The sequence below is a fragment of the Haliotis rufescens genome, unplaced genomic scaffold (assembly GCF_023055435.1).
Source record: "Haliotis rufescens isolate VD_foot unplaced genomic scaffold, xgHalRufe1.0.p SCAF_7, whole genome shotgun sequence".
NCBI classification, from domain to species: domain Eukaryota; kingdom Metazoa; phylum Mollusca; class Gastropoda; order Lepetellida; family Haliotidae; genus Haliotis; species Haliotis rufescens.
This window is the reverse complement of record NW_025964361.1, coordinates 8,523,920-8,668,098: the sequence shown is the minus strand read 5'-3', so window position 1 is coordinate 8,668,098 and position 144,179 is coordinate 8,523,920. Positions and strand designations below refer to the sequence as shown.

At 41.9% G+C, this 144,179-nt stretch overlaps 1 protein-coding gene across 2 annotated transcripts; it reads left to right on the top strand.

The window, feature by feature from the left end:
- The first annotated feature begins 73,477 nt into the window (after positions 1-73,477).
- LOC124144455 (guanylate cyclase soluble subunit beta-1-like) lies at positions 73,478-143,976 on the top strand. Of its 2 annotated transcripts, XM_046513861.2 has the most exons (8): positions 73,478-73,848; positions 80,704-80,777; positions 119,604-119,704; positions 120,504-121,485; positions 124,467-124,704; positions 126,699-126,842; positions 127,947-128,101; positions 138,892-143,976. In XM_046513861.2, the coding sequence occupies exons 1-8, from the start codon at positions 73,846-73,848 to the stop codon at positions 139,049-139,051; spliced, it is 1,857 nt and encodes a 618-aa protein (XP_046369817.1). In that variant the 5' UTR covers positions 73,478-73,845; the 3' UTR covers positions 139,052-143,976. The 2 variants fall into 2 exon arrangements, with proteins under 2 accessions (XP_046369817.1, XP_046369818.1); XM_046513862.2 differs by lacking the exons at positions 73,478-73,848; positions 80,704-80,777 and adding an exon at positions 112,960-113,088.
- The last annotated feature ends 203 nt before the right edge of the window (positions 143,977-144,179 follow it).

Here is a 144,179-nt window from a genome sequence, read left to right as displayed (position 1 = left end):
TGACTTGACATCTCAGGGTGATTCGGGCTGACATCGTCATTATCACACGAATGATCATCCCGTTAAGTCTAGGAGGTGATTCTGCCGTGTCATTTCCTTTTGTATAATTATGTACTATTTTCTGATACTTACAGAGCTGCGTTAATGAGTATAATGCCAATTCCATTGAGTGTATTCTTTGAGCTTATAAACATATACTTGTAGAATCGAATGTTGGTGATGGGGCGTGTAATGGGGTCTCTGGTGAAACAGACAGATGGACGCGATCAGACACACAGGCATGTACAACAACCAAATGTAATGATATTTATATAGTGAGACAGACAGATGGGCGCGATCAGACACACAAGCATGTAGAAGAACCAAATGTAATGGGATCTATAGTGAGACAGACATATGGACGCGATCAGACACACAGGCATGTACAAGAACCAAGTGTAATGGGATCGATAGTTAGACAGACAGATGGGCTAGATCAGTCACACAAGCATGTACAAGAACCAAGTGTAATGGGATCTATAGTGAGACAGACGAATGGACGCGATCAGACACACAGGCATGTACAGGAACCAAGTGTAATGGGATCTATAGTGAGACAGACAGATGGGCGTGATCAGACATAGAAGCATGTACAAGAACCAAGTGTAATGGGATCTATAGTTAGACAGACGAATGGACGCGATCAGACACACAGGCATGTACAAGAACCAAGTGTAACGGGATCTATAGTTAGACAGACGAATGGACGCGATCAGACATACAGGCATGTACAAGAACCAAATGTAATGGGATCTATAGTTAGACAGACGAATGGGCGCGATCAGACACACAGGCATGTACAAGAACCAAGTGTAATGGGATCTATAGTGAGACAGACAGATTGGCGCGATCAGACACACAGGCATGTACAAGAACCAAGTGTAATGGGATCTATAGTTAGACAGACGAATGGACGCGATCAGACACACAGGCATGTACAAGAACCAAATGTAATGGGATCTATAGTTAGACAGACGAATGGACGCGATCAGACACACAGGCATGTACAAGAACCAAGTGTAATGGGATCTATAGTTAGACAGACGAATGGACGCGATCAGACACACAGGCATGTACAAGAACGAAGTGTAATGGGATCTATAGTGAGACAGACGAATGGACGCGATCAGAGACACAAGCATGTACAAGAACCAAATGTAATGGGATCTATAGTTAGACAGATACATGGAGAATACCAGATCTGGACATGCACGCATTTCTAGGAACCACGTGCAATGAGATGTGTATTGACGTATATGTGTATGGACGCTGAGACCCTTGACCATCATATGACAATCAATTTCCTATCGACTCCAGACATCGTAGAAACTCAAATGACAGCCGTTCGTGACGAGCCGGGAGCAAGCGCGTTATATTGTGATGAACACTGAAAACTGTTGCATAAGTCACGTCGCGAATCGAGTTTGACCTGAAGGGATACAGGTTCAGCGCTGTCAACACACTGCGATTGGTAAATACGTGAATCTTTATACAGTGATATCGACCGTTACAAATGGAAGTCAGTTTCTACCATTTGGACTATCCCCGTCACTCCATATGCGCTGACTGTCTGAAAAAGAAGGTTGAAGTTTGTATGCGAACCTTTTCAGGGTTGTAGACTGTGGACGACCTTCAATCTTCCTTATGTCAGAACGAATGATACGAAATAACATCCGCTGCAAACGTATTATATTGATAGCACTTGGATAGGTGGCAGAAGTAAGTGAGACATGTGTCTTTTGACACGAATATCCAGACAAAGATTTAGTTCGTTCTATTCTAAAAGGTACTCAAACACTACTGGATGAGCAGAGGTACATTTCCAGCACATTCAGTAGGCCATGATTTTGGGCACCATGCTTATATTCCCACGTCTGGTTTATCATAAAATACCATCATCATTCTGTGTATGCAGCTCCTGCGTCAAACAAGGAGGGTCTAAAGTAATGTGTAAATTTCGTGTCCTGAGTGCATTTGATACAGACAGTAAGTGAGCAGCTGTCGCTGATGACAGACGTGGTTCGATGTGTAAGTACTGTACTTAAGTCAGCGTGTTCCTGTAGGATCTCATCACTCCCTGTTTAAACAACTCAACAGCTGTGATGCATGTGTGCTTTCCTTTGAAGCCACATAAAGGCATATCTGCCAACTGGCTCTTTATAAAGTGAACAGTGACAGATTCAAACATTTTCTGAGCCTGTGTATCTGTTGCCTCGGTTGTATGGGCGTTTGCGTGGATTGCGTGCTTCACCCGGACCATGCACCTGTTGTGTAATGGTTTCATGTATATGGGTATTTCATAAGTGTTTAATAAAACTCTTATGTGATGCATGTCCTATGTCTCCAAATAATGGTTCTTCCCTCATAATACTTGTATAGGTTCTGCACAAAACACACAACAATATATCATACTGTGCATGTACAGATGAACCTTATTCATATGACATTAAGAGTTGAGGATAAGTGATCGAACCTTTATTATTCTGTGTCAGGTTTTAAACACAAATCCTTTCTCTGACCATTGATCCTAAACATACTATTTCTTTCTCTTAAAGGTTGAGATGTTGATTTTGTCACACATTTCTATCAAGGCAATCAATATGCCCCGAGGAATTTGTGTGGTGGAAAATGCATACGTACGTGCGCGTGTGTGTGGAGTGGTGTGTGTGTGTGTGTGTGTGTGTGTGTGTGTGTGTGTGTGTGTGTGTGTGTGTGTGTGTGTGTGTGTGTGTGTGTGTGTGTGTGTGTCTGTATGTCTGTGTACACCCTTATGCAAACATATGTAATCCAGTATTTGTGATAGCAACTGGATATACCACACACATTCTTCTCAAGAAGACAACCACAAAAACATTGTCAAATCACCCTTAATACATCTATTCATTATGTGCAAGCTGACACTGTTACAGATTGAACATTTAATTGCTTATTTCATTTGGCAAGATATCTTTTGAACACCCCTTCGTGATCAAAAGCCGATTAACCATGGAACCTTTTAACACCACTTCATTTTACCGTCTGTTCAGAGAAACTCGTCGTGCGAGGTCCACGGCAATGACAGAAGCATGTGTCACCCTTAACGCTATGAAAGGTCCATGGTACGGCTGTGTTCGGTGTATCCGGGATGTACTTAAGGCCAAATAGTGGATACATTTAGTGGATGTAGGGCCATGGGTAAGTGCAATCAGTCCAAATCTCTTTTTATTGTCCATCACGACTGGTCATCAATGGGGACATGACCACCATTAGATCAATCTTTGGTGCTAGGTCCCCTCAATTCCACGAAAAACACTTTCAAGACCAAATATTTATACTATGTGGATTCTCAAAAACTCAAAGGATTTGCTCGAATATTGCAATTTCAAAAACGTTCTTAGTTTAATGCTTCTGTCAGCTGTGTAACCACTATCCCACACGATAGGCTTTTAGGGAGAGGCTTCATTCCTTGAGGGTACACGGGTGGCTCAGTCGTCTAAGGCGCCGCGATTCGCTGTGCAGAGCTGCGTCCCTTAGGCATGCCACAAACCTATGATTGTGGGTTCGAATCCCGGTTCGCCCAGATTATGTTTCTAGATTTGTCAGCACCCGTACTAGTGGGTTTCACCGAAGTCTGAGACCGACATCACATCCTCCCACATTAAGCTGACACGCAGTGATATAACTGGAATACCCAATTCACTCACTCAGTCACCTCATTCCTTGATCCACGAGGCATGTGTTGCTGACCGTGGTGGCCTTGGGTCTGTCTCTTCGCAGGTTCGGGGCAGTTTGTCGGAGGTGGAGGCGAGTGTCGTTTGAGGTTTGCTGGGTGCTGGACTTCTTCTTTGATGATATCTATGTGAAATTTAAGGATAAGACATTTAGGAAAGAAGTAGGCATTCCTCATGCATTTAAATCGGAATTTCTTCTCGGATTGGTAAAACAAAAACCAGAATTAGTTTCACATACATACATCATCTGGTATTGTTCAGTAATGTTCAATAATGTTCAAATAGAAATTTCCCTTGTATTTATTTACGTTTCGAATTGGAAAGAGTCATCTGTTTCATATCTAGATCTATGCACAAAGTTTCACCAAATCGTATGACAAGAGGGATTACTTCAACTTTCCAATAGTCAACTTCCCTGTTTTTTCGAAGAATATTCCAATAGCTCCTGCTTTGGTGTCTTCATTTCACAACTTGTGAGGTACAATCGAGCATAATCGTTCTACGAAGCTTTCAAAGATCATCATGCAACCCTTGATCAACGTTACAACATTCAAAGACTCAGCAAAGTTATCAAAATATTTATGGCAGAAACGTGAAGGACATTTCCACATCTGACGCAACAGTGACCAAAGTGATGTCCGATGCAATTCTCTGTTCAAACTTGTACCCAATATGTTCCCCTGTATATCGGGTGAACACTTGACTTGGCTTTGTATGTGTTTGTGACGGGTGTCACCGGTGGGGCAGGATACACTCATCTTTTCTCAAACTCTGTTTGAGAGCGATTCAGAAACAGTTGCTCGTGGTATAGTCGGAATCGTCCAATAGACATTTTGTAGCATTCGGTAGAAATTTCGAAAGATTATAGAATTTTTTTGTCATTTATTATCATACTCTGTCAAGCCTCAAACGATCACTTCAACTACACTGTAAGGACCTACGTTATGGAATGACCTGTACAGTGACCTAACCTCTAACCATTCGGACATTTCATCTACTCCATCGACTATACGTCTTAGATGACTTGACATATTCAGGAAAAGCAGTGACAGGATTTGCCATCTTGCAAAAACTGCTATGGTCCTCTCTCCGTTGATAAATGACTAAACTCTGTAAATCAAAGTAATGTTCTTTGACACAAAATAACAAAAAATAATGTATTTCTGGATTCATTGCTTCATACAATTTAAAACTGTGTATTTCGGGCTGTGGTTTTCTCGAGGAGGTTTACAGGACGAGATAACAAGAGACAAGAACAGGTACATACGTCGTTGAAGACAAAACCAAACTGCCAGGACGCCCACGTCTCTTGAGCAAAACAAGTTCACATCTTATAGTTAAATAAAAGTAAAAAATATATCAACTGTTGACGCAACTGTAAGTATTGATTTGAGTGAATCTGATGTGCTAAATTTGTCCTTCTGTGAATTGAGAAGATAAAACCACGTTTGGTAATTGTCAGTTCGTTTCTCGTAATGGTTTGAAAAGAACACAGCTACCAGCGTTACCTCTTGCAAAAGGCAATCCCATTGCATTTTTTATATCATTACAGGAAGAAACACATGGGTCTTATTTGAAAAAAAGCTGCACATTGTGTTCAGTAATGTATTATGTGTCAGTCACAACGGTGGCAATATAGTCCTGGCTTCACAGCGGTTTGCCTTGCACAAAACTATATTTTAGTGGATTCAATATTACAAAAGTAAGCTTTACATGACGTCGTGGATGCACAAAATGCTCTTGCTATAAGATCATCTATGTATTTTTATTTTCAAAAGATAATTTAGAAATCAAATCGTCCTTTTTAGACAACTAATCTTCCGATACACAATACTTTGACTGATGTGTAAGTGTTTGAAGATTAGTCAGGGAATATTAAATATATACACTTTATTGGACCTTCGCAACTATACAAAACAATATTCGGAAATGGAAAAGAACAATGGTGGATATACACTACGGACAAAAGAAAGTATACACCTGAAAATTATATTTGGGCAAACGGCAATAAAAATAGCAATAATAATTATAACAAAGATTTACTGGGCTGAAAGCAGTCGCCAAAAAAATGCAAACATATAATACCCATATCAAACACATCACCATCGATTAACCATTTCTTGTTTGTTTCAATGCTAGCCAGCATCAAACATGGATGTATACTTTCTTTTGCCCGACAGTTTATATAAGTTTACAAACGGGATTTCTTTTCAATCGTTGAGATAATTATCAATCTCTCTAAGGCAAAAGACTCTCGCAAGATCATATGTTTTTTTTCTGGATTTTTATTAAGAAAAATAAGGCGTTTAAGAAAAACATACAAACTTTGACAGCCTGAGAACTTAATGTCTTAACACAGATATAGAGCCTAACGACCCAACACAGACGTATACCCTTATATACTGGTATTAAATAAAATCAAAATACGGTATGTGACGATTTACGTCAGTAAACCTGCCAAAACAAGTGGCTTGACTATTGTCATCAAACCTTTATATTTCAGTTGGATCCGGAAAGCAAGCAATATAAAAGGTGTTGTGACCTATAAGTTGTGGGCGGGAGATGAATCCAACATCTTTGCTGACTTTTGACGTGACATCAGAGGCCGGCAAACATCCTGTGCTGCAGTAACGAGCACTTAAACCTTTAGTTACACAGAATAGAAAACCATGACGAGTGTTATTTCCAGAACTCGTGTCGAGGAAGGGACAAAGGAAACTGGCTTCGAATCAATTATGGACCAGCTAATGACATCGCAGCACCTTCTCCATTACTCCTAAAACCTGGCTGATTACAAGAAACTGGTCGGTTTGTTATCATATAAAAACTCAATCAATCCTACTCAATAATTGAAGAACGATCTAACTAGACATCAGTACGTTTTTACACACCTTGGAAACACTTCCTAATATTTGTCTGCACATTAAAAGAACAGTCAGTTCTAATGACAAGGATTTGAAAATATCGAAACGGATTTCATGTTGTTTTTTCACTCTTGGTGTGTCCTTTTTCATTATATCACATCGCATATGTGGATTTTGGAGTCTCAATTCCATTGTCAGCGTTGCATTCCTAAACCGTGCCGGGATAATTTTTATGCAGTCGTTTTACTTCAGAAAATTACCCGTTCATGTTAGTTTTACGCCCAATGGAATCTGCTTTGGCAGAAAATCAATCCTGATTATTCTTTGGCATTGACGTTTTATATGTCATCGACCGCCTCCGTGGTCTAGTGGCGAAGCGTCCGCCCGGAGAGCGGAAGGTCCGGGGTTCGATCCCAAGCCGCGTCATACCAAAAGACGTTAAAAGATGGTACTTGTTGTTACCCTGTCTGGCGCTCGGCATTAAGGGGCTAACACAAGGACTGGTCGGCTCGGAGTCAGTTTACTGTGTCTGAGTGGGGTATTCATGTTAAACTGCGGCATGGTATCTAAGTGGGCTAGCACTATAAATCGACATCAGTCCGGACTAGTACAAGCAGCCACACACACACACACACACACACGTGCATGCACATCGCTATATAAGTGCAATAATCTTGGACGCGACGTTAAACCCAATTTCACCTCACCTCACCTTTTATATGTCATCAAAATGGTAAACTTATACACGCGCAACTTGCGTATCTTTGGGCTATCTATCCACATTATATTAAACTGAAATGCTGGAGTTAAATCCCAAATGCTTCACAAGTGTGATATTAACGTCTACTTGTTTGTTTGTGTAAATGTGAAATCAAAGACAAACATCACACGAACGTTGTTTTTCCTGCTTAAATGGAGTTAAAATTCAAACTAAATCCCTACTTTCTGTGCAAGTGCTTCGTTTGGTAAAAATGTGTTTGATGTAATTTACATGCCCTCGTAAGTGGTCAATACACCAGCGAGTGACACTGAGTACAAGCTGGAACAAATGGCCTTGCTAAGGTCTCTGTAATAGATTAATGTATTTCCCGACTGTGTGAAGGATGGCATCTGCTGCCCTGCTTTCACAAGTTACCTTCTATGCTCACACGTACAACAAAAAGACTCAGTGTCCGCTTAGCGCTTTTACACATTTCTGATGGGGACAAAATTGCAGCAATCTGCGGTGATAATTGATGGAGTTCAGTCCATTGATTGATAGGGTAGTGAATACGAACGGGATCAGCACAGGATGTTGAAGCTTTTGGTTAGTGCTTCATAAGTCTTAAGTCATTTAAAGAATAGAATAGTATTACTCTCCCCTTCAGTCCTTGCAGTGACAAAAGACATAATTACATACATATTTACATGTATATAATGACAACATCGTTGGGATTAGGTGAGGTGAAATTGGGTTTAACGTCGCGTCCAAGATTATTGCACTTATATAGCGACGTGCATGCACGTGTGAGTGTTTGTGTTTGTGTGGCTGCTTGTACTAGTCCGGACTGATGCCGATTTATAGTGCTAGCTCACTGAGATACCATGCCGCAGTTTTACATGAATACCCCACCCAGACACAGTATACTGACTCCGAGCCGACCAGTCCTTGTTTTAGCCCCTTAATGCCGAGCGCCAGACAGGGTAACAACAAGTACCATCTTTTAACGTCTTTTGGTATGACGCGGCCGGGGATCGAACCCCGGACCTTCCGCTCTACCACTAGACCACGGAGGCGGTTTCTTTGGGATTAAGAGTCACAATAGGACCCAACATCACATAAATGCATCCCGAGGCCTACTGAAATATGGATCTTATGGTCAGGCTCAAGTGACTCGACTGTTTGTGTGTCATCGGACCCCGATGGTGTGGATCGGTACTCAAGCTTTCAGTCACAAGTTTGCAATTGTCTGGTCCAATCCCGATTATTTATATTCCCGTGTATAGCTGAAATATTTTTGACTGCGACTGACTCACTGTCATGCTATGTGTGTGGTTTATGCACACTATGAAACACATATATACATCCACGTAACATGTACACGCCATGTTGTACACAAGGGTATCTTCAGTGATTGATAATCCGCAACATTTGACTTATGCTCCAATAAGGTCTGCTGTTGTGCTCAATGAAATGTGTCGCTAAATTAAATTTAAGTCCAAGTAATTGTATCTGTTGGCCAACAAAATATGGTTATATGCGGTTGACGTTTGACATGACATGTCATGTCAACTTGGTAGTAGGTATACGTATTCCGATTAACAAGTAAACAACGAGGAGGCGCTTATAGTTATTTTATTAATTCAAGGGCGTAGTTAACTTTTTTTGAGATGGGGAGCAAATAAGATTATTCATTTCTTATTCAAGTTAACTTCCACAAGGAAAAATTCCCCCCCCCCCCCCCCCCCCCCCCCCCCGCCTGGCTACGGCACTGTAATTAGTAATTAGTACGAAAAAGTTGCTGGGAGAAGCTTATGAAAGGTAATTACATTCTCAGATTCAACAAAAGTTATACCTTTAATTATACGTAAATCGCGTGTTTGCAACTAGTAATAATGAAAACAGCTGTATTAGCACCTGTGTCTCATTTTATTAATGAAGAAATTGATATCCGTAAATAAAGTCCGTCTTAACCGATTTTATTTACACACCTCGACCATAATCACGTTCCGTCAGAATCCTGACATAATCTGAAATAATGTGTGAAGACAATTTCATCATTCTCACCCACGTTCCGTGGTGAGCTATACACATGCAGTATGTCGTTTACATGGAAGAGGTCTGTCAACAAAGATTACAGAGTAATATAATTTACGAGTGAAATACCATTGAGGGAACTGTGATAGCGATGTAATAAAGCTGAGTGGAATAATAATGTGTTTACGTGGAATAAGGCATCAATTAAACGGAAAGTGTCCATTTGGGAGTTGGTAATGATGACTGTCGATAATACTGATGGGGGGGCATTGCGTAGATAGATTAATTCACATTCTCGACCATTTGCGAATAAAAAACAATGGATAACAATCAGCACGCTTCCAGTGTTAACAGGAAAGGACATATTTGTATGTGACAAAATGCGATGAAGTCGGCCAGAAATATGTAAGAAAACCAATTATAACACCTCCCCGTACTCTTATTACCGTATTCGACGTAATAAGCGCCCCGCTCTTATAAGCGCCCACGGCGATATATGCTAATATATTGGCTAGTGAACAATCCCAATGAGCACCCCTTCCGATTGATCAATGTAAACGTGACTTATTTATTCTTGTTTGATACGCACTCGTGTGTAATATGCACCATTAATTATGGGCTATTAAATTCTGGAAAAATATATCTGTCGTATATAAACCTTTCAGGCTGTCAGCATCAACCACGAAATTTATGATCTTTCAACTCTGTTTTTTTCACCAACATAATATTCTAATCAGAGTCCTTATTTCTAATTTTGAGAACGCCCTGGGCGCTTATTACGTCGATTACGGTAATCATTGGCAATATCATCACCGTGTATGTGTAATATTGATGAGATTGTCATGTCATATAAGCAGGCAATCGTATAGATAGCAACATCTGTATAACACGTTTGTGACATTTCGATGCAGAAAGAAAATACAAAGAAACATCCCTAAAGTGTAAAAGACGTTGCTATGATACCATTGTCTTTTGATACCTTCAACCGTTCCCGATGCGAAGTTAATCTGAGCTCCTTCACCCGAAAATTGCCAACAACGACCTACGTCCTGTCCCATCATTGAAAGCAATCATGGTGGTCACTCTAAATTGACGACGTGTTACAGATGTCAGAAGCAATGTCCAATTCAAATGATTCGTGGATGACAACAGTCTTTGTGCGTGTCAATTATCTAAGACGATTGTCAGCTGTATCCTTAGACCTTTCAGTTATGACAAATAGTTCTCAAACTCACGTGACAGTGGTGAATTGTGAAGCCCGACAGATGGTCAAGTGAGTCGGAAATAAATAAAAACAAGAGTAGCATATAAATGTGGCAATGTGGATGTTGACGAAAAAAGAACATATAATAAATAATCTGTAATCATTCGTATGTCAGATCTGGACCCCACTCCAAATAGCCATCTTAGCTCTACGACTGTCGTAAACCAATGTTAATGTTACGATCATCTTAGTGCTAACATCGTTCTGGAAACGGGCCCTGTCGAGATAACAGGTTTCAAACATTTTACAAAGCTCTGTGAAGACAAACTATTGGTAAAAAAACTTTCGTAACTATCAAGATTGGATGTTTGAATAACTTTGTACAATGAAGAGGCTTCTTATTTTCGCAATAGGGGCATAGGAATTTTGCTTAACATGAAAGAAATTCAAATGTCGCTGCCTTTCACGTCTGTTCTGCAGCTTGGTAAAGCAGGTAGGAAACTCATTTGAATAACTTCGCTAACGAATGTTGTCTTCGCGAATGGAAGAGCATATTTTCCTACTCCTGTTGTCATAATTACTACTCTGTAGTTATATGACAAATTGTACTGACGTTTTGCAGTCAAGAAATGTTTTCTAAAGTGTCAAGGAGACTGCTGAAATTAATCTAGTTATTCAAAGTATTGTACTGACGTTTTGCAGTCAAGAAATGTTTTCTAAAATGTCAAGGAGAATTAATGCCGCTCGTGCAGGGTACTTTTATGCAGCGATGTCTGTATGACCTCTCCTAATTTGTTCCAGCAAATAGGGGGTAAAGGTTGCTACATGTTTTATCCAAAAAGTAAACTTGCTCTCTGGACATGCTAAATGTCATGAAAGAATGTGCTTATGGTAGAAACAGTACCTGTCTGGACTCGAAATTGGTCTTCTAAAAACTTTCTTCGTTGGCGTTTACACGGACTCAGCGACATGTGGCTTAAGGACGTTTTAAGAGGATTTTTCGATCTAATGTAAGTAAAACAATTTCGACTCCTGGTCGCAGCCTGCTGTGTTTCCATTCGTCACTGATATATAGTGAAACATCTCTGTTTCCGTCTAGGCGTACTGGCTTCTAAGCTCTAAGCCTCACCACATCATACTACCCCCGTCTGGGTTCCTAAATGAACCAATTTAGATTTGAATATTGGAAACGTCTCTTAAATAAATGTTCCATTAATACTTCCAACACAAACTTGTGTGGGGAATTTATCATCTTGTATCTTTTATACACGTTAACGTTTATATGCTACCATTCGGTTATTCTGGTTCTTTTATGTCAATCTCCTGAAGTAGATTCAACAGAAAAAAGGATACGTCTCCGAATTTAGTTTCTAAACCATGCATAACAAGATTGTGAAGGACGTTTAAGCAGCATGCAAAGTTTTTACAATTCATCACTGAAAGATAACTAGCTAACCGGTATCCGTTAGTTTAGCTTCATGTCACACTTGAAAAGAAGTCTTGGCAGTGATTAATGTCTTTTCAGAGCTTAATTTCATGTTTTTTTTCCGCGATGTTAAAGACAACGAAGACAGCAAATGGTATTCCAAAATAGCACATTCATTGTGAAAAAGGATCATTATATTTTTAAAGATTAATATTTCAGCAACAGAGGTCAATTTCCAAGTTATTTGTTCCACGTCTGCTTTTTGTTTTTAAATCATTCGAGAAGAGTAATCATCAAAATGATTTAAAGAACACCGACTTAAGGAAGTGTTGGCGTTAATAAAATGAATATAGAACTTGTTATGTGATGTGCTGCACTTTGTTTGATTACACCTGTTCTTGTGGTGACCTGTTGAATGAGATAAAGAAGTTATACCAAGAACGCCACTGTCTTCAGGTTGTCATACATGATTTGTGCCATTTCATTCTCATGATAATTCAATATGATCATTCATTCAGTAGGTTGGATAAGCATGGCATTTGACATGTACATGTCCTATGTATATCTATACTAGTTATTGATATTTAAGACAAGAATCATTCTAGATGAACGTGTAAGTGATACTGAAGTAAACTTTGTATTTGTCTTCCTCATCGATATCAAATCCACGTCATCAAGAAAAGTGTTTAAGTGTCACCACTTTATTGTTTTTTTATCACAAAATGTCGCAATCGTTTCGTCGAATGTAACAACGATGTATGCATTTAACTATATATTACACATCTATGTTTTACATGATTGCTGAATTATGATTTAATGATAATAAAACCAGCGTTTATATATCATTTATGGAGCATTTAGTTTTCTTGGTGAACCTTTACAAAATTGAGAAGAATGACGACCAATGGTGTTCAGGGATGCGTGGTGTTTTGCACTGGGAAAGGTCTCGCATTGATTAAGAACGTGGGCGATGGCCCGGTGGTGTCGTTACTCGCACACTACAAGCAGAATCTGTCGTGATTCGATTATAAGAGTGTCCCAGATTACGAAACTCCACGTTCTCATGGACTTCACCACAGTGGTAAAAGTACACAGCCCACGTCCTTATGGACTTTCCTCTACATTATGCTGACTCACTGTAATCAACTAAGGTATGTCTCTCTCCGTGGATATTTAACACACATGGGACTCTCTAATATATATCCAGCGTATTTTCTTGTTAGACCGGACCGCCTCCGTGGTATAGTGGTAGAGCGTCCGCCCGGAGAGCGGAAGGTTCGGGGTTCGATCCCAAAAGACGTTAAAAGATGGTACTTGTTGTTACCCTGTCTGGCGCTCGGCATTGAGGGGCTAAAACAAGGACTGGTCGGCTCGGAGTCAGTATACTGTGTCTGAGTGGGGTATTCATGTTAAACTGCGGCATGGTATCTCAGTGAGCTAGCACTATAAATCGGCATCAGTCCGGACTAGTACAAGCAGCCACACACACACACACACACACACGTGAAGGATGAAACCACAATTGAACAAACAGAAATTGTGATCACAGAAATGCTGGCAGACATTGAATGTGAAAAAAAATAGTTTGTAATTTCAGTTACAGAAAAAGGTTGTGATGGCATACAGATATCTGTTTCTGATTTCTAGAATCCTAATTCCTGAACCATATACATGCTAAGGCTTTTACCATTTCAAGCCTAAAAATCTATGTGTTTGAAATTGCGAACAGTGATTAGCTCACTTGCCGATCCATATTTCCGTCATTACTCGACCATTACAGAAACTCGCATCTTCAATCATTATCATTACATTCATTTCAAATATGTACTTTGGAATGAAAATCAAAGTCAGCCATGATCTCGTGACGAGGAAATCACATAACCCGAGTCAGCACTTTGCTTATAACTAACTTTAACCAAGTTGAACTGAAATTTTGCAAATTAGCCACGACAGTATCAACAGAAGAGGCAATGTGGATCTTGTTTATCGAGTACTCAATATTTTTTGTCCATCTTAATGACGTGAAGAACACAGTCCAAATCTCAAGTATGTGATCCTTCAGACAGTATTAGAACCCATCAGCTGGTCAGGACATTTTGGTCATGTCATTCATTTAAAATAGTCCCCCGACAATATGTTCCTCTGATGGGCCGTCAATCATTATGTCCATAGCTCGCACCGAGTTCAACCGTCAATCACGTAAACAGCAACAGCTGAAATCTCCAATTATTCAGAGATGTTATGTTTTTAAACCCAAAGACAAAATAATCGTCCAGCTGAATTCATAACACCCGCACCCACTACGACAAATGACAAGCAATCAATTCTCTAAATGTGAATAGCAGTCGTGCGTTTTAGAATTATTACCAAATCAACGTAGTGCAAAAACGCCCCATTCAAACCAAATTGCTCCGGGAGGAGACCAAATCTGCTGCAATCAGCTGCTTGTAAATGTTATTTGCCTTGAACATATTATTTAGCAATTTCATTTTACCCAAATTGTATCAGTATTTTACAACAATTAAACATGTAGCAAGTCAAAAGAGTTCATTCATTCAAAAGCCAAGCTCACTGGGGATTAATTTATGACAACTCATAAGAATGGGACAGACATTACAGAAGGCTACTGCTCCAAATGTACAAAGTGATAAAAACAATCTGTCTGTCCCTTATGTTTCCCCAATCTCAGGGGCTTGAGCCAGGGGTACGCAAACCAAAGGATGGGCAATGGTCTGCGCCGTCGGGATACCACATGAATTTAGCACTGGGGACCAATTTAACCCCGAATGTCAATAAGTGATTCAGAAATACATTTCATTATTGTGTTAGGTATGTTAGCATTAGCACAGGAGGGTGGCTCGAAGCTATAGGCGTTCTTCAGAAACTAACATTCGAAGCTGGTAGGAGAGAAGATCTACACTGTGACAACTTTTTATTGTTACTACTACCACAACCAGTACCACTACTACTACAACCACTACCACTAATGCAACTTCTACTACTACTACTACTACGACGACCACCACCACCACCACCACCACCACCACCACTACTACTACTACTACTACTACTACTACTACCACCACCACCACCACCATCACCACCACCACCACCACAAACACCACCACTACTACTACTACTACTACTACTACTACTACTACTACCACCACCAACACCACCATCACCACCACAAACACCACCACCACTACTACTACTACTACTACTACTACTACCACTACTACTACTACTACTACTACTGGGGCGTTCGGGTAGCCTAGTGGTTAAAGCGTTCGCTCGTCACGCCGAAGACCCGGGTTCGATTCCCGACATGGGTACAATGTGTGAAGCCCATTTCTGGTGTCGCCCGCCGTGATATTGCCTGAATATTACTAAAAGCGGCGTAAAACATCACACACTTACTACTACTACCACTACTACTACTACTACTACTACTACCAGTACTACTACTACTGATGTTGCTGCAAGTGCTTCTATTATTTTCGAGAAACCAGTGTTTGATATAATGTGAAACATGCCAAGACGTAATAAAACAAATCACCGATTTGAGCACAATTAATGTAGTCACCTATTAAGAGTGAGTGAGTATTGTTTTACGTCGAAGAACACCAGAAATGGGCTTCACACATTGTACCAATGTACAGATACGAACCCGGGTCTTTGACGTGTCGGGTGAACGCTTTAACCACTAGGCTACCCAACCGCCCTTCACCTATTATGAGGGCGTCATTATGACGGGTATACTACAACTACAAGTAGGAATTCCACTGCTGGTACAAATAATGGCGTGTAATCATTCCCACTATGACCAATGCTGCATTAGATAAAACTACACTTCCGTAAGTTTGATAAACACTAATATGTACGCTCTCAATGTCTAATCGGAACTCATTACAGGAAAACCTTAGACATGTCCATTCATTGTCTTCACTCAACACACGTTTGCAAAGGACAGATGTGCGGTTCACACTAAAAGAATGTTGTACGAAACGGTGTCGATTCAATAAAAGTATTTGTGAGTGAATAAGTGTGTGTGTGTGTGTTTGTGTGTTTGTGTGTGTGTGTGTGTGTGTGTGTGTGTGTGTGTGTGTGTGTGTGTGTGTGTGTGTGCTTGTTTTTGTGTGAGTGTCTGTTTGTTGTTTAAGGCCGCATTTAGCACATATTCATGGGCAATGGCACGCCATCAACCAGATCACCTAACCTGACCCCTCGATGCAGAGGTTGCTAGGGACCAATTCTAAACAGGAACACCCTAGGGGCGAACGAATAATCAAATGAAAACAACACATGTGCAATTATCCAGCTGTATTCCGATTGCTTAAAAATACCTCAGATTCGACCAGAGAAACACATGACTGAAAGCATGGCAACCAAACTTTGCCATAGGAGTCACAGAGCTTGACCCCAGATCCTCGTTTCAGTCCGTCCTACGACAAGTACGAAGTCCTGGGAACCGTTCCTGACCAGGCTTTTCCACAGGGTAAATTTATGAGTGATAATGCGGCGTTCACGTGGTTTTCGGTATGACGGCTCATTAAATTACAAAAGTATATTCACCCAACCAATTAACAGTGCAATTACAGTTTCGAATTTGTTATGACAAATCGGACTGTTTGTTTAGAAAGTCTAATACTATTCACATGTAGCCCATACAATTCAAATATATTTGTATTTTGTCAACTCTTGTTTTATAACGACCATTTCGTGCTTTACATGCAAACGTCCTTTCAGTAGGGCGGTCGGGTAGCCTAGTGGTTAAAGCGTTGACTCGTCACGCAGAAGACCCGGGTTCGATTCCCGACATGGGCACAATGTGTGAAGCCCATTTCTGGTGTCCCCCGCCGTGATATTGCTGGAATATTGCTTAAAGCGGCGTAAAACCATACTCATTCTCTCTCTCCTTTCAGTATACGATTAATATCTGATGCAGTGAAATTACGTACGTATTTTGCAACAGGTTCCCCGTTTAGGAGTCATAAATCGTGTATGCCTATTGAAAGAGGTTATGTATTCTCAATGAATTGGATAAATGGAAAGACACACTTGACAGTTGGAAGAAGTTATACACTCTTATTCGGAGGATGCATATCTATATAATATGACACTTGTAAAAACGTCTGTCTGTCGCACTCAGCAATATTCCAGCTATATGACGGCGGTCTGTAAATAATCGAGTCTGGGCCAGATAATCCAGTGATTGACATCATGAGCATAGATCCACGCAATTGGGATCGATGACATGCATCAACCAGTTCAGCGAGCCTGACCACCCAACCTCGTTAGTCGCCATTTACGACAAGCAAAGTCGCCTTTCTGCAGAATGCCCGAATCTTTCGAAGAGTGGAAAGTTTATTTCGCCCTGATTATGACTCTGGGTTTGCCAGCACCGTTCTCGTAAGGTTTTGCTAAAATTGTAAACATCTACGTACTGCATCACTTCGTGCTTTGGAGAAGAGAAATTTCCGTGTCAACAGTTAATAAACCTGATATTTCAGACATAATATATCATTTTATTATGCTATACTATTTCAATTAGACGAATTTCTAAGAAATATGGTCTGAGGCACCACAATTAGCTTGCTTCCCAGAATGCGCTGGTCATGCGTTCGAATCCTCTTCTATTACGATTCGTGGTTTGTCAGCACCAACCATTGCTCGTAACTTTCACGAAACGTCTACAACCCTTATCACTTGTTTCCTATTTTCTTCAAACAGTAGCTGACAAGCTGTGAATAAAACTGAAATAAAATTAAAAGTGACGTTATCCCAAATTCACATGCTTTAAACGTATTGGTTAAACCATACATAAAGACAGGACACTTTATAAGTCTGATTGTGTTGAATCAATCTGACGACTTTAGAAAAAGCAAGATGCTCGTAAACTCCCTTAAATCAGCAATGTGTCCGAAGTCGTTAACTGCTTTTTAGAAAATGCCATGCCACCGAAATAAATATCTATAATGCAAATATATGGACACCAAATCTGTTTCAACAAAAAACGTGGAATGAGTAAAAAACAGCTTTCAATTACGAGAAGTCGTGGACACTCTATTCGATAAAGCGTCTGTTTACAACGCTTGTCTTAAATTGAGTGTTTAGATAATTTGCGTAATTGGAAGGAGTCAAGATGACAGCATCAGCCTTCAGAGGCTCATCGTGTTTCCGAGTAAAAAGTAATTACATCTTGTCATTTTAATCAATCATTTCGTATATTTTTCAATCGTAACAAATTATGGTCAATGTTTTGCTGCAGCGAATCTTCTCGTTGAAGGGCGAGAGACATGAAGAGGAAGCTGCAATCAAGATTTACCTCTTCTAAACCACCTTTACGGTTCACAACCAGAATTCTAAACCCGGGGATTTTTTTTTCGAAAGTAGGAAGAACCTCACCTGGAACAGGAAGCGACAGACGCTTTCGGAAATTCTGAGATCTTTTGCAGATTTCTTGATGTTCAATATCCTGTTGATGTAATCAAATAGATCATCTTCGTGTTATTTCATTAGCTTCATTGGAAGTGCTATCACAGCAAATTAGCCAGCTTTCACGTCAGAAGAGGTCTATTCAAAGACGATAAATCAACCATTGTGGTGGTGGTAGAAGTGACGGGCTGTCAACAAGTGTGATATATTTCAATATATAGGATTGAGCAGATACTGTTTGTCGTCACTCTCGTGATCAATCATGATGTAGAGTGCTTCCTTGCCCTGACATCTAGGAGACGGGGGCTATCAAATGTGAGGGAGTAAAATGGCGGAGAGTGCTCTGTAAGACGCCACCTGGCGGTGCGTGAGTGCGAGGTATCCTCGTATACCTACAAACCAAACATGTACGATCTGTGTCGACAGTAGCAACACGGAATCGCTTCAATCTATCACAAAGCATATGTTGGAAGCCATCGATCTGTGCTATACATATAACAGGCTGAAAGACCTGACTAAATGCCCTTTTTGACGGACCAAGATTACAAGAATAAGCGGAAATATATTATTACACATAAACTGTTCAATGGACCTAAAGTCTTGCAAATATTTAGTTCAGGGACCCAACAGCCTTGCGAATAGTCACGCATGTGGACCTAAAGTCTTGCAAATAGACAGTTCAGGGGCCCTAACGCCTTGCAAACAGACACACACGTGGACCTAAAGTCTTGCACATTGACAGACCCATGGACCTAAACTTAGACAGACCTATTTTGTAAATAGATGTTCCCGTGGACATAACCTCTCGCAAATAGAGGGACCTGTGGCCTAAACGATTGCAAATAGACAGACATAACTCTTGCAAATAGTCAGATCAGTGGCCCTAAAGTCTTGCAAATAGACCAGCACGTGGACCTAAAGTCTAACATATAGACGGACCCATGGTTGGATCCATAAAGCAAGTGATTAAAAGGCAAATCTCTCAAAATGGTCTGTTTTAAACTCGTTCGGAATCACGTGAACGAATAAAAATAGTAAAATTACCGCATATCCGCCATTTTATAATCACATGTATGGCTGTATTTTCCTGATTATTTTGTAGGTGCTCCGTGAAACGCCAGACATATTAAGATTGCATATGTGAGGGTTGCATACATGAAGATACATTTGCTAGACTGAGATATTCTGAAAGGATGCAGACAAGTTAACACAGTTGCTGGACATATTAGGAGTCTAGACGCACATGACATACAGACTACAGATACACTGACGGACTTGAGGGAAAACATTTTTGCTCGACATACATGACATCGAGGACCTTCAGACATAATATTATAGACACTCTGACTGAATACAGACATAAACAAAGTTGCAAAAGGTACACGAGGAACTACGGACAGACGCTCAACCAAACTGAGAACGTAAACACAGTTGCAAGACATACATGGGGAAAACAGATCTGACTGACTACAAATATGAAAACAGTTGCTACAGGTACAAGAGGATCTACGGACAGACGCTCAGCCACACTGAGAACTTAAACACAGTTGCAAGACATACATGGGGAAAAAAGATCTGACTGACTACAAATATGAACACAGTTGCTACAGGTTCAAGAGAATCTACGGACAGACGCTCAGCCAAACTGAGAACGTAAACACAGTTGCAAGACATACATGGGGAAAAAGATCTGACTGACTACAATTATGAACACAGTTGCTGCAGGTACACGAGGACCTACTGACGTGCTCAGACGGACTGAACACACACACACACACACTCGCTAGAAGCTGGTGGGGATGCAGACATATAAACACAGTGGCCCATCCTCCATGAGGGATCCATGAGAGAATACAGCGGACACGAGGTGAGCCGATCAGCATCACAGGCTAATGAGGAGACAGAGAAGATGAGGAGAGACTGTTTCCTTTTGATGTCCGATTAATCATGGCTAACACCTGCCCCTTACTTTAATGAGAAGGAATGGCTGGCAGGAACCAAGACAAACTCTGTCTCTTATACTAACACGCCATCATAAATACCGTACTCAAATGTAATTGCAGTATTCACAACTTGCACCAACGATTAATCATAGCCGTTAATTTGTATATATTCACACCTGAAATTTTATTTCACAGAGGAGGTACAATTCCATCGGGAAAAGTTTGCATGCATATTTCTTTATTCAAAAGAGTGCAAGGTAAAGGATGATGCATGGCCATTATCAGAGAACCCAGTCCGAAAGCTTTCAGAGTATTACATCCATTTCTCGCTATTCACTCAAATTTAATCACCAAATGCGATTTGACAGTTTGTTGACTATAATACCGAGAATGTGAATTTCTTGTTGGTTCGTGCATGCATCATGTAAACTTTTCAAATTGAACAGTGGATATCTGTAACTGCCCTGTTAGACGATGTCACAGGTGTAACGGCACATGATTAAGAATCCACTTCCAGTAATATCACACACACACGAGATGGACACTATAGCAGATGAAATGAAACTTTTGCAAACTGTTTGGATCTACTGGACAGGAACAAATATTAAATGTCAAATATATACAATGGGATTGTCAAGAGCACAGAGCTGCATCGAAATTAAATTCTTGTCCATCGACACACTTTAAAAACCATAGGAGTCTCTGGAGACATAACTATTTCCTGAACAATGTCATGGCGGAACTGTAATGGTTCCATAATGACCTCGACTCATACCCAGTGCGAGTACTACCATAATGGAAGATAATATGTTTATCCGTTCAAGACACCTGGTGTCATCAAGTATCGATTGTGTGCGGAGGCGCGAGAATATCTACCCCTAAGGTACTGTCCTGTTGATATATGACGTTAATAGATTTCCTGTTTGTCAGTATACACGTTGACTTTTAAAGTGATAACTTACACGAATGTCACTGTTATTAATTTACTTTTGACGATTATTTTATAGATGTGCTGAATGTTCAGGAACAATAATTCTTGACGTTATTATCCATATTCGGTCATAATACTCGATTCAGTAAAAGCACCAAGAATTGGGATGAATCAGGTCAAACAAAAATGATTTCCCCAGTACACCATCATCAACACAAGTGTGGATATTGCAGGAATTCTCATGGTAGAGCGATGCGTTCGTATTAGCCAGGATCCGCTGCCGGACTCATCCCGTGCCAAATCAATTGTTCCTTGGGTTCATTAATATTATATATTTTAATTTGAACTGCTCTTCTCGTCTATGCGGTCATTGAAGCACGTTTACACCCAACTCACTCACAATACTGCGACACTTGCGGATTCATTCGTTCCAGATGTCAAACTGGTGTCAGACATGATGCATTCACACCAACAATGAATCTGAAAAATGAGCGCAAGTGCGTGATGAGACGTTACTAGTTGTTGTGTCCCAATACTCTGTCGATATCGCAGTTTTGATAGATATAAAGGTGTTGATATTTGGGACTGTTACGTCCCGAGTCATAGGGATATCTCTGGAAGTGTGGAGGTGGAGATTTTTTGGGTTTCTTACCGCCTAGAGTTCTAAAGCATATTGAGAATGTGAAATCCCACTAGGACACCGGAAGGACTGGCTTTTTGTTAATATGTTTTATCATCCCAAACTGACTCCCACAGGAGATATCGCTTGGATGAGATCAAGCGATATCTACACTGTAGATATCGCTGCAATGAAATTACATCACAATGCTTTGCAGACCATTGTGACATCACTGGTTACCATGACGTCACAATCAAATGACATCACTAATGGCTCTGCTACTGAAGCTGTTTGCAGTACTTTTTACACTGAAGACACTGCTAATTACTCTCTACAAATTAAAAAAGTTGAAAGAATGATGTTGGATGATAAATAAAATCTCACCCTCGTGTCTTTTGATATCAAATATATCAACACTCGTTGATAAAAGTGGCAAAAATCCTCGGCAAGCCTCGGATTTTTCCACTTTTATCAACTCGTGTTGATATATTTGATATCAAAAGACACTCGGGTGAGATTCTCTATATGCGTTTAATTAAGCTGGGAACTTTTAATTCGGATGTGTTCTTATGTATCTATGAGGTATAGTTACATCGACAATACATACTTGGAGTGGTTTTCTCCAAATACGTAGATAATTAATGCGTTTTCCGTTATGGGAGTGAACTCGAGAACCGGCACGTGCGGTACGTGCAGTGTGACCTTGAAACTGGCTATTTGTTTACAAATAGTGATGTGATATGTTGACAGCTCTTGACATAGAGACTCAATCTGGAACAATTGAACAAGCAGATGTTGATAATGTTTGAAGGACATAAAGGATCACATGAAGAATGTGAACACAGCCAGGTAGTGAATAGGTGACAAGTTCCACTTTGTCGAAAGCGAACGAAGAGGTCAAAAGAACAACTGGGTGAAAGAGAGTTACGATTTTAAGAACTTGTCGAAACCACCAACCTTTAAACAGATGTTAATCACGTTTAAATCAGAGACTCGTGTAATTAGAAAACACTGAGCTGAAATTAGTCATTGATGAAGTGAATGACTTGAATTTTGATAGCCCTGATAGAATTGCTGTTCTGAAAGACACAGTATCAGACTAGAGAGGTTAATAGGCTGAAAACCTCTTGCAGACGTAACAATGTACCCTTAACAACGAGGATGAGTCTGCAAGATGAGCAAATCAGAAGTTCTCGAGTTCCTCTGGTATCGGCCCTATCAAGGTCAAGGTCATCTAGAAGTTCTTAACGAGCCCATTGGAACGGTTTCAAACCGTCTAAGTTGGTCGTTTCCGGGGCTATGATTCTCAAGTTTCTTCATCCAGATGATCAGGATCTTGTTTTGTCCCTAGTGAGTCTTCACGAGCACATATATCCGTATTGCAGCCAACTATACGAGAAGCCAGGGGATTTTAGTTTAACAATATAAAAAGTCAACGCCAGAGATTAACCAGTCTCGATCCGCCGAAACAGACTCCATTGGCCGTAAAAGGCATCAAAGCGTTGAAAACCATTAGACTGGACACGCGCACGCCAGGAAGGCAGGATAGTTAATCGCAAGAGATGCTGTTAGTAACCAGGAGAAGGATACAGGATTGCAGTCTAGCAATTACAAGGATGGGAATAGTGTCACAGAAACATTTGTAACCGATATTCCCACTGTCGATCAAAGCTCACATACTAGAAGAGTGATGCGAATGGGCTATCCACACACGTTACATGAAACAACTCTAGTTTCGTTGGCATTACAAGTCGTAACAATTCAAATTCTAGAGATACAGTGTAGTACAGGATGATTGCAATGCAGCTGTCACTGGAAAGGGCGGAGAGACTGGAAATATGGCCGTGAAGGGTGACAGCTCTGTAGATGGCAAGGGAGACATGAGAGTAAAGACCAGATCTGGTCTTTACTTCAGTAGTGACAGACCACTGCTAAGACAGAGAGAGGCGGGGAGGTGACTATCGGGGAGGGAAAAACCAGACAGATGTCCCAGTCAGGCAAATAGCGAGGAGACCAAGGCCAGGGTCATATATTTAGGTTTTAGGTATGAAAATGAATGTAATTTGGCTGGAATTATATACTGGCACTTTCGCCATTATTTCTTAATCATAGCAAGAAATTCGATTAATTGATCAAGAACTGTTTATACTGCCCGCTAAGCATAACATTCATGATTATACACTGTGGAGATTTTAATGCTCGGCTAGGACTTATGAAGAACATTATATTGATAGGTTTGACAGAGACTACAGCAGTGCTAAATGTTTCCCATACGTTTTTGACATGATGAGAGTTTCTCAAGATAATATCGTTAATATCTGAGGCCGCGAGTTACTTTATTTATTTATCAGTAAGAACCGGCATGGTGTGAATGGTAGATGGGGAGCTGATAGACGCCAGGGAGATTATACATTTGGTATTCCATAATGGAAGTAGTGGGATTTATTATTCTTCATCAAACCTGTTCAGGTGTATAGCAGAGTTTGAACAAGTGCAAAAGTGAGCGTGGCTCGCTAATACCCCCGACCCGCCTAGTGTGTCAGTAGTTACAAATTAAATAGCTAGGATAGGGTTAACTTAGGGTTCATAAAAAAAGGAAAAATAATAAAAACAATTTTTTTCTTTTGACTGCACCCCTCCATATGACACAGATTATATGTACTAAGTTTGAGATAAATCCACTGAATAGTTCAAGAGAAATCGTGCAGACAAAATTTTCGGACGGACGTTAGGGTTTGAAAAAATCATAAAAAAATGGAAAATTAATAAAAACATTTTTTTTCTTTTGACTGCACCCCTCCATATGACACAGATTATATGTACTAAGTTTGAGATGAATCCACTGAACAGTTTAAGAGAAATCGCGCGGACAAAGTTTTCGGACGGACGGACGGAGGGAATCTTGGTATAACTATATACCCCCGACATTTTGTCGGGGGTATAATTAGAAGCACGTACTGAATCGGACCATCGTCCACCATCTCTCAAGTGTGTATCAGCTTCTCCATCACCAGTAAGAAGTCATAATGTAATTACAGCAGAGACAGTTTTCAGATACAGATGGTGGGACTCCCTTACGGGCATAATCTTGAAGTAACTATATTGATGTTCCTAATGCTCATGTGTCAGAGTCTATTACGAATGGAAACATCCATCAATATTGCCTTTTCCACAGTAAGTGAATAAGAGCTGATATTATGAAAAAAATACTATTCCAAAATACAAACTGTCAACACACGACAAGATTTGATTTAAAGAGTGTGTATGACCGAAACAGTTGGAATAATCGTATCTGCGTAAATTAGAAAAGCAAATGAAAAAATTGACCTGCAAAAATATTTGATTTTGTTTTATTTGCCGATTTTTATATCGGGCATTGATTTCTTAGTGCCATGGATACCGGGATGTATGATCAAAATCATTTTGTATCCCAATTCATAAAAGCGGATCCGGGGTAGAATAGGTCTTCAGCAACCGATACTTGCCGTAAAAGGCGACTATGCTTGTCGTAAGAGGCGACTAACGGGATCGGGTGATCAGACTCGCTGACCTGGTTGATGCATGTTGTCGTATCCCTATTGCGTGGATAGATGCTCATGATATAACTCACTGGATTGTCTGGTCCAGACCCGATTATTTACAGACCGCCTTCATATGGCTGGAATGTTACTGAGTGCGGCGTTAAACAACAAACCAATCAACCAACTGAACAAAGGCGGATAACTCTAGATTACACGCTGCGGCTGAGTACCGCTAAAATCAGATCACGACAGCAGTCGACATTTTACTACGCGTCAATCATTTGCTGTCACAGATGATCACTACAAACAAACTTACAACAATATCTAGTGTCACATAACAATACTTTTTTACATGCAACTGCTTGTCTTTGAAGCAACCAGGTCTATTCTGTGAGTGAGGCAAGGATGTGTCATGAGCCCATACATGTTTTCTATTCACATGCAGGAAACTGGCTACTGATATTGACATTTATTAGATTCATCGCGGAAGGAACTAGGACACGAACACACAATCCGGTTTCTGGCGTGCCCAAGGGACACAACAAGGGACTCAGTAAATATGGAGGAAAATATTCTCTCCAGTCTCTCCAGTGCTTCATAGCTATTTTTTCCAGTAATAATGTTGATATGATAAAAAGTACAGCATAATATATTTATTACGCTTTCAGCTGAACTTTGACTTGAATACAACACGGCTGTCGCACAAGCGCCCTTTACACGTAGAATGTTGGTGTTACAGGACAGTGGCCTCCATCAATCAGGAATACATAGTGATAGACTGAACAATGAATATCTCAGAGAACACAAAAAACACGTTTTAATGTTTACTAAAAGCAGAATAATACAACAAAAACTCCACTTAAAAGAAAGAAAGTGAAAACTGCTGATCCACACCTGTTGAAAAGGACCGGTTACATCCAAGTCCATGGCTGCATATTCATGTACACTCATCATGATGGAGGTGGCAATTCTCCCCCTTCTGGCAGATGATACAACCTGCATTCCTCATCCCGACTCCTTCACCGTCTTCAATAGGCGCATCTGAATCAGTGTAACATTTACTTCTAGTTAAACACTTGTAAATAATTCCTAAAGCGAATATTAGCCTATTTCCAGTGTCCACCGACCTCGAAATGATGATGAAAAAGCGAACATTAACCAATTACACCTGCTCTGGTGGTCTCTTCCGTGTTCTTCAACACGAGATTGCGTATAGAGTACACGTGTTTCATGCTCGTATGGTCATTCCAATACTGCCTCATTTCAGTTTGCATTGATATAACGATGTCTCTAAAAAACGGCTTTCTATAACTGATTGACACTGAGACTATTTTTGTCTTCGATGAACTGATTATCAAGCAGTTTGTTTCTTCTTCGTGAGGTGAAATGAAATGGGGTTCAAAATCACGTTCAATAGTATTGCACTTATATCGCGACGTGGCTCCTTCGTGAGCAGGTTGGATAATGAATTACCTGATGACGGGAATAGACATGATAGCCAGGTCGTTAAAACCGAAATTAAAAAAAGCATCTTTTTAGTTTTATTTCAATTTCTGACAGAGTTATCTGTTTTTGTGATGTATGGTCGTGTGGTCCACAATTAGTACGATGAAACGTTAAGTAGAACATCTCTAAACTGAAGATGGTAATAAAGGCATGACTCAAATTCATAATCTTAATTATTTCTGTTCAAATGTGAAATAAAATTTTACGTCCTTCAGTTTAACTTTTTTCATTTTATATTACACAGATTCGAAAATCTAGGCAGTTTTTAAAATGTGCATATATGTGCTCTAGAAGAAAGGAATGTCAATGAAAGAACGAATATTAACGTCCATGAAAAGCGATAACTGTACATTTGTTTAAGTGTACCATGTGTTAGCCCACCCACATATTATAATACAAATATTTCAAACACTTCAATTTATATTTTTTAGCATGAATAATATTCTTTTTTTCCTTTATACCCCAGAAAGCCTCTTTCAAGGATACCCTTTCATTAATATCAAATAATATTCGATAAATTCAAATTGCAAATGGAGTATCGATTTTTGAATCCAAATCTGCAACCAGAGAACGAATTACAACAAACTGACAACATATTTTCCGAGAAGTATGATCATTTCAGAGGGATGTAGCCGTTTGAACCATCATCACCAGAACAAATATACTTCAAATGTAGCCAATGTATTGGAACAATTGTGGCCCAAATCCCTTTCCCTTGTTGTCAGAGGTGTAAATGCTGTTCTTTTTTCCAAAGAACGTATTTTTCATGACTAAACAACATCAGTTCTGCAAGTGGACTTGAAAGACACCCATATCCTGATTAATAGCTTCCCATGCAGGATCAATGGAGTCTGCAGTGTGTGGAGAGGGAAGACACCAATATCCTGAATGGGCATTTGGAAGCGCTGTATTCGTTTTAAGATCGCCATTAGCCATAATTCAATGTAAACGCACGGTCTCAACAGAAAATCGTAGTTAATAATGTAAGAGTACAGTTGGTTTCATTGGTCATAAACAGGAAACGAGCAATTAGAATTCTTGCATTAGACGGATATTCCCAGTCTTGAGTGCAAGGCGTATTTATCAAACGTATACGTTAGATAATGGCCGAAATATTCAATATATAATATCTTTACTTTGATTTCATGTTACGTCCAGCGTTGGGCTATAATGGATGCTGGTGCTGAATCTCTTGACAGAGATGTAAAAGGGACCTAAGTACAGTTTCAAATTATTCTGTCTAATTGACCTAGCTTGACAATGAATGTGTGGGACACGGTGGACAATCGAGTAAAAGATTATAATCGTTTGTACGTGAGGAAAATACTTCGCTTGATCATTGGTGTCATAACAAGTGGAAAATGGAATGTCATCGCAAATGGGATTTTCTACCAGTTGGAGCTGACACACTGTATTATGATTGAGATACTGTTAAAAGCTGATTATGACCTGTAACATGCTGTCACACTAGAAAAGCAAATAAATCGGTTGTAAATAAATACTGGTTGTTTATAGTACAGATGAAAACAGAAAACTTTTAGTTACAGGGCCCATACCTGTAGCGTTAAAGTCATCACGTACATGTTGGTGGGTTATATGTATCCTTGAGTGAGTGAGTGAGTGAGTGAGTGAGTGAGTGAGTGAGTGAGCGAGCGGGCGGGCAAGTGAGTGAGTGAGTGTGGTTTTATGCCGCTTTTAGACATATTCCAGCAATATAACGGCGGTGGACACCAGAAATGGCTTCACACATTCTTGTAGACTTCAACATCTTTATACTTTAAATGTGATTCTACCTTGACACTAATGAATACTTGGTTCTGATTGGTTAAAATAAGATTTAATATCTGTTATCGAATTCAAATCGATACCTCGAAATCTTGCGCATTAAAAAAAATCAATATCTTGATTGCCATATAACTATGGCTGCTGATAACCCATCAGAATAGCATACGTTCGATATCGGAACAACAGCTTATTAAACATGATGAAATCGATTTCAGATCGCACATAAATAAGTAAAACGCACACATACCACTGTGACAGGGCTCTCCTGTCGTGCAATGCCGACTCTCCAGACAAACGTCATGGTGATTCCGTTGACAATATGGTTGTGCCAGTAGGCCCATTTCCACAAGTGAGTACAGTTCTAGCAATGTTCTAGCAATGTTACGGCAGAAATATTGTGCCAGAAATGGGCTTCACACATTGTACCAATTTCCACCAGTAAATAATGGTGATCATTATTACAGATCGGGGTTGTCCTTTCGGTTGTCCAATTTTTGAATAACACTGTTACTGTAAACAACTATTGTGGCAGCCACGGACAGCGAACTGAAGAGTGACGGAGGTAAGTTCGAAGTTCGGGGTGGAGTGAAAGTCATTCTGAGTATGCATTACTGTAACTCGGGAGTTATTACAAAGCAATTGGTATATAAGTACAGCCTCAAAATGACTACAGCACTATGATTTAGTAAGTCATTTGAAAATCAATTAGTTTAGCGTTTTTGTCACTATTTCTATAACCTGCTTCCCTACAACGGAAGATGACTGTTGTGCTGATTTCCAAGAAATGTCTCGTTAGAGTCTAAACAGTGCAGACCCGTGAAGATCCGGGGTAGACTAGGTTTTCAACAACCCTTGCTTGCGACCATGCTTGTCGCAAGAGGCGGCTAACGGGTTCGGCTGGTCAGGCTAGCTGACTTGGTTGAAGCATGTCATCGATCCCAATTGCTTGGATCTATGCTCATGATGTCAAGTGCACTGGATTGTCTGGTCCAGACTCGATTATTTACAGACCGCTGTCATATAGCTGAAATATTGCTGGGTGCGGCGTGAAACAACAAACCAACCAACCAACTGAACAGTGCAAACATGTTACAGGTTGCGATGAATTTATCTATGGAGGGTTATTTCATCAATTTATTTGAATAACCCGGGTATTTTGTAGCCATAATTTTGAACTAGTCAAGAATATAAGTAATTTTCAATTAGAATACCCAAAATGTCAAAAACAAGTGGCATTTTAGAAGCTGTTATATTAGTATGAATGAAGATAGTGAGAGTTCATGTCAGTACAGAAGTTGGTACCTTTATCACTCAAGTGATCAACTGGAGATAACATAGTGATATCGTTAAGATTTGCATATGGAGAGATTAACAAAATCAACAAACAAACAAGAGTTACACCTTTTATTATAGGTACGAAGCCGGACAAAGTGATGATAGACGACCATCAACAGAGACCAAGATTACACACTGCAATGAAGCACAGTGTTGATACACGGTTCGCCCAAAGGCTTCATCCCAACTGCAACAGGGTAGGACTTGGTTATTTATCATCCCAAACTGGCTCCCACAGGAGATATCGCTTGGGCGCTTTGCAGACCATTCTGACGTCATTGGTTACCATGACGTCACAATCAAATGACGTCACTAATGGCTCTACTACTAAAGCTGTTAGCAGTACTTTTTACACTTAAGAAACTGCTTAATACTGAAAAAGTTGGAAGAATGATGTTGGCTGATAAATACAATCTCACCCTCGTGTCTATTGATATCAAATATATCAACACTCGTTGATAAAAGTGAAAAAAATCCTCGGCCAGCCTCGGAGTTTTCCCACTTTTATCAACTCGTGTTGATATATTTGATATCAAAAGACACTCGGGTGATATTCTCTATATATACTACCCACAACAGTTGAAAGAATACCCACAATTGATAGGCTGTGTGTTGCAATACTCACCAGCCATGGCAGATTAACTATACTTGTCTATAGTCATAAAAAAACATCGAGTGTTTAACTTGTTTTGAGTATTATAGTTAAGAGTGACATACAGAGAGATTACCACAAGAACAAGCAGGGTAACAGATGATGGTAAATGATGACGGCGAGTTGTTACAATGATTACATTTACTAAGGTAATACGATGTGATTCTGGTCGATGAGATGATAGTAGGCTGATAGTATGAAGTAACTCTGTCTCTGTGCCTGGTCGGCTTGAATTGTGTAATTTTACACGAACCAATCTGGTTTGAAAAGAGGCACGAGTATGGATTACGTGGATTTTGGCAATTGTTCCAACCATAATACTACAGACGACACTGATACACTTCATTCCTGTACCGTCTGTCCATCTGGGAAATCAAACCAGTCTTGCCAACCTCCCTTTGGGAAGAACAGGTCAAATACCAAACATCAATAACCGTGGAGCCATGTAGATAGCGGGTCTTATATGGGGCTTATCGTCGCGTTCAAGATTCTTTCACTTTTATAGCGGCGTAATGCACGTGTGTTATGGCATGTACTAGTCGGGATTTATAGTGCTAGCCAAATGAGATACTAGTATCATGCCGCAGTTCTTACATGGGTACCCTAGTCAGAAACTGTATACCGGGGGCAGTCGGGTAGCCTAGTGGTTAAAGCGTTCGCTTTTCACGCCGAAGACCCGGGTTCGATTCCCGACATGGGTACAATGTGTGAAGCCCATTTCTGGTGTGCCCCGCCGTGATGTTGCTGGAATATTGCTTAAATCGGCGTAAAGCCAAACTCAACTACCCACCCAATGTATACTGATTCCGAGACGACCATTCTTGGTTATACTCTATTAATGCCAAGCGCAAAACAGAGTTACCAAAAGTACCACCTTTCAGTTCTTTTGGTATGACGCGGCGAGGGCATCGAACCACCGACCACCCGCTCTCTGGGCAGACGCTCTATCATCTCGGAAGTTGTTTTATTTGTTTTGCTCCTTAGAGACTAAAAGAAGCAAGTCAGCCGTTCCCAGCGTGTGCTGAAATGTGCTATAGAGCGTTATTGACTTGTGCCAACATTGCTGATATGAAGCTACAGGAATTCCAATTTGCTGAATCACCTCTACATCCTATTCTTCTCAATCACTTTGTTATCAGCATGGCTCCCCTCGTCAATCCGACAGGCTATCCCGTCCTCTTTATACTTGTATGGTTGTATCGTTTATCAAGTTTCTTTGGTATCATTGATGTAATTATCATATCCCACGTTACCAACAGATTGCCGCTATTTAATATAATCTGTAATGTTTTAACGCGTACACAATAAGCAGTCTATAGCTGAAAACAAAGCATCAAACTCAAGCAGGTGCAGCCCCAATAATCTACTTATAATCAAAATGTATTTCACAATAAAACACAACACACAAGGATGAAAGCCAACAGCGGAATATCCCCAAAGCAAGGCCATGAGTAAATTTGCCAAGATTTAGCCAAGACATCTACTCAAAACATGATTGTGAAAACAAAACATCAAACCCAAGCAGGTGCAGCCCCATTTATCTATATATAATTAAAATGTATTTCACAATAAAACACAACACACAAGGGTCCAAGTCAACAGCGGAATATCCCCGAAAGCAAGGCCATGAGTAAATTTGCCAAGATCTAGCCAATGACATCAACACAACACAACACCACACAACACACAAGGGTTCAAGCCTATATCGGAATATTCCCAAAGCAAGGCCATGAGTAAATTTGCCAAAATGTAGCCAATAACATCAACACAACACATGGTTAGGGCGCGATGTCCATGTGGTCTATGGTGCTGCAATACGCTGTGCAGAGTTGAGTGTCTGAGCCATGCCAGGATCAGATTGTGGTTCGAATCCAGATTTCCTCCGTGACCTTTGCACACGTGCATGTTGTAAGCCTCTTGGACATGCCTCACTGGGTATCCTTCTACTATAAGCTGACACGTCGTTACATGAAATAAATATTGATTTCAAAAGTTAATCCAAACTCATCAATAAGGTCTTTTTTCAAATTTCCCCAAACTCTCACCACCTAACATATTCTTCACTTAATTGTACGAAAGTAATATCATGCAGTCCGTTCTGATAATGTCTCTTCCTATTTTTTCAGGACGTTCTACTTCAGTAAGACTTTAAACCAGAATGCCCCGTTCGCCTTTCTTGCTTAAAACAATTTATATGCATGTGGGACTCATCACTGGTTCTAAGATTGGTAATCAACTCATATAACCATAAAGTTGCAAGGAAACATACATTAGAAACATGAATTCAGTTTTCTTAAGTACTTTGCAAATATCAAGGCCTCAAATTGATGAGCTCTGTAGTCTATAATCCTGAACGATGATAAATATTCCGCAACTTTCATTTAGTAATGGAAATTGGGACATTGTTGAAGAGGAATTTGAAAAGAATATAATTTAACCAAATGTTTGTTCTTAAATAGTGCCTGGAGAGACATTAGTAAGATATGGTGCAGTGTGTTCTCATAGGGATTCAAGATTCGTAACTGAAAGGTTTCCCCGATTCCAAATTTCAAATAGATGCTACATAAAGTTTCAGAAAGATATATCCGATTCTGTGTGCTTGTAAGATAATCAAAATATGGCTTGATGCATGTTTCTAGATCCCTTAAGATCGTAATGTACACGAAACTGTATTTGCGTACCGCTTTTTGACAAAATCATTTGCTATGGTGGAGAGCAGTTTTCACTGTGAGGAATTGTGGGTCGGGTTTGCACATTTGTAAACAGTGATAAAGAACTTCTTACAGTTTTATTGATTCTTTAGCTCATCTAAGTGAAAGTTAAGTACGTTTATATGTCCGGTTTCTCCGGGGTCCTTCCAGTCAGGACCAATGAAGCTGAAACTTAAAATACTTGTTTCCGCATTTTGTTCAAGTGGTTCCAATCCGATTTTCAACATGGACGCTACTGCAGCCGTATCGATAAATCTATTTCTTGTAATTGCTCAGCAATTTCTGTGCAAACTGAAATAAATGTTGGAATATGTGTAGTCAGTAGAGGGTCTAAACACAGTCCTATGTTAAATATTTCGCGATATCTTGAATTGTTACCTTGGTCTGACCTTTGTACATAGATAGGCCTTACTTCCTTCAGTATTACACGGGGCGGTCGGGGCGCCTAGTGGTTAAAGCGTTCGCTCGTCACGCCGAAGACCCGGGTTCGATTCCCAATGTGTGAAGCCCATTTCTGGTGTCCCCCACCGTGATGTTGCTGGAATATTGCTAAAAGCGGCGTAAAACAATACTCACTCAGTATTATACTCTGACGGAAAGGACCCACTGTCCCAGCCATTCCATAGTGTGCATCACTAGCCTGACATTCAAACATTCATTTCCAGGGTGCCCAAAGTCCACCCTAACTGTTTGATTGACATTGCTTACACTCGCGAACATCGGGTGTCATCACTGATTTGCTGTGGTCCATAACTTCCACACCTACATGTATTTTGCCCTTTACACCAAATTGAATCTATTTCTGCAGAATATCTAGGCTGGTTATTCTCTTGCATTGACAATTTATATTTAAAGTTGGTGAGCATATAAGAAAACATCCAACTTTATGGATAACAACTTCTTGTTTATTGCATTTAGCGACGTTTGGATGTATGTATGTGATAACCAAGTTGGATAACGGCGTGAGAAACTACATGGAAACCGCTAAATGCAATAAACCAGAAGTTGTAATCCACAACGATGTATGTTTTCTATAAAGTACACCCTCCTTCTCCGAATGATATCATCAACTCTCTCAGCCCTCTACCAGTATAGGCATAATAAGGTTCATGTGGTTATTTCTTTAAATCCCTGTATCAATAATTATGTATCATTTTAAAAACAGTGGCAGTTCATTTTAAACTTTTCCGTAATTATTGTGATGACGGTCCAATACACAAATACATGAGATAGAACAAATTGTAACCGACATTCGCCTTCTGTATATGGAGATATGTTGTTAGATCCTTTTATTTAGTTTCTGAGCACTTGCTGAAAGTGATGATAGATCGTTTATTGTATCATATAGGTTTTGAGATGTGATTTGGAAGAAGATAATGATGCAAACAGCTTGAGGTGTTGGAAGTTGATTCTACAGTGAAACTCAAAATTGATCACGTTGTCCTAGTGATGTTAAAACCGATGGTTCACAAGAACCAGCTTTTTCAACAAGTTTGACGTTATTTGATGGTTTATGAAAGAAATTTCGGAAAACAAATGAACAAATGTACAAAGGGCCCTTATATGCTACTGAAGTAGTCTGTGCTTGTTATCTATTAAACGACACTTTGATACCCAAGAACATAAATCATCACAGGTTCTCTCTTAATATGGCATTGATGTACAAAATTACCCTTCATGTCTGTCCATATAGAAATATATGTTTGCAAGTCTTGGTTATCACAGAGGTAACGCTGGCGGTGTGTGGACTGCATATGAGTTTTAACACTGACCGACAACTAATTATACCCTAATCATAAAGTTTTCAGGTGAGTGATGAACTCTTCTGACAAAACGAGGGTAATGAAAATAGACAGGCAATAACACATATCAATATTGTTGTCTGTAATAAGCATGGTGTTGAGAATCCAAATGCATCAGTCATGTTTGTTTTGAACCAATGCAGGCGCCATGTTTGAGGAGATTTTCCTCTTTTGGTGGTTGGGAGTCACTGCGCTGCAAGATAGAGTGCAGGGTAATGAGATTGTAGACAGAGACCATTTGTTTGTGACACAAAGCCCATCTATTTCAATCCATTCTAATTAGTGGTGTAAGAACAAAGTCTCACGATATATTAAGAAACAAAATGAGGCCTTAAACTAACAAGAACATGGACAGATTAATTACACGCTGAATTTGGAGGATATAAGTTATCTAACCAAGTCACGGGCCTTGCCTTGTGATCTTCGTGTAGCACGTTCCCAAATGACTGGCCGTTGTTGAGGAAACATACCCATCCGTCAGTGACGAGGTTTATAACTAATTATTCGTCAGTAATTACTACTTCCGTCATTTCTGCATTTTCCCACCTCTCTACAATGTACCAGTTGTTTTCCACCCTCTTATCAACCCTGTATCTGTCTTTCATTCCAATCGACTGACATGTCTTTATCAACTCCGAATTTATTCTATGTATCCTATCGTCTTTCTACCACCATATACCCCTATCAAATCCCTGGCTTTTCCTTACTGTACTTTAGGAATATACTCGATGCAATCTTCAGATTTACTTCAATGATCTCAGCTTGTACTTACTCGTCAAAATGGGTGGCCCCAATGGATAAGCTGGTTGATAGACTGGATGTCTAATGTTAACGGTGTGCTATACTGATAACCACTTATTTAAAGGCCGTCGTTATATGGTTGCAATGTTGCTGACAGCGTCCTATAACAACTGTCACTCACTTCCTGTTGAATGAACCGTATCGACCAAATTTCAAAGTGAACCTCGTTATAGGTTTCTGATACAGAATAAGTCTTAAGTATCCCATCCTTTTAGTGTTTTGTGTTGGTTTGTTTGTTGTTCAATGCCACGCTCAGTTATATTCCAGCTGTATGAAGCGAGAATAAATAAATCGTGTTTGGACCATACAATCCAGAGCATTTTATTGAGAAACGATCCACGCCAAAGGGATACGATCGCAACAACCATCAACCATGTCACCGAGTCTTACCTTCCAATCCATTTAGTTGCCTCTTCCGACCAACATGGGTTGTTTGGGACCTAGTCTAACCTGCCCGGAATCCTCACGGGGCCTTTAGTTTGATCTGTGTAATGAAGATAAGTCACAATACTATATGTCTTGTCTGAGTGCAAATTTCAGAGAGGAATGTCGACAAGATTCTCTGTCTTACTTAAAAATGTATCAATGGTTCTGCTCAAAGTTACGTGACTGAATTCACATGAACCATCCAGAAATATCACATCTTATCAAAAAGACATGTTCATAGATGGAAACTGAAATCTTCTTATTTTAAATCTTTTCCATCGACAACAGCAACCTTGGACTGGAACAAACCCAACGGAGACATCCAAACATCATTACACTGGATATATTTATGTTTCAGATGAAAGAAGTTTGAAAGCAAAAACTGCAAGAATAATTACTGCAAAACATCACTCAATTTCATGGCGCTTTATAAATGAACATTTTATGTTGTTGTTATTATTATGTATAATCGTGCCCCGGCAGCGTAGATCAATTCTGTAAAATTGGTCGAATATTACTGACTACGGCGTACACAACATTCCCTCACTCACTCTGGCAATGTAACAACACAGTTGATGATTATTGTGTAAAACTCCAGTTATGAACTTGCCATACCCAAATTAATTGTGGCAGGCTGATCGAAGTTGCAGATATTAATCTAACACCGAAGGACATGGCAATGTACGTGGACTAATGAATCTCCCTCCGGTCCGCACGTGTCCACTCGGCTTATTCCGCTACCTACAGAATAACCTAGGCACCAATGGAGTGACATTAAATGAATGAATCACAGCCGCATAAAGCATATAGTAAGAGGTCCTTTTTTGAAAGCCGTTTAATACTTGCTTAACAATAGATTTGAAAACAAAAACAATTTAAACACTTCTCTCTTGTGCTTCTCTCAAATGTACGAAAGAAGTTTCAGTATGGATTTCTGCCAGTGCTGCAAAAATGCAATGACTCTGTGATCACGGTGTGGAGATGAATAGGCATCCGAGAGTAATTACAGTTGTGTAAACGGCTCAAGGCTAAGGTAATTTGTACCTGTCCAACTCTTTAACTGTATCGCCTATGTATTATGCAAGAAACTACGTAACTGTAATTCTATTAATACCTCAACCTTTAGATAGCTTCGCCTCCACTGGATGACACACTTGTTATTGGCTGTACCCTTGACGGGGGAAAAGTACTGTAAAACTTTTGTCCCCCCGAGAGGGTATAGTAAGTCCATAGCATTCAAAGGACATTATTCCTATCTTGGTTTGAATCGTAGAATTTGTGTTCTTTTAATTTCGGCTAAATTTCCAAATCGTTGCCAACTTCTGAAGGGATGATGTAAATCCGGCTGGGGTGCATGCAGGTAGCAAAAATACTGTAAGTCCCCATGGACCCTAGCATGGTGATCTACCTTCAGATGCTGGCGATCTATAGCCCTTTTTTACATTGTACTGTTTCATGTCTGGTCAATAATATCTTTTTATGGTTGTATGCTAGTTTTAAAAAAATGATCTGTGATATTCTAGTGATTTTACTGTCCATCGATGACAGATTTTAATTTCGTTAAAAAATATGTATTTAAAAATGTATAATTTCTCGTCACGATATGGCTGAAATATTGCCGATGTGACGTAAAGCATTAACACACTCACTCACTCACTCACTGGGTGACACACAAATTGAAACACTAAATGGTTAACCTTCCTTTGAAAATGACGCCATTGGTTAAGGAGGAGGCTTGTATAAGTGCGTCAAAGAATTACCTTCCTACTCAAACGGGTGAAACGGCGTCCCGTCATCTGTAAGACGCTCCCTTCTCTGTATAGTCCCTTAGATGTACCAGAAACCTATGATCGAAACACATCCGAGGATCGCCCTGAATTTGTTTCCAGATTCATCAGCACATACCCGTACCCGTATGGTGTTACATCAAAGTGGTAATCGTCTGAGAACTCCAGAACTTCAGAACAGTTTGTTTCTCAATTAACCACCGCTTGTGGCATTTCACATATACTATTGACAACAAAATGGCTATAATTTCGTAGATATTATTCTCGAGCATACACAAACTAAAGCCCTGTTTATACGGCCAAATGTTACTCACATAAGCATATTTACTCCTGGTGTATATTTGCTTACGTAAGCAAATGCGTTTACACGACCACTTTTACTTATGTGAGTATATATACTTGCGTAAGTATATTTACTTATATAAGTAAACGTGGTCGTGTAAACGGGGCTTTAGACAATCATTTCATTTCTTTCAAACCGGATGAACAAAATAGGTGTTGGAAAGAGAGCATATTTTACCAACATTAGTAGTTTTTACATATGTACAAATTTCCGTCTTCTTTGAATACCTCACAACTAACAATATAATGGAATTCGTCTGCAGTAGCTGGTGATATACATAATGTACAAGTTCTATGTTCTCTTGACATCCCATGCCAACGGCCTGTTTTAACAGGTAGATTATGATAAGCAGTTATGTATCTTAAATCAGGGTAAGAAATCGCTATTGGGCACAGGAATTATTTACTTAAAGAAGGAAGTTGTTTATCAAATTGCTTGTGATAACTTCTCGAACCAAAATATTGTTTCTCCGTTTTTGATAAGATATGTCCTTATAAGCACTCTTCCAAAAGTTAGCATCATGGCAATGCATTCGTGATGAAAATACTATGGTACGAAAAATCCCTCGGCCAGACCGCAATTATTAAATAACTGCTCTGTACAATTAAGCTTAGGGTAAACAGTCAAGTTTGAATCACGATCAGCCGTCATTAAGTCAAAATACGTATAATATACTGAACCGCAAAAGAAACGTCACCCGAAGTAACATTGCATGAAAAGTTGTCATCTGGGTATTTTTGTCAAAGTAGATGAAAACAAAGCAGATGACAATAAAAGCGATCGCCCAAAAGCATCACGGCAACGGCCATGAGAACCCGATGCACGTGAGTTCCGTGCAAATTGAAATGCGTTTCCCCATTTCTTGCCCTATAAAAATCAACCCAGATCGGATAATATTCATTCGTTATTGAATTGCTACACATGCTAAGATTGACAAGAAATCAGCGACACCAAGCCCTTGGACGATTGCAAGCTGGACAAACCTCCAAGCAAGTAGCCAATGTATTTCAAGCTAACGTGAGGACCATAAACAAGCTCCAGCAACGGTACCAGACCACCAACACTACAGATGACCGACCATGTAGTGGAAGACCAAGGGGTCAGCACCCGACGTCATGATCGTCAGATCGTGCGACAGCATCTTCAAGATCACCGTGTTACTGCTGTGGAAACTGCTCGACAGACCATGGGGACACTCCAGCGACTCATTAGTGCGGACACCGTGGGTCGACGATTGACGAGCAGACACCTCCACTGTCACAGGCCACACCGAGGACCCATTCTGACACCACGTCATCGCCGGGACCGTCTTCGGTGGTCAACACAGCACCAGCATTGTCGCCACCAGCAGTGGAGAGCCGTTACTGTATCTCAACAGCAGATGGCAAAGAGAGAGTCTGGCGACGCCGTGGGAAACGTTATTCGGATGCTTGTGTTGTTGAGAGAGACTCGTGGGGTGGTCCGAGCATCATGGTGTGGGGTGGAATTGGTCATGCACGGAGGGTCGGCCCTGTGCTCTTCCAGAACATCGGTCCAGGGACAGGCAATGGTGTCACAGCAGCTCGGTACATTGATCATGTCTTGAGACTACACGCAATACCTCATTTGGCACGTCGCCGCAACCACAAGTTTCAGCATGATAACGCCCATTCCCACACTGCGAGAGCAACAAGAGACTTCTTCCAGCAGAATGGCATCAGAACCATGCCTGTCCTCAGTCCCGATTTATATCCCATTGTGCACCTGTGGGATGAGATTCAAAGACGGCTGAATGACGTCCGACCAAGGCCAACTGCAGCTTAACTGCGTCAGGCGTTCCTCATAGTATCGGATCAAGTTCTATGGCCTTCATCAACCGCCTCATCCATTCTATGTATCGACGTTGCACGGCAGTCATCAATGCACATGGCGGACACACGAGATACTGACTTGTGATGCCATTTTCTCAGAGACTAGTGTTGTGTTTCACTGTAGTTTCAACCTTGATGATCAGGTTTGCCAAGTTTCAACTTTTTAATGTGTCTCAAAATATGTTTACAGTGTTTGGAAGAATAAGGTTTCTCATATATCTATCCGTGGTTTCTTTTGCGGTTTAGTATGTACATTTTTTTAGTTCCTATTGCAATATTATGCCAGTGCATGCCCATTCTCTTTCACATTTGGACATGTAAAGGCATTCTCCCCTGTTCAACATATACCATCAAGTTGGGGTGCTGAAGATTTTTTGCCCAATGGCAAACTTAAGGAACTTTAAAATTAATGCATTTTCTCTAAAACTTCAGAATACGCAAACACTATAGTTCAGACCCATACAAAATAAAAGATGAAATCATCCCATCAAACATGCCATTGGGAGGTTAACAGTTCCAGCTTATTTCAGATCTTTTTTCATTCTCCATTTTAGCATTCTCAACTTAAGTGAGCAACTCTTCTATTTCATTAAATTTGAGTCCACCGTTTCTAATTGACTATTGTCCTGCTTGGAGCATGATTGATTTTCTCAACATTTCCAAAACCCCCAAAGAACTATTTATTTACTATATATTTACATCAAGTTTCCATTCCATACAATATTCATAGAGTACATTTAGTGACTCTAGGGAGAGGTAGGGTTATCTCAAAATCATCTGCATACAAGAGGAGTAAGAACTGTAGAAACAGCAGCCAACCGTTCTCATTAGACGTCGTATATTTTTAAGCATGACATATTGTCTATCTTTGGGGAAAATTGAGAAGAGCAGAGGTGATAAATTCTGTCCTTGCCTTACTCCAGGTTTTCAAAGTAAAAAATTCATAAGGTATGCCTACACAATACGGTATCACTTCAGACTTTCCTTCCACATCATATGACTGGGAAACTGTTCAAATAGGGGTATGGTCCAACTCATTCTGTCCTACTTTTACAAATGGTGTGTTTTCACGAAATGTTCTCTTCATATTCATTATATCGTTCAAAAATAACGAGTGCAGCATCAGTGATTGAAGGACGCCAGGGAAGGATGACACGACATGTCTGAATCAGACAAGTCACACATTGCAACCACTCGATTAATCCTCATAAAGCCAATTATTATTACCCTACTTACGAGTCAAGCAAATATATGTAAAACACGTCACATATACTGGAACTAGAAGGGAAATATATTGCAGGTTTGTTTAAGTTTTAAAGACGAATATGGGATTCAATAAAATAAAATAATTTGTTTCAGAAGATGGATGTCCTGAATATAATGTGTTGTGGCTCCTCGAATCTCGCTGAAGTCAAGCTGCCGAACGTGGGTACCCAAACAACTACGGCCAACGTTGCTAACGTCACCTGTTTTGTGACCTGTACTCTGTACACAGGACCAGGTGTCACCGGAATATATCAAATGTTTAGTCCCTTAACTTTGTACCTTAAACATGCATCTATCTCTACATTAGTAACAAAACATTCGATCTGCTGCTGATTGCTAAACGGATTCAGAATCTCACATGATAGCGTTCTATGCACAGAGAACGCATTGGAAGGGAGTGGGTGGGGTAGTGGTGTTCAAGCCCCATTTAAACATCAATTGCATCACGGTGTGTCATCTTACTGTAGAAGGGAAAGATACCGCCGACCCTAGATATCTCCGTATTTTGAGAAAGTTGGTTGGTTTATTGTTTAACGCCGCACTCAGCAATATTCCAGCTATATGATGGCGGTCTGTAAATAATCGAGTCTGGACCAGACAATCCAGTGATTAAAATCATGAGCATCAATCCACGCAAATGGAATCGATGACATGCATCAACCAAGTCAGCGAGCCTGACCACCCGATCCCGTTAGTCGCCTTTTACGACAAGCATAGTCACCTTTTACGGCAAGTATGGGTTGCTGAAGACCTATTCCACATCGGAATCTTCACGGGTCTATTTTGTGAAAGCCACAAGTACAGGTATGGTGCTGACAGATTAGGAGCATCGGGGCGAATCGTGGATTCTCAACCACTATCAGACGATCATGGCAGGACAAATTAAAAGAACTCTTTACAATACATTTCTACGCCTCAGCCTTAACATGGAAAGGGACGAGGCTACAGTAATAATATAGAGAGAATACATGCACGAGGGTTGGCTGAAAAGTTTTGAGCAACGTCCAACGTCACCGAGCTTGAAAACTAATACATGCATTTACCTGTAGTCTGTCTCGCAGTCCCCGGAACATATTATAGCCCTCGTTGTAAATACAAGCGATAAATCGCTTTCCATATTCAATAGAAATCTCTGCTAAAAGCAAAGTTGACTGTACGATTCCGACGATACCATGAGTTTATGAATCACTATCAAATAGTGATGATACCAGGTGTTGGCGAAAAGGTGAGCGTATCCTGCTCCACCGGTAGCACTCGTCACAAACACGTGCAAGGGCAGGCCAACTGTTCACCTAAAACACGGTAACCTTTGGTACAAGTCAAAATAGGGAATATGCATCGGACAAAACAATTTTCACTGATGCGTCAAATTTGGAAGTGTCCTCCACTTTAAACATTTTTAAAAGCTTAACTGAGGCCTTGAATGTTGTAACCTTGATCAAACAACTGTAAACTGTATCCCTAGATTTTCAACATCTCACTGGAGCTCCTTTTCTACTTTAATAAAGTAGTTTGTTTCCATCACACTTATATATTTTCAGAGTCTATATGTAGCCTGTCTCCGATACGACATATAATCCTCCATTTGGACACTGATAACCGTAGCGAGACACAAAAACACTTCGGACTATTCTTAAGGCGAGCCTTAGTTCCAGAATCAGATCTCTTCCATACCCATCCGCGAAAAAGGGCCAGCATCGGATACTCTGTATCAGTGTCACAGTGACCTTCTGCCTGAGCAGTGTGGGCCAAAACAGATATAATTACTACACCTAAAATGGAAACGTCAGAAACAAACAAATCAATAAACCAAGTCAAAAACACATGTCACAATATAACCCTGTTTAATCAATGAATTTGCTGCATTACATAAACTCACCTTCCCTGACTATTCCTACTCATATGCAGGCTACACTGTTCATGCAACATTCACCTAAATCGTCTACAGTAAACTACGGTTATAACGAACACGCTTATAACGAACTGACCGATATAACGAACTTATTTTTTAGTCCCGGCCATTTGTTGTATATATGCTGCATATATGCCTATAACAAACTACGGTTATAACGTACTAAAAGTGGTCTCTTTGAGTTCGTTATAACCGTAGTTTACTGTATATGTGTATATATATGATGCTCTAGTGTTAGTAGGATCAAAATGGAAGAAGAGAGTTGGAATTAATTAACTTTTAGGTAAATTCTAGGTACCAAATTATGCCTGTAAAGTAATGGCCTGGTTTACTTGTAAGAACATGTTATACGCAGTTGCTATGTTATTTCATTCGTTCACAAATACACTCGAGCACATCATCATCTCTATAGTCAACTATACAACCATGACAAAAACACAAACTATTTTTTTTCCATTAGATTACAAATAAATCAAAGCAATTCTTTCGCAGATGTCCAGTTTTTGCAAACAAACTACATCAGCTAGCCAAGCCGGCTTTGGCTGCAGATAAACACACACTAAATGTCTCCTCCAGAGTTAATAACTTGGTCAAAGAAGTAACCCAAACATAAACATTTTTATAGAAGTTGATTAAATTTCTGTTAAGGCAGATTATTGCTGTGGACATGCAGCTACGACGGGCCGTATCCTATCATACCATTTACAAAGGCTTGCATTGCTGTGCACAAATCACCGTTGGTGAAGCAAATTTCCTGGAAAATCTCTTCCCTCACATGGACTCATGAGGTGGGCCTATTATAACTGCTAATTCACTCTCTATACGCATAGACTCCACGACTGTAATTTGTGCAGCTAATGCCCCAAGTGATTTTTAATTGCACTGATCAGTGACTATTTGTCCAACTGCGTTGGAGTCGACAAAGAGTTTAGTCGACGGATGTTTTTCATCTTTTATAAGATACAGCTGGAACAGCGACATCATGGCGTCAGTAACGATGAGGATCTGATCTTTGTTATAGACAACCCAAAGTGTTTAAATGATTATTAGCAAAAACGACTTGTTCCCAGTTCTGTATTTTCTTCACCTACGACGAGAAATACTTAAGTGGACGGGGGCAGGCTTGAACGGAAGTGAGTAACATGAGAAAACGATGTTGTCAAGTGGGCGTAAAAGGCACAAGCGGTAACAATGATATGAATGGATCACTGGAAATCAGCAATCCTAGACTAACTAATGGCTGAAGGATCTTTTCTTCTATCGACAAAAGATGACATCCTTTCTGGGCATTTACACTCAGGATGTATTTGGGATACAATAAATGTGGGTGAATATGGTTTTACGCCGCTTTTAGCAATATTCCAGCAATATCACGGCGGGGGACACCAGAAATGTGCTTCACACATTGTACCCATGTTGGGAATCGAACCCGGGTCTTCGGCGATACGAGCGAACGCTTTAACCACTAGGCTACCCGACGGCCCCGGTAACAACAAGAATGACTCTACACTCGGAACTCGGCTATATTGAAACCTCAAGCCTTGACGACGTTAGCCTATTCTGTCTCCAGTTCTGACGGGGAAGTCGGATATTACCAAGGGACAGTACTCCGTATTCAGTACTCGTTAAACCCGGTTATTTGTAAATTCAATTTCACTGCACGGTACCTACCGGAATAACGCCTTCACTGTTTGTTCGCAATTTTGTACTGACGAGCAAAAGCATTATGTCATAATGTATCAGGCTTGACACAAAAATACAATAGTTTATACTAAATGTAGCGTTTGTAATCATGAAATATGCAAATGGACATCAGAGATACAGAGTAATAATGCACTGGCATTAATAATACACGAGAACATGGAGGTATATTGGTAGTTTGCGGTTACTGTGAACACAATATGGTTGAGGTGGATGGGATTGAATTGATCCCAGTCAATGTTGCGTGTCTCCCTCTTTGTACAAGCCCGCACACGACGTCTTTAAACCTTTGTTAGACGTATCCGTTACAAGTATTCGACGACATTTGTCCCTTCACCTGAATTAAGTCAGGTTTGCCCGAGGTTTGTTATCTGACGATCACGATTGTCCCAAGATGGTTGGCAACATGTTAGAAGAGTGAACTGACCAAGGGAAAACGTTGACGTTATTGTTTTGCATAAAGTGCTGGTCGATACGTGATTTTGTGTTCTTGTGTTGTCACCGATGTAACATTGTGATGTTAGGTTAGCGCACAACACAGTGAGTTCCGCCGTTTCGTGACCCGAATTACAGACCAAATCGTTACGCTGCCACCTGCAAATTTTAAGTCTCCAGGACACAAAAACGACAACGAAAACGACTTGCTCTACCATCTGCTCTGAAAGACCTGGAACCAGCCGAAACCACTCTCTGACAGTTCATGTTGTGCCATTCGTTGTACAGTGCGCACCCATCTGAATCTTTGACATCGGTGTTGATGTGCCAATGTGATTCTCGGAGAGGTCTATATACCATGGTGACGCAGCTGACTCCATATCATGATGCGACTGACATGTTTTGGGGACTCTTCTGCTGATGACGTCGCTCATCCTCAAATGAAATATATGCAAACAAAGTAACGATATTCGTGTGTGACACGTTGTCTGTCTGTCCACTGTCTGTCAGTATCCTGACACTCCAACCAAGTGATTGTTGCGCGTGTGTGTTGGTGTGTGTGTGTGTTTCTTGTTTAACGCCAGTTATATTCCAGTTTAATTACGGGCAGAAAATCTAGTGATGGATATTATGGGCAACGATTCACGCCGTCAGGGTACGCTGACACGCATTCAACCATTTTACCGAACCTGACCAACCGATCCATTAAATCGCCTCTTACGATCAGCACAGATTGGTAGGGACAAATTCTAACCCTGAATCCACACTGGGTCCCAATTAAGTTGCCTCTTAAGAATCGCATTGAAGTGATGGGGACACATTCTTACCCAAGTCTCCACAGCGACGCTGTCATGCCTGGCTGGCATCAATATGCCTACCAATCGCCCCTTCTGTGTTTTGCCGATAACAGTCGTATGGTAATTTTTATTTCGGGACGCCTTATACATTGACGAATATTGTTTCCTGTTTTATGCCACACCTGCATATCCAATTTTAGAGAATATAGTAATTGTACACGGGATGCAGAGAATTAAAGCAAGCGTGTAAGTTGCACCCGTCTCTACGATTGGCAGTTGAGTGACCTGGGAACATTATTTCGTGTTTGAATCAAAATTGGAATCCACTGGATTTTTGCGTACTATATTTGGTTCGTCAGTCTTTCTAACAAGGCCCAGGGCCTGTTTTTAAAGAAGATCCAAGCACCCTGAGTTGGTGAATGAGTTTTCTTTAACACCGTAGGGAAAAATTCCATCTATTTCACATACAGACGTATGTCTGTAAATATTCAAGTCTGAACCAGGCACACAAGTGACTGAATCCACTGATAATACGCAATCCTGACCAAGCCTGACCTTCCGATCCAAACTGTACTCATCTCATGCAACAAACATTAATACTTTGCACTGACTAAGAATCCCAACGAGTGACTGATCATGTCAGAATAAGGGAGACGACATTCGCAGCAGCGTTAAGATCACTTTATGAAACCAGGCCCTGTGGCCAGGAAGTATCCACCTATCTGTCAGTATGTATCAGGAGTCCTTCACGATTCCGTAACGGAATGCCTGTTAATGTGATCTACAGTTGACTGACACCCTTGCCGCTATACACCCATCTTCCAGAAAATACTCTAACTTGGTATCAGGTTAAAATACACTTGTTCGTTGGACATGATGTTTGTCCTGATATTCTGTGCTGTGAAAAGAACTTGTTTGGCTATTCCTTTCGAAAGAAAGTGTATGCTGTGACCGGAAAAATATTCTGTTTCTGACAAATTTCAGTCCCACAAGATTATTGAGAGGTCGGTTCCTGACAACACGTACTTAATATAAACACTTTTAGGAACAGTTATATTGTATCTGACCACATGGGAAACGTTGGAACATGAGGAGTCTTTAGTTACAATGTCCAAGAAACAGATAGGCCTGAGTGTCTATGGGCCGCCAGTGGTTGTATAATCCAGCCTGATTCACCCTATAATACAGTACGCCCCATCTGCAATTCTGGCCACGAAGACTTCGTGGCGTCTGTGCATACCACAAGCCACCATCTGGCCGAAGTTTTGTTTGCAAAGCGAGATTCGGCATGGTTATTAACTGATTCTCAAGTCTTATTAGGATCAATACGTACATCCCCCTGTGTTCAGTGTTGTCTAATAACCATCGGGGATTAGCTCGATCAATTTTCCAGGAATTATTCCTTTATTGAGTCCTCCCTCAGGAATAACGCTCTCAAATGAACTAGTGGACACGATCGACTTGAATACCAAAGGAAAAGTCAGTAGGATATTACAAAGCGTAAATTCAATTCGAAAAAGGTTTGGAGACCAGGGCGACAGTGTAAAGGGTTGACCTGTCTGTTTCCCCGATACAGATGGTGGCAATTGTCATCTGTTGGATGGTGTACTAATGGATGTCTTCATCGAATTGCGGAAGTTCCCCAACTTCCCATGTCCACTGGCAGACACATTACGTTGTGCTCATGACCCGATCTGATTACCTACAGAGTTGATACCTCTGTGTTAATAGTTTTCCTCCTCTGGATGTCTGGTCAGCTACCCCAGGGGGTTGTACATGTTTATGTGGGATGTGACTAGGTAGGCTAATGTACATATAACGAGCAACACAGCTGACACCGAGGAAGAATCCAGCTGGATGCTCGTGAAACGAGCACAAGCTAATTTTCGAAATTATTTTCAAAAGCGGTTTTACAGGTGCAAATGTGTGGCAGGAGTGTTGTGCGGCGTCAGACAACCAACAAACACTTTTGAATGCAAATTGTGTTATTAGCGGTGCTACCGATGATCACCGATGGGGCAGGACATGACACCTGGTGTCATCACTGATTTTAACCGCTATTTTTCCCTTTACGCCCTATTGAATTTCGGCGGATCATCGAGACTGATAATTCTCTTGCATTGACGTTTGATGTAAGCAAGAGTAAGTAGTCACTGGTATATGGCCAGGGTCAGCAGCACTACAACTACATCACATTGGCCAGTAAATAAGATAAGGTTTGCAAACCAGTGGTAAGAGCATCATCAACGTCCGACACGGACGACATTACGAGACCGCCTCCGTGGTCTAGTGGTAGACCGTCCGCCCGGAGAGCGGAAGGTCCGGGGTTCCATCCCCGGCCGCGTCATACCAAAAGACGTTAAAAGATGGTACTTGTTGTTGCCCTGTCTGGCGCTCGGCATTAAGGGGCTAAAACAAGGACTGGTCGGCTCGGCGTCAGTGTACTGTGTCTGAGTGGGGTATTCATGTTAAACTGCGGCATGGTATCTCAGTGGGCTAGCACTATAAATCGGCATCAGTCCGGCCTAGTACAAGCAGCCACACATACACACACACGTACATGCACGTTGCTATATAAGTGCAATAATCTTGGACGCGACGTTAAACCCCATTTCACCTCACCGACGTTACGATGACACACAATTAGCCACATCAAAGAGGTTAATGACCCCATCCCAATTATAGCCGTTTTTTACCACCAGCATGGGGGACTTGGAATCCATATCCTACCACGGATCTCCACAGGGTAGAGTTTTTATGATAATGCGTTTGCTCTTATGGCTTCCAAAGATCACTGGAGCACAACTAAAGGGTCTGATTCAATTGGCGTTCGTCATTTAAGCCTCGTGTAGCAGAATTATACTCCTTAACATTTGGGACCACACCTTTCACCAAAGATGACCATGTTCTTTATAGGCAAATGATGAAAAGAATGTATCTCTATAATTTACTCCAACCAAAACGCTTCATTCAACAGTGCATCTGTCACGATTGATTGATTGATTGATTCTTTGTTGTTTAACGCCGCACTCAGCCCATTGACATTCTGTTTTCAGTTTACCATGTTCGGCATTAACGTTTGGTTTGTTGTTTAACGCCGCACTCAGCAATATTCCAGCTATATGACGGCGGTCTGTAAATAATCGAGTCTGGACCAGACAATCCAGTGATTGATATCATGAGCATCGATCCACGCAATTGGAATCGATGACATGCATCAACCAAGTCAGCGAGCCTGACCACCCGATCCCGTTAGTCGCCTTTTACGACAAGCATAGTCGCCTTTTGCGGCAAGCATGGGTTGCTGAAGACCTATTCTACCCCGGATCTTCACGGGTCGCATCTGTCACGACATCATGCAGATTCATGGCTTGTGTTAAAAGTAAATAGTTCAGAATGTACTGTCAGCGATTCTAACTTTGGGTAAAAGCTGTTCCCAGCATTTTTGGGGAACGGCTTCGCCTGGCCCTTTGTGTTCACAATTAGGTCTATATATCGTTATATTAATTAATGGTTTTGTGGACAAATGTGGAGACGACTGAAGAATACCAGTACGGTTGGTTTATCAATACGTACTGATTCATACTGGTTGTTAGTATTGATAATACTTTATGCTTGCATTCTTTCAAAATATCCATCATATCCATTGGATGACAAGGCCCAACTATCGATGCTATATAGAATATCAATAGTTGATATTGACACCACGTTAAACTATCTATATGTGTGATGGAAGTAATGCTGTAACTCCTCATTTGAAGAGTGAGTGAGTGAGTGAGTTTGGTTTAACGCCGCTTTTAACAGTATTCCAGTTATATCGCGGCGTGTTAGCTTAATGTGGGAGGAAAGCCCGAATTGATGCAGGTCTCAAACGTTTACGAGTTCGGCGAAACCTACAAGCACGGGTATGGTGCTGACAAACCTAGAAACATAATCGGGGCGAACCGGGATTCATAGGTTTCTGGCGTGCCCGGGGGACGCAACTCTGCACAGCGAATCGCGGCGCCTTAGACGACTGGGCCACCCGTGCCCCCCTCATTAGAAGAGACATGTGGTATCAATTCACACATTTATAGCCTCATATCAGACTAAAATCCGAGCATCCGCCCATAGCTCTCCAACAACGCCCCTAGTAATCTATCAAACACAAGACGTGACGGACATGGCCTTATCATCAAGTTGAATAAGACACGGAATGTCCTCTTAAGAGGGGCGGTAGGTAGCCTAGTGGTTACTGCGTTCACTCTTCACGGCGATTCCCCACATCGGTACATCGTTTTGTTTTGTTTGTTGTTTAACGCCACACTCAGAAATATTCCAGCTATATGACGGCGGTCTGTAAATAATCAAGTCTGGACCAGACAGTTCAGTGATTGACATCATAAACATCGATCCACGCAACTGGGATCGATGACATGTATCAACCAAGTCAGTGAGCCTGACCACCCGATCCCGTTAGTTGCTTCTTACGACAAGCAGTGTCGCCTTTTACGGCATGTGCAAAGTTAATTTCTAGTGTCCCCCGCCAAGATAATGCTGGAATATTTCTAAAAGCGGCGTTAACCATCTGGGGAGGTTGTAATACCTCAATAGCTTCTGTACCTAATGCAGTTGATGCAATTTCGGGAAGAAAGACTATGAAGCGGTATATTTTGGTTGCTTCATCACTTGATGAACGAATGTGCCGACCTTCAAAATCACGGATGAGAATAATCCAGTTTTATACAATAACTATTACCCTTATGTTAAGCCTGATAATCACATTCAAATGCATCACATATTGTTTCTCCACGGACACGACCCGTGAAGATCCGGGATAGAATAGGTCTTCAGCAACCCATGCTTGCCGTAATAAGCGTCTATGCCTGTCGTAAGAGGCGACTTAACGGGATCGGGTGGTCAGGCTCGCTGATTTGGTTGATGCATCTCATCGATTCCGATTGTGTGGATCGATGCTCATGATATAACTCACTGGATTGTCTGGTCCAGACTCGATTATTTACAGACCGCCGTCATATAGCTGGAATAGTGCTGAGTGCGGCGTTAAAAAAACCCCCAACCAACCAAATCCACGGCACCCAAGCAAATGATACATGCTTAATGACAGGTAAATGTTCGCTTAAACCTACATGTATATATCACTTCACTGTTAATAGCTTCAACGCTATCAGCAGTGTGACTCTGAGTGACCTTGTGTCCATCTCAACGCTATAAACCCCCAAATCTCCTGTAACATTTTACAAATATTCTATTCCAGTTTGTTTTATCATTCTATCGACATAACTGTTTTTACATAACCCTGAGAAAATAAAGGAAGTAATTCTATTTTTTACTTTAATTCTTCCACCGACCTCTGGTTTTGAGGAAACAATCTGAAAATCAGCTAATAAAAGTCCTAAGATTTAGGTACGCTGCAACACACCGTCTCGTCAATCCTGCGATGTGGGAGTTTAATATGTCTGGTCAGCGGATGCTAATGCGCCCCACTTTACTCCAGCAATCATTCGCCAAGTCTGTGTCTCACAGGGCCTTCATTTTTGTAATTTCCTTCCAAATGCGATTTCCTGCGTATCCCCAACGGTTGCCTTTACTCTGGCCTTGACCTTGGTCTGATTATCTAGCCTCGCCCTAACATTTATGGATGTGTAATAAACCTTATTAAGCCATCTTATCGACAGTGTCAATATGTACCCATACCATTACCCCGACGTCGATACCATGGAGTTAGCTGCCAAAACGGGTTGCAATCTGGTATGTTTGAGGTGGTCATGGATGATCTTGTCAAACACGTCATCACACAAGGACAATAAGTGATCGATCGAGGGCGGGCTGATATGATATCTCAATAAAGTAAATTTACTTCAAATGATTTGTGTAAATGAGATGAACGAGATACCACAGTTTTGCTACACTGGGTACAGGGTTTGTCAAAACTAAGTGGTTGTGGTTGATCGATGTATAACTCTTTTTGTGGGATTTTATAGACAGGTATTGAATGCATAACCATATACCATCTTAGAAACGATCTGCTGATAAATATGTTCACAGATATTTTGAGACGTAGTTGTAACAGAATAATTTACGTGAGAGATAGCGTTGCAACGGGATATTTGTAGAAGTTTGTTTGCTGGTGGAGCGTTGTGGATGAGGATGTGGAAGCGGATGTGGATGCGAGTGTGAGCGTGGGTGCTGATGCAAGTGTGGATGTGCAGTTAAATGCGGGTGTGGATGTAGATCAGGGTGTGGATGCTAATGTGAGTGTTAATGTAGATACGGGTGTTAATGTGGATATGGGTGTTAATGTGGATGCGGGTGTTAATGTGGATACGGGTGTTAATGTAGATGCGGATGTTAATGTAGATACGGGTGTTAATGTGGATGTGGGTGTTAATTTGGATACGGGTGTTAATGTGTATATTGGTGTTAATGTGGATGCGGGTGTGAGCGTGGATATGGGTGTTAATGTGGATATGGGTGTTAATGTAGATGCGGATGTTAATGTAGATACGGGTGTTAATGTGGATGTGGGTGTTAATTTGGATACGGGTGTTAATGTGTATATTGGTGTTAATGTGGATGCGGGTGTGAGCGTGGATATGGGTGTTAATGTGGATATGGGTGTTAATGTGGATGCGGGTGTTAATGTGGATACGGGTGTGAAGGTGGATATGGGTGTTAATGTGGATGCGGGTGTTAATGTGGATATGGGTGTTAATGTGGATATGGGTGTTAATGTGAGTGTTAATGTAGATACGGATGTTAATGTGGATATGGGTGTTAATGTGGATGCGGGTGTTAATTTGGATATGGGTGTTAATGTGGATATGGGTGTTAATGTGAGTGTTAATGTAGATACGGGTGTTAAGGTGGATGTGGGTGTTAATTTGGATACGGGTGTTAATGTGTATATTGGTGTTAATGTGGATGCGGGTGTGAGCGTGGATATGGGTGTTAATGTGGATATGGGTGTTAATGTGGATGCGGGTGTTAATGTGGATACGGGTGTTAAGGTGGATATGGGTGTTAATGTGGATGCGGGTGTTAATGTGGATATGGGTGTTAATGTGGATATGGGTGTTAATGTGAGTGTTAATGTAGATACGGATGTTAATGTGGATATGGGTGTTAATGTGGATGCGGGTGTTAATTTGGATATGGGTGTTAATGTGGATATGGGTGTTAATGTGAGTGTTAATGTAGATACGGATGTTAATGTGGATATGGGTGTTAATGTGGATGCGGGTGTTAATTTGGATATGGGTGTTGATGTGGATATGGGTGTTAATGTGTTAACGCAGTCAGTTTTTAAAGAATCGGCATCCTGTGCTGAAGAAGATGACCAATGACCTGAAGACAAACTTAATCGAACTGTGACGCTCAATTTCAATTTCATCTAATATCAATAAATAGTTGAGCCATGTTCTGTTGGTTTTTTTTCATGCAGAAAGGTAATTCAATACAGAGGGTATTTTTCGGGACAAAAACCAGGCTTTCAGTAGAAAATCTCCCGGGATTTCTTGCAGAAAGCCCGGGGCTTACTCTTGGAATGCCCGGGGCTTACCCTGGGAATGCCCGGTAAACTACCAGTAGAGGTTTAGTCGGTAAAAGAAGACCCTGGCGAGACAATAGAGTGACGTCACTAGAGGTTTATAAGAAGGGATATAACGTTTACAGGAGAGCACAGTAAGTAACAATAATTCTGATTAGGAATAAGATCTTAACTTCCAAACTATCAGTTTCCAATGTAGTTTGGTTACATCTATATACCAAGTATCTTAAATTGTCTAGTCATGATATCTTAACCCATTCACCACATTTGGAAGTGACGTCACAATTTCTATTTCTCGCCTTCTGCGCACTGAATGTCGTTGCGAACGTTCAGACAAGCCTCATTTTGAGTTTCCTTCCATGTTAAAACGATACACCGTCAAAGTCACTGAAATATTCAAAGCGCCGTCAAACCAAACCACTCACCCACTTACCTATTGCAATGTTGCAATACCATGTTGAGATCTTTGCAGACAGTTTAATGCTATCACAACTAAACAGTGTTTAAATACGTCGTTTGGTAAAGAATGCAAGAAAGTAGCTTCTTCAAATTAGGTTACGTCAGATCGTTTGTGTCGAGCAATCAAAAATCAAAGAGGTAAAGCGATCAAATAAAGCGGTTTAATTATGGTTTAAATGCAAGACATTTCAATAAACAAATTAAATCATTAATGAAGATCTTGGGGATGCCTTAATACCAATAACGACGAACTATCACTCTTCACTGTACAATGTGTCTAAAAAGAAGCCCTTTCACAGGTCTTTATATCATTTGTATATGTGAGCGCCGTACGCTTCGTGAACAGAACGTCAATTCAAGTCATGTACTTTATTGTTTTATGGTCATGTTACAAGTTGAGATATTTATTTTTGATGGCGACTATTTTACATTTGGTAAAATTTAAAGTTTAAATTCTTTTGATTTCTCCACCCTTTACACAACGACCACCCATGGTAAACTGACATAGAAATTACATTCTCTAAACGACTTTTTGTTTCCAAGCACACACATTTGTTGAAGTGGTCAAGCAACTCTACTCAGATACACAACTATGTGCGTTGTGATTTCCCGATCGGCAATATCTTTGTCAAATTAGGGGATAGAACATCATCAATTTGTGTTCCTTGCCTAGCTGGGATAGTTGTTGACAGAGAAGGGCATTCTTGTCCTTTTGCGAACACCCGGTGTAATCTCTGGTTATCTATTCGTTTAAATTTAAGTTTATCTTTGATGCCCTATAGAATCTGTTTCGGCAGATAATCGAGACTGATTGTTCCCAAGTTTCTTTCGAACGCTTACACCATGTGATTGGATGTGATTATTATTCATACAGAAAATTATTTTTTTCCAAAAATATGGCGATATGTATGAATCAACAATACCATTAAAATTAAATTCACTGAAGAATAAATACACAACTATGTGCGTTGTGATTTCCCGATCGGCAATATCTTTGTCAAATTAGGGGATAGGCCATCATCAAATTGTGTCCCTTGCCTAGCTGATCTGTATCTCTTTGAGAATGCATCTGACTCTTTCACAACTTTAGGACCCATTGTTTCAGATACATACATAAAGATGACCTCATGTCTTTTGGCAATACCGAGATAAATGGGTATCTTCGATTCACATCATCCATCCTCCAGGGCTGGAAATCAAAGTAACAACTGAGAAATCATATTCAGTTTCCTATCTGGATCTATGCATAGAAATTCACAATGATGGCAACATCTGTACAAAACAGCATGACAAGAGGGATGATTTCGAATTCTTTTTTTTCCATCTCGAACTTCCCCTTTATGTCGAGCAATTCACCATCAGCTATCAGCTCATGGAGTCTACATTTCCCAGTTGCTCAGATACTCGAGAGCGAGTACATATTATTCAAATTTCATGGAAAGACACTTCCTTCCTAAGCGACACTTACTGTAATGGTTCAGATGATTAGACTTTGTAATTTAGTTGACAGCGTGGCGTCATATCTCGACGACGTGGATCATTAATGTTCAGATTACTAATCACTGGATTGTTTGTTCTAGAGTTGTGTGTGAGTAAGTGTTTTGAATTGTTTTAGTAAGGATAGTTGTTGACAGAGAAGGACATTCTTGTCCTTTTGCGAGCACCTGGCGTCATCTCTGGTTATCTGTTCGTTTAAATTTAAGTTTATCATTGATGCCCTATAGAATCTGTTTCGGCAGATAAACGAGACTGATTGTTCTCAAGTTCCTTTTGAACACTTACACTATGTGATTGGATGTGATTATTATTCAAACAGAAATTATTTATTTTTCCAAAAATATGGAGATATGTATGAATCAACAATACCATTAAAATTAAATTCGCTAAAGAATAAATAGCGGTATTCATCACATCGGTCAGTGCGATTACATAATATATAGAATCGTTTAGCGATTGATTTTGTTATTGAAATTCCTTTAGACGATTTTCCAACAGTTGACATGTTCATGGAATGTTGCCAAGGCAGATTAGATAGGGTAAAATGTATTTTAAAGTAACGCGAATCTTGGCAATATATATAACATCTTGCTTTCCATGACGTTTCTGGATGTGGATACCATCTGGTCATGGAGATAGAAGAAAACGTGGTATTTGAGCCTTTCGAAGCAACATGCTTACTCTTTTCAAGAACACCTGGTGTCATCACCTATTTTAAATGCCCCATTCATATAAGATTCGCCGCTAAGTTGCCTTTTAGGGGATTTTGTATTTGACTTTATATATTATGAGGTGGTACAGTCAAGAGACATTGATGATTGGAGAGTAAGGTACATGTTTGCACGTGATGAATAAGATCAGACAGATTGGATGCCTGTATATATAGGAAGAGATTTATATGTAAAACAAAGAAGCATGAAGTCAATCCGGACCCTAAGAGGCAGCCTGTTTCTGGGCACAGGTATTATGTACTCATGTCGTGATGATCTGCTAATGATGCCGTGTTCTGTACTTTCTGTAACCAGACTGCGTGTTCTGTACTTTCTGTAACCAGACTACGTGTTCTGTACTTTCTGTAACCAGACTACGTGTTCTGTACTTTCTGTAACCAGACAACGTGTTCTGTACTTTCTGTAACCAGACTGCGTGTTCTGTACTTTCTGTAACCAGACAACGTGTTCTGTACTTTCTGTAACCAGATTGCGTGTTCTGTACTTTCTGTAACCAGACTACGTGTTCTGTACTTTCTGTAACCAGACTACGTGTTCTGTACTTTCTGTAACCAGACAACGTGTTCTGTACTTTCTGTAACCAGACTGCGTGTTCTGTACTTTCTGTAACCAGACAACGTGTTCTGTACTTTCTGTAACCAGACTACGTGTTCTGTACTTTCAATAACCAGACTACGTGTTCTGTACTTTCTGTAACCAGACTACGTGTTCTGTACTTTCTGTAACCAGACTACGTGTTCTTTACTTTCCGTAACCAGACTACGTGTTCTGTACTTTCTGTAACCAGACTACGTGTTCTGTACTTTCTGTAACCAGACTACGTGTTCTGTACTTTCTGTAACCAGACTACGTGTTCTGTACTTTCAATAACCAGACTACGTGTTCTGTACTTTCAATAACCAGACTACGTGTTCTGTACTTTCAATAACCAGACTACGTGTTCTGTACTTTCTATAACCAGACTATGTGTTCCGTACTTTCTGTAACCAGACTTAGTGCAACAAAGCCGTACAGTTCCACCTGACATCGAACCTCTCCGTTAAATGACCTTGTCTATGAGCCTGACAAAGCAAATGCCCGATTACCTATTAGAATGTACTGGATTACCGTATCGTGTCTCGCAAAGTGTAGACTAAAGAGATGTTGTCATCGTCTATCTAAAGTAACTCACTAACGATTTCTTTTATGTGTATACATGGGATTCGCCATGTGGGGACCAGCACGCGTGTTTAATATACAATGCGGACTATAGATCGTGCAGTGTCCGAGACTCGTAGCTTTGATGCAATGCTTTGCGTGTGAAAGCGAACGCCGTTGTCACCTGTTACACCAGCATGACCCAGCCTTATAAATAAAGTAACCATCTCCCGGGATTGTAACCTTGATGTAACTGCATTTATTGCTCATCAAGACTCGAAGCATTTGGTTCAACAAGAAACGTGTGTTGCAATGGTGACGTTTGTGCTGTGGACATGTGTTGAAGGATGTGATAGTGTTTGTTTATTGTTCTCGTTTGAACAAAACAAATGTGATCATATTCTTGTGTTTCCTTGACAATAATCTGTATATATACTGATTTTACCTTGTACTGTTAAATAATAGTTATACTGTTCCGATATTGGTTATAAAATATGTGATAACCTAGTAATTGTACTGTTAATTCTCGGTAGGTTTTTATATGTCAATACTTTGTAAATGTTCCAGTCACGAAATGAAATACTGTAGATGTGACTTTAAACTCGCTCACTCACTAATATGATTAACTAATCTGACTAGCAGACAGTCTGTAATGGCCACATCATTCCTATGTGTAAATACGGACTTTTTATTCGTAAAACATGGGTGTTGCGAAGCTTACAGTCGTAAATACTGAGTTTGCCCTCCGATCACGCAATCAAACAATGTATTGTACGAATGATGCAACGCGCTATCTCATTCTAGACACAAAAAGACATTCGAGCCTAAAATGATTGACGGATTTTCTTGCAAGTAGCAATTATAAACAATGGAGACTACTTTATAAGTGCATTTTATATTACCATCTCAATCTTCGCAGTAATGCTCTTGAACGCCAGCAGGCTTATTGCATTTAGAATGACAAGCACTGTTACGTGCATATTGAGTATGACAGTATTGAGCGATGCGGCCAGTCAATCATGCCTTGGCTGTGGACGTGTGTTTACACATCAACAGGTGAGGTGAAATAGTCCCAGATGATTGCACTTATGAAGTCACGCATCTCAACACAAACCTGATCTTTTCAGTGAACATGATACAAATAAATGGGCACTTTATACAATTAACAACAAACTAATAGAACGATAAAGGCGTATAATGTACATGCAACTCAATACTGTTTCCTGCATTAGCAACACATTGAAAGCACCTACTATAAACAATATCCTAGTGGTGTTACCTTTCAGGTAAACAATAATTCAAAATGTCCATTTTATCAATTACATTGTTGTAAAAATATAAGTGTATATATATATTGATATTAAATACCACGCACGTGTTACAAATAGGTGTAATAACAAAAATAAGTAATAACCCTGTTTTTTACCGTCTCATATTGCAAACACCTTTTGTCATGACAAATTACCAACACATCGCCCGTCTGATTTTTTCCCAAAGTGTAAACAAAGCTGTCAACAAGCGGACAAGCAAGAATCTAATTGTGTGGAAAGTATAAATTCACTTTCGTTCATTTCCCTGTCGATATGTTTACTCACACGTGAATAAATCATTCTTTTCTTTTAGGTCGTAATGCGCATGCGTGGAAACCAATGCTGTGGCCTTGACCTGACATTTCTCACATTAAAACATTATAACGAGGACTCGTGTACCTGGCATGTATTGTTGTACGATGACAGATCTGAATTCTCTTTATTTTGATTTACGACCATAGGACTGTTTAGCCACAGTCTTTTCAGGAAAGATCTCGGTGTTTAACCAGGTATAGACATTTTACAGGGTATTGAATGCCAAGCCAACTTCGGAGCGGCCAGTGATTGTATGTGTCTAGGGTTTGTAAGTCTATGTTCTGACCTTGGAGACCAAGGTGAGGTGAGGTGAAATGGGGTTTAACGTCGCGTCCAAGATTACTGCACTTATATAACGACGTGCATGCACGTGTGTGTGTGTTTGTGTGGCTGCTGGTACTAGTCCGGACTGATGCCGATTTATAGTGCTAGCTCACTGAGATACCATGCCGCAGTTTAACATGAATACCCCACTCAGACACAGTATACTGACTCCGAGCCGACCAGTCCTTGTTTTAGCCCCTTAATGCCGAGCGCCAGACGGGGTAACAACAAGTACCATCTTTCAACGTCTTTTGATATGACGCGGCCGGGGATCGAACCCCGGAGACCGAGGTAACCATCACCCATTGCTGGTTGTTGAGTGATTCTGTAACTTGGCTGATTGCGTTTCTACATCGTGTCTGATGACATGACTCCATGCTAATTTTATTGAAAAATTAAATTTTTGAATTATTTATTTGTCCCTGTGGTCGCTGCAAATCAATATGCAGAGTTGTTGCCCTTAGTTACTAAAATTCGCTGATTTGGGGTTCGAATCCTAGATTTCCTCCACAGCAAGTTAACACATGTAAATTGATTCCACGACCCGTTAACGTTAGTATCAGTACATTAAAAAAATAAACCCGTTTTCTCTTCCCATTGTCTAGATTCAAAATATAACATACATGAAGGCACATGCGTTTTCGATGAAAAAATCACATTTTGGTAAAAAAATACCAAAATTATCAGTGGTGTCTGCGAGCGAGGGTACCGTCTAACACAGCTGTACAGTTCCTCAACAATATTGAAACCTGACTTTGATATATGCACCAAAGTAATTGGGAGCACAGCCAACATGACGGATCAGATGGTGGGAACACACATCAAGGTGTAAACGATTCTGACGTTTCTTACTGCGCAACCTCACTTGATGACCGAGGTATGGCTATATCAGTATCTTGAACAATGTCTGTGACAATAGTTCCATTCTTAGCGAGCACGACAAGACAGTAAAAACAAAGCACCAGAGCCAGCACAGAGCAATGAGATAAAGCAACAAAAGGCCTCTTAGAACATAGATAAGAGAGAGGGAACCCTGCGTATAAACTGAAGCTTCCCAGGACTCTTCTGACAAGAGCACAAAAGCATTAAACGTTACATATAGTTCCTTTTATTTAACCAGACATATGTGTCCCGAGTTGTATGGGTGCGTTTGTTTGATTGATGTTGTATTTGTGGCCCGTGTTAATTTTTTGACGTCAGTTGAAGAAACTGAGGACTGAAAATAGATTTCTGGTTCGCGCACTACATGAACACATTGCAACCGTGACATCGTCGGTGTCGTAGATTGTATACCTTCATCAGGAGGGGGACCGGTGGCCCAGTCGTCTATGGTGCCGTCATTCACTGTGCAGAGTTGCGGACCTTGTCGTGCCAGACACTTATGGTCATGGGTTCGAACCAATTTCGCAATGATACTGTTTCTAGGTTAATCAGGGGCGGTCGGGTAGCCTAGTGGTTAAAGCGTTCGCTCGTCATGCCGAAGACCCGGGTTCGATTCCCGACATGGGTACAATGTGTGAAGCCCATTTCTGGTGTCCTCCGCCGTGATATTGCTGGAATATTGCTAAAAGCGGCGTAAAACCATACTCACTCACTCACTATTCAGAAAACAATCACAACCTCACAAGTGAGGCTTTCTGACCCAGCAACCCGAATATCCCACCTAACTCACATGATCCACTCTGGTTTATTTTTGAACCGCCGATATGCACAGAGTATAAAGATTGTAACCATGGCTGTATGGTTGTGCTGAAGGAGTATTGCTCCTTTAGAATGATGAATACATACTTATAGAAATGAGCATCCTTACAAACAGAGTATGATTTTCTATGTAATAGCTTCATGTCGATACATAATGTTCCAATATAACAGAAATATTCCATATTATAGACGACTGTAGACTGAACTAGACAAGAAGCCTTATAGACTGCTCTTTTACTGTCGTATAAATATCGAGCATCAATGAGACCCTGTAGTGTTTGTTATCCTGAAACCATATCTGGAGTATGTGAGCCAAGGCTTGAAGACTTAAGGATCTAATGAAACTGATAAAACTGTGTACCCACTTGTGGAAAGGCGATATAACCGTTTTAATGGTTGTAAGTAGTTGTACAGACACAATAAGACTACTGGTAGTTCAATATGTCTAGGTGTGAAGCCTGTTCTGGTGTCCCCCGCCGTGATATTGCTGGAATATTGCTAAAAGCGGCGTAAAACCATACTCGCTAACTCACTCACTCAATACGTCTAGGAATTGCTGTAGTTCCGACCATGATACAATTGTAGTTATTGCTGAGTTAAAACTTAAATCAATGAGACTTCAATGGAATGGTTCAGATGGCATCACAGACACTAGATGTTACGACGTTTTAACCTAACTCTGTGGTTTAGAGGATATAACCTTTTCGTTCAGGCATATAACCAACGTTCAAAACAGCTACCTTCATCTATCCGACGGCAAGTTGTGTTTTGGATGTGTAATCGTTCACGTTTTGTATCCCGTCTCACAGTTTAATGTTTGCAATTTTAAACACAAGACTTAAACATAAAGGAAAAGATGAACACTGCATCTTCATATCATTATTTAATAAAGTTAGGGCAGACATTCTTGACCAGTCCTGAAACTGGGGCATGCATAATTCAAAGGCGACGCCATTCGCTGTACATACTTGCTACCCTAAGGCTCACAAGAAACCTGTGGTCGTGGGTTTGTTTCTAAGTTTGGCAGAACCATATCCGTGCTCACCACTTTATAATTTCATCAAAGTGGAAAACAAATTTAAATTTGCCTCACTTCTGGCTTCAAACCCAACTCACTCACTAGTCGCGAACCCACTGTTTGTTATATCACTGTGGGATATACTACAGACGGAACACAGACCCGCTAAGCTTATTGACAAATTTGAATTATTTTAATTTAACACAAACGGTGTGTATCAGAGAGCATAACAGCCAATATAATATTGAATCAAGGTTGTGGTTCCGACGTCAGTATATGCATGATGGCTCCCCGTATTTCGGGGCACGGGTTGCCAAGTCGTCTAAATCGCCCCGATTCGCTGTGCAGAGTTGCGTCCCTTGGGCACACCAGAAACCTATGACTGTGGGTTCGAATCCCGGTTCGAAACTGATTATGTTTCTAGGTTTGTCAGCACCATACCCGTGCTCGTGGGTTTCACCGAAGTGGTAAACGTCTGAGACCTGCATCACTTCGGGCTTTCCTCCCACATTAAGCTGACACGCCGTGATATAACTGGATATAAGCGACGTTAAACCCAACTCATTCACTCACTCTCCGTATTTCAGAAAGGATGTTTGCTGTATATGACCCCGTTATATTTTCATTCGTCTTAACAGTGATAATATTTACCGAAACCCGTTCTCATTTAAGAAGGAAGTCACCGTTCTGGGTTCTGTTGCTTTTGCATGATGTCCACAACAATAGGGCGACAATTGCATACGATTTTGTTGGTTTGACAGGGGAGTATGTTTACGCACATTTCCGTACTGAATTGGTTGCAATTTACATTCAGCTGACCAAATCAAGTAATTTGCTATGGAATCATGGCGCTGGTTTGTTCAAACAATATGGGATCTTGAAGAAGCTATGTTGCCCCTTTAGTTTTCAAGTGGCAAATAAACAAGGATAACCCAAATGCACCTGTTTTGACACATTTCTGGTAAAAGCTAACGACTTGGTGCTAAGTCATGGAAATCGAAGCATCAGTCAACACAGACAAGAATGTGCCAATTTTGTAGATCGTCATCTGCCAGATAGGGTCATGGTTTAACTGCTGTTGTGCTTCTGTGGAAGTGAAAGTAAACAGCTGCGAAGTCAAACCAACATATACCTCTTCGATCGTCCACTCTTCGTTCGTGAACCAACAAGCACATGGTCGATAGACAATTTCCTCCGTCTCCATAGCTTGTTAAGAAAGCGCGAGGATATTGTGAAACGTCACGTTCTCGTGTGATCAAACCGAGAGTTGGAACAGTTGATGTGACGTCATTGACACGTGACATAGTGTGTGATGATGATGTTCTTCGTTCGCAAGGTGTCTGTCTGTATGGGGTGAGGTGAAATGGGGTTTGAGGTCGCGTCCGAGATTATTGCACTTATATAGCGACGTGCATGTACGTGTGTGTGTTTGTGTGGCTGCTTGTACTAGTCCGGACTGATGCCGATTTATTGTCCTAGCTCACTGAAATACCATGCCGCAGTTTAACATGAATACCCCACTCAGACACAGTATACTGACTCCGAGCCGACCAGTCCTTGTTTTAGCCCCTTAATGCCGAGCGCCAGACAGGGTAACAACAAGTACCATCTTTTAACGTCTTTTGGTATGACGCGGTCTGGGATCGAACCCCGGACATTCCGCTCTTCGGGCGGACGCTCTACCACTAGACCACGGAGGCGGTCCTGTCTGTATGAACTGGGTCATCAACATTTGACTTGTATATAGGCCTTGCATGGACCATACGAGCATCTCTGAGCCGCTCGGCGAAGATCGGGGAACGTTAACCGGGTGTTGTTTTACGCGGCAGTCATAAGTCCAACAGCATAAGCCAGCATGTAATAAATCGAGTCAAGCCAAGACCACCAATGGATGATAACACTAAAAAGATCCTGACACGGCCCAAGCCATTTCATTTCGATGCCATCTTGAAACAATCCATAACATATTGTGACCACCCAATCTTCACTTCTGCGAAGGGGCGGTCGGGTAGCCTAGTGGTTAAAGCGTTCGCTCGTCACGCCGAGGACCCGGGTTCGATTCCCGACATGGGCACAATGTGTGAAGCACATTTCTGGTGTCCCCCGCTGTTATATTGCTGGAATATTGCTAAAAGCGGCGTAAAACCATACTCACTCACTCACATGAGTGGTATTCTCACACCGAATCCTGGGCAGTTGTTTTGGTTTTTGATATACACGCTATGACCAACCATGAAACATTTTCACTCAAATATGAGGGGTTAAAGAAATTTGTTTTAAGAGCAAGAAATCTTCTCATTCCTTCCTTTAATGTGTTGTAATTCACCTCATGGCAGTCTAAGCCCAATTTATATCATGACAATTTACAAATTCTATATTGAACTAAACAACAAATCACTTCGTTTGTGAATCTAAAAAAATAAAACAAATGGTATATTTGGGATAACACTTTCTTAGTAAAGTACAGATTCTAGTGCTTTTTCGAGTTGAGTTCCATCCGGGATTCGAACCCAGAGTGCCAGTGGGGAATCGAACCCGGGCCTTTAGCGTGACGAGCAAACGCTTGAAGCACTTGGCTACCCCACCGCCCCTATTTTGACTTGTACCATATGTTCCCGTGGTTGTTGAGAGGAACCCGGGCCTTTAGCGTGACGAGCAAACGCTTGAAGCACTTGGCTACCCCACCGCCCCTATTTTGACTTGTACCATATGTTCCCGTGGTTGTTGAGAGGAACCCGGGCCTTTAGCGTGACGAGCAAACGCTTGAAGCACTTGGCTACCCCACCGCCCCTATTTTGACTTGTACCATATGTTCCCGTGGTTGTTGAGAGGAACCCGGGCCTTTAGCGTGACGAGCAAACGCTTGAAGCACTTGGCTACCCCACCGCCCCTATTTTGACTTGTACCATATGTTCCCGTGGTTGTTGAGAGGAACACTTGACTTTCCTTTGCATGTGTTTATGACGGATGCCACCGATGAAGCAGGATACGCTTTACCTTTTCGTGAACACCTGGTATCATCATAATTTGATGGTGATCCACAAAAACATGCTTATGATGTTGTCACAATCGTAGAACGGACTCTGCTTTTAGCAGGGATTACATACAAAAATGTTTTGTAGCTTCTACTTTTTTAAAAGTAACACTCCTGCTCGGGGGCGGTGGGGTAGCCTTGTTGAAAAGCGTCGGCTCGTCTCGCCGAAGACCCGGGTTCGATTCCACAGATGAGTACAGTGTGTCAAGCCCATTTTCCGGTGTCGTCCTCCGTGATATTGCCGGAATATTGCTGAAAGTGACATAAAACCATACTCACTCACTCACCCTGCTCGGGATAACAGATTATCCGATACGAGTGAATTAATGTACAGTACACTACGGTTATAACGAACTCAATTTTAGTTCGTTATAACCGTTGTTCGTTATAAGCATATACACAGCAAATGTTCGTTATAAACGTAGTTTACTTTACATTGTATTCCGACCTACGAGGAAATGGGTATGCATTCAAACTCCTTTTTGCAAGAAAGCGTAAAAAAACACTTAAGTTGCCTGGTTCATGAAGAAAAGTTGACCTTGTCAGTCTATTGTTTTTTGGCATTCTAAAAATCATTTTTAGGTTTGTGTTACGTAACGAATAAAAGATCATCTACAGTTATGTACCACCGTTATATAACTCCATGGAGACGCTCAGCAAAGAGTCAAAACAAACTAACAAAAGTTAATCAACATGAAGCAGAAATTATATTTCTCAGGGAGAAACTTACTGAAGATGTTTTCCCCGTTATCTGCGCATGCCCCAATAGCTGAGGTTATTTTATCTACACATATGCAATTTGTTGGCATTTATTGCGATAGGCCGGGGCGCAGGACCAGACGTAATCATTTTAAACATACATAACACTTAATTCTGGTGGAATTTCTTCTTAATCAGCAATTTTCAGAGGTTGATAGGACTCGAGTTTGTCAGCAGGGGTAATTCGTTTTATCCTATTTTTAGTCGTCAGTAAAAACACAAACCTTTCGGTCGATGACAAACACAAAAAGCCAGTTTTCCCATCAGTCCAAGGGTAGGGTATCCACAAGGCCGTGCTCCTCTTAACAGGGTTGAACAATGCGTGTGTGAGTTTGAACAATGAGTGGGTGAGTATGACTTATGTTGCTGGGCAATATTCCAGCAATATCACGATGGGAGACAGAAATAGGTATCGTGTATTGTGACGCTGTACGGACCTGAAATCTCGGCGTGACGAGTGAAGGCCTTTAAAGCTTGACTATCCCATCGCATCTGAAAAATATCGTTGTTATATCAAATAAAATCTATTTATTTTCCTTCACATTTTAAATTGTATAACCCGTGAATTTCCGGGTTAGAAATGATCTTCAGCAAACTGTGCGTGTCGCAATTGGCGAATAACGGGATCGGGTGGTCAGGCTCGCTGACTTTGGAAGATGCTTGTCATCGTATCCCAATTGCGTAGATCGATACTCATGGTGTCAGTCACTGGATTGTCTCGTCCAGACTGGATTATTTACAGATCGCTGTCATATAGCTGTATTATTGCTGAGGGCGGCATTAAACAAGAAACAATCAATCAGTCAAATTGTATATCAATTGAATTTATGAAAATGTTTGAAAACCAATAGGTTCGATGAAGTTCCATGCAAGTGATTTATCCATTAAAATCCACAAGGACAAAATGTTTGCGAATTTCAATTCTTTGCTCAGTCCAAGCAGAATATCAACTAAAATCTAAACTCATTTTCATGTAATCACTGATAGCTTTTAATGATATATTACATCCTCCTCTGCAAAATAGCTTTAAAAAAATATAACAGAAGAACAAATCATTAATTTGTTTTGACCTGATAAGTGATTTTTGTATTCCTTCCCCCAGAGGAACACATGTATGACCTGGACCAATCCCTTTATGTCAGGTCAATAAAATGAAATATAACATAACTTCATTGGTATTTTTTCACAATGGCAACATGAAGTAAAATGATGATTTTATGAAAAAAACCAGTGCTCTCGAATCTTACCATTGAATGTAGAATGTTTGAAGTAACACAGAATAACTCGCGCTAATACTAAGAATACATTGACTTAAATATGAGGTGAGGTGAAATGAGGTATAACGTTTCATCCAAGAGTATTGCATTTATATAGCGACGTGCATGCACGTGTGTGTGTGGCTGCTTGAACTAGTCCGGACTGATGCCGATTTTATAGTGCTAGCACACGGAGATACCATGCCGCAGTATAAAATGATACCCCTCTCAGACACAAGATTCTATTTTATTACCTTAATGTCGATCACCAGACAGGGCAACAACAAGTACCATATTTTAACGTCTTTTGGCATGACGCGGCCGGAGATCGAAGCCAGAACCTTCCGCACTCCGGGCGGACGCTCTACCACAAGACCACGGAGGCGGTCGACATAAAAATGAAAACAAAAAAAATATTCAGTGTCAATACTTTGCTTTTATCGTTCGTTTATCATATATCAATTTTACTTTTAATTACAGTGCTAATTTCGTACGCATTAGGAGTGAATGGTTCCAAATAAAAGCTACCATGACAATAACACTGTCCCATTAACCAGTCGGAGGCTGCCGGAACTATTTTCTTCTCATGAAAGTCAAATGAATAAATATTTGAGTGAGTGGGTGTGTGAGTTGGGTCTAACGCCGCTTTTAACAGTATTCCAGTTATATCGCGGCGTGTTAGACTAACATATAGTCTCTGAAATGAACATATCGTACAGAAAAAAACAGTTGTTCAGTTATCTTCATAAAAATCTAATAAAAAGGGAGCCCAGTGATTCTCTTCATTTTCCTGATACTGCAGTAATCTAGACTTGCCAAACATTATAGACTTGCATGGGCTGTAGTTGTTATAAATGTATCAGGGTCTGTAAGACAGACTAGCGGCGTGTCAGCTTAATGTTGGAGGAAACCCTGAAGTGATGCAGGTCTCAGACGTTTATCACTTCGGTGAAACCCACGAGCACGGGTATGGTGCTGACAAACCTAGAAACATAATCGGGGCGAACAGGGATTCGAACCAACAATCATAGGTTTCTGGCGTTCCCAAATAAATATTTGAGCCTGACTAATGATACCGATGGTACACAGTGTCTTTGCAGATACTTAAACAAATAGTCCACACATTTACATCAGGAACAACGAATGAGTCACATGTTAACACCAGGAAAGTAGGCGGTACGTTTATCCAACGATGGAGTCACTTAAACTAAGCTAACATAAATGAACGCTTAAACACGAATAAAAAATACTTCTGCGCTCAATTCCCACTCGGAACGGTAGATGTTTTTTTGCAGGTTGTTGGGATAATGACATTTAGATGTGTTAGAATTGCAAGATTTCCTGATACAGCTGTGCCGCGAAAGCCATGGCCTAAAAATATTTAACCCCGTGTCCTTCTAAAGGCCTACTCACTGAATGTCGAACTGTACTCACGTTTTAGAATTATTAAATTAAATGCAATATCGCCAAAAGAACACAACAAATGGCTTACCGCATTGTATGATTAGTGGATCGAACCTCTGTTTTCTGAGAGGAGCTTACGCACTTGGAACAACCACAGACAAAGTTACTGCTCTTTGTCTGCGGTTGGAGAGTTGTCTCCCTTGGTGCAATGCGCTCGTTAGCGGTAAACATATGCTTGGCGGCAACAAGACATTTTTATTCCTTTTGTAAATAAGTGCGTCTAAATATATAGCTGGCAATAACAGGTTTGGGTACTATCTGTTCCAGGTAACGAACTTGAAGAACCCGAGAAGATCTATTTATGGTTTTTTGAATTCCTTTTTAAATTCACATGATATACACTGTCACTCAGAGGAGATTAGAAGAAGCTCGTTAGTGATAACCCTTATATCCGCACACTTGACGTTATAATATTCATATTCGAGTGTTTTCTTGTGGGACATTTCAAGGGCAAGGATTGGTCAATGGTATTATACCAATATTAATATCGGTCACGGTTGGCCCAGTCGGTGAGGCGCCGCGATTTGCTGTGCAGAGTTGCGTCCCTTGGCCACGCCAGAAACCTATGCCAGGATTAACGAAATCAGGGATATGTAATAATGCATCCCTTTACATATATCATAATATATGTTAAACTTTCAAAAGAGTTCATGTCTTGAATGCAGGTAATCCGGATTAACAGGGACTGGATTAATGTGTTTTTACTATATGTAAATACAGTAAACTACGGTTATAACGAACTCAAAGGGACTACTAATTTTAGTTCGTTATAACCGTAGTTCGTTATAAGCACATATACAGCATGATTACAGCAAGTAGTCGGGACCAAAAAGTTAGTTCGTTATATCCGTCAGTTCCTTATAAGCGTGTTCGTTATAACCGTAGTTTACTGTACTCGAATAATCTATTTCTTCGTCAACATAAACATTAAAAATAAGGCCATCCAATCAACTGGATTGAACCCGTGGTCCAGTGAATACAGTGTGTCTGCCTGGATAGTGCCTGGTGACGTTAAAAGATGTTATCCTGCCTGACACTCGGCGTTAAGGGGTTAAAACAAGGACTGGTCGGCTCGAATTCAGTATACTGTGGACCCGTGAAGATCCGGGGTAGAATAGGTCTTCAGCAACCCATGGTTGTCGTAAAAGGCGGCTAACCGGATCGGGTTGTCAGGCTCGCTGACTTGGTTGATGCATGTCATCGATCCCAATTGCGTGTATCGATGCTCATGATGTAAATCACTGGATTGTCTGGTCTAGACTAGATTATTTACAGACCGCCGTCATATAGCTGGAATATTGCTGAGTGCGGCGTTAAACAACAAAAAACAAACAGTATACTGTGTCTGTGTGGGGTATCTATGTTAAACTGTGCTACAGTATCTCAGTGGTGTAGCTTTATAATCTGAAAACGTCAACGCCAGAGAATAACCAGACTCCATTATCTGACGAAGACTTCACAGGGTGTAAATTGCAAAAAAGCGGTGAGTGAGTGAGTGAGTGAGTGAGTTGGGTTTAACGCCGCTTTTAACAGTATTCCAGTTATATCGCAGCGTTTCAGTTTAATGTGGGAGGAAAGCCCGAAGTGATGCAGGTCTTAGACGTTTACCACTTCGGTGAAACCCACGAGCACGGGTATGGTGCTGACAAACCTAGAAACATAATCGGGGCGAACCGGATTCGAACCCACAATCATAGGTTTCTTGCGTGCCCAAGGGACGCAACTCTGCACAGCAAATCGCGGCGCCTTAGACGACTGGGCCACCCGTGCCCCCCGCAAAATAGCGGTGAAAATTATATGAGTGTCTCACTGAAAGTCAGTGATGACACCAGGTGTTCGCCAAAAATGTAAGCATCTCCCGTGCAACAGGCATTACTCCGGACTAAAGCTAGTACCATCAGCCACACACCTGCATGCACTCCAATTTATATATGTGCTAACATCTTAAACGCGATGTTAAACCCCATTTCTCCACCACATCCAATCCTTTGAACAAAATTGATCAAAACAGGTAGAATTATTACCATAGTTCCACTGACTGCACACATTGTTGCCTTGTAGAGATGTGGTAACTAGTTATGTATCAGTGACTAAAACCAATAAGCAAATTTACTTCATTCATCTAATGTCGCAATTACACTGGCAACATAACAGACATCCCATAATACGTCAAACTCAAATGATACCTCGCTGAAAATATCCCCCTGAATGTGATCACCCATACCCTCGGCCATGTTGCAAAATATATGCGTCAGTATTCCTGTAATGTTGCAGCAAGATTACTTATGGCGGTGTTTGTGTTATAAATGAACATTTTCAAGTTGGCGGCACGTGGTCCTGTGCACAGCGCACAGGTCACCAGTCAGGTGAAGTTAAGCAACGTTGGTCGCGGAGAGTCCTTGGATGGGTGACCGTGTTCGACAGCTTGGCTTCTGGCAGTCTCTGGGGTTTCGACACTGAAGCACATACAGCACATGTGGCGTCTCCTTGGGCAAGCGGACCGCCTCCGTGGTCTAGTGGTAGAGCGTCCGCCCGGAGAGCGGAAGGTCCGGTGTTAGATCCCCGGCCGCGTCATACCAAGACGTGTCTGACTGGGGTATTCATGTTAAACTGCGGCATGGTATCTCAGTGAGCTAGCACTATAAATCGGCATCAGTCCGGACTAGTACAAGCAGCCACACAAACACACACACGTACATGCACGTTGCTATATAAGTGCAATAATCTTGGACGCGACGTTAAACCCCATTTCCCCTCACCTCACCTTGGGCAAGTGACTTTGTATGAAATGTGCCTCTGTTTCACCCAGCAGTTAATGGGTACCCGGTAGGATGAGATGGCAATGAGGTTAACCTAGCGTCTCCCAGGCAGTTTGGGTTGTATACTCCCAATAAAATGGTGTAGCGCTTTGAGCATGCATGCGGGTATAGCGCAATATAAATAGACCTATTGGTAGTAGTAATAGTAGTAGTAGTAGTAGTAACCGCTAACGTTTCTAATAGCAGTCTACCGCCAATTCCGATACAAAACAATTTCAAATCAATAGTAACAGCTTATATCACATTTACAGGCTCTTTTCCGATGTGGTAATTTGGCCAGGAATAATTCTTATCTGTGTCTGAACAGGGACGGGTGGAAAGGCACGCTGACTGACCTGATTTACTCTCGATATAAACTGCTGTCTTCGGCGAAAGACAGACAACATACAGACACACATCACAGACACAGACACACATCACAGACACACATCACACATCACAGACACAGACACACATCACAGACACACATCACAGACACAGACACACATCACAGACACACATCACAGACACACGACACAGACACACATCACAGACACACACGAAACTGGTGCCGGGCAAATTGTTACATAAATCTATTTGCATGTTTGATGGTGGCCAAAATTGTTTTGGTCAAATCCAATTTTCAAGTGTATACTTTCTTTAGCTCATTAGTTTATTTGTAAATTACAGTTATTTATAATGAGGTTTTAAAACTAAACACTGACAGAGGAGGAGAGATCTGGCAGTGAGTTTATTGAAAAACATAAATGTCCGGCAATACAGCTGTAGCTGAATAAAAAACCCTGTCTCCTTAAAAAAAATCCTGGATATCAAATAGCAAGTCCCTTAGTATTACTATCTCTTGGGAGACAGACCGCCTCCGTGGTCTAGTGGTAGAGCGTCCGCCCGAAGAGCGGAAGGGCCGGGTTTCGATCCACGGCCGCGTCATACCAAAAGACGTTAAATGATGGTACTTGTTGTTACCCTGTCTGGCGCTCGGCCATGGTATCTCAGTTAGCGAGCACTATAAATCGGCATCAGTCCGGATTAGCACAAGCAGCCACACAAACACACACACGTACATGCACGTCGCTATATAAGTGCATCACGACGTTAAACCCCATTTCACCGTATCTCACTTCTTGGGAGAGAGCCCAGAAGATTGTTGGCTGCAGGGATACTTTTAAATTATTTTGTTTATTTTATAAAAGTTAAAAGTTAAAATAGCATAAGGACAAATTTAAATGCATGTTCCATGCTTCTTGGATTGTTTTAATTTATTTATGACTGAAAATAACAGCTACTTCACGATAAAATAAGCATTTAGAATGGAAATGTACAGTTAGGCCTGGAAACACATTAAAATCTTTAATTGCCAGCACGTGCTCGTAACTAAAACGAGACACATAAACGCCTGAGTTTTCGATTAATTACAAATAAAACAGATTTCCAAAATAGTGCTCACCTATAAACGGAAAACGGATCTAATTTTATCAATACCACAACTGCCTGCAACTGTGATGTTATAAATAGGCTACGTTTCTCTTCAGCGAGTAACACGGCTACCGCGCGGATCGTTTCGTTTCGTTATTGGTGAAACGCGCTGGCGTTGCCGATCCAGATTTTCTAATCACTCCGATCTAAACACATGTGCCGGGTGGTAGGGAATGTTTACAAATGCACTGATATGAACTAGGTTGCGTTTTCAATGGTTTACTTTGAGTGTGTGTGCCGCACTGACATTAACCACTCGCGTCTATCGCAACGCCATTGTGTCGAAGGGGTGAAGGTGGCTTGTGTATTTACGGTGTTGTCAGAGGGAAGTGTTATGGTCGACCAAGCCTTGCCATGTCTCAACTAACATAGCGAGCCTAACGGACCACTCCACTAGCGTTCGAGACTATCTGATACACCGACGGAGCGTATTTGTGTAATCCCCACAATAAGCAAAAATGGTGAGTACATTTCCTGGGTGCCATTTTATTCTCATGCATGTTTTGCCCTCGCTCTTCGGCTAACCTCTTTTTGTCACGATATCGGTATTTTTTATATGCGGAAAGATCGTGTATATGTTAATCACTGTTTTCTCACCTTGCTGCTTGATGTCTGTTATTTACAATATTTGAGGAACCGATATGTTTCTTTTAAACATGCCAGTGTATTAACTCTTTCTTTTAAGTCGTTAAGATTTGTTAACAATATTCTTCATTATTATATTCTGATTGAATTAAAATTTCGCATATTGCAAATATGCAATACATGTATTTATTTGTTTAAAAAGCCTCATTAAGCGCCCAACTCGATCGATCTGGTATACAATGAGGTTCATGAAGATTTAATATCTGTCCCATCACGTGCAAAACGAGACTGATGCACGAAGAAGAAAATCCTATTGATATGCAGGTGCGAAGTCAGGTGACAGAAGACTCTCCTTCATGGACCCCCCCCCCCCCCCCCCATATACCCATATATCTCTCACCCCCTCTCCCTGCAGCCCCTTCACCCTGCCCAGCTTATGAGCAGCCTGTGCCAGTCCCAAGGAATTCATTGATTCTGCGAGGATTTTGTTTAGAGTTTACGATCTGATCGGCAACTGATCTCGCCAGGCGCGGAGTTTTATTTGATAGATCGATATGCTGAGTAACAGTGTAGGGTCGCGGCCCCTGTTGTGGCGAGTGTCGATCAAGAACTCGCCCTCCCAGCGGGGCGGTGTGGGCCGATATGTAGACAATAGCCACACAAGTAGATCTCTTTACGCTGAGGCCAGTGTTAGGACGACAACTGGGCACTGCTCTTACTGGAACACGTACTAGAGAGGGTTCCCCCCTTTCGCCCTGTACACGGGCGAGTGTTAATGCCACATACAGGTACTCTTACTGGAGCTGTGATCTTCAGTAGAGCTCTGTAGGCAATTCGCCATACACTGAGTCAATGTATTGGGTCATTTTAGAGTAAGTTTCGTCCTGGTATTTGTTCGTACTTTTGGAGACTAGGATTATGAGATTCCCCGAGACCAGGGAATTCCCCTTATACTTGGACCTGCACTCGAACAATCCATACCGTGGAATTCCCCGTATACAGTGACCAGTATTAGATCATTCTCGATCAGTGAAAACCGATTATCCTGCTCACAGTACTGGTCCAATTCTCAATATACTTGGACTAGTGTTTGATCAATCTCGACCAGGGATTCCCCCTTATACTTGGACTTGTGTTTGATCAATGTCGACCAGAATTCCCCATTTACTTGGACTAGTGTTTGACCACTCTAGACAAAGGAAGCACCCTAATATGTAGATAATTGTTTGATCAATCTCAAACAGTGATACCCCCTTATATTTGAACTTGTGTTTGATCAATCTCGACCAGGGATTCCCCCGTACATTTGGACTTGTGTTTGATCAATCTCGACCAGGGATTCCCCCGTATATTTGATCTTATGTTTAATCAATCTCGATCAGGGATTCCCCCTTATACATTGACTAGTGTGAGACAACTCTAGACAAGAGGACCCCCCTAATATGTAGACAAGTGTTTGATCAACCTGGACCAGGGATTCCCCCTTATACTTGGACTTGTGTTTGATCAACCTCGACCAGGGATTCCCCCGTATATTTTGACTTATGTTTAATCAATCTCGATCAGGGATCCCACCTTATATTTGGACATACGTTTAATCAATCTCGACTAGGGATTCCCCCGTATATTTGGACTTATGTTTAATCAATCTCGACCAGCGATCCCCCCGTATATTTGGACTGGTGTTTGATCAATCTAGACTAGGGATTCCCCCGTATATTTGGACTGGTGTTTAATCAATCTCGACCAGGTATTCCCCTTATACTTGGACTAGTTTTGATCAGTATCGACCAGATTCCCCAATATACTTGCACTACCGTTTGACCACTCTAGACAGGGACGCCCCCTTATACATTGACTAATGTTTGATCAATCTCGACCAAGAATTCCACCTTAATTCCTGGACTGGTGTTTGATCAATCTCGACCAGGGATTTCCCCTTATACTTTGACTTGTGTTTGACCACTCTAGAGTAAAGCCATGGAAATTCTTCCTATGCTTAGTCCACCGTGGTGATTCCGGGTTAGAGTTGGCCCCAGTAACTGATGCTCGTCGTGAGACGCGACTCAAAGGATCGGGTGATTGGGCTTGGTTGATGGCGTGTCATCGTACTCCGACGGTGTGGATCATTATTCACAACATCAATCACTCGATTGTCGTTTGATTGTCTGGACCAGATTGGATTATTTACAGACGGCCGTCATAGAGCTGGACTACTGATGAGTGTGACGTTAAACAACAAACAATATCATGCTTAATTGTACATGTCCAGTACTCGAAATATGTTGACCAGGGTATTCCCCTTATTGGGGACAAGTATTAGACACCGCTAGCCCAGAGAAATCCCCATTTCATTCGACCAGTACTGGACCAATCCAAAACAAGGAATTTCTGTTACACTAAGAACAGTATTAAATCCGTGAATATCCGCGGTAGAATAGGTCCTCAGCAACCAATTCTTGCCGTAAAAGGCGACTATGCTTGTCGTAAGAGGCGACTAACGGGATCGGGTGGTCAGGCTCGCTGACTTGGTTGATGCATGTCATCGTACCTCAATTGCGTGCGGGGGGGAGGGGGTGGCCCAGTCGTCTAAGGCGCCGCGATTCGCTGTGCAGAGTTGCGTCCCTTGGGCACGCCAGAAACCTATGATTGTGGGTTCGAATCCCGGTTCGTCCCGATTATGTTTCTAGGTTTGTCAGCACCATACCCGTGCTCGTGGGTTTCACCGAAGTGGTAAACGTCTGAGACCTGCATCACTTCGGGCTTTCCTCCCACATTAAGCTAACACGCCGCGATATAACTGGAATACTGTCAAAAGCGGCGTTAAACCAAACTCACTCACTCACTCACTCACTCAATTGCGTGGATCGATGCTTATGATATCAATCACTGGATTGTCTGGTCCAGACTCGATTATTTACAGACCGCCGTCATATAGCTGGAATATTACTGAGTGCGGTGTTAAACAACAAACAAACAAACAATAACTGGATGTCTGTGATTTTACCAGCTGAACTTTCCAATACACCCCTTGACCTCCCATCTCGTGGACAAGACAGTTCAGCTTGTAAAATCCTTACATACGGCTATTAACATATACATACTCATACTCATATTACATACGTCTTCCACGTTCAGTGCAATATTATTTTTTCCTTTTTCCGAACTTTCAATAAATCCCCTACCATGGCAACAGTTTATGTAACACAATAGACGTTTAGAATTGGTTAGTCGTGACGCAGATGTATTGTACCATGCTAGTAGTTGTTATTTGCATGCTGCGTTCAGTTTTATTTACACACTACAACGTCAATCTTACAGGTCAGTGCGGGCATCAAGGTGTTACTTCCTTCTTAGTTACGTTTTGAACACCATTGTGACTTGAATGGGTGTTAGTGCTACAATCTCGTGGGTTGAGAAACGTTGTTAAATAGGAGTGAGTGAGTTCGGTTTAACGCCGCTTTTAGCATTATTTCAGTTATATCACGGCGTGTCAGATTAATGGGGGAGGAAAGCCCGAGGTGATGACATCATATTATTCCATAGTGACGTCAATTCACTTCAGAGTGACATTATGTTTCAGAGTTTTCACGTTAATGAGAGTGCTACGAACAATTACTGCTAGCTTTTGTATTTAATAATGTCGACAAACGTTATGTGTTTACATATCTGAGACTAGAAATATATTTATCTCCTTATAGATGATAGTTGCAACAGCGCAACGTCAATATCGATACAACACTTTAAAAAGATAGGGCACGTTATATGATATGAAAATAAACTTTAAAAAACCCAATCACCATTCTGGGCATGTGTTTGGGTAGTGTAATGCGCAGGAGCATAGCTTCAAGGTAAGGCGTAAGCTTGGCACGACGAAGTCCTAGGTTCGATCCCCACAAGACCATTGACGATCCGGGGTAGGATAGGTCTTCAGCAACCCATGTTTGCACTTAAAGGCGACTATCCTTGTCGTAAGAGGCGACTAACGGGATCGGGTGGTCAGGCTCGCTGACTTGGTTGATACATGTCATCGTACCTCAATTGCGTGGATCGATGCTCATGATGTCAATCACTAGATTGTCTGATCCAGACTCGATTATATACAGACGTCATCATATAGGTGGAATATTGCTGAGTGCGGCGTTAAACAACAAACAAAAAACATTGTTCCGAATAAAGTATATTTTCATGTGCTACACCCCTTGATGGCATCTCGCCGCCGTGATAGGGATGATGTTTGGTTAAAAACGGCGTAAAAGGCAACTCATTCACCATTTCGGTGGTATGGACAGAATTTTAGCCATTTTAGGTTAAATGATTCAGTTCTTATAGCTTCAGGGGCGGTCGGGTATCCTAGTGGTTAAAGCGTTCGCTCGTATCGCCGAAGACCCGGGTTCGATTCCCGACATGGGTACAATGTGTGAAGCCCATTTCTGGTGTCCCCCAGCCGTGATATTGCTGGAATATTGCTAAAAGCGGCGTAAAACCATACTCGCTCGCTCTTATAGCTCCACTCCGCATCAGAAATCTGGCGTGGACGGCGGCGAGATGAATTGACGCGCGCTCACTAAGTATATGTCGTTCTGATCTTTACTTGATTGAAAATGGTTCTTTACAATAGAAAGTGTCGAGTTGCGGGTTAACATGTCGTATCCGTGATACATGCCTTGCCGTAACAGTAAATCGGTGCGACCTTATGTATGCTAGAAAGAACACAAACAAACCCAGGATTGATATAGTGCACAAACAATGTTCAATCGCGACCACTTTCCTTCAACAATTGTCCGCCATTTCTTCGGAGGAGACATGGAAACCGCTGTTAGTTTCTGTGTGAATAGTGTCCTCTGAAATCGGATAACTTTACTCAGCGACTTTTCAATAACAGGCGTGTCGATAATGGAACTCGCCACGATAGGAATTGTGGTCATTATAGTATTAAACGGCTGCATAGAATACCCCAGACCTCATTAGACTACGCATCATCTTTTCGACCGGTCATTTTGAAATGTTAAGCTCTAATCATCCAATAACTTTTCCTTATGCTATATTATCGGTTAGGTATGCATCGGTACTCCCATTTCGTTTGTTCAATGATACGGATCTTGCTTTTATGACTGCCTTACACGTTGTTCCCAGAACGCATGGGGAATGCGACCTTTTGACCCCATTACTATGCATAATTATTTTTACCTGTTGGCAGTTATAAAGCGGATGGTTCATGCAAACCGGCAGAATAAATATATGAAATAGAAGAAGTCTATAATGGATACGGGTATCAATAAAAATAAACATCGATTGCTATTTAGCGGTGTCGTTTCAAGTTGATTTATCATTAAAAAATCTAAAGCAACGTTAATGTTCACAACAAGCCTAGACTTGGTCAGGAAATCTATAGATTTTAGAGACATGTATATAGATGGAATCATTCCCTCGTAGCCGCCCACTTTATTATGACTGTAAATTTTTGTTTTGGTAATGGCGAATCGTGGCGTGTTAGACAACTGGGCCACCCGTGCCCCCTCGAGTTAAGTACTGGCCAGTTTGACAAACGACGGGTCGATGTAGTAGGGGGAGACAGGCAATGGTGGTTGTCCTATGCGAGGACTGTGGTAGGGGAGACAAGTAAGGGATGCCGTGTAGCTATTACTAAAGGAGCGGAATAGGTCCCAACCCCACTAGGGGCGGTCGGGTAGCCAAGTGGTTAAAGCGTTTGCTCGTCACGCTGAAGACCCGGGTTCGATTCCGGTCATGGGTACAATGTGTGAAGCCCACTTCTGGTGTTCCCCACCGTGGTATTGCTGGAATATTGCTATAAGCGGCTTAAAACCATACTCACTCATTCACTCACCCAACCCTACTGGGGACAAGGGTGCTCCAATCTGCTGCAATTTGCTGTTCAGAGGTGTGCCCCTAAGCCGTGACAGGATCCTACGACAATGGGTTCGAATCCCCGATTGGTATCCTTTGTTAATGAACACCATGCTCATTGGTTTTACCAAAGCGGTGACGTCCACTTCCTGCACTCTATAAGATTTTGCTGAAATGATAAACTTACGCCCTATTATAACAGTCGCTGCATAAGTGCAAAAATCTTGGACGCGACGTTAAGCCCCATTTTCATTCACTACCACCCTGATATAACTGAAATGTTGTTCAAAGCACATCAATTTCCTTATACCACCCTGAAGGGGGCACGGGTGGCCCAGTCGTCTAAGGTGCCGCGATTCGCTGTGCAGAGTTGCGTCCCTTGGGCACGCCAGAAACCTATGATTGTGGTTTCGAATCCCGGTTCGCCCCGATTATGTTTCTAGGTTTGTCAGCACCATACCCGTGCTCGTGGGTTTCACCGAAGTTGTAAACGTCTGAGACCTGCATCACTTCGGGCTTTCCTCCCACATTAAGCTGACACGCCGCGATATAACTGTAATACTGTTAAAAGCGGCGTTAAACCCAACTCACTCACTCACTATACCACCCAGAAACCTTTTCCAAATCGCAGACAATCATCTTCCCAAAATGCCACAATCATATAGTGTAAGCGCCCAAACCTTTGCACATAGATCCGCGGAAGATATATGTAGAACTAAGAACATGACAGCAATGGCCAAAACAGACACCGTTATGGAATAACCAAACGCAGGAGGTAGACATGTAAGCAATTGTCGGCATGTCTCCTCCCCATCCTCTCAATGTGGTGATGCATGTTTAAGATGATATTTGTTGTGTTGTAGTACGGGTTCGTGAATCACGCCCTGGAGCTGCTGGTGCTGAGGAACTTCGGGCAGGAGAAATGGGAGGCCATCAAGTAAGACTAATAGTGTTTTTGTTACCATACAGTTTAGGTGCACGGGAAATAACAAACAAATAAGATAACTGTTGCCAACAAACAAACAACGATCAAACAACAACACGCTTCACTCGGGACAGATGTGGACAACATGTATTAGGGGTTTGTTTTTATTTGCACGGAGACGATGTTCATCGTGCATGGAGGCTGATGATGATAGTACTTTGTAATACAAGAAGGAATTTCGTGTCTATATATATATATATATATATATATATAAGCCTCCTCAACAAAAATAGGAAATAGATGTGGTCCCGGTTTATCGATCGCCTTTTTATCTCGAGACCTGACTTTAACCATTATTGTCTCGTGGTTGAGAGTTTTTTAAAACTGTTATCACCATACAGGTATTGTCCATAACCACTAACATAACACGATGTGGACAGGTAAGGAAACAAGTCATCTAATTTAAATCAGCTTCCGATGACATACTGCAAATTTCCGTTTTTTTTAAGGAAAAAATAAACAAGGCCTCCTAAACCTCAACCTTCTTACCCCAGTTTTGATGGAAACTATTTTTTTGGGACCAGAGCAAACTCATGCATATCTATATCTATATAACTTTATATATCAATATATATCAATATCAATATCAATATATATATTATCTGCGTTGGTGATATATGTGACTCTACAGTAACATACCACGATGACGCCTATAGACAGTAGTATCTTTTTACGTACAGTACCTAAAATCATCGCAATAGCATCTGTTATTATTAGTATACACACGTAGCGACACCTTGTTGCGAAAACGTACACACCGTGACACCTAATGCCTTGTATGAACAGTACCTAGCTGGACACATCCATACTGACGCCTGCCATACATGCATAGTGACACCTGATGGTGTCTTCAAACGCATTTGACACCTCGAATTACGCGTGTATCCGCTCAGTCACACCTGCTGAGGATACGTAAGCGACACCATGATGATATGGACATCAACGCTCGCTGCGGCTCGCGTCTCGGGCGTTCAACCTGTTTTACCCGAAGAGGGGAGCCATCCTACTCACACCACACAGCCCCGAACATGGTGCACTTTACACTCTAGTGTAAAACCCTGAACCAAGGTTTACTACCCTGTCATCTCAATCTCATTAAAACCAGATCTTAGTTCTCGCTACCGCTAAACAGAGATCTGAGGACATCCCATTACGGGTCACGACAGATTGATCTTGCGCGAACTTTGACCGGCCAATGGAATGACCAATCAGAAGGCAACTTTCTCGTGCTTTGCGGCACTAATTTCAAATTGGCGACTACGCTTCGAAACATATTTTGATAAATTCTCGATTACAAATTTGAAACCTGAACAAAAGAACATTTAGGAATGGCCAATAGATAGTCTAGATTTTATGGATTCAGTCGTTAAACCAGTAACTATCGTTCGGAGTTAAAGTATTTGAGGTTGCATGATTAGAAATCACATTCCGACTGTCTTCTCATAATCTGGAAAGCGATGCTCTGATTGGTCGGATGAAAGGTCGTTCTTACGTGACCCCTAACCGGATGTCCTCGGATCTTTGTTTAGCGGTAGCGAGAACTGAGGTCTAAATTTAATGAGATTGCTGTCATCTAAATCGAATCGTTCGACCTCGTCTCGAGCACTGGGTAGTTAGGAAGGAAAACCTGTTGTAACAATGGACATGACGTACCCAAGAGATGTAGGGCGCGTTGCAAGCTACGAATCGCTACGACTAAGCACATTAATCGTTCATCCCGGGGTCTGCAACAGTTCGAAGCCTTTGCGCACTCTTCCAAAATGGCGGCGCAACTACCGCTTGGTTGCCTTGCTCTAATGGAGAACGTAATGGAAGAGCCTCGATGATGAACTCATGAAATTTATGACTACTTTGAAGATGTGGAGCAGACTGAGGATGATGGCGTGTTAGCTGCCCTTTCTCATTTCCCAGTTGATTCAGTCAAGAATTTCTTGTTCCGCTGTCGCACTCAGCCGCCATTTTGGTTTGAGAATGACGCGATTGGTACGATTTGCAAGCGGCTGAAAATTAGTGCCTCGTTGTAAGGCGAATCGTTGTACATCGCTTGCAAGCGATTGGCGCTTTGCATCGCACACGTAATGCTGGTTAATTCGTGCAGTGATTGTGTTAGTACTGGTTTCTATGTGAAACCTACAAATATATACTTACATAACGTACGCACGTTTTCACTATACTACTCACAAAAATATAGTTTAAACAGGTATATACTACTCAAAACAAGTTAAAGAACACCAGATTGTTTCATATTACTATAGTTAATGTCCTTAACTTCTTTTGAGTAGTATCTGTCACGACAGATTAACTATAGCAATATGAAAGGATCTGGTTTTATTAAACCTTTTTTTGAGTAGTATTTATAGATGATCAAAATGGCCACAATCATTCCTAACTGTAGTGTTTGGTACATCTTTTTCATTCACGAGTATTCGTGGGAACTAGTCTTGGACAAAGTTTTTAAGGTATGTATGCTGACAGTTCTGAATAAATGGTTTCTGGGTTTACGGAGGGGCAGTTTCGCCCCGTCGATCCAATTATCGTGGGTTCGATTTGTGAGTATTGGATTTTACCGAATTGGTGTAGATTATGACCTCGGGATTTCCTTCCGACACGCCTCGAAGTAACTTTGGGTTTTCCCTGTTACTGACCTAGTCCAACCAGGAGAAGCATTTTTAGAAGCAATTTGTACGTTTTTACATTGGTAGCTTAATTTCGTAACGTGTTTCTGCAGGTTTCAACACACTTGGGTCAAAGGTGTTTTGCGACGCTAAGTGGAATTAGGTCATATCGGTTTTAGTAACAATTAAGAAAACCTGTCTCAAACATTTTCTTGTTTATAATGTGTTTCTTCGCTTGCGTGGCACCTGCCTAACAGACACTGAAATAACGGTTATCTGGAAACAACATATGGGATGCTAGCTGATACAGACGGTCGGGCACTCTCATTAATCAGAATAACTCAACATAACTCCGACTCCAGATCCCGTTGTGGCCGTGGGGTTACGTGGGAAAGGGGTCGGGTTATTCGGGGGTGTTTCTTTGGATGCGACCACGGCTGACAATCGGCAACAATTACTGTACATTGTTCGGGGTATCCCAAATCCTGATGTGGAACCTGCATTCATCTATTTTATACAGGTACTCGTATGTTTTACCAAATTGGTAAAGGTCTGTTGAACATAACTGAAATAGCACAGCGGGCGTAAAAATAAATAATTCAACTTGTGAGACGGCGTCACAACATTGCCATGTTCTCGGACACTGTTAACAGTGGACTCATCAGAACACCATAAACTGACAGCCGAGCATTGGCAATAAAGTCAAAGTTATATAATTTATTTATGAAGCTTCTCCTTACACTTGACCAGCCACGGTATATACTTCCAGAAAGTTGAGTGACTTCTCACTTTACGAATCATTGCAAGCTCCTAAAAAAAGGTACCGTCTTTGTCACGAATTGAGATGTTATTGATATGAAAGTGAGAGAGTGAAGTGAATGTTGTTTGACGCCGTTTCAGGGGGAATTCCAGGCGGCCTGTAAACAATTGTTTGCTTGTTTGTTGTTTAATGCCGCACTCAGCACAATTCCAGCTATATGACAGTCTGTAAATAATCGAGTCTCGACCAGACAATCCAGTGAGTGACATCATGCACATCGATCTAAGCAATTGGGATACGATGACACGCATCAGCCAAGTCAGCGAGCCCGACCACCCGATGCCTTAAGTCGCCTCTTGCGACAAGCATAGTCGATTTTTACGGCAAGCGTGGGTTGCTGAAGACCTATTCTACCCCGGATCTTCACGGGTCCTGTAAATAATGAGTCTGGACCAGACAACCCAACTACAATACATTCCCTTCTTTAATCAAGTGTTTTTCGTGAAAGAAGCAGCTTAACTTACACCAGGGAAATTGAGCGATCAAGAATCTTGACAGCATTTGCCTTGAAGTCAACGTGGGTCGTGACCATTGATGGTCGCCTACCACAGTAGTAATCCAGTGAGTGACATCATTTACCGAAAGCATAAGCTATGATCCACAGCATTGGTTCACGATGTTTCGCAATCAAGGTCACCGAGCCTCATCCCTATCTATTTTAGCAGACTCTGGTGTCAAGCTTAGGTTACTGGATCTCATGTCGCCCTCGGAATCCCCACGGGGTACTGATGTAAGAAAGAACGCCCCCGTGGTCTAATGGATAGAGCGTCTGCCCAGATCACAAAAAGGTCGATGGGGTTGGATCTCCTAGCCGCATCATGCCACAAGACGTTAAAAGATGACACTTGTTGTTACCCTACCGGATGCTTGGCATTAAGCGGATAACGCAAAGACTGGTCGGCTCGGAGTCAGTATACTGTATCTGAGTGGGGTATCCATGTTCAACTGCGCATGGTATCTGAGTGGGGCTGGCATTATCAAACAGGCAGTGCTCCAGGCATGGACAAACACGAAAACGCGTACTTGCACAGCGCCATTTAAGAGCAATAAGACCCGTGAAGATTCCGGGGTAGACCAGGTCTTCAGCAACCCATGCTTGCCGTAAAAGGTGACTATGCTTGTCGTAAAAGGCGACTACCGGGATCGGGTGGTCAGGCTCGCTGACTTGGTTGATACATGTCATCGTATCCCAATTGCGATGATCGATGCTAATGCTGTCAATCACTGGATTGTCTGGTCCAGACTCGATTATTTACAGACCGCCGTCATATAGCTGGAATATTGCTGAGTGCGGCGTTAAAAAACAAGCAAACAAACAAACAAAGAGCAATAACCTGGAACACGAAGTTAAACCCCATTTCACCTTAGCTGTCCGTGGTACATTCTGGTACAGAAGCGGGCTCTATTTTGTAATCATCAAAGGGGAATATAATGTCGCAGCCAAAGATTGCTGGGCGTTTATGGCCTCCTTGCAAAATACCAAGGCTCTCAACCAGCATATTGTGTGTCAGTATTGGTGGTTCCACACTATCGATCAGCAAATTATTCTTGAAGGCGACGAAATGGATCGAGTGTTGAGACTTTTTGTACCCTAATGGCACGGGACCATACTGATGTTATCAATTACTGTTATTTACAGTCATCATATAACTGGAATATGCTTAATGTGGCGATAAACTCCAAACAACAGATCCGGGGAAGAATAGGTCTTCAGCAACCCATACTTGCCGTAAAAGCCGACCCGTGAAGACCCGGGGAGGAATAGGTCTTCAGCAACCCATGCTTGCCGTAAAAGGCGACTATGCTTGTCGTGAGAGTGGTCTTGTCGGGTGGCCAGGTTGATGCATTTCATCGTATCCCAATTTCGTGGATCGATGCTCATGATGTCAATCACTGGATTGTCTGGTCCAGACTCGATTATTTACAGACCGCCTTCATATAGCCGGAATATTGCTGAGTGCGGCGTTAAACATTAAACAAACAACACTAGGGAATGGTCAACATATTTCGCTTTGATCACCTGAAGTAATTCATGTTACGTACCGTACCATACCATACCATATACCAAGCAGGCAGAACCCAAAGCCACAATCAGAGTGGAAGGTCCGGGGTTCGATCCCCGGCCGCGTCATACTAAAATACGTTAAAAGATGGTACTTGTTGCTACCCTGCCTGGCCCTCGGCGTTAAGGGGATAAACAAGGACTGGTCGGCTCGGAGTCAGTGTCTGAGTGGAGTATTCATGTTAAACTGCGGCATGGTATCTCAGTGAGCTGGCACTATAAATCGGCATCAGTCCGGACAAGTACAAACAGCCACACACACACACGTCGCTATTCAAGCCTTGTGGCTCTTTTTTTGACGGACACGTGAGCAATATGCAGACATTACAACAACGTCGACAATACTAATACATGCAACAGGTTACTCTCACTCGAGGACTGCACTGGTAGCCATTGTCACGGGCTAATGTCACCGCGTACACATGCAGAAGCCCTAGAAGACTCGGGTTAGAATTAGTCTTCAGCAACCCATGCTTGTCGTAAGAGGCGACAAACGGGATCAGGTGGTCAGACTCGCTGAATTGGACGATGCATTTTATCGTACCCTAATTGCTATAGATCGAGGCTCATGATGCCAATCACTGGAAGGTCTGGTCTCGATTATTTACAGACGGCCGTAAATAGCTGGAATTGTGCTGGGGGCAGCTTTGAATAACAAAGAAACAAATACGGAGTGCTGGTATTTGTATTGATCCATTGAATGACTTCAGGATATATCAACGGGGTTATGTTTCGCACATAAAACCTAGTCAAGCATGGCGATCGGTTCTGCACAAGCGCCAGTTTTGCCACGACATGCTCGTAACCCCTTTAAATCGTTTGATGACCATTCATGTACACTAGGGTCACAAGGCAGGCCTCGAAGCTCTTCTTTGTCACAGTACTGGCTAGTCCGCCATGATATGCCCGTAGTATGACCGACTGTGAGATGAAGCTGCACCCACCCACCCTTGTATTGAGAACTACAAAGCACAACATACACATTAAATTATACCCCTTACGTCACAATAATGCAACGAAAGATATTACTATTTGTGGTTAGGTTTTCCGATATGTTGAACGAAATATTTGCAAAATTTGAATTGTACATTTCGTCAAGATACCCGCCATTTTGAATTCTACTTCAATGTTGGTGCTACTTCTGAAGTGTCGCATGAGGTATGTCATAAGCCGCTACAGGGAGATGGGACGTTTACATGAGCTCCTGGTGACCTCCAAACGATGTACTACCATGACTGTGAAATCAGCATATCCCCAATCCAGACATCTGAAATGTGAGAAACGGCAAGCTAATTTCAGATCGATACTAATGCAATGGTATTGTCGGTTCTTTGGACTTCGACAACTCTTTTAGACCGCCCTGTTTGATTCCGAGTAAAGAACATCGGTCATGCACAGAATGCTGTCAAGGTCTTCACAGCCAAGATGGCTTAAGGGATGTCGATATTGGGCAGATGCGCCTGCTTCAGTCGCAAAGACGTCACGAAAAACACATTTGGAAACTTGAACTTAGCGGACATTAATAATTCATAAACAAGCACCAATTACTCTGTTCTAAGGTATCGAGTTCCAGTCGACATGGCTTCATGGAGTTCTTTACGCTGAATCGCTCAAATCTAGCTTCAGATGGGCTGTTGGAATGCAACAATTTAAAATTACTTACACCTTGTGATCAATCAACGTTGGTACAAGGTCACATACATTTCTCTGGAGTCTAATGTCGCGGTCCGTACCAGAGGGGAGGGTGATAGAAATATTTGTAGGTATTGGGTGTTGTGTTTCTTACTGTAAATGGGGGCACGGGTGGCCCAGTCGTCTAAGGCGCCGCGATTCGCTGTGCAGAGTTGCGTCCCTTGGGCACGCCAGAAACCTATGATTGTGGGTTCGAATCCCGGTTCGCCCCGATTATGTTTCTAGGTTTGTCAGCACCATACCCGTGCTCGTGGGTTTCACCGAAGTGGTAAACGTCTGAGACCTTCATCACTTCAGGCTTTGAACACTATGATGAAGTCAGTCCATTCACTCTTTCTGTGTGTGTCCTGCACTGGATCAAGTGATGCGTAGGGATTACAGAACAAAGTCTTTGAACCGAAACTGTGCTGATGGTGTATAGTATCGATACTTAATGCCTTATACAAAAACGGTATACATGCGGGAATGATAACTGAAGATTTTATAAAGTACACATCCAGGCTTTACTAGAGATTACCAGGAACTGGACAGAATTTCAGTTCTATCACTTAATGTGGGAGGAAAGGAATGAAGCTTTTGGATGTGTTCCAGTCATGTGAAAAACAAGGCGCAAGGATGTGATGCTGAAAGATCAAGGTCTAGATCAGGGCGAATCTGGGATTCTAACCAACGAATGCTTAGAGATGCAACTCTGTACAAGTGCGGGGGCACGGGTGGCCCAGTCGTCTAAGGTGCCGCGATTCGCTGTGCAGAGTTGCGTCCCTTGGACACGCCAGAAACCTATGATTGTGGGTTCGAATCCCGGTTCGCCCAGATTATGTTTCTAGGTTTGTCAGCACCATACCCGTGCTCGTGGGTTTCACCGAAGTGGTAAACGTCTGAAACCTGCATCACTTCGGGCTTTCCTCCCACATTAAGCTGACACGCCGCGATATAACTGTAATACTGTTAAAAGCGGCGTAAAACCCAACTCACTCACTCACTCTTATTGTGAATTGGGGTCGGGTTCAATTCCTCTATGTTAAGCCCATGATCGTGTTCGGCTGTCAGAATGTGTCACAAATGATAAATATGCGGGGAAGCAGACCAAGCTTGATACATGGGTACAACAGCATGTGAAATCAATTCTGGTGCCATGTTATTGCTGAAAATCCCGCCCTGACACTTCTGGTATATTCTTACAGCGGCGTAAAACCAAACTTACTCACTCACTCACTGTGGGAGCTATGATGCCCGTGATGACAGATGAAGATGAACTGGAATACTGTTCAAAGAGGCGTTGGACAAAACACACTCAGATGAAGATGTCCATGACCTGCCAAGAGATGATCGGTGATCTGACATCCCACCAGTGAGATCAAGGGGAAGGCGTCTTTGTAGAGTACTGTAGCATTTGGGGCTCACATTTAAAACATGTTCTCTCCATCGCAAAGTCGAGAAAAATCAAACTGGTTGGCTAGCCTACTGGTTGAAACGTTGGCTTGTGGCGCTGAAAACCTGGGTTTGATTCTCCACATGGTACAACGTGTTTAGTAAATTCTCGGTCTCCCGTTAGGGTTTCATCCAACATAAACTGACACGTTATAATATCACTGAAATACTTTTCAAAGCAGTCTTAAACCTAACTCACTCACCTAATTGGTTCCCCCGATTTGAATGGAATGGTGCATCATAAATCGATTCGTTCAGTTTTCTCAGCTTCATTTTTCTCGTTTTACCTCCCAAATCTATAATATTAAATGTTTCATGAAGAAGAAATTGTTTTAACTATGATGGCGACAAAGAAATATTCCTAAACTCAGGGGATAATTCTCTGTTATTACGAGTTTGAAGATGCTGGTATTGAACCAAAATACTTGTTGAAAGTGTTTTGCTAACAATCATGTAAGGACGTGTTGAAGGTGCACTGCTGCATGTACGTAGTGATGTTTAGCAAACAGTGACCACTAGACTATAATAATATAGACAGCGAGACCTTCTCAATTGATCAGCAATCTTGTCTAAGAGTCTGTTTCCTGCAATAGAACTCCCACAAGAGGCCAGATCTGCGTACCTTTTGATGATCCTCAAATTGAGCGACAAATTACCTTCCCTTTGAAACTCCAGCTCCCAGGTGTAATATGGCAATTATTGCAGTCGGAGCAGGCCGCCAGCCGCTCGCAATCAGCTAACCTGTTAACACGACCAGGGCGCACATCACCTACTAACGCTGACTTGGTGCTGTCTTTTGGGACCCGTCCAGATTCTGAAACAAGACGAATAATTTTCTACACTGCCCCCAAACAGGGAACCAAGCAATCAAGTTTCAAATTAAAGTGGAAGAAGTCAGTAATGTCTTCTGATTTGAACTCACGACACGTTAATGAGTACACTCAAGCATATATTTGTTCGTCGTGTCCTACTGACCTATCTTTTAATAAGCTCTTGGTATTGGCCGGTCGAAATCACATCAGGGTGAGGGATACAGGCTGTGATTTCAAGAGTCTGAACGATTATTACTTTTTTTCAATAAATGATTGTTCATGGATGATCCAGTAAACAGTACCACGGTTCAGACCCGTGAAGATTCCGGGGTAGAATAGGTCTTCAGCACCCCATGCTTGCCGCAAAAGGTGACTATGCTTGTCGTAAAAGGCGACTAACGGGATCGGGTGGTCAGGCTCGCTGACATGTCATCGATCCCAATTGCGTGGATCGATGCTCATGATATTAATGACTGGATTGTCTGGACCAGACTCGATTATCTACAGACCGCCGTCATATAGCTGGAATATTGCTGAGTGCGGCATAAAACAACAATCCAACCAACCAACTTGCAGGTTAAACGAGCTCCAACAGAATTCAAATGAGTACCGATGTACGCATGCATCATGTTTTCACTATGATGGACGGTTATGAATATGGCCTGATATGTCTGGTCTACACTAAACGTAAGGGTATACACCAGCTCCAGTTAAACCAAATTAAGATTTGGTGTCAATCATCCGCAATCATAAAGCATGGATGTTGCCATTCACTTCAAAACCCGTAACTACGATCGTTACCAATTACATTTATACTTTCGAAGCCAAATGAGGCTGCTTCATACATTTCTATAGAAGCATCGAACAGCCATTAATCATTTTTGTTTAAAGAAGGTATTTCCACAAGCGGGAAAACTTGGCTGATTGCAATTTCAGCAGCAACAGTGGCCCGTTCTCGTCATAACAGCCCCCATACAATAACTATCGACCATCTGTGTATTGTTACATCGCTGCAAGGGACTCTATCATCTTAGTTAACAAATCTGTCCGCTTCCATCAGCCCCGCACCATACAGCCAGTCCAAGCCTTAGTGTGTATCTTATTAGATACATTGAAAGACGCTGCAGTAATTACAACACTCTCCAAGCTCCAATCAGCTTCGGTTGGGATGCTTTGATCTGGTAGATGAAATTCCCTTTGTCTAGTGCATATCTCCAGGCAAACTAAGGCTCTGCTTTTGGACGATGTGTGTCGAGTCCGGACTGATGGTTGATTTCGACGGTGCGTCTCTGTGTTTGTGTGATCATGAGTGAGCCGATTGAATGGGTGAGTTTACATCTCGGGAAGAAATTATGCATGTGCACTTGCATCTGATCGGGAAACAAAGGATGCTGGGCACCACTGCGCATAAATGTGTTAGGTCTGAAACCTGTTTGTGTGTGCTCATGGTCATCACATAAGCGTCTCCATTTTTCTCCACTGATGTGCCCCGTGGCACTGCACTTGTACAGCGAGTGAGTGAGTGAGTTGGGTTTAACGCCGCTTTTAACATTATTCCAGTTATATCACGGCGTGTCAGCTTAATGTGGGAGGAAAGCCCGAAGTGATGCAGGTCTCAGACGTTTACCACTTCGGTGAAACCCACGAGCACGGGTATGGTGCTGACAAACCTAGAAACATAATCGGGGCGAACCGGGATTCGGACCCACAATCATAGGTTTCTGGCGTGTCCAAGGGACGCAACTCTGCACAGCGAATCGCGGCGCCTTAGACGACTGGGCCACCCGTGCCCCCGCACTTGTACAGAGTTGCATCTCTAAGCATTCGTTGGTTAGAATCCCAGATTCGCCCTGATCTAGACCTTGATCTTTCAGCATCACATCCTTGCGCCTGGGTTTCCTATGACTGGAACACATCCAAGAGCTTCATTCCTTTCCTCCCACATTAAGTGATAGAACTGAAATTCTGTCCAGTTCCTGGTAATCTCTAGTAAAGCCTGGATGTGTACATTATAAACCTTCAGTTATCATTCCCGCACGTTTACCGTTTTTGTATAAGGCATTAAGTATCGATACTATACACCATCAGCACAGTTTCGGTTCAAAGACTTTGTTCTGTAATCCCTACGCATCACTTGATCCAGTGCAGGACACACAGAGAAAGAGTGAATAGACTGACTTCATCATAGTGTTCAACCTAATTAGTACACATTTGTAGAACCGTGAAGATCCGGGGTAGAACAGGCCTTCAGCCCTAAAAGGCCCTAAAAGGCCCTAAAAGGCAGCTATGCATGCTTGATGTAAGAGGCAACTAACAGATCGGGTGGTCAGGCTCGCTGACTTTGTTGAAGCAGGTCATCGTATTCCAAAAGCGTGGATCGATGCTCAAGATGTCAATCACTGGATTACTGCTGTGGTAGGCGACCATCAATGGTCACGACCCACGTTTACTTGAAGGCAAATGCTGTCAAGATTTTTGATCACTCAATTTCTTTCGAAGAATATTGCCCTGGTATAAGTTAAGCTGCTTCTTTCACGACAAACACTTGATTAAAGAAGGCAATGTATTGTAGTTGGAGTGATTTACGATCTTGTGACCAAATGTCGCAGTTGTCGCAGATAACCAGATGATCAAAAGGACATGGAATCATGACCGCCTCTCTGTGGTTAATTCACTAAAGAACACCCAAAAATGGAAAAAAGACATCGATTATTTCGAAATTTGATTTTGGGGGCGGTCGGGTAGCCTAGTGGTTAAAACGTTCGCTCGTCACGCCGAAGACCCGGGTTCGATTCCCGACATGGGTACAATGTGTGAAGCCCATTTGTGGTGTCCTGAACCGTGATATTGCTGGATTATTGCTAACGCGGCGTAAAACAATACTCCCTCCCTCACTCGAAATTGGATTGTTTAATATTATTAATCAACCTTTTATAATGATTCACGTCGCCATTGTGAACACTACAGACTTCGGACTGAAAATAGACCTTTTCACTGCAATGGAAAGTTCAGATGATTTCCGAGATTTGAATTTGAAAAACCGTTTTGTAAGCAGTTACATTGCTGCGCACACTGACATTCCTTCATAGTGTTGAAGGACGCAGTCAGCAATATTCCACAAGCAAGTCCTGGGGTTCTAAGCACAGGACGATTAACGTATTTTGTCCACCTGTGGACAGACTACCCTCCACTAGGCACCGATACTGATACATGTGGTTCCATCAAAGACAGAAAATGTTGGGACCGTATGTAATAGTGAATAAAACATGAGAATCAAATCAATTCCCACTCACGTTGGTCCTTGCCAATTTGTATGCTGCTTGGATACAACATGTTCCTAGCAAGTGTTTATTGACATTTCGACCAGGAGGGTCATTACTTGCCTCCCACATCAAGAAACAAACACAACTGATAAATGCAAATACGAATCAACATTAGGCCTGATGACACGGGTTACCCAGTCGTCTAAGACGCCCAAATATGTGGTGCAGAGATGCAATGGGCATGCCAGAAACCTATGCATCTATTTTCGAATCCCGGTTCGAATTTCGTTTTTTTTGTATAACTGAAATTCTGAGTGTTCAAAGTGGCTTTAAACCAAACTGAGTCGCACTAAATCTCGTAGCCTCGCTCAGTAATATTTGAATATTGGAATGGCGAAGACAAACACCTTCAGATAAAAAGTGGTTTAGTTTTAATAATTTGTAATGGGTTAAACATGGCAATTGAAAGGCAACTGGTGGCTTGGACAAGACTAAATGTGCGGGGTACTAGGTATATACATATCTGCGGATCGGGTGGTCAGGCTTGCTGATTTGGTCGATGCATGATATCATATCCCAATTGCGTGAATCGATGCTCATGATGTCAATCACTTGATTACCACTGTCAAACTCACTCACTGACTTTAACAGGCAGACACCTCTGCAAAATTCATTTTTTTAAAAACCTTCAATCAATGCCGGATTGACTTCCCTGGTACACAGTTAAAAGGTTGCAAGAAAGCACATATACATGCAGTATTTTTACAGCAATACGCAATCTCAAAGATGTGATTCATTTCTTTCCCTTAGCTTGTCCACAACATCATGGTGCTTGTAAAGTTAACTGAAGTGGTAAGCTCCGCAAGTTGCATGGCCTAAGTGCTTTCCTCCACATCAGCGATGTATCAGTCAGTGGTGATTATATTGAAAAACTGCTAAAAGTGTCATTAAGTCCAATACCACTTAGTGACTTTAAATTGTCTACTAATCTTGTAAAATGCTCTGGAAAAAAACAAACATCTGAGGCATCTTAAAACGTGATGCTTTCATAAATAAAGGGGCGGTAGGGTAGCCTAGTGGTTAAAGCGAGCGCTCGTCACGCCGAAGACCCGGGTTCGATTCCCGACAAGGGTACAATGTGTGAAGCCCATTTATGGTGTCCCCCGTCGTGATATTGCTGGAAATTGCTAAAAGCGGCGTAAAACCATACTCACTCACTCACTGACACCACAATGGAGATTTCAGGTTACAACAAGGCTCGGGATGCTCGGCGTGCCCGGCGCAGTGACTAGGCTGATTGTCTGTCATCGTATCGAGATATTCCGAGGATCGGTGCTCTTTATGCGTTGACTGTTGTGGTTGACTTGTATTTTGATGGTTGATGTACAATTTAACAATTTGATATCAGTGTGTGTTCGTTTGTGGTTGTCAGAACTACCAGCAGCGGACATTCTGGAGGCGTTTGGCGGTGTCCCCCGCCGTGATATTGCTGGAATATTGCTAAAAGCGGCATAAAACCATATACACTCACTCACTTTATATATAAGTTAGACCCAGGAATGTCTATGAACGCATGCCATTCTGTAAATAGGTGGTGATTATTGCATATATATGTTACGTCGGTACATTAATGATGTAGGTTCCTGCAATACCATAGCCGATTATTTTGGACGTCAAGTTAGAGACATTTCCTTATATTAAATCATAGAAACGTCGATACGAGCTGACAAGCACTCAGAATGGACACTCAGTATAATAGAAATATGAGGGTTATGTCACTCAGTGTAGTAATGATCGCACTTGAGCCTCGGTGAGGGACAAGTATTTTCCATTCTGTCCTCTTCTGCTCGTGAAATGACACCTCAACGTGCCTGATGATCGACTTGACATTATCCCAGAATTCCACGTGTAAAGGGGCTGTAACAATGTTAAAGGGAGAGTCCTTGGACAGGGTACTTGACGACAAGGAGCGCGTTCATCTTTCAAAGATTGGAGTTTGAGCATTGAGGGGCTGGAGATCGAGCACGACCTGCTGGGTGGTTGGAATCTCCCTTCGACACACCTTCCCACTGGGCTGGAGTAGGTTCCGATAAGGGAGACAGTCAAGTTGGATTGATCACGATGAGGACCTAACTAGACTGGGATTTGCAGACATGACCTAGTGTATGGAGACTAGATGAGAGTTGATAACGAATTTGTCATTTGCTGTGAATGTCCCTCCTGAGAACCTCTCGAGGAAACAGTCATCCTGTGCTCTTGTTATTGGGATAAACGGGGGAGAGATTACTTTGTAGCTTCACATATTGATTGGAGAATTGGGCAAATCCTTCCTGATTCTAGAACAGGGTTCTAATTTATCTACAATGTATTCCTAATCAGCGGTCTAGTTTTTCGCTCTACCTGTGAGACACGGGTGGCTCACTGCTTTGAAAAATCGCAGTTTCATGCTCATTTTTGCCGTGATCCGTTGGTTGAGTTTCCGAGTCTTAGACTTGTTCCAATTATGATCCTTTATCTGTCAGTGTTCAACCGGAGCTCGCCAAAGCAGCAAACGAATCCGGATGTGCTCCTTGTGTTTTCCTCCAATGCTAAACTAATACACCATCATGTGACCAATCACTATGTACCTCCGTCGTCTAAGGCGCCGCGATTCGCTGTGCAGAGTTGCGTCCCTTGGGCACGCCAGAAACCTATGATTGTGGGTTCGAATCCCTGTTCGTTCCGATTATGTTTCTAGGTTTGTCAGCACCATACCCGTGCTCGTGGGTTTCATCAAAGTGGTAAACGTCTGAGACCTGCATCAGTTTCGGGCTTTCCTCCCACATTAAGCTGACACGCCGCGATATACCTGGAATAATGTTATAAGCGGCGTTAAACCCAACTCACTAACTCACTTATATTCTAGAGTAACGTATGTAGTCATTGACCGTTTATTGCATACGATCCAATGGAGCAATCCAATGGATGGTAGCGTTATATACATGTATGTAGTTGTTATATATCTGTTTGAACTATATTTATGTGAGTATTTAAGTGATACAAGTGCAAACATTATGATACTTGTTTATGGCGTTGATGTTTATTCAAACCGACATGAACGTATTATCTGTACATATGATCGTCAGTTCTATGTTCGGCAAATGTTGAACATGCAATGTAGGGGACAGAGGGTTGGAATGTTCTATGCTCTAATGTCATTTGGACCTGGGCAAGACTCGGAACAGATATGCAGGGCACATTTAGAACGTAACATCAAAGTTTAGATCAGACACTGCTTTGGTTTCATGCTCGGCAGTCTCATATAGGTTATTATCAACAGCGTCTGTGATACCAATCAGCTTCCATCCTGCATCTCATGCGACTCAACAAAAAGATCCATTTCGGAATTGCCTCTATGCATGCAAGGCTTTATCTAGACAGTAAATTCAGTGATGTAAAAAGACTTGCTGTTAGGCATGCAAAGTATCGCTTATTGTTGTGTCAGGTGTTTTCTACATTACAAACCACTCCATACCTAGCCAACTTTTCTGTTTATTTGTGTTTCATAAACAAACATGTGTAATATTTCAGTAAAATGGGCTGACATGTGTGCTTAATGAGTTAATCTTGGTAACCATAATTCAGCACTGTCACGTTATGCCTCTGCTATTTGTGGTATATTGACCGCCTCCGTGGTCTAATGGTAGAGCGTCCGCCCGGAGAGCGGAAGGTCCGGGGTTCGATCCCCGGCTGCGTCATACCAAAAGACGTTAAAAGGTGGTACTTGTTGTTAACCTGTCTGGCGCTTGGCATTAAGGGCCTAAAACAAGGACTGGTCGGCTCGGGGTCAGTATACTGTGTCTGAGTGGGGTATTCATGTTAAACTGCGGCATAGTATCTCAGTGTGCTAGCACTATAAATCGGCATCAGTCCGGACTAGCACACACACACACACACACACACACACACGTGTCGCTATATAAGTGCTATAATCTTGGACGCGACGTTAAACCCCATTTCACCTCACCTCACCTGATACACTTCGACTGTTGTGATAATGTCTGGTCATGAGCCTAATTGCACACTAATTACAAATGATTTGTAAATATACATCGATTTGTGATACTTGACATACGTAATGTACCACAAGAGCATCCCAACTGATCGGATACATCGATTGATTATAGCGAAAAACTACCGCAAATGTCCGTCAGGTTTTTGTCAGTTCGATGTCCAAACAAATCCTACAAAACGTACTGACAAATTTTCCCAAGGTAAATCATATCAATAATTAGTTCAACAAATTGACATCGTTGAGTAATGTCAGCATTATTACTGTTTACACATTATTTCTTTAACACCTACAAACAACGATCGTACATTAGCAAAGCTTCTTATCGTTGTGCTTACTATCGATGATCGTCGGATGTGTGTTTTTTCAGTCACACTAATTGTATTTAGTCGACAAGGAACGCCTGCAGCAGGCACGGGGAGACCATCATATTGATACAGTATCTGCTCTGTCCAATCACTGACTTGGACTTCTATTAGTATCGCATCTCGCGTCTTTGAACGAGACTGACAGTACAGGTGGAAAAGCCAATTAAATCCTCACCGAGCCAGCTCATATTGCACAAATGGAAGCGGCGTTATGTACGCTTTGCGTTCCCATACAAGAAATGCCAGTCATTGATCCGGGGACAATTTGAAAGGCGAAATGTCTACAGAACGCCCGCACCTGTCTTCATATGTGTATATCCCATGGGGTCGATAGAACGTGTTATATCACCTGTTGTCCAGAGTAGTCAAATGGGTCCTTTTACATGTTTTCAATACTTTGTAATCATGTCTGTCAGTCCAGAAGTGCGTTTGATGTGGTTCTTGTTTAGGTATGAATTTGTAGACATTGGTGAATATTCTTGTTCTCGGGACGCTTATAAAGTATTAATGCGGCCAACAGTTAAATCTATCAAGCACCCAGAGCCGATTCAATAGATACGTATGTGGAAGAACAAAATTGCATTCAGAGTATATGCGCCACAATCAGGGGCGCTTACATACAACTATAGGTAAATAAAATATGGCGAAGGAAATATGAGCTACGTCTTATTAACTCATGGTGTACGGATGATGTACGCATGGCTCAATGACTAACACTGGGAATAGAACATTTGCTCACAACTTAGAAGACAATGTTTTGAGCGGACGGGGAAGGTCAAGTCGACTATGGAGCTGCAATTGAGTATGCAGATTTCTGTCTCTTAAGCATGCACGGGTGGCCCAGTCGTCTCAGGCACATCGATTCGCTGTGCGTCCATTGGGCACGCCAGAAACCATGATTGTGGGTTCGAATCCCGATTCGCTCCGACTATGTTTCTAGGTTTGTCAGCACCATACCCGTGCTCGTCGGTTTCACCGAAGTGGTAAACGTCCGAGACCTGCATCACTTCGGGCTTTCCTCCCACATTAAGCTGTCACGCCGCGATATAACTGGAATACTGTTAAAAGCGGCGTTAAACCCAACTCACTCACCCATTCTTAAGCATGCCAGAAACGTACGATCGTGGTTCGAAGTCCAGATGGGGCCTGGTTATGTTTTTAATCAGCGTACACGTGCTCGTGGGTTTCACAGCCTTGTAGGGCCGGTGGGGTAGCCTGGTGGTTAAAGCGTTCGCTCGTCAGGCCAAAGTTCGATTTCCCATTTGGGTGTCCCGCACCGTGATATTGATGGAATATTGCTTAAAGCGGCGTAAAACCGAACTCACTCACTCACTGACAGTGTTGTCAAGACCAGGATAATATTGTGCTTTACACATTAAGCTGAAACATATCACTGAAATATTATTCAAATCGACATTAAAAAATCCTAAATGACAATCAGTTTCAAGTGACCTGTGAAGATCCGGGGTGGAATGGGTCTTCAACAACCCATGCTTGCCGTAGGAGGCGACTGGGGGATCGGGTAGTCAGGTTCGCTTAGTTGATGCATGTCATCGTATCCTAATTGCATAGATCGATGCTTATGATGTCAATCACATGATTGTCTCGTCAAAACTCGAATATTTACAGCCCGCCGCTGTAATATTGCTGAGTGTTGAGTTAAAAAACAAACAGACAAACCACAGTTTTTAGTGTGAACGCAAGTACAGATCACGGAAACCATTCCAGGTATTCGCCATCTGCTGTTTTTGAATGACGGCATTAAACCCCGACGAACTCGCGTACTTATTGATCTATAAATAAGTATTCAAACATCATATGTTAAAACATAAAACTGTTCCATTGCAAATCGGCGCATTACCAACCCGGAATAGCCCATTGACTTTCTGTTTTCAATTTACAATGTTCGGCATTAACGTTGATTTGTTGTTTAACGCCGCACTCAGCAATATTCCAGCTATATGACGGCGGTCTTTAAAGAATCGAGTCTGGACCAGACAATCCAGTCATTAATATCATGAGCATCGATCAAAGCAATTGAGATCAATGACATGCATCAACCAAGTCAGCGAGCCTGACCACCCGATCCCGTTAGTCGCCTTTTACAACAAGCATAGTCACCTTTTGCGGCAAGCATGGGGTGCTGAAGACCTATTCTACCTTGGAATATTCACGGGTCTCGGCATTAACGATAAATGTTAAGCACGTAAGGGGTAATATGGAGGTATGTGAAAACAAGACCTTTGCTGACCTTTGGCTTATGTTTCGAGTGTTCCGGATGAATCAGGTTCTGTTTGTATAAATACGCTATATATTACTGGCACTTAGCGGCTTGACAAGCACATACATGTATTTATTTGTTCTTGTTTATTTGGATTCTATCTGTCATTTTGACATGCGACAGCTTGGAGTATGTCGTGGCTCATATCACAAAGCACACTATTTTACATATTTGTACAGAAGAGCTCCTATTGACATTCGTCAATAGAATAACATCAGGGCCAGTTGTGTTTTAGATGACTAGTATCTGATAATGATGGAGGGAGTTTCAACCACAATTTGGTTATATCAAGGTGCGGGCTTCATATGGGAGGAAAGCTAGAAATGTACAAGTCTTAGTTGTTTAAATTACCTCTTTGGTGAAACACGAGCAAGACCATGATCTGATAATGACTTTTGTGTGTGAGCACTTTGACATTTTGTATAAAATATTTCACGTAACTAGTTTTCAGCTTTTAAGGGCTATGGGTATTCAGTTTTCAATCACATTTGTCAAGCGAACTTCTGGTCTCATCCCTATTTGATAGTGATTCATAAGCACATGCTCACGATTGGGGCGAAATCCTTCAATCGACCCTCTGTTTCTTATATGGACATGAAAAGCGGCGTAAAACCATACTCAATCACTAATATGGACATGAATATGGACATGACTATAGACACGATTTTGTCGCTTTTGTTTACCCTATGTACTACTGATAAGAAGTTTAAGAACACACGATTAAGTAAATATGAACGTATCTGGTGCACTTTAACTTCTTTGAAGTAGAGTATTTTAAAAGCAAGGGCGGGTAACTATATCCACACTTAATTGGCATGGCAACGTTTTGGTTCATGTATTTCAAAAGCGCACATTTAGATGAGCGTTCCAACATTGGAACCAGCATAAGAACGGTCGACTCGTTTTGGTAACACAAACATCCAACTGTAAGTGTTTTTCGGCTTTATTACCCGTATTGTAGGAATCTAGAGAGATGTTTTCTACAGTTCGGATGAGCAGGCGAGGAACGGGTTTGCTTTAGTTAATCCTGTCCATATGTCAGACTTATGTTGGCACATACTATGTAGATGTGTTCTGGTTGGGGAGGAGCTCTCGTATGTCTGTCTTACAAATGTAGACACAGCAGGGTGATTCATGCTGACTTGACGGCTCGGCAGGGGGCCATGTATACTTGACACTGCAGGCCCTGCGATCGCATTTGTTAAAGCTTTAGGCAAAGAAAATATTTGCCAACTCATCACGCCTTATTGCCATTCTATACAGAAAGTATTAATCATGCATAACCCATTTTGTCCGTGAGGACAACGTTGGCCCACCTTCCCTCTCAAACGCAGTTCGTGTTATGAAATGTTCCCTTTGACATGAGAGGGCACCGTGTACAGGGCATTAAATGCTAGTTTTATGTCTATCATCTTTGATCCAATATATACAGCTGATTAGCTATGCATTTACAACTGTGTAAGCAGTCCGACATCGAATGCTATTTCTAGCTTTCTATACCTACCCGGGGCTGTTTGCTTACATACACGAAAAACTTGTTGGAGGTCTTTAAACGAAGGGTATCAAGGTGAACAGTGTAAATAGTAAGGGGTTGGATAGTAAGAGGTTGGATAGTGAGGGATTTGTGACATATCTGGCACTATCATAAGCGAGTTTGTGCCAATGTGGTTATACGCACCCTCAGCAAAATCTGAATATTTTTTATGACGGAACGGCCACAGCAATATCAGAATATTTTTTGTTTTGTTTGTTGTTTAACGCCGCACTCAGCAATAGTCCAGCTATATGACGGCGGTCTGTAAATAATCGATTCTGGACCAGACAATCCAGTGATTGATATCATAAGCATCGATCCACGCAATTGGGACCGATGACATGCATTAACCAAGTCAGCGAGCCCGGCCACCCGATCCCGATTTTCATAAAAAAACGCCCAGTGAACCATTAATGTTTTTGAGGACCTATTTTCCCAAGCATTTTTGGGAACATAATACTTTCCCAGGCATGACGAGTATGAAGAAGTTGTTCAGTAACACGTACCAGCAACACATGCATGGTGACACAAAGCAATAAACTTGGGTATTTGGTAGATATCGCTGTATCTTTCTAAACAGTATGCGTCGTAAATGTTAGTCGTGGGCTATTTCAGGTGGTATGGTAGTCGTGAGCTATGTAAGGGGATATTTTAGTCGTGAAATATATCTGGGGGTATGTTAGTCGTGAAATATATCTGAGGGTATGTTAGTCCCACTGTTTCTCCAGGCCCCTCCCGGGAATATTAAATTGTGGTACCCTAAGACACCGCTTCCGTATACTATTGATAGGCTGCAAACAGGGAATGCACCTTTGGTGCTGAACGCGTCTGGCAGATTCGGGTTTGGTACGTTGCAGGAGCAATACTTCAAGGTAGAGAACAGCTTCCCGGTACGGTTGCTATCTTGGGAGGATATGTCAATAAATGGGAATAATTTAAGTTACTATCATCTATCAAGTGTTGTCTCTTGTACATTGTCTTAGATAACACCAGCGTTGATCTGATTCCTTGCCTTGCTCAGTTCATATTTTGGTAACGGAAGTGTAAAGGAGGTTCCACAGCGTTGGTTTCCAAAGAGAAATATAAAAGTAATGTTTCCTATTATTTATTTCGGCGGGGCACGGGTGGCCCAGTCGTTAAAGCGCCGCGATTCGCAGTGCAGAGTTGCGTCCCTTGGGCACGCCACAAACCTATGATTGTGGGTTCCACTCCCAGTTTGCCCTGATTATATTTCAAGGGTTGTCAGCACCATACCCGTGATCATGGGTTTCACCGAAGTGGTAAACGTCTGAGACCTGCGTCAACTCGGGCTTTCCTCCCACATTAAGCTGACACGCCGCGATATAACAGCAATACTGTTAAAAGCGGCGTTATACCCAACTCACTCACTCACTCACTTTATTTCGGCATATGTCGGCGTTTTGAAAGTTCATGACAAAGGATCGATAACCGATACCTACCTTATAGGACAGTTTTATGATTTCGCTGCAGTGATAGGTAAACCGTCTTCAGGGGATGTGTAAGTCGCGGGCTGTATCCGGTAGTGTTAGTCGTGAAATATATCAGGGGGTATGTTAGTCATGAAATAGATTAGCGGGTTGGAAGTCTTGTATTAATTTAGGGGGTATGTAAAATCGTGAAAAAGATCAGGGTTATGTTATTCGTGAAATGGATGAGAGGTATGTTAGTCGTGAAAAGGGTCATGGTATGTTAGTCGTGATATAGATTAGTGGGTTGGAAGTCTTGGAATATATCAGGGGGTATGTAAAATCGGGAAAAAGATCAGGGGTATGTTATTCGTGAAATAGATGAGAGGTATGTTAGTCGTGAAATAGTTCATGGTATGTTAGTCGTGAAATGGATCAGAGGTATGTTAGTCGTGAAATGGATCAGAGGTATGTTAGTCGTGAAATAGGTCATGGTATGTTAGTCGTGAAATGGGTCAGAGGTATGTAAGTCGTGAAATAGGTCATAGTATGTTAGTCGTGAAATGGATCATAGGTATGTTAGTCGTGAAATATGTCATGGTATGTTAGTCGTGAAATGGGGTCATAGTATGTTAGTCGTGAAATAGGTCAGAGGTATGTTAGTCGTGAAATAGGTCATGGTACATGTATGTTAGTCGTGAAATGGATCAGAGGTATGTTAGTCGTGAAATAGGTCATGGTATGTTAGTCGTGAAATGGATCAGAGGTATGTTAGTCGTGAAATGGATGAGAGGTATGTTAATCGTGAAAAGGGTCATGGTATGTTAGTCGTGAAATGGATCAGAGGTATGTTAGTCGTGAAATAGGTCATGGTATGTTAGTCGTGAAATAGGTCATAGTATGTTAGTCGTGAAATGGATCAGAGGTATGTTAGTCGTGAAATAGGTCATGGTATGTTAGTCGTGAAATAGGTCATAGTATGTCAGTCGTGAAATGGATCAGAGGTATGTTAGTCGTGAAATAGGTCATGGTATGTTAGTCGTGAAATAGGTCATGGTATGTTAGTCGTGAAATGGATCATAGGTATGTTAGTCGTGAAATAGGTCATAGTATGTTAGTCGTGAAATGGATCAGAGGTATGTTAGTCGTGAAATAGGTCATGGTATGTTAGTCGTGAAATAGGTCATGGTATGTTAGTCGTGAAATGGATCATAGGTATGTGAGTCGTGAAATATGTCATGGTATGTTAGTCGTGAAATGGATCAGGGGTATGTTAGTCGTGAAATAGGTCAGAGGTATGTTAGTCGTGAAATAGGTCATGGTATGTTAGTCGTGAAATGGATCAGAGGTATGTTAGTCGTGAAATAGTTCATGGTATGTAAGTCGTGAAATGGATCAGAGGTATGTTAGTCGTGAAATGGATCAGAGGTGTGTTAGTCGTGAAATAGGTCATGGTATGTAAGTCGTGAAATGGATCAGAGGTATGTTAGTCGTGAAATGGATCAGAGGTGTGTTAGTCGTGAAATGGATCAGAGGTATGTTAGTCGTGAAATGGATCAGAGGTGTGTTAGTCGTGAAATAGGTCATGGTATGTAAGTCGTGAAATGGATCAGAGGTATGTTAGTCGTGAAATGGATCAGAGGTGAGTTAGTCGTGAAATAGGTCATGGTATGTTAGTCGTGAAATGGATCAGAGGTATGTTAGTCGTGAAATAGGTCATGGTATGTTAGTCGTGAAATGGATCAGAGATATGTAAGTCGTGAAATAGGTCATAGTATGTTAGTCGTGAAATGGATCATAGGTATGTTAGTCGTGAAATATGTCATGGTATGTTAGTCGTGAAATGGGGTCATAGTATGTTAGTCGTGAAATAGGTCAGAGGTATGTTAGTCGTGAAATGGATCAGAGGTATGTTAGTCGTGAAATAGGTCATGGTATGTTAGTCGTGAAATAGGTCATGGTATGTTAGTCGTGAAATGGATCATAGGTATGTTAGTCGTGAGATAGGTCATAGTATGTGAGTCGTGAAATGGATCAGAGGTATGTTAGTCGTGAAATAGGTCATGGTATGTTAGTCGTGAAATAGGTCATGGTATGTTAGTCGTGAAATGGAGCATAGGTATGTTAGTCGTGAAATAGGTCATGGTATGTTAGTCGTGAAATGGATCAGGGGTATGTTAGTCGTGAAATAGGTCAGAGGTATGTTAGTCGTGAAATAGGTCATGGTATGTTAGTCGTGAAATGGATCAGAGGTATGTTAGTCGTGAAATAGGTCATGGTATGTAAGTCGTGAAATGGATCAGAGGTATGTTAGTCGTGAAATGGATCAGAGGTGTGTTAGTCGTGAAATGGATCAGAGGTATGTTAGTCGTGAAATGGATCAGAGGTGTGTTAGTCGTGAAATAGGTCATGGTATGTAAGTCGTGAAATGGATCAGAGGTATGTTAGTCGTGAAATGGATCAGAGGTGAGTTAGTCGTGAAATAGGTCATGGTATGTTAGTCGTGAAATGGATCAGAGGTATGTTAGTCGTGAAATAGGTCATGGTATGTTAGTCGTGAAATGGATCAGAGGTATGTTAGTCACAAACCCTGTAAGACAACGCCAGAGAATAACCAGTCTGAAATATGCCACAAAACAGATTCCATTGGGCGTAAAAAGCAAAACAGAGTGAACATTGTACGAATGGATCACTGAAAATCAATGACGACACCAGGTGTTAGCAAAGTGTCAATATCCACGTAATGGAGATATAAAGTCAACCAAGTCATATAGCCTAACCACCCAATCGGGGCGGTCGGGTAGCCTAGTTGTTAAAGCGTTCGCTCGTCACGCCGAAGACACAATGTGTGAAGCCCATTTCTGGTGTCCCACGCCGTGATATTGCTGGAATATTGCTAAAAGCGGCGTAAAACCAAACTCACTCACTCACTCACTGACCACCCAATCCCCTTTTTTGTCGGCTCTTTTAATGACAACCATGTGATCCCCAGAACCTATTCTAACCCCGAATCCTAGGGTTGTACATTTTAAGGCATGCTACCGCGCGTGACGGAAGTTTATGACAAAGTCATTTTTTGCAGACGTAGATGTTACCCTTGGCACTTAAAGTCGTCCAACGGTCCATTTCTGATTGTAAATTCCGCAAGTGATTAGTAGGGCTTCTTTAAGAGCATGTCGCTTTCCAAGTGCACAGCAGTGGAGAAAACGTTAAGTCATAAACTGGTATTTTCAAACTGTTTGTTTTCGCTCAGACTGTTTTACTACGTCTTCTATTTCTAGACGAAAACATGTTCCTCATCGCTTGGAGAGATATTTCATTGGTGGGAACTTTACAAGTTGATGGAAATAACTGCCAAAGTTTTCGCGAGTTTGATTGTTTTTGAAAAACGTGGTTAAAAATAAACTCTGACATTATTGTTGGAAGGAAATTGATTATTAGACATAATGTGACCGCCGTCTGAAACGGCGGATCGTTATTCAATGTTCATGTTTTTTCTTGCTTCGCCAAGGGGCCAATAATAAGCGCAAAGAACCGTGTTTAATTCACTTCGTACTGTTATTGTCCCGTTTCATTAAATCTGTTTTCATCAAAAGCGAACATTTCAATGACATACACGTCATTCGAGTAAACACTCACAGCATCGGAAGAAATAGGAAATTGATATTTTTGATCAATCACATTGTCTATCACTTTAGCTTTCTTTCATTATTGGTTTCATATTTCGTCTTTTTAACGAAATAATGCGGCTAATTACGGATGCTATTTCCCGGCGCTTGTTAGCTATATCTGTTCCATTATCGCTATTAGAGTGACAACTTCTGATGTCTATTTTCTTCTCAATATTTTTTTTCTTTCTTGAAACTTATTTCACGCACTGACGATGTCAGTAACAACGCATTCAAAAATAACACTGTATTAAATGTAAGGGAAAAGAATTAGAAACGTCCATTACGAAAGCATTGTTGGAAGGTTTGCAGGGTAGATAAAAAGTCCATAAGGAGGAAGGAAACAGAGGAAAATGTTTCATCGATTGGATAAATGAAACTTTGTTGTCCAAAAGTTTAAAAGTTTTGGATCATGCCGGCATGCGGAGATCGAGTCAGTCGAATACAAGTTTTTTCTAATGATTAGATCTGATGAAGTGAGTCAGTCAAGGCTTATGTTATACCTTGAGCTGTTGTAGTGAGTGTCACGTACAAGGCTCAAGTTTTGCCTAGATCTGATGTAGTGAGTGTCACGTACAAGGCTCAAGTTATGCCTAGATCTGTTGTAGTGAGTGTCACGTACAAGGCTCATGTTATGCCTAGATCTGTTGTAGTGAGTGTCACGTACAAGGCTCAAGTTATGCCTAGATCTGTTGTAGTGAGTGTCACGTACAAGGCTCAAGTTATGCCTAGATCTGGTGTAGTGAGTGTCACGTACAAGGCTCAAGTTATGCCTAGATCTGTTGTAGTGAGTGTCACGTACAAGGCTCAAGTTATGCCTAGATCTGTTGTAGTGAGTGTCACGTACAAGGCTCATGTTATGCCTAGATCTGTTGTAGTGAGTGTCACGTACAAGGCTCATGTTATGCCTAGATCTGTTGTAGTTAGTGTCACGTACAAGGCTCATGTTATGCCTAGATCTGTTGTAGTGAGTGTCACGTACAAGGCTCATGTTATGCCTAGATCTGATGTAGTGAGTGTCACGTACGAGGCTCATGCCATGCCTAGGTCTGTTGTGATGAGTTTTTCTGGATGCAATGCCTACATGCACGTCATATCTGTTATGATGAATATCACCGATACAGACAGTTTCCTTGATGTTCTTTTCAATGCCATTTTCAAAAACCGGTTGTTATTAGTCTACTTCGTGATTGTATATAGTTAAATATGTCCTGTTTCAAGTACATTTCAGATAGACAAGAGAGACGGAAAATATTAAACTATTTACAATCACGCAGTAGATTGATAACAACCGGAATATGAAATTGGCATTGAATAGAACATCAAGGAAACGGCCGTGTATCGGGCGTATGCATCATCACAGATATAAAATACATGTAAAGGCAGCTAATTTATTTCGGAAGAACTCGTGAAAAATGACAAAAAGAAGGGCAGTGAATTATTCTCATGACATTTTCATTGGTTGTGCGAACTGAACTTCTTGTTCTCATTTTGATCTGAATGTTTACTGGAAAACATCAGTGTAGCACATGCGAACGAAGGTTAGTTCGCGTTCTCCGGCTTAGCAATGGCTGCAACATCTGACCACAGCATCTTGATCGCAGCTACCAGAATCAAGCCCCTACCGTCGATAGTGGTAATATTGACTAACGTTCATGGCGTTTGGTTCGATGAGAGTCAATACAATTCGCATAATATCTCAATTATAGTGGATATTAGCCGCACGATTATTGCATACTGATTATTGGCAAAGCGTTGATCGCTCTGGCGTCCATTGACCACAGCCGAGGGAGAAGTCTTTGAGGCAAATATTGCCGTCGACGTGGGCCAAGACAAGATTTTAATTACCTCCAAGGTTCACATTTAGAGCCCAAACGTAAATTTTAGAGCGATATTCATCTCTTGATCTTCTACCACTGCTATAACCAAGGGTCTTTGCCGAGACAATGTCCATCGTTCTCAGACATTACGTGCCAAGACAAAACGTACGTGTGACATCAAGCAAAGCGAGGGTCAAAAGTACTCGATTCTAATCTTCTTTTAAATGAACGTTTGACAGAGAGCTAAGCCTCTGCGTCTCAGAAAAGACACGAACCGATCAGAATTAGTTGCAATATTAAATCTGCTCAAACAGACAGCACGGTGGCGTGGTTACATAACGCGAGACCATACCCTCGGATATTCTATGTGACGAACGACGCCGCCCAGCATCGACATACGTAGAAAGCCAATTTACACAGCTCTTTTGATTCCACTTTCGGATCTTTAAGCTTTCTGCACTGTTTATTTCATGTCAGCCGATGACATAAAGGCTGCTTGATCGTGTACTGATTCTTTGATTCACTTCATGAAAAGGAAGTATGTATTTGACTTAAGAGAAACCTCTCAGGCAGAAACAGAATAAGATAAAAATAGTCGACGTGGATGCTATCAAAGATGGTTTTAGAAGCATTCGTGCTCAGAATAAAAGAAGTGCAGGTTAGCGATTCCATAGACATAGCTGGGCAAGGACAATTTAAAGCACGAATAAATTCCTGTACAATCTGAAGTCGAGAAGCCATAGTGAAATGGCATTATGTTTTAAACATTCATTTTGGTAAACTGATTGTTCTCAAACAGGCAAAGGTTATCATTGGCACGAAACATGAATAAATAAGTATTTCTTGAGTTGAATGTCTCTATTTGATGTTTTTCGATATTTTGTGTAATATTGTTTATTCTGATTGATGTGGGTATTTGAATGGTAAACGGCCAGACTCCGTGTGGGACACGAGATGTTTAATACTGAAATTGAGTTAATTTCGTTAAGGCATTCTATGTAGCGGTTTGTTAGAGCCCGGCCTTGTCTACCACGTTGCACTCGGCGTTTCATGGGGACACTTTTAAACCCCGTACTGGTATGAAAGCAGAGGACAACCTGTTGAAATTTATTTTCATGCGACACGAAGGTGGTCGGTCGCGTAGCAATATGGATTCCTTTTCGCAAGCAGTCATATTCAGTCCCTTCACTGCCTACCTCCAGTGGGTGTGCTGCTCGATTCTAGAGGTCTAGCTGCCGAAATCTAGCTGTTGTACTGCCCAACTTTAACGGGTGAGCTGCCTAAATTTAACGGGTGAGGTTATTATAGCATGAGACCGCCTCCGTGGTCTAATGGTGGAGCGGAAGGTCTGGGGTTCGATCTCCAACCGCGCCATACCAAAAGATGTTAACAGAAGCTAATTGTTGTTACCCTGCCTGGCGCTCTGTATTAAGGGTTAAAACCAGGACTAATCGGCTCGGAATCAGTATACTGTGTCTGAGTTGGGTATTCATGTTAAACTGCGGCATGGTATCTCAGTGGGCGAGCACAATAAATTCGGCCTTAGTCTGGACTAGTACAAGCACACGCACGCACACGCACGCACACTCACACGTGTTACGTAATTGCAATAATCCTACACTCGACCTTGAACCCCATTTCACCTCACCCCCTAACTCCTGACCAAAATTAAAAAAACACGGGCGTAGGGTCCGTCGCAATGATCGTGGAATGCCACGCGTGCTTGTTTTAGTTGAATTAATAACATGATATGAAAATTATGGATAGTGATTTTGAGCCATTTTGTTTGGCACTTCATGTGCTCAATACCAACAGTACCTGGTAGTACCTTGAGAAACAGTTAGCCAAATATGATACAATAATGCAATATGTCATAGAATACCCAAGAAGAAATGAATTTGAAATAGTTAGCACAATAGTGTTTTCCTATCACAGATGACGCGACTAGACGCACAACTCATTAGGTTTATACACAAGAACACATATCTGTAACTCATACATACTCCTTCATCATCAGATAAAAGATAACGAGTCCAAAGTAGACATTAATAATTGGGATTTTGATGAACACGTGGAAGTGGGTAGCCATTGATGCTAACCTGTCTGTATATTGGTTTGTTGCCACTTAAATATAATCAGGAATTATAGACATTTACGTATATCTTTCTGTGGAGGAGATCTGCGCTTTGGGGACGAAGGGAAGGAGGTCTGGTCATGTTATTAGATTTGTTACTGTAAATGAAACGGGCACATCTGGTCGACGATGTACACCTCAGGCCTTGGTTGTAATCAGTGAACATTTACGCTGGTTTGACTGTAGTGGTTACTGATAAACAGTAGCCAGCTTATGTGGCCATATATACATGCATACGTATTGATGGAATGGGATGAAATGCAGTGAACACGCAAGATACCAAAGATACGCCTAACATCAACCAATGAGGGTTGCAGTATATTCATGTATTGATTGAATGGGATGAGGGATGTCTCAAAAGACAGGCAATGTTCACATAAACATCGTTTACTATAGCAGAGCAGGTGCTATTTGGAAATGCAGTTAACACACCAGATACCAAAGATACGCCTAACATCAACCAATGTAGGTAGCTATATATTCATGTACTGATCGAATGGGATGAGGGATGTCAAATAAGCAGGCAGTGTTCACATAAACATCGTTTACTTTAGCAGAGCAGGTGCTATTTGGAAATGCAGTGAACACACCAGATACCAAAGATACGCCTAACATCAACCAATGAGGGTTGCAGTATATTCATGTATTGATGGAATGGGATGAGGCAGGCAGTGTTCACAATAAACATCGTTTATTTGGGATGGGCAGATGCTATTTTGAATATTGCTAAAAGTGGCGTCAAACCCAACTCACTCACTCACTCACCCACTCACTGTAAAGTTACGAATCGAACCACAGTAACAAGTGAACAGTTTAACCAGAGCGCTACTCCACGGCCCAAAGAATCACCCCAAAATGTTGAATGCATTTGCATGACATTATATTAAAATATTTTAAAAGGAATTCAGAAGATTTATTTTTGCAAAACAAAACATCGCTTGGCCATACCATTTTCAACAACCTGCTTACCAGTTGTTTATTTTTTTAAAACCCATGCTTGCCGTAAATGGCGACTATGCTTTTCGTAAGAGGCGACTAACAGGATCGGGTGGTCAGGCTCGCTGACTTGGTTCATTCATGTCATGGTATCCCAAAGGCGCGGATAGATGCTCATATTGTCAATCACTGAATTGTCTGGCCCTCGATCGATTATTTACAGACCGCGGTCATATAGCTGGAAAATTGCTGAGTGCGGCGTTAAACAACGTACGAACAAACAAACAAACACACTTTTCCGAACTGACGACCTATGACCCTTTTCCTGACACCACAATGGAGATTTCAGGTTACAACAAGGCCTGGGGTGCTCGGCTCTGTGACTAGGCTGATTGTCTGTCATCGTATTGAGATTCTCCGAGGATCGGTGCTTGTGATGTCAATCAAACGATTTTCTGACCCCAGACTCCAGACTCCAGCTATATGACCGCGGTCTGTAAATAATCGATCGAGGGCCAGACAATCCAGTGATTGACAATATGAGCATCGTATCGAGATTCTCCGAGGATCGGTGCCCGTGATGTCAATCAAACGATTTTCTGACCCCAGACTCCAGACTCAATAATATAAAGACCGCCGTCAAATATCTTGGATATTGCAGAGTGCGACGCTAAACAACAAACAAACATTAACGAACGTCAATCGCTCTGCAAGGAAGCGCAATAGGCAATTCACAGGAAGTTAGGGATCCCCTAGCGTTGGTATGAAACACTAATTCTGCAATGTGAACACACCGGATGCTTCAACGGGAATTAGATCTTTCAGTTTCTTAAATGAGTTAAAATCGAACAAAATAAGCCGACCGCGTTGCCCTGTTTACGTTGTTTGTTTTAACGTGTTTCCGAATTTCTTTAATTAGCTACCCGCTGGTAATGCACATTCAGGGGGGAAATTCCACTTCTCGGTTGGACCCCTTCTCGCACAGAGCTACATTAATTCGGTAATCACATTTGGGGAACGTGGCAAGCCGTATTCCCACGTGCTTTTCATTACCTTTCGACAGTTTTCTTGGCAGTAGCTCCTAAACAAATATGTCTTCCACTCGTCAACAGTTGTTACATGGGCTTCGTGGCTATTAGATGCAAATTGGACCAAATTTTCGTTCCCATAAAATACACCAGACTCGTCGGGAAAGAATATATATTTGGAACTGAGAGTGTGTGGAGACTAGCGTTTGCGATGTTGTCGGAAATAGTACTTTGTGATGACTGTCTAGAAAATTGTAATTGTAACCAGTGGTGGATAGTGTGAGCATAAATCTTCAAGGGAACGACATGGCATTCAGGCAGGTTAGAGGTCAGATTTGTTATTTTCATGTCACAATTTCATGCTCACGAGATTTATGGCCATCCCATCTCCATTGTAGTCGCATCCTACACCGATTGAATTCGCATTGTTTTACGATTGTATTCGCATCCTGTCCCGATTGTATTCGCATTGTTCCGATTGTATTTGCATCATACCCCCATTGTATTCTCATAGTGTCCCGATTGTATTCGCACCCTACCCCGATTGTATTCGCACCCTACCCCGATTGTAGTCGCATCCTTTCCCGACTGTATTCGCATTGTTCTGATTGTATTTGCATCCTACCCCATTGTATTCACATCCTGTCCCGATTGTATTCGCATCCTACCCCGATTATATTCGCATCCTTTCCAGTTTGTATGCGCACCTGTCCCGAATGTAGCCGACGGAGATACATTTTAATCTTCCCGAGAGGGATACATGGGAATACTATCTATAAGTGGCAGTTAGAAGCTGTGGGATCAGTGAAGACAGGTCTGACTGACAGATTTCAACTTCTCATTCAAGGTGACGTTTCAACACATGCACTAATCATCAGCATGCTTGATAAACATTCTGTCATTCGTACCTAAACGTCGCACGGGAAAAGACCTTGACATCTGTAAATATAAGTTTATTGTACGATTGCAACTTGATCTCAGCAAGTTTATGAATCACAATAAATTAGTTATAACACCAGGTGTTCGCGAAAAGGCGAGCGTATCCTGCCCATATAAAACAACCCAGTCTTTACCCCCAAAGGGGGGGGCCACGGGGGTCCCAGTCGTCCAAGGCGCCGCCATTCGCTGTGCAGAGTTGCACGCCAGAAACCTATGATTGTGGGTTCGAATCCCGGTTCGCCCCGATTATGTTTCTAGGTTTGTCAGCACCATACCCGTGCTTGTGGGTTTCACCGAAGTGGTAAACGTCTAAGACCTGCATCACTTCGGGCTTTCCTCCCACATTAAGCTTACACGCCGCGATATAACTGGAATACTGTTAAAAGCGGCGTTAAACCCGACTCACTCACACTTTACCCCCAGGAATTGTTCAACACAACCAAGCCAGCAGTATTTGGTGTCCACTAATCTCCAGTGAGATGGAATTATGGCCGTGTGTAAGATCCTGATGTGACCTGGGGCAATGTGTAAATAATTCTGCCATGTGCCTTGTACACAAGCTGTATTAATGGCGCTTTGATAAACATCTGTAAGCGTGGTTCGTCTCCAGAAGTCTTCTTTATGTGATTTGCCCGGGTTAAGCCACAATATATTGAGACGTGCTAAGAAGACAGAAGCTCCATCAGGGCACATTATGCTTGTATAAACTGTTTACATTAATGAAACTAGGCTTCCTGATCCAGGTGGTCAAGCAGCACTATCACGCCGGTTGATTAATCCAAGAGCACGATAATATCCTTGGTGAGGGCTGACAATTCATGTTGCGTGGCCCTTGTTGTGTATGTTGGGCCATGCATTCCTCTGGGTGCACCAGATCTGTTTCCTGAGCTGATTATAGCAGCTGACCAGGTGGATACTTCCTGGCCAGGTCGACGTTGAGGTCACTTGATATTAAGTGTTTGGACTGGACAGTGGTCAATGTTTTCTGTTGGCTTGTACGGCTGCAGACCAGTCTGGGCATAAGAGGAGGGTCTGCGCCTGCTATAAAGAGGTCGTAGTGTAGTGGATGGAGCGTCTGCCCGGAGAGTGACAGGACTGTGGTTTGATTCTTGGCCGGGGACGTTAATTGATTGTACTTATTGTTACCCTGCCTGGCGCTCGGTATAAGGGTTGGTTGGTTGGTTTGTTGTTTAACGCCGCACTCAGCAATATTCCAGCTATATGACGTCGGTCTGTAAAAAATCGAGTCTGGACCAGACAATCCAGTGATTAATATCATGAGCATCGATCCACGCAATTGGGATCGATGACATGCATCAACCAAGTCAGCGAGCCTGACCACCCGATCCTATTAGTCGCCTTTTACGACAAACATAGTCACCTTTTACGGCTTCACTGGTATCGGCATAAGGGGATAAAACAAATATCGGTCGGGTCCGAGTCAGTACACTATGACTGAGTTCGGTATCCATGTAAACACGCCGTGATATAACTGGAATACTGTAAAAAGCGGCGTTAAACACAACTCACTCACTCACCATGTAAAAATGCGGATGGCATCACAATGAGCGAGCACTATGAAACCGGCATTAGTCAGGACTAGGATACATACAGGCGTGTCGCTATGTTAGTGCAATAACCTTGAAACCTCTTTGCACCTCACCTAACCTGACCTACCAGGAAGGTAGAAGACTGATGTTGGAAGCTTTCATTACATTATGATGGTTGAACCGAGCCCACCAGTACATGGCTCCGTGTTTCTTTCTTCCGCGGTAAACAGAAAATCCGCTCAACAGTTAGACATAACGTTTAGACATAACATTCTGCGTGGGTTTTAGTTTTAAACACTTTCAACAGTAATACAGTTATATGTAGACGTGTCTGTTTAATGTGAGAGGAAAGCCCGACGTGATGCAGGTGTTTACCACTGTGGTGAAACAGTAATGGTATGGTGCTGGGATTCGAACCATATGTGAGGGGCACGGTTGGCCCAGACGTCTAAGGCGCCGCCATTCGCTGTGCAGAGTTGCGTCCCTTGGGCACGCCAGAAACCAATGTTTGTTGGTTCGAATCCCGGTTCGCCCCGATTATGTTTTTAGGTTTGTCAGCACCATACCCTTGCTCGTGGGTTTCACCGAAGTGGTAAACGTCTGAGACCTGCATCACTTCGGGCTTTCCTCCCACATTAAGCTGACACGCCGCGATATGACTGGAATACTGTTAAAAGCTGTTCATTCGAACCATATACAAATGCATTCGGTTGACATGAACAGTGTCATTGATACGTTGACATTCTCCTTGTAAATGTCGAACGTTCTCACTGTGTTAGGTGTTTAATATGAATGGAAAGATAATATACTGACCTTTAAAGCTTTACAGTTTATTCACATAATTCCTATGAATTCCTGTGAAGGTTGTTCGTGGAATCTTGGAGAAACAGGCTAATATAAGGGGTCATATGTGAAATACTCACCATCGCGATGTACATGCGCAGCTACATCTAATGGCCCTTGAACGGTGATCTTAGTGCTACGTTTTTCGTAACTCTCATACTTTAACATACTGGTCATTTATTGTCGTTGGGTTAATATCAATTTGTTGAACGAAACCCAAGCTGTACGTATTTACCTTATAGTGGATGATTATTATCAATGATGTCGATGATGGTAGTACTTTTTATGTTTGGTCTACGTGTATATTATTATTAATTTTACTACTACTATTATTAGCATCATCATCATCATCATCATCATCATCATCATCATCATCATCTTCTTCTTCTTCTTTTTCTTCTTCTTCTTCTTCTTCATCATCATGAGGGTAACAATTGATATCTGAATCTATGACTGTCACAGACGAGGATGTAGATCATCCATGATGCAGCCATTTCCCCAGTGGTAACTGGTCCATTAGCTGTTGTTGATGTGAAGGCAAAACAAGAGTGACATTCCGACGCGGGGCAGTCCGATATTCATTGCGAGTTTAACATGGGGTGGGAGTAAGCGAGATATGTGTCTGAACACACACAACATCCATGCGGAGCTCCAATCAAAGAAAGCTCCACTTCTTGCTGTTTATTGACTGCTTACCATTCTCGCATGAAATTCGACTTAATTTTATGGCACTAATCTGCCTGAGACAATTGACTGTGGCGTCCAAGTCAGGTCAGCGATCCTCGCCATGGTCGGGGAGGCGCTGGCGTCTTGATAGACTAGGAGGTGAAGCAGTTCATTCCGGACTATTCTGACGCTTATGGAGCATGCGCAACCGGAAGTGTTTGAGCATACGCCAGATTGGCTTGTCTCTTGCTCACAGACTTGAAATAAGCTGAAAATGAAAGAAAACAAAATCATATTGAACAAGAGATTTATTTAACAGTAAGCTTGAACAGGTTGCAGTGTTGCTGTAATTTAGCAAATGGAACTATTGATTAAAGAGAAGTTGGAGATGCTCAATAGTACAGTTGATTCCATTTTGTTATTTCGGCGTTCATCGAATGTATAAAAGGAGACCAGTATGACGGATTTAGCTGGGTTTGTTTATTTTCGAGTCAATGGAACTCTCAGTTATAAGGGCGGTCGGGTAGCCTTGTGGTTAAAGCGTTCGCTCGTCTAGCCGAAGACCCGGGTTCGATTCCTGACATGGGTACAATGTTTGAAGCTCATTTCTGGTGTCCCCCACCGTGATATTGCTGGAATATTGCTAAAAGCGGCATAAAACCATACTCACTCACTCACTCTCAGTTATACTGTTTGACGCCAATGGCTTACAAGGTGGGGCCAGAGGCTTACAAGGCGGATCAAAGCCTTGTGATATGCGACACGTTTCCATTGATTTCCGAATATATAACTGATGTCACATCATTGCACATGATTAGAAGCCTCAAATCCATGAGGTACCGACCATTTGATATTCTGAAGGGATTTTATCGAAAAATAAAGATTGTCCCCGAGAAATCTTGAAATAAAATCATATTACTTCAGACTGTTGTAAAAACAATTGCCTGCCGCACAAATTACAGGCTCTAAGTTTTAAAAAACCCTGGTTTTGGAACTGTAGCCGAAAAAATATCTAATCTCGATTTAAAAACCCAGTCCCCCAAGGACATCAAATGGTCGGTCCCTTGTAGGCCTTAATGTTAGCTGGAAGAAAAACAGTATTATTGAATGTATATTTTTCACTAGAATTGAAATATAATTATATGCAGTCTACATGCAGTCTATTATTTTGATTACATTAAATTGATGTTTCAAACAGACATACATTGTTCTGTCCCCCAGGAATGGCAAGGTAATTTATATGAATAAAATCGGCTGTATGTTATGACCTTCGTCGGCAGAAAGCATGTTGTTTTCAATTTCCATTAATATTTACGACCGCCTCCGTGGTCTAATGGTAGAGCGTCCGCCTGGAGAGCGGAAGGTCCGGGGTTCGATCCCCGGTCGCGTCATACCAAAAGACGTTAAAAGATGGTACTTGTTGTTACCCTGTCTGGCGCTTGGCATTAAAGGGCTAAAACAAGGACTGGTCGGCTCGGAGTCAGTATACTTTGTCTGAGTGGGGTATTCATATTAAACTGCGGCATGGTATCTCAGTGAGCTAGCACTATAAATCGGCATCAGTCCGGACTGGTACAAGCAGCCACACAAACACACACACGTACATGCACGTCGCTATATAAGTGCAATAACCTTGGACGCGACGTTAAACCCCATTTCACCTCACCATTAATATTTACTCAGGGCACTAGACACTCGACTGAAGAATGTTTACAGACTGTAGTTGAAAAATACCCTACAATGGAAACAGACAAATACAAGTAGCAAATGCAAGCTGTATTTATAAATCCCTGTGCAAAGCTATAATCAAAACGTGTAGATTCACTTCCGTTAGACAGTATTTTGAGCTTCATTTCCTTGTGCCAGCGGGGCGTTGGGGTAGCCTGGTGGTTAAAGCGTTCGCTCGTCACGTCGAAGACCCGGGCTCTTTTCTCGACATGATTACAATGTGTGAAGCCCCTGCCGTGATATTGCTGGAATATTACTAAAAGCGTCGTAAAACTTCACTCACTGTAAGTGCCAGCTTGCCCCATCGTCAAAGGCGCAGCAACTTGCCATGCAGACTTGCGTCCCTTAGGCTTGCCAGGAAGTTATGACCGTAGGTTAGAATCCTAGATTCGCTCGGGTTTTCACCAAAGTGGTATAAGACCTGCACCACAACACCCACATCAAACTGACACGCCGTTATACACCTGAATACTGTTAGAAGCTGCGTTAAACCAAAAACGCACTCACTTATCCAACACTAAGCTATTACGCCGTGATATCACTACTACTTTTCGAGACTCCAAATATAACAAACAGCTATGATGATATATTTGCAATAAAGGTGATTGCAATGTAAAAGTACATTTCATTTGATTAGGAGTGGGAACAATAATTTAAAAAAAAAAATGGAAATAACACGTCCCATTTTAATTCTGGAAACCCAAAAGTCCAGAAACTCTACGGTCTTTGCCGACTCTCGGTCAAAGGTATTTACAAAATTAAACATGCTGTTTTCATGGGAACATACCAAGGAAGAAAAAATGAAAAAACAATTGTTAAAAAACTCAATATTTACACTATCTCGCCCATGGGCCTGCCCATTGGCGAAGTGTGGCCCATGGGCGAAGACTGGCATATTTATAATTACTATTATTTAATAATTTGTCTTGCTTTTGTAAATGAAAGCTGCAGTTTAATCTTTTAGAGAAAAGAATAAAATGCATGCATTGAATCGGTCGCCAAATAATATTCTGTCTCTGACAAATATCAAGGAGTATTAAATAGTTGGTCCGCTGTCAGTTTTATACGTAATGTTGATGAAGAAATATAAACATTGCGTTTTTCTTTCAGGCGAGAAGCCCTATTAGAGATGGACGGTCATTTCCTCGTCCGCCACGTCTACGACGACGGTATATCGTACGACCTCGTCGGAGCGGCGTCCAAGGTGTTGGGTGAGTGACAGTAACTGCATCTCTGACTGACAACCGGTCACGGCGATGTAAACGTAGTGCGACTACCGCGGTAGCCATGGCAAGTGCAACTTGTAACCTCAGTCCTTGGACTGCATTGTCTTGACCTCGGCTGTAGATAATTGAGTTAAGTTGTCACGTTTCTCACCGATATGTGGAACAAGTGACATAAAGCATATTTGACCTAGTTTATGATTCTCATCTGTGGATTTTGAAAAAGCATCTTAATGTGATAAGTTGCCTCCCTTGTCTACTTGCATTTGCTGGTCGCCAAAAATGATCTGTTACACCGTGCTATGGTTTTGCAGTCATAAAGTTAAAAATCGCCATTTGTAATTCAAGGACAAGAATTTAACCAAGCAGGCAAAATGCAATCTCTTCTTTGACGGATCTTATATGGTTTTATGAATTGACAGGGCGGTCGGGTAGCCTAGTGGTTAAAGCGTTTGCTCGTCACGCCGAAGACCCGGGTTCGATTCCCGACATGGGTACAATGTTTGAAGCCCATTTCTGGTGTCCCCCGCCGTGATATTGCTGGAATATTGCTAAAAGCGGCGTAAAACCATACTCACTCACTCACTGACACCACAATGGAGATTTCAGGTTACAACAAGGCTCGGGGTGCTCGACGCAGTGACTAGGCTGATTGTTTGTCATCGTATCGAAATATTCCGAGGATCGGTGCTCTTTATGCGTTGACTGTTGTGGTTGACTTGTATTTTGATGGTTGATGTACAATTTAACAATTTGATATCAGTGTGTGTTCGTTTGTGTTTGTCAGAACTACCGGCAGCGGACATTCTGGAGGCGTTTGGCGGTATGTTCTTCCAGTACTGTGAAGAATCGGGTTATGACAAGATTCTTAAAGTGTTGGGCTCAACTACGAAAGACTTTCTTCAGAATTTGGATGCCTTGCATGATCACCTTGCAACCATCTATCCAGGCATGCGCGCGCCATCCTTCCGGTGCACGGAACGGGAAGGAGATGGCGCCACTGTTCTACATTACTACTCCGAGAGAGAGGGTCTGGAGCATATAGTTATAGGAATTGTCAAGACGGTGGCCAAGAAGATCCACGCCTCGGAGGTGGACGTTAACGTTTACAAGAGCAAGGACAACGGCATTGACCACGTTCAGTTTACAATCGTCGAGAAAAACAACCAGAGCAATAACGCCAAATTAGATCTAGAACATCAAAAGACACTGTCAACAGTTCAGAAAATGAGCCCTTTTACATTTTGCAGAACGTTTCCTTTCCACGTATTGTTTGACAAGAACCTGGTCGTCAAGCAGATCGGTTCTTCAATAGCCCGTGTTATCCCACAGCTGGCCAGCAAAAACTACAAGCTCACAGATCTCTTCGACATGATCCGACCCCATATGGATCTCTCCTTTGCGAACATCTTGTCTCACATCAACACCGTGTACGTCATGAGGACGAAGCAGGGTGTCCTGGATTTGCCAAACATGGACAATCAGAACGAAGAGAACTCCCGTATGCGTCTGAAGGGCGAGATGATCTATGTGCAGGAGACCAACTGCATCCTGTTCTTGTGCTCGCCTAGCGTCATGAACCTCGACGACTTGAACCGACGTGGCCTGTATCTGAGCGACATCCCCCTCCACGACGCTACTCGCGACCTGGTGCTGTTGTCTGAACACTTTGAGGCGGAGTACAAGCTGACGCAGAAGCTGGAAGTGCTGACGGAGCAGTTGCAGCAGACCTACAGAGACTTGGAAGATGAGAAGAAAAAGACGGACAGGTTGGTCACAGCACTAACCGCTTTTAGTATGTAGTTTCTCGCCTCCGTGGTCTGGTGGTAGAGCTTCCGCCCGGGGAACGCTAGGTCCGGGGTTCGATCCCCGGTTGTTAGACCAAAAGGACGTTAAAAGATGGTACTTGTTGTTACCCTGTCTGGATCATTAAGGGGCTAAAACAAGGACTTGCCCGCCATGGAGTCAGTATACTGTGTCTGAGTGGGGTATTCATGTTAAACTGCGGCATGGTATCTCAGTGAGCTGGCACTATATATCGGCATCAGTCCGGACTAGTACAAGCAGCCACACACACACACACACGTGCATGCACGTCGCTATATAAGTACAATAATCTTGGACGCGAAGTTAAACCCCATTTCACCACACCTCACTTTTTATGAGCAACGTTTTCATAGTGACGCTTTGTCATCAGTAATATTTTAATAATTTTGTGTGTGAAGTATTTTCCTAATAACTGTTTCATAGTTTTTTTTCCAAATAGCTTGCTGTAACTATATGCCAAGTGAGGTGTTGTCACTATTTCCCAAGTGATGTATTGACATCGAATTGTGTCCAAGTTACGTAGCGTCACCATGTCCCTTGTAAATTATTGTTATCATTTTCCTGATAATATATTAACCCCTACCCCAGCTTAACCCACCGTCTCTTAGAAAAAGAATTATTCACGAATATTGGTGATTGATCATACAGGTTATATTACAGTGAGTATTGTTTCACGCCGCGTTTAGCAATATTCCAGCAATATCACGGCGGGGGACACCAGAAATGGGCTTCACACATTGTACCCATGTCGGGAATCGAACCCGGGTTTTTGGCGTGACGTGCAAACGCTTTAACCACTAGGCTACCCTACCGCCCCGTTATATCAGAGATCGACCATTTAATATTCGCGTTTTTCGGGGAAGGGGTGGAGCTAGAATTTGGAGTCAGAATTTATTTTGCAGTCAGCGCTTCGAGTGTTTTGTGTTGCTCTACTTCCTTACACAATAAGAGTCGTTTGGTAGCCCATTGGTTAAAACGTTTGCTCGTCACGCCGAAGGCCCGTGTATGATTTCCCACATTGATACAATGTGTGAAGCACTCAGTCACTCACTCACTCACTCACTCACTCACTCACTCACTCACTCACTCACTCACTCACTCACTCACCAGCACTTACATGAAGACCCGTGAAGATCCGGGCGTGAATTGGTCTTCAGTAACCCATGCTTGTCGTATGACGCGAATAACCGGATCGGGTGGCCAGGCACGCTGACTTGGTTGATGAACGTCATCGTATCCCAATTGTGTGAATCGATGCTCATGATATCAATCACTGGATTGTCTGGTCCAGACTCGATTATTTACAATCACATAGCTGGAATATTGCTGAGTGCGGCGTTAAACAACACACCAAACAAACAAACGCACATGAACATGACTTCTACGCAGCTGAAACAACTGACAAAACATTACGAATTCAATTTATCATGTGGACTATTCACATGATTGACAAAGATCCTGGTTTCAATAGGTGTGACTTTCCTGGGCGATAATCAAACCCCTTTCAATTCTGCCACGCATATACTAACGTGGGAATACTAACGTCGTTTACAAGTACAGACCAATGCATTTTTAATTCCGGAAACCTAATACTTTCCTTTAAGTCAAATGATACCGGGAAGTGATGCTGATAAGTTCTCTGTACTGCTTGCGTGTTTGTGTTGTTTCATTGAAAATAATCATCCTTGTGACTTATTTCCCTTTTCCTCGTCTCTGTCCCTGTTTGTTGAGCGTTAAGTGGCTTTACTGGGGAAAGGGAAAACAATTGAAAAATGCTTCCCTGTAATCTTGAAAACTGATGCACTACCCCGGGGTTCTGTGAAAGTTCAGATACGCGGCCCCTCATCCCTGCCCGTATCCTATGGGCTCCGTGCCCGAGCGAAGGTCTCCATCACAATGCATCGGGGTCACACAACTCACTAATTAAGTGATCATCTTCGCTCTTTGGTAATGATATTCTTGTCGTTACGCCTTTGATAGCCGTCGGTATCAACAGTAAACTTTGGCTTTCAATGTTCGTCTATCGCAGTGCTGTGTTTAGATCGCTCCCGTCTAATCCGCTCAGAGCCCAGGATGACTCGAAGTGACATCGCGTCCAAAGAACTCGAATCAACTAGACTTAATTAATCTTCAAAGCGGTGCTATTTCATTGATGGAGTTGCGTTTTGAGATAAGGCCGATCTGTAGGATTGTACTCGCTTGTTGAGAGATATGACCATCCTGGACAAGGAAGGGTCTTGCTTAACGGTTGGCGTAGGATCTTGTGACAGGAACCACTGGATTATAAGAAACAAGCCTGACGCTGTTCAGTATCTTAACTGTTATTATAGTATGGGGGCGGTCGGGTAGCCTAGTGGTTAAAGCGTTCGCTCGTCACGCCGAAGACCCGGGTTCGATTCCCGACATGGGTACAATGTGTGAAGCCCATTTCTGGTGTCCCCCGCCGTGATATTTCTGGAATATTGCTAAAAGCGGCGTAAAACCAAAATCACTCACTCACTCACTATTATAGTTTGAGGCAACTCCTGGTCTACTGGGAGAGCGGAAGGTCCGGGGTTCGATCCCGAGCCGCGTCATACCAAAAGACCTTAAACGATTGTAGTTGTTGTTGCCCTTCCTGGTGCTCGGTATTAAGGTGCTAAAAGAGAACTGGTCGGCCCGAAATCTGTTTAGTGTGTCTGAATGAGGTATTCATGTTAAACTGCGGCATGGTATGTAGGTGGGCTAGCACTATAAAATCGGCATTAGTCAAGCAGCAAACACGCACACGATCACACATATAAGTGCAATAATCATGAACGCGACATTAAACCCCGTTTAGCCAGACACGTCGTTGCTGTCAGAACCCACGGTTTTCGCGCAATATCATGTCGTTTTTGTTATGTCATATCGTGTATTGTATCTAGGATGTTGCTTTTTTCAGTCTGATGTACTCCATTTTACCTCCTTCCGTTGCCAACGAATTACGTCACCAACGCCCAGTGCCTGCCCGGAAATACAATGACGTCACTCTGATGTTCAGTGGGATTGTGGGATTTGGTGACTTTTGCGCCAAGAATTCTGATGGCATGGGCGCAATGAAGATAGTTCAGCTCCTCAACAGCGTGTATACCAAGTTTGATGTTTTGTTGGATCCTAAGGAAAACCCGAATATATTTAAGGTAAATAATTCCATGTGTTTCCATGTCATAAATAACATGCACTAGGGATATTGTTATTACAGAATAACATAAGTTATTGTATTTCCGTGCCAGAAGGCCTACAGGAATATGTTTGTTTTCTTAACATATGATATTGACCATACGAAAAGGTATTAATTGCGTACATATACTATGCTGTTCTTAAACTAATCTGGGGCAGTGGGGTAGCCTAGTGGTTAAAGCGTTCGCTCGTCACGCCGAAGACCTAAGTTCGCTTCCTGACATGAGTACAATGTGTGAAGCCCATTTCTGGTGTCCCCCCGCTGTGATATTGCTGGAATATTGCTAAAAGCGGCGTAAAACCATACTCACTCACTTAAACTAATCTTAGTTTCAAAATTTGTTTAACTAATTGAAACTACGTTTGAATATGATAATGGAGTCAGTAATCCCCGATCAACATAGAGTACCGGATGATATGTAAATATATTTGTTTACAGACATACACTATCGGGAAGCTTATATGATGACACGACCCATTTTCATTCTGTGAACCCATTTGTCCAGAAATTCTCCGCATATTTGGTCCAGGCCAATGGTATTCCCGTTTTCATACGTTTATATTAAGGAAGGAAAAACTACAAGGTCACCTCATTTGCTTTTTTATCCTATCGTGATAACAGTTTTTTTTCGGATTGGATTTTGTAGTGTCGATAACATTGTCAATTCAATTCTTTGTTTCGTACAAATGTAGGCCATCGGCCCATGGCAGATTATATAATACAGTATACAGCTCAGTCCAGTTATACATTATAACACTGCGTCGAGCTTGCAGATCACAATAATATAAGTTTCCTAACATTCATTGCATTGAAGATAAGATTGCTAAATTTCTTAAAACTGTTTCATTTGAGGTAGACATGAGTTTATTAAATTTTCCCAGTGATGGATGAACACAATATTTCTGGAGATCTTTATACACATTGCAGATTAGCAGAAAGTGGTATTCTGTCTCTACATAGCCAAGGGGCGTGTTTGCTGGAATATTGCTAAAAGCGGCGTAAAACCATACTCACTCACTACATAGCCCAGATTACAAAGCCTAGTCGTTGTTGTCCAGTTACATAATATACATATCTACCCGTGTCAATAGATAACTGATGTGGACTAAAGCGGAACTGTGCTTTTGTATATTCCAATATATATTTTGTATATGCGATCGTGGCTCTAAGGTGATCGTTACTCTCTAGCATAGACTTACGACTGTCGTAGCGATAGCATAACTTTGTGGTACGGGGCCCTGAGCAATGACAACGATTCACGGACTTATAGATCCATAGTGAACAGTTCCATAAATGTATACTAAATGCATGTTGTCTATGTATAATTACTGTTGTATAATACATGAGTTTCATTCTGTGTTATACAACATTCACTGCACACATTGCGACATCATCAGAGGTGCACAACCCTCTGTGGAGTTAAATCCGCGTTGAAGTTAACAAGAAACTTTTTTATAGTTTCAAATATTAATTTAATTTGGAAACATGCGGAATCTAAACCAGATTTGAGTGTATCTAATCCCGACCGGAACAATTTCTTTGTTCACATGAGATGATGAACATATGAGTGTCTCTTATGGTGCTAAAAAATGGTATTGAGTGAGTATGGGTTCACGCCGCTTTTAGCAATATTCCAGCAATATCACGGCGGGGGACACCAGAAATGGGCTTCAAACATTGTACCAATGTCGGGAATCGAACAAGCGTCTTCGGCGTGATGAGCGAACGCTTTAACCACTAGGCTACCCGACCACCCCTCGCTTACAAATGGGCTACTTAGAGTTTAGACTTTGCATTTACCTGTTAATCTTTGTCTGATGGAGAGTTTAATCGGCGTTACTAAGAATATATTTCATACCTTAGGAATTATGTTTTTGTTAAAAGTTTAGCCCTTTTGTTTTGATGAATATACTTTTGTAAGTACTTAATGTATACGTATATATATTGCCCCAGGTGGAGACGGTGGGCGACAAGTACATGGTTGTGAGTGGTCTACCGGAGCCGTGTGTTGACCACGCCAGATGTATAGCGCGGCTATCTCTGGACATGATGGAGATATCCAAAGACCTCAGAGACCCTGATGGCAAACCCCTCATGGTGAGTCCTTTGTATGAAGCAGGAAAAGATGAGTGAGTGAGAGAGTCACGAATCGTTCTCATTTTCACGTGACAAATTCGAGCACATATAACTAATTGGCTTTGACGTTTTCATTCTGGCTTGTGGTGACATGACGTTGTCAAAAGATTAGTTGGCCACAGATGTGAAGGTATGGCAGAGTTGCATCCCTTAGCTGTCAGGATCCGCTAATCCGTTGGTTCGAATCCTTGATTCGTCCAAATTGTGATCCATTGTTTGTAAGAAGCATACCATGCCGTACAGATCTTATATCCAAATTAAGCTGGCAGTGTTAAGGAAATACTGCTCCAAGCGCATAAACCCTCACTCACTCTAGTGTCAAGATGCATATTTAATTTGATGGCTTCATTGGGTCCACTCCAAGTAGGACTAATCAACATTATGATCAGCAGGCAGGAGGTGAAACATGCATGTACATGGTGTCTTGGGGTAGCCCAGTGGTAAGAGCGTTCGCTCGTCACGCCAAAAGCCCGGGTTCGATTCCCCACATGTGCACGAAGCCCATTATTGGTGTACATGTCCCCTTCATCATATTGAAATAAAACTTCTGAAGACGACGTAAATGTATATTTACAGTAAACGAACACGCTTATAAATAACTAACGGATATAATGAACTGTTTTGTGCTGTATTTATGTTGTATATATGGTTATAACGAACTACGGTCTCAACGAACAACGGTTATAATGAACTTAGTGGTCCCTTTTAGGTCGTTATAACCGTAGTTTACTGTATATACCTTTGTCATCTGTTCCATGACCGCCTCCGTGGTCTTGTGGTAGAGCGTCCGCTCCGAGAGCGGAAGGTCCGGGGTTCGATCCCCGGACCAAAAGACGTTAAAAGATGGTACTTGTTGTTACCCTGTCTGGCTCTCGGCATTAGGGGCTAACACAAGAACTGGTCGGCTCGGAGTCAGTATACTGTGTCGGAGTGGGGTATTCAACTGCGGCATGGTATCTCAGTGAGCTAGCACTTTTAATCGGCATCAGTCCGGACTAGTACAAGCAGCCACACAATCTTGGACGCGACTTTAAACCCAATTTCACCTCACCTCATCTGTTCCAGATCACCATAGGGATACACGCAGGGGAGGTGGTCACGGGGGTGATTGGGAAGAGGATGCCACGCTACTGTCTCTTTGGCAACACCGTCAACCTGACCAGTAGGACCGAGACGACGGGAGTGAAGGGATTCATCAACGTATCCGAAGATGCATACAGGTACGGTGGCATCGTTTTACCATACATATGCAATGCTTAACTATTTGTATACATGATGAAAAAACCAGTAACTATGTAATTACAACGTAGATGCAGGGATATTGACAACATTGTGATTTGTATATTTTATTGATGTTATCTATTTTATTATTAGGTACATGCATATCCGGTTCATTAATAGTATATGCATAAACCCAAGTATACTCTTTAAGGTATACTTATGGCAATCTGATGGTGCTTCTGTGGCTTATAATGTGTACGTTTCTGGTTCCATGGGGCCATGCTTGCCGTAAAAGGCGACTATGCTTGCCGTAAAAGGCGACTATGCTTGCCGTAGGAGGCGACTATGCTTGCCGTAAAAGGCGACTATGCTTGCCGTAAAAGGCGACTATGCTTGCCGTAGGAGGCGACTATGCTTGCCGTAGGAGGCGACTATGCTTGCCGTAAAAGGCGACTATGCTGCCGTAAAAGGTGACTATGCTTGCCGTAGGAGGCGGCTATGCTTGTCGTAAAAGGCGACTATGCTTGCCATGAAAGGCGACTAACAGGATCGGGTGGTCACTGACTTGGTTGATACATGTCATCGATCCCCATTGCGTGGACCGATGCTCATGATATCAGTCACTGGATTGTCTGGTCCAGACTCTATTATTTACAGACCGCCGTCATATAGCTGGAATATTGCTTAGTGGGGCATTAAACAAAAAAACAAACCAAATCCATTTGGTCAATAGTGAACCAGTATAATTAAAATCAGACTTTAGCAGTAGCGAGAACTAAGATATGATTTGAATAAGCTTGACAGTGTACCTGCATGATTTCACTATAACCCGTACATATTCCTCTGCGTGTAGTCCACACGTCACGCCGACCTTGACAAATATTTCTACACTGAGGTATATAACTTGATACCAAGTATCATATGCACAAGGGCCGTGACTTCCGCCACCTGGTGTTGTGATAGTCACGTGAACTAGAGAATCTTGTTTCAGTATTACTTTCAATTCAGACCGGGAATGTGTTTTTTGATGAAAATGAGCCTTGTGTTTTTTTATTGTTTCTGATTTGTTGGGTCGTTGTTTCTCTTCTTTTGTTGTCCCTCCACATGAGCTGACGGGTCGGGATGTAACTGAAATACTGTTTAAACGGCGTTAAAGTGACTCACTCACTGACTCATTCACTCACTGAGTGCGTGAGTGAGTGCGTGTGGTTTTACGCCGCTTTTAGCAATATTCCAGCAATATCACGGCGGGGGACACCAGCATTGGGCTTCACTCACGGTACCCATGTGGGGAATCGAACCCGGGCCTTCAGCGTGACGAGCGACCGCTCGAACCATTAGGCTACCCGACCGCCCCTCGCTTAAAAATGGGCTACTTAGAGTTTAGACTTTGCATTTACCTCAAAGTCCCTTTCTCACTACATAACGAATGTACATAATTTTGAGGGATTAACGTTGTTAATTTACTGAAGTATGTTGAGGTATTCATCATGGTTTGGGGTTTTCTGGTGTCCTCCGCCGTGATATTACTGGAATATTGTTAACAGCGGAGTAAAACCATACCCACTCACTCACTCAAGCACTATATAGGAACAGTGTGAGCACTATATACAACAAACAATACCATACATAAACACCCAAAGTAGGCACCCAAAGTAGGCGCCCATTCAACGCCACCCGTGAAGATCCGGGCAAGAATAGGTCTTAAGCAACCCATGCCTGCCGTTAGAGGCGACTAACGGGATCGGGTGGTCAGGGTCGCTGACTTATTTGATGCATGTCATCGTACTCAAATTGTGTGGATTGATGCTCGTAATGGTCCAGAGTCGATAATTTACAGACCACCGCAATGCAGCTGGAATATTGGTGAGTGCGGCGTTGAACAACAAACAAACAAACCCATTCAACATTCTAGACACCCGTACAACTCCACAATTAAACACCATGAAATCGCCCCCTTTATAAACAGCCTATTCAATCCCCCGATACAACACCCTACACAGGTACATTATATAAGAACCCTTCGCCACACCTTACTTTATAAGCATCCGAAACATACGTCCATCGTATCCTCAATATACATGCGACCATCCGCAGCCAGTCTCGTATACGACGCCATGTTCCTCATCGAGAGTTATTAAAACACCCAACTCTGACGCTATCGAAGAAGGCAGTCTTTATGTCCAGTTGTAGGAGTTATGAAAACAAGACGGGTGGCGTGGAAGTCTGTTATGTGACAAACTACTTGCCTAGTCCATTAGCATTTTCAACCGCCGCAAACCCAATTACTACCAGCTTCAGAGAATCGTTGTGTAAACCCACTGCTCTTCAAATGTGACGTTTCTGCTGCTATAATGAAGACATTATCGGCATCCGCGGTGAATATTGCAGTCTAACCAGAATTGATGTTGGAATTAAGTTAAGCCGATAAAGACCCCCATACTGCACGTTGTACTATCTTGACATTAGTGGTGGGAACTTTGTCTTTCCCGACGCAGTTAATGTGACATAATCGTCTAATCTCATTACATATTCTCCCGATGCCTGTCTTGTTGGGGTCGCTTGTTTATCGAGACTATAGCTCTTCTAATGCATGCATACCCACACAGGTTCTGTGTCAGAGCAAATAAAGTCTACGGTCTCAATTGAAGGCAATTGTCTTGACACTGTGAATAAATGCATGAGGAATTACCGAAAGTGATCTCTTCAATCCAACGTCGGTTTGCCAACTTACTGGAAGTCTCGATATATGAGACAGCGATTGTCCAAACCAACAGGCACTCTGCGTGATTCTGGATCCGTCGGTTGTCTTACAGACGTAAAGAACCTACTCGGACAATTACAGATTGATAAGGTCGGCCTCCAAGTGGTCATGGATTCCAAGCATTCTAGAACGCGTCCATGATCTCAAACACAGTCCCACCATTTCGTTACGTCCGACTCGGTCACCGAAAGTCCTTTTCATGCGTATCGTGTGTCTGTATGCCGCCTTCCACGATGATGGTCTGTATATTCAGCTATTGGGTAAGCCGTTTACAAATGATAGAAATGTTTCAGACCTATTCGAGCAGGAGACAGATTGATTGGGAAATCTACAATTGTAACATGATTGACGGCTCATCCTGCGCCAGAAGTGTAACCTTTAATTCCCCATGCCGATCAGTAACCAAGATGTGTGACCTCGGTACGGTGGTGCGTGTTCACAGTCCAGGAATAGACCCTGGTTCACACACAGGGTTGTGTTACCTAAGAACATTAGACTTAAATAGACGATCCAGTTACATGATGCTGGGGTTCGGGTATTTAATTCCAGTAATTGCGCTCTGCGGCCTGATGTACCCTGCCATCGTATAATTCTCTTCAGCCAAATTGTTTTTAAAGGAAATGGTAGACTGCTGCCCGGTCTGTGCTTTGTAAACTGAATTAAAGTACAGGACAAGAACGAAACATGTCCCTCTACACGTACTCAAACATTGCAAGGCATTCTGGAATTGCCAGGTGTCTGCCTTGCCGTTGTTGATCAAAGGTGTTGTGATATGCATTATAAGCCACGTGTGAAGCAATAACGGTCAGACATTTCGTTTTCTTCATCTTCATGGTAGTAAACCAATAATACAGACTGGTTTGGAAAAAGTATAGGGTGCTGTGGTGTAGGGTGGTATGGTGTAGGGGTTGTTGTGTAGGGTGCTGTGGTGTAGGGTGCTGTGGTGTAGGGTGGTATGGTGTAGGGTGCTGTGGTTTAGGTAGGTATGGTGTAGGGTGCTGTGGTGTAGGGTGGTATGGTGTAGGGTGCTGTGGTGTAGGGTGGTATGGTGTAGGGTGCTGTGGTGTAGGGTGGTATGGTGTAGGGTGCTGTGGTTTAGGTAGGTATGGTTAGGGTGCTGTGGTGTAGGGTGGTATGGTGTAGGGTGCTGTGGTGTAGGGTGCTGTGGTGTAGGGTGGTATGGTGTAGGGTGCTGTGGTGTAGGGTGGTAGGGTGCTGTGGTGTATGGTGTAGGGTGCTGTGATGTAGGGTGGAATGCTGTAGAGGTTGTGGTGTAGGGTGCTGTGGTGTAGGGTGCTGTGGTGTAGGGTGATGTGGTGTAGGGTGCTGTGATGTAGGGTGCTGTGGTGTAGGGTGGTATGATGTAGGGTGCTGTGGTGTAGGGTGATGTAGGGTGGTAGGGTGCTGTGGTGTATGGTTCGAGGGTGGTATGGTGTAGGGTGCTGTGGTGTAGGGTGGTATAGTGTAGGGTGCTGTGGTGTAGGGTACTGTGGTGTAGGGTGATGTGGTGTAGGGTGCTGTGATGTAGGGTGCTGTGGTGTAGGGTGGTATGATGTAGGGTGCTGTGGTGTAGGGTGCTGTTGTGTAGGGTGCTGTGTTGTAATGTGCTGTGGTGTAGGGGTTGTGTAGGGTCTGTGGTGTAGGGGTTGTTGTGTAGGGCCTGTGGTGTAGGGTGCGGTGGTGTTATGTGCTGTGGTGTAATGTGCTGTGGTGTAGGGTGATGTGGTGTAGGGTGTTGTGGTGTAATGTGCTGTGGTGTAGGGTCTGTGGTGTAGGGGTTGTTGTGTAGGGTCTGTGGTGTAGGGTGGTATTGTGTAGAGGTTGATGTGTAGGATCTGTGGTATGGTGTAGGGATTGTTGTGTAGGGTCTGTGGTGTAGGGGTTGTTGTGTAGGGTCTGTGGTATGGTGTAGGGGTTGTTGTGTAGGTTGCTGTGGTGTATGGTGCTGTGGTGTAGGGTGTTGTGGTGTAATGTGCTGTGGTGTAGGGTCTGTGGTGTAGGGATTGTTGTGTAGGGTCTGTGGTGTAGGGTGCTGTGGTGTAGGGGTTGTGGTGTAGGGTGCTGTGGTGTAGGGGTTGTTGTGTAGGATCTGTGGTGTAGGAATTGTTGTGTAGGGTCTGTGGTATGGTGTAGGGATTGTTGTGTAGGGTCTGTGGTGTAGGGGTTGCTGTGTAGGGTCTGTGGTGTAGTGGTTGTTGTGTAGGGTCTGTGGTGTGGTGTAGGGATTGTAAAGGAGGGTCTGTGGTGTAGGGGTTGTTGTGTAGGGTCTGTAGTATGGTGTAGGGTTTTTTGTTTAGGGTCTGTGGTGTAGGGTGGTATGGTGAAGGGGTTGTTGTGTAGGGTCTGTGGTGTAGGGGTTGTTGTGTAGGGTCTGTGGTGTGGTGTAGGGGTTATTGTGTAGGGTCTGGTGTATGGTGGTATGGTGTAGGGGTTGTTGTGTAGGATCTGTGGTGTAGGGGTTGTTGTGTAGGATCTGTGGTGTAGGGGTTGTTGTGTAGGATCTGTGGTGTGAGTGGTATGGTGTAGGGGTTGTTGTGTAGGGTGCTGTGGTGTAGAGTGCTATGGGTGGGATGTTTGGCGGCTGGGGTATGTTGCATTATAAGTACACACATGAAGCATCTCCCAGAATGCCTTTTCATTGTTCCACGATCTGTTGGGATCTGATTTACTCTTCGTTTTCTGAACAACGGATGTGTGTGCCTGAAGGGTATTGTCACACAGATGATCTGGTTTGATTTTGTATTGGAGAATGTTTAAACCACTTTTACATGTATATTCACTTTTTCCTGAAAACTGATATTGTGACCTAAATCTTGTTCGGCCCCGTTCCAAGTGCAAAGCAAAAGCAGTAACACCTATCCCTTAACATATGTTAGGATAGTCGAAGGGCTGATATAGATTTGTTGAATGAAGTCCAGTTTCTATCATTTGAATCTGGCGGCCTATTCACGAAGCTGTCTTAGCGACTTATAACTAAAATAACGACTGCCGCTAGAGCTATTCTTGAAGCTGTCTTTAACCTATCGCAACGTTATCTCACTTATGTGTGTGTGTTTAAAGAAATTGCAAGAAGCTGCTTGTAATCCCAGGGAGCGTTGCATAAATCACGTTGCAGTTGCGGGACGTCGCAAGTTTGTCGTAATGTTACGATCATATATATGGGGTCGCCCATTTGGCGACATCTTTTTCATTCGTTTTATAAAAAAACCCACTGCAACTTGCAATGTTTCCGTAATAATTTGTAATCAAATTTAGGACGATAGGTGTGCACTGCTTAACCAGAGAGAAGAACGATGTTCAACCTCAAACAACGACTGTTGCCCAGTGATATCATTCAGCTGATATTGTTTTCGATATTATTTTAGACAGAGAGAGCGATAACTTGCTCTTCCTATTCCGGGGCTAGTACAACTTCACAGGGACTAGTAAAAAGCCTTTGGACACCATGACAGTTGATCAAATATTCGTAGCTACTGATTCTATTCAACATAGAATAAGGTTTTTTGTGCAATGTCTTCTGAGCATCTAAAACGTAACCCAAATCGTGAAAACTTTCGCGAGTTCAAAATCACTGATGCTTTGTTTATCCTTGAAACTCACACCGAAAAAGCAATAAAAATAGAACTTTGAAAATAACCGGTACATATGTTCATTGTTCTATTTTCAGGATTTTGCTTGTGATATCCTTTAAAGTTAAGCTGTCTCCTGTAAACTCTCACGATGTAGGATCTCACATATAACAAGAGGGAAACGGTCTATCAGGACAGGAAATAAGTGCATTGTGTCGTTATGGCCAAATGTCAATAACAGATAGATTGCACCAAACACATCGAGCAAACATCTCTTTGTTAGATGGGAGAAGGAAATCCTGAACGTATGACACATACAATTTTTGACACCAACATTTTTGTCGTAAACTTTATACAACTCGCAAAGACAGTTTCGAGAATAGGCTTAGCTGACATTTGTTTCGCAACGAGGATATATCTTCTGGTCGATATGTCTGCAATTAAATTGCATCACAATGCTTTGCAGACCATTGTGACGTCACCGTTACCATGACGTCAGAATCAAATGAAATTACTAATCTCTGTGCCACTGAAGATGATAAGCTGTACTTTTTCCACACAAGACGCTCCTCGGCTCGGAATTTTAAACTTTTATCGACTCGTGCTGATATATTTGATATCAGAAGATACTCGGATGCATTCCGCCCGAACCCCGTGCTAGTTCTGACCATGGCCACGCTGTAGTTTTAGGGCAAAATGGATCGTAACCCCTTCCCCCCTTCTTCAACAATGTTTCTTTGGCAGATATACGGTTTGGAAGTACTGCAGTGGCTTTCAATTTCTCTCATTTACCGATACCGTATTAGACGTAATAAGCGTCCAGGGCGCTCTCAAAATTAGAGATAGGGGGCTCTTATTAGAATATTATTTTGGTGAAAAAAACATAGTTGAAAGATAATTTTCGTGGTTTATGCTGACAGCCTGAAATGTTTATACACGACGGATAAATTTTTCCAGAATTTAAATGCCCATAATTAAGGGTGCATATAACACACGAGTGCGTGTTATACACGAATAAATAAGTCTTTTGTACATTGACCAATCGGAAGGGGTGCTAATTGGGATTGTTCACTAGCCAATATATTAGCAAATATCGCCGTGGGCGCTTATTAGAGCGGGTGCTTTTTACATCGAATACGGTATGAATGATTCCCCGGTATAGGCAACAGCAAGCCTAAGCGGTTAGAACGTTAACTACAACTAAGTATATAAAAACGTGTAGACCAATCAAGAGCAGCGATGTTTGTCGCAACCAAATGTCTACCACAATCCCAACCAGAAATGCAATTTTTATTTTATGTCGGTAAAACCTAACTAAAGTTTCTTCCGGAAAACACATTTAACTGCGGAAGCTAGTTCCATGGATAGGGTGGATTGGCTATCTCGCGCAATGACAGTTATGTCTATATAACCCGCGGAGAAGGCAGTATTAGTTTAAATATCCGCCGCAGTTATTTCCTACCGCTAGCGACTACAAGATAGGAAACATCAGGCGACTGCAACAATTGCATCTTCCGGAGCAGACTGGTCTTCCGCTATTCACGAAGTGATTCGGAAAAGTACCGTCTTCTCAATCTTGCCTGCTTTCGTCTTTTATGAAGGACAGTTTCTGATTTTAGTAGAGCCTCGTCTTCAAATTAATGGCTTCCGGTCAAACCACGTGACCTGATTGGTTCAAAGACAGGCCGCTAGGCGCCTGTGAGATATAATTAGGTGAGCATCGTGCCATGCATGGTCTTACTCGCGCAACTAGCCATTGGAAAACAGCCTTGAGAAAAAAATGGCAATTATGAAAGATTGTAAGGTCTGATTTTTTCTCCTATGCTGCTGGGATCGATATCATGGTCACCTATAGTAGCTTCTAAATGTTGTCCCGTGTTTTCATCGTCGTTTAAGGCTTGAGAGATGAGATGTGTCGTATTGGGAGAAATGCAAATCGAATTAGCTTGGCATTAACAAGGTTGGAATAGATTTTACGACGGACAATCTTATGAGTGTGAGTTTAAGAAATACCATATTGGATTGTTTCTTCTGTACTGTGTTTTCAATTAAACTTCAAACGTTCTCACCATACTGTGTGTTATGGATAAGAACTGATAGAACGGATAAAGGTTTGGTAAAAAATCGAGAAGGGAAACACTTGTTCTCACGAATATCATGATTAGATTCGTGACTCTAGTAAGTCTGGACCTTCTCGCTTGGTGATACTCTGATTGTCTGAGAGAGAACCCCCCGCCCCTTCCCTCTTCTCATCTCCCCATTCCTGTCCCTCAACTGTGCAAGGATCCCCCCCCCGCAATCATTTCCCCCTTTTCTCTACACTACCATAATATCCCCATAAGCCAAACTACCTACCCCACACCCACCCCACACCAACCCATCTCTACCGTCACTATCATATAACTTGGACACGAAGATGTATGCTTTGGTTTCAAGAACACTAGTATTACGTCACAATCACCGTCCCAGATGATGGAACAAAACCACACTCCGAATTCCTAAGTGTTGCATAGAACAAATAACTTCGTTATGTGTAAAACTGTTCTTATGTTTAGTTGATGGTATTGATTTTCGCCAAATTTTTATTGCTATTAATTTTCGCAAACATTTATTGACAGTAATATGTTCAGTGGAATTTTCATGAAGACGCTCGAGTAAAACGATTCAATTTTCTTGCCTCTTTACTATTGACTAATTATAGTTCTAAGGGGCGATGTTACACTAAGACGGAAAAGGTCACTGGGTTCCAGGTGTGTAAAAGAATCTGAAGACCGGATAAAAAATACACTTTTGTTGTATATTTGCTTCAATTCTGTTTTCTTACATCTACCATAGGCAAGAGAGTTAACTGACTTTAAAAGACCAGTGGAAATGAACTTTTATAGTCAGTTAACTCCCTTGCCTCCTGAAGATGTTTTCTTACAGCCAATGTTGTGACGATTGTGGCATTATTCTCCTGAAGACTGGTTGCAATAAATTGTTTGCTAACCTTCCTCGAATATGAACTTTTTGGACGTTGATTCGCACTCGCGGTTGAGAACAAATTATTTGTATCATTACGTTTTTGGTCGTCTGAGGCACCACACAGTGCTGTACATGATTGCGTCCCTTAGGCGCGTCGGGATCCTATAATCCTGGGTTGGAATCTTAGCTTCGCTCTGATTATTACTGTTGGTCTGTCAGCCATATGCCAAACGTGCTCGCGGATTTAATCAATGGGGTAGATGTTTAATACCTGATTACTTCGGGCTCACCTCCCATGTTAAACTATAACGCCTTGATAACCGCCCACTCACTCGCTCACTATGTCGATAAGAGATATGAAAGGTCGTTTATCCATCATGAACATATAAGCGCCGATATAATTTTCCAGTACATATTCGTGGCATGATAGGTCCCTAGTGCTCTAACTTGCCGTAAAGCCGACTGATGAGTATCGGGTGGTCACAATTGTAGGGTTATCGTGTATTACATGATAAGCGGCAGATCAGAGGGAATCGAAATGGGAGTTGCGGCCCTTTGGTAATTATTATGGGATGTGGAGAAACATCATGGCGAGCCCGGTGATTAGATTTGTTTAACGCCGCTCTCAGCAACATTCCAGCTATTTCACGGCGGTCTATAAATAATCAAATTTGGACCAGACAATTAAGTGATTGACTTCATGAGCATCGACCAACGGAATTGGGATACTATGACACGCATCAACCAAGTCAGCGAGTCTGACCATCCGATCCCGTTAGTCGCCTCTTACGACAAGCATAGTCGCCTTTTACGGCAAGCATGCAATGGGTTGCTGAAGACCTACCCGGAACTTCATGGTGTTTAGAAAGTACATATCAAACGTGTTATTCTTGAATAAACCTGTGAAACAGAACAATAATGTGTGACCGGCTCATCGTGTGCCATCGTACCTCGACGGCATTGATAGTTGTTTGTGTAGCCCACTACCAGTTTCCAAGCCCCGATTATTCACAAGCTGTTACGACATACTAGTATGTAGATGTTGTAACTATTACATAGCTGTGTATTTTACTCCCTCACTGCAGACCGCCTATGTGGTCTAGTTGATAAAGCGTCTGCCTGGAGAGCGAAAGGTCGATGGTTCGATCCCCTGTCAGCATCATACCAAAAGACGTTAAAAGATGGAACGTTTTGTTTCCATGCCTAGCCCTCAAGCATTAAGGGGATAAACCAAAGATTGGTCGACTCGGAGTCGTAAAACTGTGTATGAGTGGGGTATCGATGTTAAACTGCGCCATGGTGTCTCAGTGGGGTGGCACTATTAAACCGGCATACATCCGGACTAGAACAAGCAACAACATACGCACGTTGACACACGTGGCTATATAAGCGCAATAATCTTAAACGCGACGTTAAACCCCATTTAATCTCACCTCAGCGTAAGTAAATCAATATAGAAAACTAACATATGTGTATTCCTTATCTTCAACAGGTGTCTCATGCAGCCCGAGAGCAAGGATCCTAGCTTTCACTTCGAGGTGCGCGGACCAGTCACCATGAAGGGTAAGAAGGAGCCGATGATGACGTACTTCCTGTCCAGAGGGAAACCGGAAGTAGCTGTCAAACCGGCAACCAAAGTCTGCGAGGTGTAGAGGATGTGACTCAATGGGGTGGCGCGACAGTCACCTGCACTGCTGACACCGACATGGGCAACAGCAGTGGCAACAACACCAGCAACAACACCAGCAACAACAGTGGAATGACCTGGTGGAACCTGGGCCTACCGCTGGGTCAGAGGTGTCCAGGTCCTTTTGTTAGTCTGTGGCAAGGTGTTTACTGTATTGTTGGTTCTGTTAATTGTGTAACGGTTCCACGTGTCGTTGTTTTGATGTGTGTTGGAGTTAACCTAAGGCCTTTACCATTGTCTATGTTCCCAAAGCAAACTTAGTACTGTGACTATCGCCTATGTTAAGTCACGGGTGTTACGATCACCGTAGCGCTGAGATCTCTTTGTGGAACGGGGCCCTGTAGAGTTTGTATCAGGGCAGACATGAACAGGGCACGGCTATTCAGAGAAACTGGGTCACAAGAAGCTATTATCTGTCAATGGAGAATTCATGGGAGAAAATCATCAGATCGTTTATTGTATAACATGTATACTAGTGGTGACGTTGATAGACCATGGTAAATCACACGTGTCAAGCACATGCAGTGCTTATGTCCATCAGCAGTACCAAACATGGACATTGTCCAAGAGTTTTACAACCTTTATTGTTTATTTACAGTGTTTGCCAAAGGGCGAGGTAGTTATGCAGTATCAAGCCTAGCCGGTGTATATGTACAGTGTCAAGCATTTTCGGTGTATATGTGTAATGTCAAGCATTGTCAGTGTATATATGCAGTGTCAAGCATTGTTGGTATATATTTACGTCAAGCATTGTGTGTGTATATATGCAGTGTCAAACAATGTCTTTGTATATGTGCAGTATCAAGCGTTGTCGGTATGTATGCAGTGTCAAGCATAGTAAGTGTATGTAAGCAGTGTCCAGCATAATGGGTGTATATATGCAGTGTCAAGCATAATGGGTGTATATATCCAGTGTCAAGCATAGTGCGTGTATATATGCAGTGTCAAGCTTAGTGGGTGTATGTATGCAGTGTTTTGCTCTATCAAGTGAAGATGGTGTTTATAAGCAGTATCAAACATAAACTGTGTTAACATACAGTATAAAGCGTGGGAGGTGCAAATATAATGGGTAAGCCCGTATTGTTTATCAGCAAGCACCATCATTCAGAAGTATGTCGAATAAGCAGAATCGCAATCAAAAGGGAATATTAACACAAATATCTGTATGCATGCATCAATAGATCAAACAGGTAATGTAAAAGCAGCTCCTCTGACAGGATGAAGATTAATTTTTGACACTGTATTACCCTTTTACATTTAAACAGGGCAAGGGATAGATGTATTGACGATATGTTGGCTTGATATGACGCATTGCCGACTGGCATACACCATATACAAGTAAATTGACAGTCAAAGGTGAAGCATATTTTATGAGCAACCCCGACAGAAATATTTATCTAAAACTGTATGAATATTCAAATGTGTATCCATCATCGGTACATAGGGATAATTATGATTCCCTACTTGTTGCTCAATAGTTTTGGTTTAGTTACAAAATGCATTGTTGGTAACTCTGTGACAATCTTACAATAAGCAAACTACTATCCCTGGTGTGTAAGTTTGTGTTGCACAATATTCGTTGTCAATATTGACCCAGACATCACTAACAGAACGCATTCACAAGCATAACACAATGCATATGATTATTTCCTTAATGTACGTGGATGTAGTATATTGGTATTGTTTGATACATAATTCTGCAACCAAAGTTGAATGTTTTGTCGATCTGTGTACACACCGTGTCGACATTGTCGACGGGCCAGGATTGTAAGAGAAAATACAGGTGCACATATTTTTCAACTCACTATGTGACTCGAAAGGGGGGCAGTTGACGTGTAAAGTGTCTGAAAAGAGGACGGTGGTGCACACTCCTCCCCTGGGTCCGCCAGGGTTATTGTTTTGCAAGAAGCAATTGCCGCAGGAGAGTTTTCGGCTGTCATTCATGGATACATTCATTTTGATCACGCTTTGTCGTATGACACTTGCTGTTTTGTTCCCAAATGACCAGTTCATAGGCATGTGAACTTAATAGGGATTCCTTCATTGGACTGATATTTGTTATTCTTCGTTGTACGTTGTGTTCCGAGCATGTGTACAGATGTATATGTCAGCTCACTTCAACCGCCAACATACCGCTGCTATAAACGATTATGAAATGCAATACCAAGAGTGTGTATTCGCCAGGTAATAACGTATTAATTGCGGGTAACTAGCTCCTTATAATTCCATGCGTTGCTTTCTAGGCGCACAACATGACGGATGTGAGATATGTAGCAATATGTGTTTTTTGTGCTGTGACTGTTAATCCAATGCCTCTACATGGGGTGGGCGGCAAAAGGTGTTTTAATGGAAAAGTATCGCCTCACTGTAGATAACATGTATCTTAATAAGCCGATGTATTATGAAATACACATACACGTGTATGGGTGAGAGTGTGACTGTAGTTAACGCCGATATCATCAATATTTCGATATATCTAGGTTTATAGTGTAAACTGACCCTAAGAAGAGTGTGACAAATAGCAGAAAAGTAAAGTTAGCCATCGAGCCATACTAAACATCTGGACCTTCAGTAGCTCGTGACCAGTTGTTTGAACAAGTAACATCAAATTAAAGATAGTCATCGAGCCATAAAGAAAGGCTGGAACAGCTTCAGTAGCATGTGATCTTAAGACGTTCCTGTGAAAAACCCCTTTGGTACACCCCATTTGTACAACATCTTGATTAGTCATCTCGTAAAGGACAAATTTATTCAAAGAAAAGTTATTGCCGTTTAAATGATTTCTCGGTGGCTACCTTTAACTCGACCATATAGCAGGGTCGTATGATCAACCATTGTTGTTCCATCCATACTCTGCAGACATGATGGCCATGCGATAACCTTTGGTTACAGGAGAGTAGTTATATCCTGGAATCAACACGGGGTCAGATTTGCGTTTCTTCGGACCTTTCGGTGTTTTAAAAAACATTGGCTATGGCCCAAGCTGCAGACAGTGAATTCTTAGTTGCCAAATATTTTCTAGATGAATAGTAGACTTGTTTTCAAGCCAAACAAGGAATAATAGGCTAGGTGGTGCCGTTAATATTGATTATAGTATTAACTGTAAAATCCCTTTAGCCTCGATTACAGTATATTTTGCAGGGCCACAATCTCGTTATTATTTAGGGTAACGAGGAAACATTGTCAGCGTGTTAAACATGTGGAACCGGCAGAAATGTTTACTATCTGCGTACGGTTATATATAGACAGGAGGGCGTGACTACACGAGCGGATAAAGTTACTGTGTTTGTATGAAGTTATTAACAACGTGAAACGGTTGTTATCTTGACACTAACACATTATATATAACTTTGAGGACGGTTAACCTGCAAACTTTGCTCACAGGAAACCGTATCAAGATAGTCTTTGGTCCAGTCAAATCGTTATTACATGTATCGGATTATATAGATAAATATGAACTTCGTCTTTCAGATCCCATAAAAATGCTGCACAAATTAATACGAGTTTAAACTACCTAGAAACCGAGCCATTGCGAGTATAAATATATACAAATTGCTAGAATGAAAATGTGCAATTATAAATAATTATGTTAATGTTTGAATTTCTCCATTTTTTACTAAGTCGATTTGCGTATAAGAAAAAATAAAATTCGAACTTTATAGATTTTAAATTCTTTTAAAGGCATACGAGGCCAATAGCAAGCCCGTCAGTGCGGTTTTAATCTAACGTAGGAATTTGAAAAAATATTACTTAGCATGTGAAAAATAAGACATGCGCAGTTACCTCTGTCAGCTGGTATAATGCGCCACTTCAGTCACGTGGGACTTGCTCGTAGAGGAATATACAACAATCCTGATGTAATTTATATGTACAGCTTTATCTCAATGTTGTGTCTGTGATATTCATGTGATATATTTATCCCAGTATACAGACAGAGGAGGCATTGACGGTAGCCTTACCTGTATCTCATATTATATATGTATGTTGTGGTATGTATTTTGTTGTAGCTACTGAAACAAACTTACGAAATGAAAATACCAAGAATCCTCCTTCAAGTTCCGTGTGTAAATATATATAGTTAAACCCCGTTAATCCCAGGGAAATCATCCGGATTAACAAATGTTCGGATTAACGAATAATGTGGGAGTCTGTATAGTATCGTCTTAAAGAAGCAGTTTCCGGATACACGGGGTCCGGAATAACGAGGGTTCACTGTTTGTAATGTTTTCGTCAGGGAAAGAACTTGTCCACATATGCGTGGATAGGGTGCGTACTTGACACTTTGTATTTTTATAATGGAGACGCCTATTGGATGATTGAGGTTTTTATTTCTTAAATTTGTTTTCTGGAAGTTTCGTGTTGTGTTACCAAATTGTTAGCATCTTCGTGGTTGTAATCAGGTTTGATTGGCAACTGTTCCAGTACTACCCGACTTTTAAATCGTAAAATTAATTGTACACCCTTTCCGAATTATTTATTTTTGCAGAATATATTTTAACGAGCCATGTTTTATCACGTCATTGTCAACTTCAATATGTATGCCGTGCAGGTTCTTTTAGGATATTCGTTGATTATGAGCCAAACCATTCAACCATTAATTGTTATCGATATCAACCTTCGGACAAAGTTTGTTACGAGAACTTCCACAATGTATATGTTGACGTAGTGGCTGCTCTGACGTTATCTCGTTACAAAATAATTACTGTCAATATTCAGAAACTTTGAGCATTGTTGTTGGTTTCATATTTTTGACTGACACCGTAGTTGAGTTTGGTTACAATACAATTGTTACATATCAAGTGTTAACCCTACAAGGGTGGCGAGTTGTTTGTTGTATACAAGTGTGTATTTATATACGGCACCCATAATAAACAAACAATACACTTTGGACTTATTATTTTCTTATTATGTTGACAAGACCGTCGAGAGTCGGTTGCAATTGATGCTCATGATATCAATCACTGGATTGCCTGATAGTTGTTGGCTTGACACGCCGAAGGTCCGGGTTTGATTCCGTAGATGTGTGAAGCCCATTTTTTATCTCTCCGACGTGATTTGGTTAGAATATTGTTGAAAATACATAAATACTACCT

What these genes read in the sequence shown, in the direction of transcription:
- LOC124144455 (XM_046513861.2), top strand. An exon ending in CTGATGGCAAACCCCTCATG is followed by an intron (nt 126,843 to 127,946) that starts GTGAGTCCTTTG and finishes CATCTGTTCCAG; the next exon opens with ATCACCATAGGGATACACGC. An exon ending in GTATCCGAAGATGCATACAG is followed by an intron (nt 128,102 to 138,891) that starts GTACGGTGGCAT and finishes TATCTTCAACAG; the next exon opens with GTGTCTCATGCAGCCCGAGA.